The sequence below is a fragment of the Medicago sativa genome, chromosome 1, assembly GCF_051527215.1.
Source record: "Medicago sativa cultivar Bolivia chromosome 1, Bolivia_mono, whole genome shotgun sequence".
Lineage (NCBI taxonomy): Eukaryota > Viridiplantae > Streptophyta > Magnoliopsida > Fabales > Fabaceae > Medicago > Medicago sativa.
This window is the reverse complement of record NC_140749.1, coordinates 63,114,583-63,258,761: the sequence shown is the minus strand read 5'-3', so window position 1 is coordinate 63,258,761 and position 144,179 is coordinate 63,114,583. Positions and strand designations below refer to the sequence as shown.

The following is a 144,179-nucleotide window of genomic DNA, read 5'->3' as shown; positions in this document are numbered from 1 at the left end:
ATATATTTCCATTTTGAGTTTGGCCTCTATACGATTTATGCTCAAATTTGAAGAACTAAATATTGGTAGACATCGTCGTCAAATTTAATGGGTGATTAATTTTATCATCAAATTATAAATGAGTCAGCTAGCTGCTACATTATTCTAAACAGAGAACAATGATTTTGACCTTCAGATTTTTCATAAAAAAAAGTGTGTCGAGGAATAAATGTTTATTTTAAGTTTTGATATTTTTAGATAAATTTCATGTCAACGTATACTTAAATTGAATATTAATTATAAGATGCGATATATTCAATGGTACATAGGAAGCCCCTACATACCCAAAAGTGCTTGGATAAAATATGATTGAAGACTCTTTTAATTAAATCGTGGGATCGAGTTTGAATTTAATTTAGAATTTTTTTTTTGTTACAAAATAATAAAAGGAACAAACATGAAAGAAAAAGAAAACAGAAAAAACAAGCTAACTATTCCCTAAGGAAGAAAGTGTCACCGATATCGCTTCCAAGGAGATTGATGAGACCAGCAGGGGGCGACTCATTAATAAAGCCAACATCATAAGAAAATTCGAGTTTTGCAAGAAAATTCACACATTAGTTCCCTTCTCTGAGAGTGTAACAAACTGTGTACTTTGAAGAAGCAAATCTTTTATGTTTTAGATAAGAACCACATAAACACGGTATTTCTTCCGAGACCATTAATAAGATTAATGCAAAGAAAAAAGTCAGAATAACAAACTAGCTCCGAATAACCCAAATCCTTGGCCATGATCAGACCATGATATATAGTCGAAAACTCAGCCAACATGATATCATCTAAGTCTCAAATAAAACCTTGAAAACTCGATAGAAACAACCCTGCATAGTTATGCAGAATTCCACCAAAGCCAATATACATTTTTAGAATTTAATTTAGAATTAGCAGTATACATTTTTTGTCGTTGTCTATGTGAATTTTAGCTCGAGAAATTAGTGTATATAGTTAGATGAGAGAATACCTTATTTATAACAAGAAAAAGAAGCACCTATAGATTTAAGGTGAAAATAATCTGTGCACAAGCATGATTCAGAACTTGGAGAGAAGTACCCTTTAAAAAAATAAACTGGGAGAAGTGTAGCATGCATCATGCATGCATGTATAGTGAACGTGTTAGTTAAATTTCAATGATAGAAATTTATGAAGACAAATTTGTTGGTGAAGTAAACCAATGTGGCAGATCTATCATCGAGGTCAATTATTTGATTCTTTTTATGCCAAATTGCATTATTCTTTTATGGTTTCCTTAGATAAGCTTTGTTCAATATATTCTGACACATAATGATGAGTTTTCAGCAGGGCCGTCCCCGACAATTCGGAGGCCCCGTTATAATCTTGACAATTTTTCATTTAAAAATAACTGAAAAAAATCTAAAGACTTTTACCCACAGACAAATAGGCATTTACCTATGGATAATGCATAATTGACAGCAAAATTGCTGTCTTTTAGACTTTTACCTACGGAAAAAGGACATTTAGTGACGGATTTTGGCCGTAGGTACAAGTTTTTTTTTCGTTTTTTCCAAATTTTGAGGCCCCTCTAAGTTTTAGGCCCTGTGCCAAGGGCCTTGATGCACTTGCACAGGGCCGGCCCTGGTTTTCAGTAAGAAATAGTTAGAAATCACACATGTTGAGATAACTAACTAACTAACATCCCGTTTGATAAAGAAACCTGAAGCATCAAATTAGGTGATAGGGAATTAAACCATGCATTGTATCTGCTCATGATTCCCTAGCTATTTCCTTCACTTCAGCTGCATGCCATTCATTTCGATCTATGGGTTTTTATTTGCTCACTACTTAATTTCATGCCTTACCAACATTATATATATAGCAATTATTGGCACCAAAAGCCCAAAATAATGATTTTGACATTTACAAAAAATAAATAAAAATTTAAAGGGTCCAGCTACAACTCTTGTCATTATCAATCCAAAAAAGTCAAACATATGTGTACCTCTCCCTAGCTAGGACAATTTTTTTTTTTTTTTAGAGTAATTAAGTAAGTACAAAGGTCAATTAAAGAGGTTTTAATTAATCAAAAGACACTCACTTAAAGTCTAAATATTCCAATTTGCAAGTTAAGAAGCCTTCCATGTGGTCTCATGTGTTTCTCTCGGGAGTCTACACTTCACCCTCTTTGGTGGTTATATATTTTTCTTAAATATATGATCAAACTTATTTCATATGATGTAAATAATAATCGTTCGTATAATAACTAATCCTTTCAGTCATGTTACCAAGTTAGTTGATATTTTTTTTTTTTTGCAACCTAGTTGATGTCATAATTGGATTGTTCTACAAAAGAAAAAAATAATTATTCGGTTGTTTATAGCTTTTCCGTTATGATAGTTGTTTTTGTTAGTTAGTGGTGCTATAAGAATAATAAATTGACTCACTCTTTTAATTTTTGATTGGATGTTCGTTTTTAGACGATTATTTTTGGATGGCCTGTATCTTTGTTGAAAAATGTTATTTGAACACACATTTTAAACACAAATACAACCAACACTTGGGCAAAGTGTTCATAAAAAATTGACAAAAAAGAAGCACTCTTCATGATATAAATACAGTGAGCAATGCGTGAGGTGTCGTAGTGTTGTCTATAATTTATTTTCAAATAGCATTGATGATCTTTGTTGCTAAAAAAATGTGCGACCGTTGTCTATAAATGTGAATAATATTTGTACAACTATTTTTTGACAACTTTTTGATAACTTTCTCTCTCATATTTATGTTATTCTTACCATCTCTCTTCTTTTTTCTTTCTCCATTGTTTTCGACCAATAAAAAGAGCGAAAAACATTTTTTTTTTGAAGGAAGAAGTGAGAAAAACATGATTGTCACCAAAATTGTCATTAAATAAATGTACAAATATCATTGCTCTGTATAAATTATGTCGCAATAACGACGAAATTAAACTCCTTTAACTTTTACATTTGTTTAACACATCATTTTTCCTCTCTCTTAAAAGTGTTTAATTGAAGTATGAATATCAACAAAACATGTTTCTTATGCGGTATACAGTGGACGTAAATTGCTAGTCTAGAAAATTATAAATGCTACAATAAGAGCAAGGTCGATGATGATGACTTATATTTGACTATATATTGACAACAATACTGATGATTATTCAAAAGAAAAAAAATACTGATGATGATTGGTTCATATATAAAAAGAATACTGATGAAAATAAATGTTTGGCTTAAGTGCACTTTTGGCCCCTCTATTTTAATTCAAACTGGATTTTACCCCCTATTTTAAAACTCGGAATTTCACCCCTTGTTTTACATTCCAGGATTTTACCCTCTAATTAAATTTAAACTCATTTATGCTGATGTAGCATTGCTATGTGGATTTTAAAATATTATCTTATTATCCACCTAATTAGTTATTTAAATTAACATATCAAAAATTAATTATTTAAATTAAATATTTTATTAATTACCAAATTTTGAATAACTTTTTTAAAAAAATCGAAAAAAAAAAAATACTATAAAATGCAGAACTGCACTTAAGTCTAAATTCTTTCGGTTTGAGTCAAAATAGAGGGGGCAAAACTCAGTTTGAGTCAAAATAGAGGGGACAAAACAGCACTTAAGTCTAAATTCTTTCGGTTTTTCTTTTCTTTCTGGTTTGTGAAAATAAATTCTCGAAAATTGATTGTAATGTATTCAAGAAAATAAATTCACAAAAAAATAGATACTCCCTTTATAGGGATGAAAATAGGTAAGACCAACTAATGGAGATCTATAAAGCCAGATTTAAGTCTATAAAGCCTAGATCGATTCAATCTTTCTCTCTCCTATCCAGGCATCTCATCATAAATGAACTAGACTATATTACATTATGACAAACGAAGTTTCAAACCTCAACCGTGATAATATATGTATTTAGTGTTTTTTTTTTGTTACATCTGTATTTAGTGTTTCACATACCTCGAGTACGATTATATTGAGAAAACAAAAAAAAAGTAACAATTTTATGAAATTTTCATCTTTAGGCTAATCATGAAATTTAAAATCATCGATCTCTTCTTTCAAAAAAAAAAATCACCCATGTCTAGAAATTCATAAAATTTAAATTATTCATGCGAAAAAAATTTATAACTATAAATTTCAGTTCATCTACTGTATAAATTTTGATAAATAACAGTAACAAATTAAATAAAGCCAAATGATAAAGCTATACATTTTATTTGTTTGCCTAAAAAAATCCCTCATATTTAATTTACACACAAATACCGTATAATTTTAAATTATTTATCTCTTAACTATTTTTTAATATTAATTTTAAATTTTAAAGTATCATGAAACTTATGAAATATTTATTTACTATAAACGGTTGGTAAATTCTTTATAAGAGAGTCTTTTCACTTCATATGCTATTGTATTGCAGATACAAAGAGTATGTAAGAGGCTTGTATTGTATTGCAGATACAAAGAGTATGTAAGAGGCTGGTTTTGAAAGAGAAACTCATATCCTTTGTGAAACACATTTTATAGATAAGAATATATAATTTGATATTAATAACGGTGTGTTGTATTTACACGGAGCATATTTCTATTGTGGTCATTATATTAATACAAAAACCATTCACACTTGTCTAACAGTGTATTAATATGCACTCGCATTGTAAACTAGTTTTACATCAAAGTCAAATAAAAATAACGTGTTTGGCAGTTATCTTTAAAATACGGTTAGAAAATACAAAGTAACCCTACGGGTTATGTTGCATAGCCATTAAATTAAAAAAAAAAACATAGCACAAAACTTAGGTGCATTTCCTTAAATGTTTTTCGTATCATTCTTTGTGTAAAATTCATTTTTATGGTTATAACAAACATTAAAAAAAATTGTAAATTTGAGAAGTCATGGATAGTTATGAGCATTTTATGTAATGAACCACACGAAATGCAAAAAATAAAATAAAAAATAGTACGTTTAAAATTGAGTTTTTGAAGTTTCAATTTATGAGTTATGGTCGTTAGGGAGAGATAAAATTGAAAATGCAATAACTTACAAGACTGTTTCCGTTGTCTAACAATATGAACAATATATTAATAAGAAAGAAGCACACCGTTAGGGTGCAATATATTAATAAGAAAGATGGCAATATATTAATATATTACGTTTAAATTTGTTCATGTTGAGTGATATAACCCTAATGCAATATGAACAATATATTAATAATAAAAAATTTGTGTTGTAACCCTAACTCATATTGAGTGATGCTATTATTTGTTCATATTGTTAGACAAGTAATTTGAGATTAATAACGGTGTGCTGTATTTAGACGGAGCATCTCTAAAATGGAAATGTTGTAAATTTAAGAGGTTATAGTATCTATTAATCACTACTTATATACGATCATCATATTAATACACCAGAGCCTCCATTTGTAAGAGTATGATTGCGTTTTGGGAGTTAGAGTGGTGGAAAAATTGGATAAAACATAACTTGTTTAACATTAATTGAATAGATATAGCTTATTAGTCTGCTATTACAGTCATAGGATCCTTGCAACAAAAAAAAAAAGTCATAAGATCTGTCAAATGTAAAATGCTACGTTGTTTCCTCTACATGAATCTGGTTCAGTACAATTCACTCTGTTAGTTCCAGTTGGGTCGTAACAAACCCTCACGTCCTAGATTTTTTTGGCAATCCACTATTGCCGTCTCCTGAGCATTTGAATTGTGGTCTAGCATTACCAAGAGAGCTCTGAATAAAGCTTCTAATATCATTTAAGTTATGAGTTAAATTGGCATCGGGACTATATAGTTAGCAAATAAATTAGTAAGACTAACATCAGCATGAATGTATATGGCCGTATCAAAATACCGACTCTGGTCCATAACTTCATAGGTACATTTACCGTGGACATTCCATTGCTTGTACCAAAAGTCAAAGTTGTCCCCGAGCATATTCGGCCAAGCGTCCTTCAAATACCGATATCTCGAATTACACTGTAAAGAAAAACATTTTTATTCATCGTACGAATGAAGAAATATTTAAATTATTTGAGGTTAACTCAGTTCATGTTTAGGAATTTTGGAATCTCGAGTAGAAATTTAAAACCACTAATATTATTAATTATCAACTTTACATTAACACTATAAGAAAATTTACTTTGTAACTAAGAGTGTGTACATTTGATAGGACTATAAACATTCAATAAAACATTTTTATTTTATAGTAATTTTCTTATTAGATCGTGAAGAAAATAACTACACTAAAACGTGAAGAGACCCCTACTTACTACGAAAGGTACAAAAGAGCTACCTTGAACGCAATAGAACGGACTCCAACCCTTGATTTTGCTGGGCCAGAGGCCATGCAAACTAAAATACGGTCTAGGAGGTTTTGCGCATGGTCTTGATGATGCCCTGCAAACTGCGGGCTGCCATTGGAATCAGACAACAAGATAATCATATCTTAAACCTACTGTACTTGTGAAAAAGCAAATAACAACAAAAAAAATATAAATGGAAATTTCATCGTTGCTTTGTGTGTTTTTTTTTTAAACATAATATGAATGAAGTGTATTAGTGGAAACAAGGGATGATTCTGAGTGATAACAGACTCCAAAATCCAAATTGCCTGGAGGAAGGCCTAGCAGTTACATCAAACTGAAAGTTCACATAGAAAAAAAAGTCCAAATTGAAAATCATCAAGTCAAATTCTTCCAAAAGCACCATCACAATCTCAACCTACCATCACAATCTCAACCTCATCAATTGTTATCTTTAAATGCCCAAGCCAATTGCTCCCTTAAAACGTGTTTTTGTTCTTCTGTATAGTCATTTTTGATTCCATAAAAATTGCGGGAAATACTCCGGACTCCGTTTGTGAAGCCTGCCTGCAATGATTTTAGCTAACGAAGATAGAAGATCGGTTAGCACTAGGTAATCAGCAGTTTTAAGCAGATCTTTTAAATCTTCATCGGAAATCTCTTTCACATCGAGTTCCTGATTTGCTTCAAGTTGTTTGAAGAGGATTATTATACTGTTTAGGGGTTTGGTACCAAGTAAAATTTTAACTTCAGCTTTAGTGTTAGATGCAAGTGTTGATTTCTCCTCCAGGAAACTTTTGATCAAATTGCTCTTCATCGCAAACACTCGATCAACATGGAGAGTATCTCCATCCTTTGTTTTGAGATAGATACCGCCACCAGCAGCTTCCTTTTCCCGTTTGGAATTTTCGCCAGCCACCTCAGGTGAGAACTCTTTGCGTTCATTGGATCTGGATCTGGGGGACTTCTCCATTTCTCTAGGGTTTTCCTTCTTCCTCTTTTTCTCTCACTCTCTTTTTCTCTAAAAAGAACGACGTACTAGGTCACTTCTCTTTGAGCGTTGCTTTGTGTTTCAAAATGCCTCAGAATGTGTTCCCTATTAATAGTATATAAATTGTTGAAGTAGGAGAAAGTTTGGGTGCACAACTTTCATCATTCATATAGATGTTGATGAGTAGTTGGTTGAAAAAATGTATTATATGTTAGGATGTTCGTTTTGTTTTGTTTATGATGAAAATCAAACACCCCAAAATAAGTATATATGTTAATTTAATTTTAGTAAAAAAAAATGTTACTTTAGTACAATTTTTAATTTTTAGTAGGATCTTACTATCATTGTTAATTAAGATGCTACATTTATGTTAAATAAGTTATGTTTTCTTCAATTTTTTCACCACTCCAACTCCCAAAACGCAATCATACTCTTACATATAGAGGTTCTGGTGTATTAATATGATGATCGTATATAAGTAATGATTAATAGATACTATAAGCTCTGAAATTTACAACATTTCCATTTTAGAGATGTTTCGTCTAAATACAACACACCGTTATTAATCTCAAATTACTTGTGTAACAATACGAACAAATAATAGCATCACTCAATATGAGTTAGGGTTACAACACAAATTTGTTATTATTAATATATTGTTCGTATTGCATTAGAGTTATATCACTCAATATGAACAAATTTAAACGTAATATATTAATATATTGCCAGCTTTCTTATTAATATATTGTTCATATTGCATTAGGGTTATAACACTCAATATGAACAATATATTAATATGAGTTAGGGTTATATCACTCAATATGAACAAATAACACCGTTATTAATATGAGTTAGGGTTACATCACAATTTGACATTTGTTCATTTGTGCTGTAAACGTTATTAATATATTGTTCATATTGTAAAACGTTATTAATATATTAATTCACCGTTATTAATCTCAAATTACTTGTCTAACATTTCCATTGAGTTAAGGCACTTATCAAGCACATAAACATCTTTATTACTTGTCTAACAACATTGTCTACAAAATTGATCCTTTAACACCGCACCTGTTCAAGAAGCATACCAAAATAATGAATCTCTTTCATTATCAATAAACTTTGAGCATTTCTCCCAACACAATGAGTTTCTACCAAAACCCTCATCCACACTACTATTTACCAATACTTGTTTTTTTTGTTTGCAAAAACATTAAACCAAAAACCATTCTTCTCCACTCTCAACATGCAACACGATTTTCCTAAAAATGTATAAGTTTGCACATTACGAGCACCTAGCCCACCTATTTTGTTTGCTAAACACGTCTGTCATATTCGATCCGATGAATTTTTCTAACTTCCTCGTTACCCCTTGTAAAAAAATTAAACTATGATTCAATCTTAAATATAATACATGTAAGAGTCTTGGAGAAGAAAAGGAAGTAAACTAGAAGTGCAAACATGACATCTTTCAAAAGAACAAGATGATCTCCCATGGATAAATGACGAGATTTTCACCTAAATAGATAATTTCAATTCTTATAATCATAGGATCTAAAAAATGCAACCTCGTAGGATTGCCACCAGTTGAGAGACTAAGGTATTTAAAATAAGCCTATGCACTCTACATTTAAGAGTCCAATATTTCTTCTACCAACCAAAATGAATTAACAATAATTTCCACTAGTATACTTCTTTGGAAATTTTTCTTCTTCTTGTTTTTTTTTTTATAACAATTGTGGAAATTTACCTTAAGGCCCAAAGCATTGTAAAAAGTAATAAAGTTGTCTGAAATGTTAGGCCAATATTTTTTGCATATGATCAAAGTATCATCATCAAATTATAGGGGAGACACTCTAAAATCGCCCCCTTCACCAATTGGAAAGCTTGATAAACTTTCAATTTCTATTGTGGTCTTCCTTCATTTGTGTGGAAGGGCGTAATAAAAACTTTATTTTCTCATATTGGTGGTTGAACCCAATTGTATGTCTACTAAACATGTAATTTTTCGACTTATTGTTAGGCATGACAATTGGGCGGGGTAGAGACGAGTTTTACATTCTCCGTCCCCATACCCGATTCTCATATACTTACCCGTTAACAGTGGCGGAGCCCTTCATGGGCTGAGGTGGGCCACGGCCCACCCCAAAAATTAAAAAATCAACGATTATAGGTCTTTTTTGCGAGATTTTATACAATTTTGTGTCGGTTTTAGGTTTCGGTTGATCCAAATTCCCGCAAAGTGATGTAGTGGCCCACCCGAAAAATTTAAATAATTCAATTATAGGTCTATTTTGCGAGCTTTTATACAATTTTATGTCGGTTTTAGATTTCGGTTGATCCAAATTCCCGCAAAGTGATATAGTGGCCCACCCGAAAAATTTAAATAATTCAATTATAGGTCTATTTTGCGAGGCTTTAAACAATTTTTCAACGGTTAATTTTAATGGCCCACCCTAGCTTTTTTTTCTAGCTCCGCCACTGCCCGTTAACCAACTCATACTCAACTGAGATGAGAAATTGAGCCCTATCCCCGTCCCTGACGGGTTCGGGTATCCCCGCCTCATTCTTGTCCCCACATTGAATAATTTTTTTAAATAAAAAATAGAAGTTTTTTTGCAACCCCTTGAGAAATGTTGTAATGCATTATTCAACAATATGCTCACTTTAGTATTTGTTAGACCGGTTGATGTAGTTGCTCCTTTAAATATCAATGGTAGTTTTTATAACATGGGAATTATCAAACAAAACAACATGACATATCAACATAAAGTAATGTTCTGCATTCAGGACGAGTTTGGGTATGGGTTCGGGGTGGGTACCTATATACCCGTTACCCGTCCCATACCCGTATTTTGAAATCGGAGAAAACTCAAACTCATACCCAAACCTGGTCAAAACGGGGAAAACCCGTCAAATTGAGTTTGGTTCGGACGGATAACCACGGGTATGAGTTTTGTTGTCATGCCTACTTATTGTATTGGGTTTCAAGTATCTCTTGTACTCATTTTAATAAAATCTTGCTTATAAAAAAAAATATAAAATTTGAAATTATTAATTAAACTTCGAGGAACACCATATTCAACTGATCACATTATTTCCTAAATTTTATAATTTCAATGCGAAGACAAGATGGTTTAGCTGTAACTATGGACAAGGAACTCCTAGGGTAGTGGAACGCAGAATGAAGAAGGAGAAGAGATCCAATTAAAAAACTAAGCACAATTTATGCATACTCAAGGAGAGAAATGTTGTTTGCTTAAAATAAGGACATGGCCTGCCACATGCAAAGCCATAGTTGCACCAGGTGCAGTGTCCCAAACATGGTATTTAGATGAGTACTAGATATGGACATTACTTCAGAATTAGTTTGAAGATCTTTCAAAGATTTGATCAATCCAACATTACTCTAGGGATCTCAGACATCCAATTAAAAATTGGGTTAAGTTTTAAAAAACTATATATAATTTACTTCCTACAAAATTTTAGTCCGCACACAATTTTTCCTCGTCATTTTTTAGTTTATATTGTTTTTCTTTTTTACAATTTTTAGTTTATGTTATTAAGTCTACTCATATGTATCTATTAAACTTGGAATAATAATTGTCCAGAAATGCTTAAAACATTGTAAACATATCCTCTACAAAAATTTAGATTTTTTTAAAATTGGATGATTTAAATATGAAATTTTTTAGCACCAAAGTTCATGAAATTATAAAGTCAAATGGATCTTGAGCTCCTTCAAGTTTAACTTTTGTACCAAACTAGTCCTTTTAGGTTTTTCCATTTCAAATTGATTCTTTAGGGGGTCTTTGTTTCAAGTTTAAGAATGACTTTCTCATGAATACATGACTAGGGAATGACTATACACATGTTTGTTATAAGGCTGATAAAAAATTATTCATGACTATAAAGGTTCCTACGAATGCAGTAACTTTCTATAATTTTTTTTATAAAAAAAATTGTAACTCACGGGGAATTCTATATAATTTTTTTTATATATAAAAATTGTAACTTTCAATATTCCTAGGAATGTGAAGTTATGTGACAAACACACTTTCTATAAAAAAAAAAATAGCTAGAAATCAAATTTTCATATTTACGTTCCTAGATAAGTTTTCCCTGAGAGTAATTTTTTTGTATCAGTGAGACAAACACCCCCTTTATATTAGTAAAACTGTACACCTAATCTTTTTTTAGTCAAATAGTTTAGTAACTATAAATTCATCTCTTAAAGATGAATAAGTGGGGAGTCTGGAGTTCGAACCCCGGTCTCTGCATATTTTCCTCTTGAAAAACTTATACTTTTAGAACCTTATTTTCCTCGAGTTTGAGAACATTCCAAAAAATGAGTTTTGTTTTGTTTCTTATTGAGAACATTTTGTTGTTCAAACATTTTAAAGTGGGAGGGCTGCACTCCTGAATCGTTTTAAGAAAATTATCATTCAGGGCTTTAAGCTTCTCTTTTTTGACTCATAAATTTGTTTTTTTTTTAAAGTAAACCACACTTTTGAGTTAAAATGTTTGAATAATATAATAGATTATCAAATTGATATTAACTTATTTTTACACGGGGGACGTAGTTATGAGATTCAGAAGATTGTATTGAGTGGTGGCCCTGAGCATGGCGCGTGAGGGGCGGCCGCCCATAACACTATTTTTGTTAGGAACACTAAAATTATAATTTTTACTTACTAGTTTTTTTAGTCAATTTTTAACTTAGCAGTCTGTTTATATATATATATATATATATATATATGAGGAATGCTAGGGACACTCTCTTTTCAACACTTTCTCTAACACTCACTCTCTTATTGGAGGAAATTAATGTATGTCCCACTATTTTAAGTGGAACCCATTTCTAAAGTGTGAGACCCATCTTGATCTAAACCAATAAGGAAGTGAGTGTTTGGGAGAGTGTTGAAAAGAGAGTGTTGCTAGCACTACTATATATATATATATATATATAAACTTGTTTTGATTAATTCTATTAAAAATATTTTGTTAGATAACCCTATTTTTGAATGGATTTTTTACAACATAAGATGTAAAAATAAATATATTTGAATAATTAAAAAGACATAATTTTATTGATTCCTTCAAGATACCAAATAGAACCGACCTGGATTGTACTATTGTTTCCATTTGCCGTCACGGTGGCCGTGCAGAATAAACTTCTAGTCATTTGTTTCTCATTTTCTTGGTTTGTGGTGCGGAATAGTTAGGTTCTTTGTTTTTTTGACAAGAGTTAGGTTCTTTGTTGTTAACCTAAATTTAATCCTTTACGAATTATTTTTGATTAAAAAAATATCGTGTTAAAAGATATATAGCTAATTAATACTCAAAAAGAAAAAAGATAGCTAGTTAATCATCACAACCAGTTCTAGAAAGCTTAACTATATATTTTCATATATGAGTTGGACGAAACTCGTAGGCATTAGTCATTTACTAGTTGCTATATATACATTACATCAAATTAATTAAGACAAACAATGATTATGTGAGAAAAGAGATTAGTATTTAAATCTTTTGACATCTTTAAAGCAAAGATTTATTTAAAAAAAAAATCCTTAAAGCAAAGGTCCTAGCAATATGGGATGGCTCCCAAGCTGGCTGTGGAGCAGAGTGCAAGGCTGGTAAGGGAAGGTCTAAAACTCTATCATATCATGAATATGGGGACATGATCACTAGCCAAAAGGTTAAAGGGTGTGTAGGTATTTGGACGATTGCTTTTGGAGCATTTCAAAATATAGTATATATAGTATACTATAGGTAGGAGCAATTGGAATATTGATAATGGCTAGCTATACTATATGAAGCATTCTTTCACTCACCCATTCCATATCATTCAACAATATGGATATGCATGCAAAGAATTAGAGAAACGCCAAGCTCGTAGCTTCCAAGTTTTTTTTCATGAAAAGAAGAGATCTCCATATTAAGTTCGAGGCCTCATGCACGCACGCGCACATGCTTCACTCTCTTTCCCATGAAACTTTTAACCACTTCTAGAGGTTGAGAAGTGGGGTACACTATGATTTTCAAACTAGAAGATATTTATATTCATATATTGCGAATCACAAAGTAGTAATTGCATGTATATGGCCTATTGGTGCGTATCACTCATAAAAGTGATCATTAAAGTTGAAATCTAAATTATTAAGGTGAAGGTATCGTAAAATTTTAAGGAATGGAGTATCTTATCCAATCACACTAGCGGAGTTAGCACAAATTTTATGAGAGGTCGATGCAAATTTTAGCATCAAATTTTAGCACAAATTTTTAACTAATATATTAAATTTAACTAAAGCAAAAGTATTCATGATTATTTCAAATTATATACAATGCAAATTAAAGCAGCACAAAGAAAATTAGAAATTGATAATAACTATTTAGTTTCAAATTATATACAATGCAAATTAAAGCAGCACAAAGAAAATTAGAAATTGATAATAACTATTTAGAAAAGTTGAATTACTTCAAATAGTTCAAAATTTATATTTGTCTTTGCACATAACGTACTACTACTCAGCATTGCATTTTTCAACGTAAAAGACCAAGTTATTTGTAAAAAAATTATCGTCCATTTTATTTGAGTCTTATTTTAAAGAAAAAAAGTACTAACAAAGCTCTCTTTCCAATTGCTATTGAAATCAAAAGTGTCAATACAAAATGAATCCAATTGCTATTGAAATCAAAAGTGTCAATACAAAATGAATAAATTAATCAATCAAGTGATATTTAACTTTCATATTCTTAGCAACCAATTTTTGGTAAATAGACTTGGAGTAGCAATATATATTGGATACTCATAAAACATATTTATTTATGGGAAATGCTAATGAATGCCTTGAGAACACTTCTAAGGACTTTAAATAGTAAGTTTTTATGAAAACTTGTGTATTTTATGCATATTAGACTTTTCAATAAATCATTTCTTAATTGGGAATCCTTATAGAGTGCTCTTAAGACACTCGTTCCTTTACTTATTCACACAATTATCTTTTGGGTAGCCCAAGCTATCCCGTTACAATACAAGGCTCCGCCATTGTAGAATCATTTATAATGTTATGTTATATTTTTTAGTATATTTAATATTATTTTGAAATAAATTTTGCCTATAGGACACCGTATACAATAAAACTTTGGAAATGTTTAAGACACAAGTTAATGAGTCAAAAGTAGAAATATTTTGTTGTAATCAATGCATTTGAATTTAATGTTTACTTTTGATTAATTAAATGCATAAAATTTAAGAGAATGTTTCTACATTGGGTTGTTTAACATGTGCCCTAATAGAATGACCTATAAAACTTTAGTGCACCAATTTTTCCCCATTAATTTAAGGTCTTTTATATGATGCATGAATACATTTAATCAAGATTGTGCATGCAAAGTTATGTTGGGAACTTAATTCAAAGAGGCTGATCATATGTTTGTGGATAACAAAGCCTGTTGCGGTTTTTTAGTTAATTAAAAAAATACTACTATAAAGATTGTGTGCAATGCACCAAAAGAGATTTCTTTCTTAGTAAAAAAGAAATGTATACGTATCTTTCAATAACTTCTCCCAACCATGCATCAATGAAATACATGAATTACATTAACTCAAAGTACATATATATGTCCTTCCAGTCAAAGTACATGAAACCTAAACTATGGTGCATTTTGCTCAAGAATAACTTAACCGTGTGTGAAAGCTAATTAATGGCCAAACTAAATAAATATCTAACCAAGACTAATGTAGTACTTTATGTGTAGGGTTTGTGAAGTAATTGATCATATTGAGGCAATACAGATTACCAAATCATTATTGATGATTCACTCATATTTGTGTTTAGGTCAGAGTTTCTAAAAGGACATTGAAGGATATTTTTGTTTTTCTCTATTTGTTGGAAGGTAGAAGGCAAGTGTAGAAAAGGTAGTGAAAATATGTATTTGGTAATGTGGGACCTTGCGCAGTGTGAAAATCGGGTTGGCAGAATGGGTTTTGTGGGTTGAAACAGCCCTAAACTCATACAATCCAATGGTTTTGGGATCCACCATACCAAGTCACGTGAGCCTTTAATAGCAGAAAAATTTTCCCCTTACCACAATTATATTCCTATCGACACAAATCCTCTAAAATTCCTGATTCACCCCTGTTGAAGTTTGTTGTATGTCTCACATCGCTCAGGTTCCCGGGCTGTCGAGTGTATAAATATACTTGAGTTCCCTCCTCCTTTGAGCTAGCTTTTGGGATGAGATCCAAGCTTATAACATGGTATCAAAGCCGGGTTAAGGATTGCGATGTGGGAATTTGACCCAGGCCCACGCTAGGTTCCACGCTAGCCACGCTAGGTCCCACGCTACGCGTGAGGGTCCCGGGCTGTCGAGTGTATAAATATAATATACTTGAGTTCCCTCCTCCTTTGAGCTAGCTTTTGGGATGAGATCCAAGCTTATTTAACAACCCCAAATTTTTAATACAAAAATTGTAAATACTCTTACCCTCACAAGATTTGACCCAGGCCCACGCTAGGTTCCACGCTAGCCACGCTAGGTCCCACGCTACGCGTGAGGGTCCCGGGCTGTCGAGTGTATAAATATAATATACTTGAGTTCCCTCCTCCTTTGAGCTAGCTTTTGGGATGAGATCCAAGCTTATTTAACAACCCCAAATTTTTAATACAAAAATTGTAAATACTCTTACCCTCACAAGATTTTAAATGTGTTCTAGGAAACTCAATTTAATGAATTATGGACAACTTAAATTAAGTTTCCCAATGCAATTGTTTTTAGAGAAAACAATAGTTTTGGCCAATAGGTATGTGAGATATTGTCGTTATAATTTTATACTTGAGTTCCCTCCTCCTTTGAGCTAGCTTTTGGGATGAGATCCAAGCTTATTTAACAATCCCCAAATTTTTAATACAAAAATTGTAAATACTCTTACCCTCACAAGATTTTAAATGTGTTCTAGGAAACTCAATTTAATGAATTATGGACAACTTAAATTAAGTTTCCCAATGCAATTGTTTTTAGAGAAAACAATAGTTTTGGCCAATAGGTATGTGAGATATTGTCGTTATAATTTTATACTTGAGTTCCCTCCTCCTTTGAGCTAGCTTTTGGGATGAGATCCAAGCTTATTTAACAACCCCCAAATTTTTAATACAAAAATTGTAAATACTCTTACCCTCACAAGATTTTAAATGTGTTCTAGGAAACTCAATTTAATGAATTATGGACAACTTAAATTAAGTTTCCCAATGCAATTGTTTTTAGAGAAAACAATAGTTTTGGCCAATAGGTATGTGAGATATTGTCGTTATAATTTTATACTTGAGTTCCCTCCTCCTTTGAGCTAGCTTTTGGGATGAGATCCAAGCTTATTTAACAACCCCCAAATTTTTAATACAAAAATTGTAAATACTCTTACCCTCACAAGATTTTAAATGTGTTCTAGGAAACTCAATTTAATGAATTATGGACAACTTAAATTAAGTTTCCCAATGCAATTGTTTTTAGAGAAAACAATAGTTTTGGCCAATAGGTATGTGAGATATTGTCGTTATAATTTTTACATGTATAGAAATTGTAGTATATTTTCAAGTTCTTTTCGCCTGGGAATCATGAGACACGGAAGAAACGAGTCAAATGCTCCAGGACCACAAGAGATGGACAGTGGCGGAGCTAGCAAAAAAAATTTGGGGTGGCCGCCATCTCGCCATCAAAATAAACTATAATATATAAATCATATTAAACATAACACATTTAAGTCGTAGTAAACCAACAGCAAGATCAGAAAGAGTAGTATGCAAAATAAGCAAATCAAAATAGGAACATAACAGCAAGATCAGAAAGAGATATAATGAATTTATAAATTATAACAAATCAGCAAGATTAGCAACAATCAAAGTAGGTACATAATAGGTTCAAAATAGGAACATAACAGCAAGATCAAAGTAGGTATGCCTCTGTTTATTTTGGATTTCTAAAACAAATTTGTAAAACTACCATCAACAAAATCAAACTTCTGTAATACAATATATAAACTATATTTAGGAAATGGAAATTTGTAACATTAAAACTATATTTAGGGGATTAAGATTAACCCTGAACTATGATTTCACAATATATAAACAAATAATGCTAAAACTGATATTATAAGTTTAAAACTCAACCTCGCTTCTAAAATTTCTGCAGGTTATACGAGTGAAGTCACATTCCTCTTTTTTTACTTCATGATATTCAAATCTTTCCTAAACCACACAACCATTTTGATCTCATGACCTTTGAAAATATTACTGATTAACTAGTTTTGTTTGATAATCAAACATATTGATTTTGTTATGATGGAATTTGAAATAAAGTGTTTTACATTTGGACGAACTTATTCTCAAAGCAAGTTTGGAATAACAGCTATTATGATTTTCTACTCCAATGCAAAGGTTGCTTTGTATGACTCTAGTCAAAGTGATAATCAAAAGCAATTAGCAAAGACAAAAACCAAATTTGTAAAACTACCATCAACAAAATCAAACTTCAATTTCACATTACCTAATTTACCTTACAATTTACAAGAACTAGGGTTTGTGGAGAGAGAGATGGAGATAGCTCTTTAAACACAACAGAGAAGATGGAGGAGGAGGAGGAGTAGGCGAGTAGTCGCGGCGGCTGACCGGCGGTGGTGTGGTGGTTGTTTGTGGATTGGATCGCGATTTGCTTTGTTAGGGGAGAAGAAGAGAACGCGTTTCTCTGTTCTCACTTGATGAAAGAGAAAATTGGATGACCAAATGAAAATTGGATTGGAAAATATTAGTTTTAATGAAGAGCATAATAGTAATTTCCATAAACGGATGGGGTGGCGGTGGCTCCCCCTTGCCACCCCCCAGTTCCACCTCTGGAGATGGAGGCGTCATATTTCCACCAAAAACCTTACGACATTAGGTATATAAGTCTCTAGCAATTTATTTAATCATAGACAATGTGAAACTTAACCGCTCACACTTTGAAACTCAACATCCCCTGACCCTCTCTCAAATGTGAGTTTCCACCTCCTATAAACAACACATACCACTTATTAAGGAGTCTGAGGGCACAAGAGCAACAACGGGTCAAATAGAACCACAAGAGAAAGTCACATTATATCTCCATCCAAAACTTTAAGACATTCGGTATATGAATAACCCTCTCTCATATATCCAACATTTCATAAGTTGATCGTCAATATAAGACTTAATCACTCAAACTTAAAGCACAACACTCCTCAATTAATTAGACGCACATTCTCAAGTGTCCATTTAATTAATATTTTTGTCCTTGAATCTACATTTTAGGTTTTCAAATATGTTTATTGCTATTCTTTTTTTATTTTTTTGGTTAAACCAAATATAGGGGTTGACATATCCCAACAAATAACTTTCCATATATATGCATCGGTCATGAATCAAACAACCCTGAACCAAATAGTTAAGGGGTCTAAGTATCCACCACTTGTGTCACACTATTTTGGTGTCTTATTACTCAATTTAGTCCCTATTTATTTTTTTAAAAATTTAGTTGGAATTTTGATGCATTCAAGGATTAAAATGAAAATTCCTCACAAAATTAAGAGGGGCGTTGGTTTAGCTTAGTTCTTAAAAAGATAATGTTTCAAAACACAATGTGAAAGATTTCCGACTCTCTTTAGAAGAAAAATTGTTCTGAAATATAAGCAATTTCTTTTGAGGTTTATTAAATAATCGATATATCTGATCAATAATATAATTGAAGTATTGTCTTATAAATGTTCTTTAAACCTTAAGGTCATCATTATCTTAAACTGAAGCATCATTCTCTCACTATTATAATGTATATTCAAAACTAATTATATGTAGTTAAAATATCAATAACTAATTTTTCCCCTATTAACTACCAACTTTAGAGGAGTCAAATTTCAAAATTAAGACTTACCATTTTATCAAACTCGTGATTTGTCGATATAAATTTAAATGTAATATTTATCTTTAATTTAATTAATGATAATATTCATTTTACACTTTTTCATATGTATAGTTTAGATGATAAAATCTGCATGAACATTTGATATGATGAGATGTGAGTTCGAACTCACAATATTTTTTACTTCTTTATAATTAATATGTGCAAATTTAATCGCTACACTATTTGGAAAAGGAAAAAAAAAATCGCTGGAATTTTAGTTTGAGGAAAGAGCAGTTGGAGTTTTTTTATGGACCAAATAAATGGTTATGACCCAAAAAAAGAATAAGATGGTTTTTAAGACTGTCCACGTCAACTTCGTCTTGATACTTCATCATCGAACTTACATTTAGATTAGTTTGTGAGCCTCTCATGCAATCATGTGCGGAGGACTAATCACTATCATTGCCTCTTAAATCTCTTTTTATTTATTTAATTGTTTGTTTGACTTAAAAGGTTTTTAAATTGGGTCATTTGGTTTTATTTTAACATTTTTGTGGTGTTGATAATATTTCTTTTTTATTTCTTTTGTCATACCTATCATTATCATGAATCATGCTAGCCTTCTCTCAAAAAATGAATCATGCTAGCCTTGTATAATTTATGCCATAACTGCAAAGATATTTTAGAATTTAGTACTACTGTTTTGTATGTTGAATATTATATAGCCTATTATATTTTAGAGAAATGATATTTTGACAACCACTTTTTGACAACTTTTGGACAACTTTCTCTCTCATACACACATGATGTTATTATCCTCTCTCTTCCTTTTTCTCTTTCCATTGTTTTTGACCAATAAGAAGTGAGAAAAACAAGGTTGTCAATAAAGTTGTCATCAAATGGATGTCAAAATATCATTCCTCTATATTTTATGCACTTAATCTAACCAAAAGAATCTCACATAAATCTTACCTAAAGGATAACATTACATTGCAAAATACAAACTGGTCCTCACAATTCCCATATCTCTCCAATCTTTATTGACTATTACCAGTTTGTACAGATGTCATGCAGGGGGATTGAGTGCATGAGAATCGCAAACATCTATGTGCCATTACAACTTCTACCTAACTTCTTTTGTACACAGAAAGAGAGAGGGAGTAGCCAGTAAGGTGTCAAATTTGGTATGCTTACCTTTTTTTTATTTTATTTTAAGGAATTAACTACTCTACATATTAAAATAAAGAGTAATGATATTTTGACATCTATTTGATGACAACTTTGTTGACAACCTTATTTTTCTCATTTCTTATTGGTCAAAAACAATGGAGAGAGAAAAAGGAAGAGAGAGGATAACAATATCATGTGAGTATGAGAGAGAAAGTTGTCAAAAAGTTATCAAAAAGTGATTGTCAAAATATCATTTCTCTAAAATAAAAGAGAAATGATGATGAATGCCCTGATACCACTCTCTAAGGATTTTAGATAATAAGATTTTATAGTAATTTATGCATTTACTGTATCGAAAATTGGAGCATCAAACCTTTTAATGGATAGTTTCTTAATTGAAAATCCTTAAAAAATGTCCTTAAAACACTCACGGGAAAAACCCTAAAATAAAAGTTGATAAACCAACAGGGTTGAATTTAGTGGAATAGATTAGATTCCTATAACATACTTATTGAATCAACATCTAAATCTAAAATAAAAGTTTTTTTTTATTAAGGAACAAGCTTAACTCATTTCATTAATGATAAGAGATTCAATACATGTTGAATCATGGAATGTTATAATGTATACGGAAACTAGCTTCCGACGCAGCCGCTTTAGCTATACTATGAGCAGCTTCGTTTGCTTGTATCCTAATAAACTTAATTAACATTAGAGTTCATAAGATCGGTACCAAGCAGATATGCACAATTTCTAATTACATCACTAAATTAATGCATCGAATAAAATTATTTTTAGATGGAGTAACATATGGATCGATTGCTATGAGCCAATGTCAAGATGGATATCTACATAAAGTTTTATATCAAGTTAACTTGTGGGTGGTTTTACTTAAAACTTACATTTGTCTATTAAAAAAACTTATGATGTGGTTCTTTTATCTGCGTACCTAACTCCCTTAGCTTGCATAGAGGTAAGTGGCTGACTGTGGATGCAGTAAATTGTTGTGGTTCATTCTATGGGTCTGTTTGCTGAACACCAAAAATGAGCTTTTAGATCTTAGCTTCTAGCTTATAAGCTCATTTGATAAAAAAAAACTCTTTTTGGTAACACTTTTTGACCATGAGTTTATAGCTTATTTCACGATATAAGCTATTTTTCAGAAGCTATTCCAAGTAGCGTTTGAGCTTATAGCTTATAGCTTCTCATATTTTTTTTTCCACTTTTACCCCTATTGTTTTATCTAAAATCCATTTTTACCCTTTTATTATAATTTAATTCAAACCTACAATTCCCTAATATACATCCCTCGTTTTTTTTCCTAATAAATATACATCCCTCGTTATATTATTTTTTTTTGACAAATACATCCCTCGTTATTATTTATCTCACTTGCCTTATGTTGCTGACAATATATATACCTCCATTTATCTTTTGCCTTATGTTGCTGACAATATATACCTCCATTTATCTTCTTTTTTTTTGACAAAATACCTCCACTTATCTCTCTTGCCTTATGTTGTTGACAAAAAATATATATACCTCCGTTGACAAAAAAGTATATATACCTCGTTATACTTAAATAAATTTTTTAGTGAATAAAATTTAATTTACAATATAAAAGATATATTAAATTTATAAATTTCAATTACTTTTTAAAAAACAAAATTGAATTAAGAATTCCTGAATATTTAAATATCAAGTTATATAAACTTTATATTTTGAATTAATAATACCCTTTTATGTCATTTTACATTTATCAGCTAGTTAAACCGGTAATTTTACCAAACACTTCAACTAGCTTATCAGTCATGAGTCATCAGCTAGCTTATCAGCTAAAAGCTATCAGCTTACTTATCAGCTAAAAGCTATCAGCTAGTTTATCAGCTATCCGCTATTTTTACCAAACAGAGCCATATATGTGATTTTCATACGTGAGTAATCATCTAATGTATTTTAGGCCCACATGCGTGTTAGAGGTACGGAACAATAATACACTACTTCATCTATAAAATAACTTTCAAATTTAATATTTTTTTAACGATAAAAAATGGAATATATTAGAAACGCAAGAAAATTCTCAAGCACAAGGTGTGCTTAGATAATGCTCAAAAGTACACTGTTACAAAGTTAAAGAAAAGTGAAAAAAAAAGGTTTAGCCAATGCGCAAACAAATTAGGCCGAATAGAAATATTAAACGACTTCATCCATCAAAATGACTGTAATTTGACTTTCTCTACCAAATGGTGGATGATATTCTTTGTATTTTTTAAGATCCTGCTATGTCTTTCATTCCACACGACCCACACACAACATAACCAAATAAGTTGCATAAGAGAACGACAAGTACGCGAGCCACTTGCAGAGTAAACAAACGGATAAAAGTGCTCTGACACTCGAAGAGGATCGACTGAAGATATCCCCAACCAGGACCGAATATTGCCCCACAGAGCTGCAAAATACGGACATGATAAAAACATATGTTGAACAGTCTCGATATCGCCACAGCCCGCCACACAATTGTTATTGCCGTGAGTAATAACACCACGAACAAACAGATTGTCCTTCGTCAACAATCTATTCCGGAGGAGGCACCACACAAACACAGAGACCTTCAAGGGAACCTGTTTATGCCAGATAAAATTTGATACCGCTTCTGCTGTCTGAACTGGCTGACTGGTAAGCAAATGGTAAACACCACTAACAGAGTAACCATTCGATGGATCAAGCCGCCACACCCACCGATCTGTAGAATTATGCTGCAAAGAAATGTTAGATAGTAAAGTCTTACACTCCCCTAGCAACTCCTCCTCGCACGACCATAACCGCCAACGCCACTGCCAAGCCTCCCCACCTTCCTCCCACCCTGACAAAAACATGTCAGCCACCGTGATAGCCTTATTCACTGCTAAGTCATAAACGCGGCTAAACTGCACACACAAAGGCGCTGCACCCACCCAAGGATCCAACCAAAACAATGTGTTTGCCCCGTTACCAACCTTATGCACTACATTCTCCTTAAACCAACCATCACCTACCTCTCCTAACCTGTCGCGAATACTCGCCACTACCCGCCACCTCGAAGAAACACTCCGGCCCCCAACCGCCAACCTCCCATCCTCCTCGCCATAACGAACTACCAACACCCTATACCACAAACTTCCTCTATCAACTAATAGCCTCCAACACCATTTTCCTCACAGGGCAATATTAAACTCCCTCAACCTCCTCACCCCTAATCCTCCAGACTCTTTACTAACACAAATATCATTCCAGGCAACCCATGAAATTTTTCTATTATTTTCACACCCACCCCAAAAAAAAATTATAAATAGAGATTCAAGGGCAGAAATTATACCTGACGGGGTTTTGAAGAAGGAAAGAGCATATACAGGAAGGGAGGACAGGACATACTTGAGGAGATCTAGATTACCACCAAAAGACAGAAATTTACTACGCCACCCTAATAGTCTCTTTTTAATTCGATCCAAAACAGGCTCCCAAAACAATAATCGTCTCAGATCTTCACCAATCGGCAAACCCAAATACACAAAAGGAACCTTCCTCGCCTTAAAACCAATAACTAATGCTGCTTTAGTCAACCATGAGTCTGAAACATTTACCGCGACCAACATACTTTTATGAAAATTCACTTTCAGCCCCGACATCGCCTCAAAGAGAAGAAGGACGACCCTCAAAGCATGGACATTTCGCCAACTTTTAACCCATACAAGGAGAGTATCATCCGCAAACTGAAGATGGGAAACCACAGTTGAGTCATGTGCCCCCACTGAATAACCAGTAAAAATATTATTTACAACCATAGACTGCATCATAACGTTCAACCCTTCGGCGGCTAGTAAAAACAGAAACGGGGACAACGGGTCTCCTTGTCGTAAGCCCCTTTCTAACGGAAATTCAGGAGTTGGACTACCATTAATCAGTACTGACATTGTAGTTGTACACACACTCCCTAATCCACTTCCTCCATAAAGTCGGGAAACCCATAGAACCCATAACCGCATCAAGGTAACCCCAGTCAACATAGTCGTAAGCTTTTTCAAAATCAACTTTAAATAACAGAAGCTCTTTTTTACATTCACGGGACCCATCAACAATCTCATTTGCAACAAGAATTCCACCAAAAATCTGTCTATCTCTCACAAAAGCAGACTGAGACTCGGAAATGACACTTCCAATAACCAACCATAGTCCATTTGATAAGAGTTTAGACAAAATTTAATATTAAATATTCTTTTCAATAATACCTTTTAGCTGGTAGTTTGTACAATACTCATAATTTTTTTTTTTACAATACACTTAGTTTAATATATTCTACATTGTATCTATATTAATAATGAATAAAAATGTTATTGAAGTAGGATTATGGATTGACTTGCACAACAATGTGTTTGTGACTAAGGCCCGAATATGTATAGAGCTAATGAATGATTTAGGTCTTCTTGCTTAGTAGATGATCTATTTATATTAGTTATATTGCTAACTTAATCCCATAGCATGCAAGGCCTCTCAATATCATATAACCTCCCACTAAGTCGTTCATGCCACACCCACATTCTAGATAGGCTTGACCGTAGGCATGGCAATGGGGCGGGGTGGGGACGGGTTTTACATTCCCCGTCCCCATACCCGATTGTCATATACTTACCCATTACCCTACCCATACCCAACGGGGATGAGAAATTGAACCCCAACTCCGTCCCCAACGGGTTCGGGTATCCCCGCCCCATCCCCGTCCCCACATTGAATAATTTTTTTAATAAAAAATAGAAGTTTTTTTTGCAACCCCTAGAGAAATGTTGTAATGCATTATCCAACAATATGCTCACTTTAACATTTGTTAGATCGATTGATTTAGTTGCCCCTTTAAATATCAATGGTAGTTTTTATAACACTGACAATTATTACACAAAATAACATGACATATCAACATAAAATAGTTTTCTGCATTCGGGACGGGTTTGGGGTGGATACCTATATACCCGTTACCCGTCCCATACCCATGTTTTGGAATCGGGGAAAACCCAAACCCATACCCATACCCAGTCAAAACGGGGAAAACCCGTCAAATTGGGTTTGGTTCGGGTGGGTAACCACGGGTATGGGTTTTGTTGCGATGCCTACTTGACCTAGTAAGAGATATGATCTTATCGTGGTCTTTCTTGATAGTATTATGGTAAAGCGATGTGGTTTACAAATTTTGGGCTTAATTAAGCGAGTCAAGATTCTCTCAATTTATCTCCTTCTCTATTTCTTCTATTTAGAGATAAAAACACATAAAGTTTTGAAAAAAGTAAAAAATAATTAATGATAGTGGGACTTACTTAGTTGTAGGACCCACGTCATATTTTTGTGTGTATCTCTCTCTAAATGACATCTTCCATTTATTTTCATAAATGGAGATGATCTTTACTCTAATTAGGCCCCTATATTGTAGTGAGCCAAGTAAATAAGTACATTTATAATGGTCCACAACCTTCAAGCATATGACATGTAAGGACTGGCTATCCAAGTGAGTGTAAACATATAATTCATGATGTTATGACAGTCCAATTTGGTAAAATTATTATTTCTCTGGTAGGGGTCAAAGCCCAACCCCACATATGTTCTAAAAGCTCCTCACGCAAGGAGACGTCGTGGCACATACCGCACATGGACCAAGTGTAATAGCTACACCTAAAAATAACATGGTTCGTGGCACAGACCTCTCACATGACCAAACATTCGTAGTTGTCCCTCAAGGACTACATATGTCCCTTAAGAACAGTTGTCCAAAGTAAAGGAACAAGGACTAAACTTCTTAAACCTACTCTATTAATACTAGCTCAAGGACATTAGGTCAAGTAGCTCACCTTACCTACATATATCTATCATTCCACGACACTACTGACTTGACTGTCGGAGTGTGTGCAGGTACACCACCCCATTTACCAGAAGAAGAAGACTTTTGCTGAGGAAAGTGCACCAATTAAAGGTCATTCATGTCATCAACTAATGATCTCAAGTCTGGAAGGATCAATTATTTTATTTCTTTCATTTGCAATTTTTTCCTTGATATACTTTAAATGAACAAATGCGTCGCCGAAAGGAGTATATTTTTTTTTAATGGAAAATGTTAATATGTTAGTTGTTATATTAACATTTTCTCCCTTGCCAAGATTTGAACATTGGACCTTCAATTCCCTAACTTCTTTAATCTCTTGACTCAACTAAATGAGTTACTCACCCCAGAAGGCGTACAATTGAATGAGTAGATTGAGTAATTCTACTTTCATAAAACTTATTAATCATGTAAATATTTTATTTTTGGCACAAGGTGTTAACTAATCTTTACTCAACTTAGATATAGATCCAAAGACTAAATGTACTATAGTTGAGAAATCAATACATGTAAAGTTAGTGTTGAAAATTATATCATTCTTTTCATTAGGAAAATGACTAATATTGATCTCATTGCAATTTTGATTGTGATCACTTTGATAGTTTATATATATATATATATATATGTGACTTGTATGTAGTTGTGAAGACTAATTTCTTTAGTTGATCAAGAGCACATTAAAAAAATCTTAAAAGATGTGTTTCTACATTTTATAGCTGAATTCAAACATGAAACCACAAATTAAGTTAAGAAAGATCTAAATTATATCAATTAAACAATCTACAATTATTAAAATAAAATTTAGGTGAATTAGATTTCGAAAACTCATAAAAATAAGAAAAATCTAAAGTTCAAAGTACACTAAAAAAACATACTTACAAATCCACCAACAAAATCTTCTCATTGATAGTGAAACTCAAAAACTCTTGTGTAATATTAGCTGAATTCCTACTAACTAAATCAATCAATATTAAATCTAAAATCTCTATCCATGAAGTTTTTTTATAGTAAATTAGGCAACAACGTGGTGAAGAAAACTTTAAAAGGAAATAAAAAGTCCCCACCAAATTATTGCTAACTCAGGGTACAATTTTTTATGCAGACCAACTTAAAAGGATCTAATATAATAATGACACAACATATAATAATGTCATAAAATATTCATTTATGAAAAATAAAAACTATACTAAAACTTCTAGTGATGCAAAAGAAAGGAAAAAGCACATTAACTCTCCACTTCATCAGACACCTAAATCCTCTATTTAAAGTCCCTCTACCCCCCCTCCCTCTCCATTCATTCCAAACTCACATGCTCAATTCTCAACCTTAGTTCCTCTCTCTCTCAACCTCCAAACCTTCTTCATTCAAATCAAACCACTTCCAACTTTCACAAACAAAATATTTTCAAACATCTTAAACAAACTCAACACTCTCGCCGGTATCTTCTGGTCGAACTCAGGATTATCAAACATTTTCTTCTAAAAACCAGAGGGTTAAAACAAAATGGAGAACTTGATTCGCCTAGTCGATAACGAAGAAGAAATAGTCTCACATCGTTGCATTTGGGTAAACGGTCCTATAATAGTAGGAGCAGGACCATCAGGTCTAGCAACAGCAGCATGTCTTAAACAACAAGGAGTACCCTTCATGGTGCTTGAAAGATCAAATTGCATAGCTTCACTGTGGCAAAAAAGAACATACGACAGATTAAAACTTCACCTCCCTAAACAATTCTGTCAACTACCTAACTTTCCATTCCCACAAGAATTTCCTGAATATCCAACAAAGAAACAGTTCATAAACTATCTTGAATCCTACGCGAAACACTTCGAAATCAACCCACGATTCGACGAGTGTGTTCAATCTGCTAAATATGATGAGACTAATGGGTTGTGGAGAGTTGAGACTGTTTCCAATGGAAATGAAGTTGAGTATATTTGTAGGTCGCTTGTGGTTGCTACTGGTGAGAATGCAGAGTGTGTTGTGCCTGATATTGAAGGGTTGAGTAAATTCAAAGGTGAAGTTATTCATGCTTGTGATTATAAATCAGGTGAAGGTTTTAGAGGGAAGAAAGTTTTGGTTGTTGGTTGTGGTAATTCTGGAATGGAACTCTCACTTGATCTTTGCAATCATAATGCATCACCGTCTATTGTTCTTCGTAGCTCGGTAAGTACTTGAAATAAGTCAATTTAGTCTCTGAAATAAACGAAACTATAAAAAAATAATTTCTTGAAAATCTTTGACTACACAAGTTTTTTCGAGTCAGTCAACTTAGTTTCTAAAATTGCTCTGAAAGAACTAATGTGGTCGAAGATTTTTAAGCTTGGGGAATAATTATGATTTTGTTTATTTCGAGGACTAAATTTGTTGACAAATTTTTTTAAGAAAAATAATTTGAGGATGATTTTTTTTTTTTTTTTGTACTAATTAAGGTTGTTGTGTTTTTGGTTGAACAGGTTCATGTTTTGCCTAGAGAAGTTTTTGGGAAATCAACATTTGGATTGGCAGTTATGATGATGAAATGGTTACCCGTTTGGATAGTTGACAAGATTCTTTTGATTTTGGCTTGGTTAGTGTTTGGTAATATAGAAAAGTATGGTCTTAAAAGGCCATTGGAGGGTCCTTTGGAGCTTAAGAACACAAAGGGTAAGACCCCTGTTTTGGATATTGGCACCTTGGAGAAAATTAGATCTGGTCACATAAAAGTTGTGCCTGGAATTAAGAGGTTTACTAATGGCTGTGTTGAACTTGTTAATGGTGAAAAGAGTCAAGTTGATGCAGTTGTTCTTGCTACTGGTTATCGTAGCAATGTCCCTTCTTGGCTTAAGGTGAGAAATTAAATTTTTATTTTTTTAATTTATTTTGTGTGTTTGTATAAATTTTTAAAAATTGAACCGAGCAGTTCAAAACAGTTGAACCATGATTCATAGGTCTTGCAAATTTGATGTTTGGTTCGGTTTTGAAACATCGTTGGTTTTGAAACCTTTTTTTGGGTCTTATCATATGTTTCTCTTTTTTCTTCCAATACATAAAATAATTTTTTTATGTTGTTTTGAAGTTTTAGAAGCTTCTTTTTACCTTTTTCCCCTTTTGGAAATGGAATTAGTATTTTACTATTTTTGTGTGGAGTTAATAACTAATCTTATTTTGGTTCATTTTTGTGTGTAGGAAGGTGAATTTTTCTCCAAGAATGGATTTCCAAAGTCACCATTCCCTAATGGTTGGAAAGGAACTGTTGGACTTTATGCTGTTGGGTTTACAAAGAGAGGGCTCTCTGGTTCTTCATATGATGCTAAACAAATTGCTCAAGATATTGCTCAAGTTTGGAAACAAGAGATTAAGCAAAAGAAACACTACACTAATGCTTGCAATAAACGTTGCATTTCCCAATTCTAAATTGCACAAATTGTTAACAACAAACATTAGGCATTAGCAGTGTTGTTTCTTTAGCTAGGAATTTATTGGTGTATAAAAAAAAATTAACAATATTTTTGTAAAAAAAATAAAAAAAAATACACAAATAATAGATAGCACATAAGGATAATTGCTCTTCTCCAATCTGTTTTTGCTCATTCCCGCTGAGAAATACACCTGCGTGAGTTAACTCATGCTGAGAATACACTTGCGTGAGTTAACTCACGCTCAGCTATTTTGACGGGAATGAGCAAAAACAGATGGAGGAAGAGCAGTACTCGCACATAAGAGATCGAGCCAGCCCTCTCCAAAGGCCCAAGTTTTGATTTTGTTCTTGTTTTTGGGCCTTTCTTTTGAAAGACCAAGGATGATGAGGCTTTTTATAGTTTAACCAATTTTCATGTATTGATTTACTACTTTTTCTATACATGTAACACAACTTCAGCAATCAAGTTATAATCAACTTCACTTCCAATTTCTCTCTACCTTGCCTTTACCTTTTATTTTATTTGTATGTATATTTTTATCTTTATTTAACAAACAAATTATGTTAGTGGATTAGAAGTGGAAATGTTTTTCTTTCATTATCAAATTTAGTATGCAAGGACGAATATGCATAAAGTTGGTTATTTGTGCCCAAATTTGTGAGTTGCGGCCAACATTTTTTTATCAAATATAGAAATTCCAAACTTGATGAAAGCAAAAACAGTAAAGGTCAATAACTGTTTTCTATATTTAGGCTTTCATCTTAGATTTCTAAGCCTTTTTCTTTCTTTTCATTTGCTTTAGTGATTAGACTTTCCAACTATTCTAATTGAAGAATTTTCAACATAGACTTTCTCTACAAGTTGGTGAAGATTTTAAGTAGCTACTATCTAGCCAACAAATTAATTGATCTCCTGGCTTAGTATCTAACATTAGATCTTCATGTGATGTGATATACGGTTCATTATCCTATTCATAATCATATGACACAAATCAATGTTAGATTTTCTATCATACATTGTCATTTCTTAAAATAGTAGAGAAGTTATCGAATGGATACTCTTAAAATGAAATTCTCTCAATTTTTTTCAATGGTTATATCTACACCATTAAACATGAAAGAAAAAAAGAAATATAATATTTAAAAAAGAAGAAGATTATATTGAATATGTGGTTGAGATGTAACAATTGAAAAAATTAAGATGATTACTTCGAAGAATTCGTTTCTAGAAGTTATAAATTATAATGGTCCACATTTTCACTGAATGTGACGACTTGGGCCACTCTATCTCTCTTTACCTCTCTTGGCTATATGCCTATGATTCAAAATAGATTCCCAATAGTCAAAAGTTGATCATAGGAACAATTTGTAGGGCTATCTCCCTCTCTTAACTAAATAAATGACGGATCCAAAATGGATTTCCTACATTCAAAAAGTGATTCTAAGACTTAATGATTTTTAGTAATAATGCGATTATAAAAATTGATTTGTCAAATTTATGAATAAGTCGTCTAATTTTATACAAAGGATAGATAATGCGATGATAAAAATTGATTTGTCAAATTTATGAATAAGTAGTCTAATTTTATACAAAGGATAGTGATTTGTCTAACCCCACAACTTTGGAGAATTAGAATTTGTGGCGGTCGGTAAATTCACACATTCACAAAGTCACTACCTCGATTTAGATTTAAATACATATTTGATATGTTTCAAATAATTTTAAATTTAGATCGTTTAAATTTTGAGCTTGATCCAACAACTACTTGTGACTATGTGAATGTGTAGATTGATATGCGTAGCAGATCCAAATTAGTGTGTCATGTATTTACATATTTCTTTTAAATTTGTTATATTGGTTTTGATGACCCACATGAAGATTTTTTTTTATTTATTTAAAAAAAAAAAAACTGTTTAGTTTGATACAACAAACATTTGTTGCATTGCACATGCTCAAAGCTTATAGCAACAAAGTTTAAGGCCTTAATGTGAATTGCATTCAGATCATTTCTATAAAGCATAGGTACTACCTAGAGTACAGTTCACATAACTTGGAACCTAATTATTAAGTCATGTAGAGTGTGAGTTGTTTTGGCGTTTATCAAATAAACTCATAAATAAAGGTTATGCTAATAAGTATACTAAAAATATTGTTTAATGAATCCATAAACAAAAATATTGTATTGAAAATATTAGTCAAATCCTACATATAAAAGTAATAAATACATAACTTTTTTACACAAAGTTACAATTTTTAACCATTTATCCAATACCGTAAGAGTATTTGTTAGCGATGTTTTAGGGGAAATGCTAACAAATGAGTAAGATACAATAAATACTATTAATCACAAGGTTCAGTATCAAGTACTACACTTCAATTTAAAAATCTAGGTAAGATTTTGCTTTCAATAAGAGCAGTTTGGTGAGATTTATGGAAGAAAATTGGTTCCAGTGTAATAAATAACGCGTGATACTATTAATTGTAAGCAAATGTCAATTGTGAAAATAAAAACAAGTCTTGATTCTAACTTCTAAGCCCTAGGACTATGACCAACTTCACTAGCTAGGTCATGAGGAACGTGTATTTGCAGTAAATTAACTGCATTTTACCAGATCCAAACACGAGCTATAAACAGTAATTTTTTTAGAGAGGGAAGAACATAAAATTATTAGACCAAATACGGTGCATGATTACACCCCTAAAATATTTACAGAATACCTATAGATTATAGGGTATATGACTAATTGAAGAGTTCGTCGTGTAGGACTAAAAAAGCTTTAGATTTTGAAACGTCTTTATTTTTTTTTTCCTTGATGAAAAAATATCATTTTCTTATACCTAACCATTCGTTTTTTTTTAACTCTCCGTTCCTAATCCTAGGTACCAATTACTTCTTTTATAGGCACAAGACGTCCCCTTAGCAACAAAAAACCTTAATACAAACAGCCCTATAACTAATCCTTGTTGACATGCACGCCAAAACTCATTCAACTACTTGCTTCAAATTTCAAAAGACGTATCACCAAGCCAATGTTGGGGAGTCTGGGGCGGCAATGGACCAAACGTCCAGGACTAACAAGAGACTTAAACACTACATCTTCACCCAAAACTTTAACCTATAGATTTATGGATTCTTTAACTTATAAAGTGTTCAACCTTCACTTTTCTATTCGATGTGGGACATAATTGCTCACACTTGCACACAAAAGCCAATACTTCAAGATATGGGGTAATGATCATCTTCGACCATGAATGTGTAAGTGTAGTCAGTCACAATAGTTCTTTAATCTATTAAAATTTTAAAATAGTCTCTAATTGTGCACTATGTTATTCAAAATAGTCTTTTACATTAAAATGTTTCGTTAATATTGTCATATTAGTCCTTCAATATACTTATATTAGTCCATATAAGTACTTATTTACTGCCATATCATTAGAAAATAGCTAATGTCGGCATCAAGGGACCATTTCAACATTAAAGATTATTTTGACTAACGAAATGCACAATCAAATACTATTTTAAAATTCTATACATTCAGAAACAACTATATTACTCGTTACGTATCCAAAAACTAAAATAAGTATCACTCCTTCAAAATATTTGCAACAATACACCCTAAACTACAAAAGTTCCATAGAACCACCACAGCACTCCATTTCAATCCATAATACACATTTTGGCAATAAGTCTTGCACACCACCAACCCGTAGAAAATGATGAATTTATCAACAGTTATAAGTAAAATAATTTTCTATGGGAATACTCTAAGCTATAAAGCACAAAAACTCTCAAATGGGAAAAGTGCTGGCGTCGAATACGTATAAGATATTAGGGGAAATATTTTTTAGGATTAAATATATTTTTGGTTGTATAAATAAATCAATTTTTCATTTTAATCTCTCTAAAATTTCTCTTCGACTTTTAGTCCATGTAAAATTTGCAATCGCCATTTTTTGTCCTTATTTTTAAGTCAACTCATGTATAGTCTTTGTATTTTTAATGAAATTATACAGAAATGTGTAGAATATTATAAAAATTTCTCCCATAAAAGATTTTTTTTTTTACAAAACATGAATTAAATATGATTTTTTTTTTAACTTTTCGTGATTGTATTTTTAGTGAATATTATTTTTTTTAAGATGAAATGTGAAAATTTTAGTATGATTCTTATAAACAATGAGATGGTATTTATTCAAATTAAATGACATTTCCTACAATATAAAAGTCGACAAATAACTTTTTATTTCATAAAATTAATTGTTAATTTATTGAATTAGAAAACAAGTATAACGATACACTTCAATTTGTGAATGTATTGTAAAACTCCCAATTTGTTAATGTATCTAAGCCGATTTGTGACGTATTTTAAAATTCAAAAATTTCTTATATTCACATATTCATGTCTTGCTTACCAATGTTCGTGCTTCCAGGCATTTGAGATGGTAACGAGAATTGTTAACATGATGTGGTAAATCTATGTTAGATATATTTCTTTGTTTCATCCTAGTTCCAAAAGTCGAAGAAAAATATGGGTTGCAAGTTCACAACACGAAAGGAATAATCAATCGAGAGAAAACAGAAAAGAGGAAAAAAGAATTAAGCAGAGAGAGAATGTGAAATTATAACGCTTTTTTTTTTCATAGAAAAAGAGCTTCTATTAGAAAAAATGAGACAAGTATAAGAAATACTCCAACCCACAAGTCGAAAATAAGTACACGGGATATTCTCGATCTACTTAGAATAACGCTTTATTAATCTCATCTACTACTTTTTTCACTTCTGGAGTTTTAGATGAAAGATGATTCCATTTTTCGCTTCCCAAACCTTCTATAATGTTGCATGCCAAGTAGAGCCGGCCTTTTCCAATGCTTTTTGTTAGGAGAAGAGGAGTAAAAATAATCACGGAGAGTGGCTACATTACCGGGTAGTAAAACTCTCATTCCAACCCACCTAAAAATATTATACCAAATACTTCCAACAAAGCTACATCTACCAAATAAATTATCTAAAACTTCTCTGATACTCGGACACCACACACAACTCGATTCTACCCATTCCAACAAAAACAAGCGGTAAAAGAAATTGTATATCGTTAGTGTATATAAATCAATATGTTAGAAATGACATTCAATTAATTTAATAGTTAGGAATTTAAATAAAAATTGAAATATGTGCATGTTTGGGGAGGATGGATATTAAAGTACAAGTATTCATACCGTTCCATTTTACGGTAATCATACACCCTAATACATACATTGCAGAATTTGACCTATCTATCATGGATATCTTTTACGAATACCTAATAAATACGAGCCTAATTGCCATCCATACCGAGCTTCATAGATTTGAAGCAATCAAATGAATATATCACATCTTAATCGAATACAAGTGTGTTTTGTAGTGATTCAAATTCAACGACCACATAGATAAAACTTAGTTGTTGTTGTACTTTTCATATTACATATATTAATGGAGTTGTTAATATTAGATTAGAATTTTATGTGAATCCTCATGATTTTATCTTTAAAGATGCATCAATGGATTAGGAAGAAGCGTGAGTACTTATACTTTTTTTATTCGATTTCCAAGCACCATAAAACATTTTTCATTCAGCCCTAATGAGGGATTTGGGGCTTCCTTCTAGAACTATTGTAACCTGGTCTTACTAACGGCTCTATTATCATCAAACCTACATCAAATATGCATACAAAAAAGGATCTAGTACTTTGCAAATCATTGATAGTTGTACTCCACTAAAATCTAAACGTGCCTTAGCTAAGAGACATTCTCATGTTCAAATGAGAGCTTCCCATGTTCACAGAAATTGTTAAAAACTAACAAAACTATCCACACAGAATCTTTTCATAGTAGAAACGGGAGCAGTGTACCCCAAAATAAAGGTCCAGACCTGCTACAGCCTGGGTATGAATATGTTAAACGGTGTTTGTTGTTATTGCTGAAGTTGTTTTTATTAAGGCTTTTTTCCGTTCATTTAGTTCCTTTCATTCATATACTCGTGCCTCTCTTAGAACGAGGATAGTTCTATCTTTAATGATTTTTTGTGTATGATGCAGTTCTAACAAAATGCATATCCACTATCCAATTCATATCCAATTAAACAAACTTCAAACAAAAACAGTGAATGCCTTCCATTCTTCTCTCTCATTTCATTTAGTTTTCATTTTAATTTTCAGAAAGAAAATTGTTTTTACCGTGCTATCTGTTCCTATTTCCCAAATTTTCAGCCAACACAGTATCAAAAAACACACTCATACACAATGCCTTTTGGTTTAAAGGATAATGTTAAAGGAAAAAAAAATTAAAATGACAAACCATACTCGGTGATAACTTATCAGATCTAAGTAATCGATGACAACAAGTAATTAAATAGACAAACAAGTAAGAAACCAAGTTCAGATGTATTAACAGGGCTTCTTTTATAATTTTACACTCTTGCAGATCATGTTGTTCTGAATCACTTCTCCTTCCTCTGACTTACAAAAATTGATTGGTCGGGGTCATAAAAATGGCACCCACTTCTTGTATTGAAGTGGTAATTGTTCTTTAGAAGAGAATCAATTGCAAATTGATTTTGTTGGAGATGTGTGTTGATAGAAGAAGATACTAAAATATAAAGAAAAGAAGTTATTGAAATTTATGCCACCAAATATTTTAGTTATTTACCCAAAAATGATTGTCAGAAGGTTACTGGCTATAGCCAGTCATACTGTGAGGTCCACAGCTGGTCCCTTAATTTTAGGGTCCATATTAGGGGCCCTCGAAACTTTATAGGGCTAATATATGACCCAATTCACCTTCTTCAACAATACAAAGCAAGTAAAAACAGACCATATAAGTGCCCATATTGCTGGTCAATTCACAAATCACAATCTATAAGGAGAAAGAAAAAAGTGTCGAAAGGTGTAGTTCAATGGTATTATTTAGAGCATTGAAAGAATATTAAATATGATATTTAGAGCAAGGTTGTCAGACTCGAGTTTTTACCTCTACTCGTTTTGCCTAGGTGAAATCGACCCGTAAAATCGTATAAGTTTGACTAAAATTAAAAGGGAAATGCTAACTGGTGTTCCCAGTGCATTGGTTAAGGATATGAAAAAGGAAATTATATAGTAGTTAATGCATTGAAATTGTGTAATTAATTTATAATAAAGTCAAAAACAGTTTCCTTTTATGGTAATAATTATCTTTTATGGCATGCTTAACCAATGCCCCGGGGGCACCGGTTAGCAGGACCCAAATTAAAATTATATTAAAGTTATTATATACATGATATATACACTTACTAATATAATACTGTAAGTAGGTAAATTATTAAAAATATTAACTTAATTATACAACACAAATATACATAATCACCAATATAAAGCGACATGGTCAACCTTGTATCAAAATAAAGCGTTGAAAACTTGTAGCCTTGCTGTGTCGGAATCTTGCTGTCTTTAGGGTTTCGCCATTTCATAATACTATGTCCCTCATTCGTTTGAGTGTAATGGGTGGGAGAGGAGTCGTTTGGTTACCGCAAGCACTGTGCTTACACACATTAAATGGGCTTATGGGCCAAAAAGAAAGAAAAATTGAGCCAAATAGAATACTTTTTAGAGTGTTACTTTTCCCATCCTATGCCTTTCCTCGCGCACCCTATTTTTTTTTTCCAATTTTTCCCCTTGTCCGGATTTTGTTTTCCGGATTTCATTGTTAGAAATTTGCAGATATATCTGGATTATATTACCCGGAATAGTGTTTTACCAAAACTTTTGCAATTGTAAGGTCTACAATTCGTAAAAGAAAATGCAAATAAACTAAAAAAAACATAAATAAAAAGACACAAACATAAAAACAATTCATTTTATTAATATATGAACAATACATTACAATAATTTTCAAGCTTTCAAGCTATTTAAGCTTATTACATAATATCCTAAATCTATTTCTAATCCTATCCTATTACATAAGCTATACCAATGGCTCCAGCTCTAACTCCAGCCACTGATGAAGAGGAAAGAGGGTGGGAGGAAAGAAGATGGCGGGGAAGAAGAAAATCTGTTGGTGGGGAGACAGAGGGGGCACAGGGGCCTCTAGGGAACAAGAGACCATGATGGTCAACATGACACCCAGACAAACCCACCTTAGATTCAGACTGACCCCTACCCTATTGACCGATCATATGACCCCTGATGGATTTCCAAAGAGGCCTCTTTCTATGAAAGGCCAACAATGGAAACACATCGTTGTAGAAGAGGAGAAGAGAAGAAAGAAGGTGTGAAATTTTTTGAGAAAATGAACCATATTTATAGGGGAGGGGTTAAAAAACGTGTGGGAGGCCATCAATGCCAGTCAAAAAACATGTTTTTACACTTGACCACCGCCCAAAACGTTTGAAAAACGTTTTCTTTGTGGTGCAGACCACCGGCCAAAACTTCTGGTGAAGTCCGGAAGATATAATCCGGATTACGCATGCACTTCGGATTACGTATTCCGGAAAAAGACGATAATGGGGTGTCCCAAAGTGAAACTTTGGACGTTGTGTATGGTGAGGGTTGGTTCGGATTGTATAATCCGGATTGATTCAGCATTGGATTCTTCTGTGTGGCCTGCATTGTACCGACAATTTTTGTGGTCCACAACGCCCAAATACCTCTATAAATAGGGGTCCCTGTTTTCATTACAAGTAAACTACATCAGAAAAAAAAAATTATGGAATTCCCTGGCTTTGATCCGAACACCAAGCTAGCGGCAGTCTACTGCAACGGTGGAACACCACCCCATCTGTTTAGGATTCGCGACGATGTCACCCTATCCGGGCTGAAAGATGAGCTGGATCAAATCAACCGTCAACTCAACCGCAGGGACACTAGGAGGGTGGTCGGTGTTGAATATCGATGTCCATTGTCCGACTCAGCCGGATCTCTACGCTTCAGCCGGATGAAACTCACAAACGATGACGACGTGAGAACCATGTTCTCTGTCTTTGGTCAGCACAGCGCTAAAGGACCGATCGAGTTGGACGCTTCGTTGGTTAGATCTGCTGAACAAATCCTGAAAAGTTTGCACCGGCCCAGGAACTACGAAGAGATCAGGGCTCTGCTGGAGGGACCAGAGAAGGAAGAAGTTAGTTTAGATGATCCGTGATAATGTGTTATGTTTTAATTAACCACGTGTTTTATGTTGTTTTAATTGCGTGTTAGTTATGTGTTGTTGAATTAAGTCGTTGCTTTATGTTTTAGTTACGTGTTTTATGTTGTTTTAATTGTGTATTAGCATATAACCCAATATATGCTTTTCGGATTACAAAATCCGGAAATACATAGGGCGTCAGTGTATTCCGGAGAACGTAATCCGGAATGCTTCAGCATAGGATTCTTTTGTATGGACCACATTGCACTAAGATTTTATGTGGTCCAAAACATCCAAGGACCTCTATAAATACACCCTCTCCGGTTTTGATCTTCAATACCAGCAAAACACACAAACACACCAAAGCAAACCATGCAAATTTTTGTCATCAAGCTGAGGATCTTTCTAATGTTGTCGTGAATGGATGAGTTAGCTCTCTATTTGACGGCATTATGAAGATCCTCAGCATACTGTCAAAAATATATAGATAGTCCTTGATGCCTCTTTGATAGATAGATAACTCAAAAATATCAAGAGGTTTCTATGAGTTAGATCTTGCTGCCTGCCAGATAATATGTCATTTGGCAAGGCAGCAGGACCTAACTCAAAGAAATCCTCTTGAAAACACCTTGCCTTTCTTCATTGTGTTGCAGATCTAACTCCAAAGAAGAGGTTCTTATGAACTCGATAATGTCGGCCTGCCGATCGTAACATGTCAGTTGGCAGGCCGGCAGGATCGAGTTCAAAAGCTCCTCTTCTAAAACCTTCCCAAAAGATTCATCATTTATGTTATTATGGTTTTTTTTAACTGTTTATTTGTCTTATGTTGCTTTTATTTATGTTATGTATCTTTGATCTATTTTTTTCCAACGCATTCGCAACGAAAACGATCCAAATAAAGGGTCTGATACAGTTCGGACTTTACACTCCGGACAAACTGCATACGTTCCGGATTGTATAATCCGGAAACACTCAGTAACATTTAGGCCGGTGACGTTTCACCAAAGGTTAGGCCGGTTAGTGGAGTTTGAATGCATTTTTTTACTGTTTTGAATGTGGAACACATTTTATTTGACTGTAATTAAGACCTATGACTTATATAAGGCTATAAAAAGGCTTGGATCTTCAACATTTTCCTTCATTCTTCTTCACCTCCTTTCTTACATTTTCTTCAAAAATTTTAAGTTTTTTAGGTAGCTTTTAGGAGTGCTTGTGGTGTCATGGTTATTGTTGACCGCTCATACGACCCCTGCAATTGCATTGCAGTTTATGCGGGGGTCGTATAACGGTCAACAGAGACCCTTGGCATCAAAGAAAGACTCAAAATATGCATATCGTATATGGCCGGATTTTATATTCCGGAAGTTACTAACAATCTTGTCCGGAAAACATAATCCGGACCAGGGGTATTTTTGGAATTTTTGCAGGGCGCGCGAGAATGCCATAGGGTGGGAAAAGTAACACTCTACTTTTTAAAAGTAAAATCGCAAACTCATTTAAAATCGGACGAGTTTATCCGATTTTACTACGAGTTAAATCGCTCAAACTCGATTTAAGCTCTGTTTTCATTGAAAACAAGTTTACAATCGAGTTAACACTAAATTGACACATTAAAATGTAAACTCGTACTAGTTTACGAGTTAACAATAATGTTTGAAAACACTAGATCACACCCTAAATCAGGGTGCGATCACGCTGCTGACAAATTCCCCTCCTCCTATCAAACTTTCTCTCCCCTAACAAATTAATCGTTCACCTTTGCTTAAAGAAATATGCATATAGAAAGAGTTTCAAACTGAATGTCCCATTTAAATTTTTACCACAACATCCCCAAATTCAGTTAGACATTCAGTTTAATCCAAACATGTCAACATTTGACTGTATTCTATCTGTCTTGTATCTCTTCGGCTTTTACTAGACGCCTCCAACATTTTCTCATTGGAGACATTCATTGATAGACGCCTCCAACATTTTCTCATTGGAGACATTCATTGATAATAGCATTAAAATTACACACATGGGATGGCCACTATTGTTTTCACCACAAGGGTCCATTATTCTTCTACTTGCTCAAAATATACTAGATGCTTGTGTAACAGAGCTTGTTCTCTTCACATGGTATTGTCCATAATGAATTTCAGAAGAAGGTGGACCTATGAAAATCCACAAAAACATACCTTTGTGGCTAAGTGGCTAAGGGTTGTGTTGTAGCCTTTTAGATACAAGCAAAAAAAAAAAAAACAATTTCTTAAAGAAATTTGATGATTAATGCAGTATATTGCAAAGAAGGAGCAGTATATAATCTACAATTTTTAAGTATGTCTCGACTCTCAAGTTCTTTGAAAGCACACTAAATGCAATGGAATTTGCAATAACCTCCTAAACAGATACCTTGGTTGTGAGTTGAACAATGTTGAAGGAGTTTTAATCGGGAGATTAAGAATTTAAATTCTAATTGACATAATCACTTATTTACTAACACTTATCGATAAAAATATTAAGGATTAAATATATTTTTCGTCCTTATAAAGTATCAAGTTTTGTAGTAAAAAAAATTGCACTTTTTAGGCTCTATAAAATAAATTTTCTACCCAAAATGTTGGAATGATACTTTATCCAATATTACCAACCATTTCAAATCAACCTTCCATTTCCATAAGACAGATGTACGATTCCAACATTTCAGAGAGGAAATTTATTGGTCGTAATTTTGTCCGACTCGCACTTTACTAGTCTTATTGTGTCAACTCGCAAACTGATTCCTCTCGCCTTGTTTGTGGAGGATCTATCTCTTCAAATAAATGAGATTGACATTAGTTACCAAAACATTAAAATTTAGATACGATGTGGTGTCAAGGGACCATCCATATACATGAATTAAATACCACATCTTTACCCAAAACTTTAAGACGTTCGATTTATGGTTCAACTCACTTATAAAGTGTGTTTAACTTTCACTTTTCTAAGCAATGTGGAAATTTTAACTCACATTAATTGCTACACAACACTATTCCATTAGACTAGTATATAAGGAAAATATGTATATTAGGAATCCTTTTTTCCCTTGAGTTGATTTTCACCACTCAATCAATGATTTTGTTTGTCCCTTGTAGGTGTTTCTTTCCAATCATAGTTTGAAATTGCTGCAGTATAAACTTTTTAGAGTTTTTGCAACGATATCGCAACGGTAATTTCAGCCGCATCGACTGCATTTTGCCGCAATATAAAAGTTTGCATTGTAACCTTAACCGTAGTTTAAAATCATGTTCCTCGTCACATCACAAGTTGGTTACAAGCTAAACCTTCAATTGTCCTCCTTAACAACCAAACATCCTTAAATATCAGACAACATCAAAAACATTGACATGGTATCATGACATGTTTGGTAGACAGCAGCAGTAACCCTCATACCAGGGCTGCCACCTTTAATCAAGCAGACATAGTTGTCAGTCCATCCTTATGTTCACTAGAGGACACAATGGCTTCACTTTATCATCTCAATTAAGTGTTATGTTATCTTCAATGAAGCTATGCCAAAAGTGGAACATTCACAAACTAAGTGTTCTTCATCTCAAACGCTGTTTAAACTTTTAATCTGCTTCCAAAATTAACCAGCTGTGACTAAGATAGAAAATGACACACTAGAAAATACAATGGATGCAGAATGTATTCTTATGGATGTTAATTAAGGGAAATGCATGAGAAGGATGTATATATAATTCAATGAATATTGAAGTAATGAGAGGTTGACAAAAAATAAAGTCATGAATTTCTTATCCATTATGGGGGACAAGCACCTTGGTCACCGCATTAATATGATCACAAGGAAATTTTCAATAGAACAAACAAAGAATTGATAGTAGCATGTGAAAAAACAGCTCCTTTGAAATGACTATACAGGCCACTGACATGTTCGGATTATTCTCGAGTAATTCTGTTTTAAATAATAGACTTATCCAAGTTTATAGGTAGTCCATCAAGAGAATAAAAGTAGCAATTCAGTTGCAAAAGTTTTACATTTTAATCTCAAGACAAGATATAAAAGTTCAAATTCTCTACAAAGATTGTTGTAAAATAGTCATTGATATCATTTTAAGTAATTTATATCCAGAATCTATAACAATAAAAAAGGGTATATCTTTTGTTTTTGGTATAGCCTACTTTTCACTACCAAAATTACCTGTAACAGTAAACGTTTAAATATTTTATTAAAAAATTAGCGAAATTTCAAGATATAATAAAATAAATATTCAATTAATGTGTCCCCGTCAGTTGGTAGAGACATGTATTATTATATGCATGGGTCGGGTTTGAACCCCGGATACCCCACCTATTCACAGTGAATTATAACCACTACGCTATTTGACAAAAAAAAAAAAATCAACTAATGTCTTTTTGTACAAATAAAAAGAAACCAATACATATCTCCTAAGTTTTTTTTTTTTTTTTTTTAAGATCTCTTAAGTCTAAATAAGTAGTTTTCTTTTTATTATATAGACAAAATGTTTGTGGTTAATTTATTAAGGGGGGGAATCTGTTAGTATGAGAGATGCTCCTAAATTGAAGACTTTTATTTTTTATAACTTTTAAATTTTTACTATTGAATCCCATATATATCATAAAACTCAAAATTTAAGTTATACCTGATTTCATTAAAATTACACAATTTTTAAAAAATTAATATTCTGTATTTGAGTTTCACTGAGTATACATACATTTATTCTGTAAAACCTTTCTCATAATATGAAGGGAAAGTTCTTTAAAGATTGCTCTTAGGCATCTAGAAAATGTTAAACGGTAATGAACTATCGTTCGACATACTTTTTAAATCGATTAACCAATAAAAGTGCCTTTACCGATTCAAAAATGTTGAGCGATAGTTAATTGTCGTTCAATAGGTGCATGTGAACAATCATTAGGTCTAAAGAGCAATTATCAAGTTATTTTTTCGATTCTTTGATTTGGGCTTAGTCGTTTGTTGCCAGATAGCAGTCTGTTAATGACCCAAAAATAAATAAATTAAGCACCAAAATATCAGGAGGGGTGTGCTATCTACACCCGCAAACACTTCTACCCACATGACTCCTTTCAACTTTGTTATTTTTAGTAAATTACATTTTATATGCTTAAATTATATTATTCTATCTTTTATGTTAAAATATATTTTTTCCTGATAAATTTGATGTATTTTTTTTAAAGAAATTTGTTGTTTTTTTTTTTAAGAAGAAAAAGAAATTTGATGTTAAAATCTATTGTTTCCTCTCCTGAAATATATGATTGAATGATAACATGATATTCTTTTTTATTTTACTTTTTTTACTTTAATAATATGATATTTGTCTTCACTTTTATGTTAAAATCTATGCTCCTCCTATCTCGATAAACATTTTATTCCATTTTAGTATAATCAAAATTTTAATACATTCTTTTATCTGCTTTTGGTCCACAATATCATCATTAACATATAATTTTAAACCTTATAATAAACTATGAAGGAATGCAAAACTAAATAATTTTTTTTATAAAAATACTAAAGTTGATAAAATTTTATTTAAATTTGATTTGTTTAAATAAATTCATAAAATTAATAAAATATTCAAAATTAATTATCAATGATATTGAAAGCTATAAAGAAATATTGTTTTCTTAAATGTTAGCTTAAAGTTAATTTCTATCGTAAAAATATTTATTTATGTCGGCTTAAAGACATTTGTTGTTTTGATATTCTGTGGTGATAAGTGTTGACTACAATAGAAAATAGAATTAAAGCCTACCATATCAATTAATCTAAGCCATTAATCAAAATTGGATTTAAAGGTCAAGATTTGGAGTTAGTTATTACACTTACTCTTGGAGTCAAAATATCCCCTATATATATATATATATATATATATATATATATATATATATATATATATATATATTAAACTCTTAAAAAAAGAATAATATAATACAAACATCTCTTAAGGGAGGAAAGTATGATTTACCCTGTATATTTACTTCTCAATGGAATTACTTTAACATAAGAGTGAAGAGTGTGATTCAAACTTTTTTCATAAGAAAAAATATTAGTACTCTAACCGTTACTCCAACGTATTTAGTTCTGACCCAACATCATTGCGGAAAAATAGGCACAACTCCTGCTATGAAGGGTTACAAAGATCTCACTACATCATGAGCTTCAAAGTTATCAAATATTAAATATAGAGAATCCTTCTCGGTTTCGTTGACGTCCTAAGTTAAAATAATACATATTTTAATCACTTAAAGTTCTATAAACTAACTCTATTACTTTTTTTAATACAAAACATGGTTATATTAATATAAATAAGTTAACCCACTTGAGTTGGTTTAGTGGTATTGGCTTGGGATTTGGGAGTGTGCTCCTCAAGGTCTTATGTTTGATTTTCTCTGGTGTCAATTTAGATGGGCTAATTTAGCTTTTTTTTTTTTAAATTAATATAAATAAGTTTTACACTATCAATTTTATTATTAAATATATTTTACAATATTCATTTATTTTTTGGATTGTAAGTGTTTATTCCATTGATTTGTGGGTTGTTAGATAAGACGGTTGACGAAGGTTAAACACATTGTATAAGTTGTTCAAGTTTGTTGGGTAATATCTTCAGTTGAGGTATGGGATGAGAGTGAGTTTGAATTCATGAGTGTAAAATAAGTGTGATGAACGGGAAAAAAAATTATTTTCATCAGGGGATCGTTGCGAATGGTCTGAGCCATTTGAGAGGTAAATTAAATTAAAGTGAAAATATGGAAGTGTGAGATTAAAAGATGAAATAGAGACATTATTAATGTCTTGATTGATTTAATTATTTTGAATGTGTGAAAATTGATATCTTTGATAAATTTGATGTTAGCTCATGTTTGATTTGCAGCTAATACTTGATTTGTTGAATTATTTGATGATCTGATTGTGATGTGACGTACAGTCGAAACTCTTTAATTTAATACTCGGTAAATTAATAAACTCTCTAAAATAATAAATTTGTCCGGTCCCGACTTGGGCCAATGTAAAAAATTGAAAAACTCGATAAAATAATAAGATAATAATTTTTCGGGAGATCCCTTTATAATTTTCGGTCCCAAGAAAATCATAAATTAATAATTCATAGAAACTGAAGAAAAAAAATATATTAAGAATACATTGAACACATTTGTTCCTCTTGTTTACATTTACTGTACTTCAAAAGTCATTATTTATTTCCAATGCATATGAACACAGTAGTTACTAATTTACATTGAGTCCCAAGGTTCGCTGCAACGTAATTCTAAGAGACATAGACTAATTTGCCTTTTTGTTTGGTATGTACAGTATAATTACTTAAAAACTCTTTAAATTAATAATTATTTATTTATCGATAAATTAATAACTCTCTAAATTAATAAATTTCTCCGGTCTTGACATTATTAATTTATAGAGTTTTAACTATGTGATGTGGTGATAATTGTAACCAATTGTAAGATGCGAGGTTATATGACAGTGATGTATGATTGATTATTTTGATGGTATGATTTTGTGATGAATGTATGTTGATGAACCCTTATACAATGAATTGGTGGTAGTTTTGAATTGTGTTGCATATAGAGCTACTAAGGAGTATCCTAGCCCAACGAGGGGGAGGGACTGGATGTTAGAGATTGATAAGGAAATTGTGGTGTCATATAACTTGAGAAAAGTATATGACTCATGGTAGCTATGATGCAGTATCGCTTGAAAGAAGTCTCATAATGAATGCGGCACAAGATCACTTGTGAGAAGTAACCACATAGCGGTGTCGTATCAATGAGAGAAGCACTCCCAAATTTTTGTATAGGGTGCAATACAATATCACTAGAGATAACTACACAACACAATATCACTTGAGAGAAATACACCCATATTGGATCATAGAATTCATAGTGCAATATCACTTAAGAGAAGCACTACCCTCTACAGAGTGGCGTTAAATTCTAGAATCGTTGACACTGATATTGTATTATAAACTACTAATTGAGTACTTTAGAGTAGAATAGTAATAAGGATATAAGAGGAGTTTAGAGTCCAGGAGCATGCATATAATTCTTAAATGGTAAATTAACTTGTTGGGTTTGTAGTTCATAGTAATGTTACTTATGCTTACTATTTATAATAAATGCGAGTTGATATTACGATACTAGATATTTTGGGAGAATCCCACTTTGATAGTGACAATGGGAAAGGGGTACAGTTATTAAATTTGGTTTTGTTTTTGAGAAAATCCTTATTTGTAATGTAAGCAATAGTACTTTCAAAAATGAATGATTTTGTGTCATTACTACTATAATTTTAATAGATAAAAATATGGATTATGTTGAGTTATGAGTTAATATGATGTCCTGAGCATTATGAATGATTTATTTATTTTTAAAAAAGGTTGCTAATCCAAAAAAAATCCATTGTTTATTAAACTTATTTTTTCTGTATAAATAGTAGTAATATTTATTTTGGGGCGTAGAGTGTCACATTCCACTTGTAACTTTGTTCTATACAATTAGACTCTTTTCAAAATGGAGTATGCTGCAATAATATCATATTGCTAACCGCCTTCTAACCCTTGCACAAATCCCCCTTACTATCCAACATATATCTCTTCAACATACCATGAGTAGATTCAACTCTCTGTTGTTGTGTAGCTAAAGTATATAACCATATCTATTCAAACCTTTGTCATTTTCTCCTTTAATTATTTCAATATGGTGCTTTCCACATATTTGACTAACTTTGGAAAACTTGCACACACATTTCTAAATTTCACAATAAAGTAATAATATAAAAAATTGAACTCACAGGGACTAGGGCGCTATAGCTTTCCAATAATAAACTTGTTTGCAAGAAAATAAAATAAATCATTTAATGTCACATTAATAAAATAATGATTGAAATAACAGTTTAGGAAATCAGTTAAAATGGTTTATAATTTCTCAAAGGTATAAGCATGGTTTGAACAATGAATTAGTTATGATAGAGCTTTGCTACGATATACAAAGATATGGCTTTCTATGGCTCTCTGGCAACCTGGTGACCTTTGAGATCTTTCAATTCAACCATCATGTTAAGCATGAGAAGACACGTCTTTAAGGGTACAATCAGAGTACTTAACATGCAATATCACTAGGTCAGGTGATCAGTAACTCTCCATCATAGGAAAAGTTGATCCGTGGCCTATCACAGGAATCCTAGATAGATATTGGCGCATATCGAGGCATTTCCAATATCTGATTTAAGTTCAAGCGATCATTCTTGTTCCTGTCTCCTTCTAGTACTTAGGGATGTAACTCATATCAAACAAAGATGTCCATTCCCATCTCCTTTTAGTCTCGGGAAATTTGACAATAAAAATAAAAGTAATCATGTTTTACTTTCAAAGATTGACATTAAAATAGTTTGTTTGAAGAAGCCTAAAGTTATAGCTCTTTAAATCTCAAGCAAAGAGTATCGTAACCTCATCATGTCTAAATCACGAGAAGGGGTTTAATTGATGATGAGCTTAACCACAAAAACGGAGATGGAAGAAGACATAAATGAAAACATGAAAAAGCAAAATTAATAGATAAATAAGAGTTATGGATAGATTACACTCCAACAAGAAAATAGGTGAGCTTGAAGCATCACCCAAGTAATCATAACTCTAATTCACTAAGAACTAGCACTCATGCTCATCTATGAAAAAGATAAGATAGAGTGAGAACTATAGTGTCTACTAACCCTAGCTAAAACTTGGCTGCTTAATTCAACTAAGCAAAGTTCGGACCGTTGACACTAACATGTGGTTGTCCTTTTATATGACAAGTCCATCCATTACAAATTCTACCCTTTGGTTATTTCTCCTATGAGGTGTCCTTATCTTATCTTGTTAGACATAATGTATTCCTTTATTCCTTGTGATGTAATGATTTGTGTCGGTTCATAAAACTTAGTGCTTAAGCAATGATATGTAAGGGCCCCATGAGTTCGTATAATCGTATGACCATCCTGGACGATCCACATCGATATATCTTCAGACCATTTCCTAGTGTTGTATCTTCACACTTCGCCGGACTCTTCTTTCATGGTGTATCTTCTTATATCTCCAGAGCAAACCGTTAAATTGTTCCTCAAAACCTTCCACAACGAGCGTTACTAGTTCAAAAGGACTAAAAACTAATTAAGACCATGAATTCCTAAATAATCACCGATTAGATGCTACGTGCCTTGCAATCACGCAATTTATTATAGATTATGGGGGATAAGTGCAATGTAATAACCTACAAATTGTTGATTATCACCTGAGAAAAAAATTTGCAACATCGTTCATCAATGCAACATCTCGATTAGCGATGAATTTTTTTGGCATATTATATGGATCCTTCAACAAATTACACCACATATCTAAAGTTTAAGTAACATTATCCTCATTTTCACAATCCATATAAGCAAACACAACTGAATATGTCATCTCTAAAGAATTGAAAATAACAAACTCAATAGAAGGTAACCGGTATTCATTGGTTTTATAAGGGGAATCCATATAAGCAAAAACAACTGAATATGTCATTTCTATTTTTTCTCGCCATGATGATGAGTGAGTAGTTCCCTTTGTATCTAATTCTTCCTAAAATTTAGTCAGAAGGTCTTCCTAAATTTTAGTTTATCTCACTTCATATTATGTGGGGGAGATGTGGCGCTCGTGTAACAGAACTGCGGGGGTTTGTCAGAAGGCCTTTATTGTGCTAGGCGCCTGAAATTTTGGTTTGTGAAGCTTCATATTGACTCTTAAGTGGTGGTTAAAATATTGACAAGTGACGAGGAGTTAAGTCCTTATTGTCGAAGCTTGATTCAAAGGATTCGACGTCTTATTTAGTTGAATTGGAAAGTTAAAGTTCATTACAATTATCATGAGGCCAACAAGTGTGCTATGTATTGTGTTGGGTAACTTGAGTTGTGATTTAGGTGCTCCTTTAGTTTTTTATGAGTTGTGCCCGTCTTTTATTAGTCACTTATTGTATGTTGACATGATTGTAGTTTTTACTCCTCGGCTAGTTGCTTTGTAATTTTCATTTTCGAGTCTCTGGCCTTTTTTTTTTCTTTCAAGACCTTGAGCCCTCTTTTTCACTCCTTTTATACATATAAGAAAAAAAAGAAAAAGAAAAAAAAATGGCATGGCAGAATTAAGAGGCAATTGGAATGAATTACGACATATATAGGGCCATATTCATAGGAAGTATGGATGTGTCACAATGCTTCACCACTAAGGAAAGGCCAATGACAGTCAATGGAAACATATATAATGTATTTATTTTATTGTTAGTTTTTTGCTCAATTTTTTTTATTGTTAGTTTTTTTTTTTCTGGAGAGGAAAAACATATATAATGTATTTATTTTATTGTTAGTTTTTTGCTCAATTTTTTTTTTATTGTTAGTTTTTTTTTTCCTGGAGAGGAATTTTGTTAGAATCTTATCTTAACTAAAAATACCTGAATATACATAATTTGTACGGCTAGGCTATAATAGGCTATGAATTCCTCTTTGAATAATTTTTTCAAGTTATGATAAAAATCAACGTAACATATATTTTTGGCACAAGAGTAATTTAACGTTAATATAATTACTGATGTATTATTGATTATTTCCAAATAAAATATTTCGAGGGATACAACTGCATTGTGTTGAAGCTACTAGAGTTTGATCTAGCATACATGAAGTCTTAGGGTCAAATCTTATTGACTTCATAACACCAAAAGATAAATAAATTACATCTTGTTGAATCTCAACATAGAATTTAATCTCATTGTCATGTTAACTTGAAGTCATTTTCAAGACAAATCATATTTTTTAATGTTAATACTTGATAAAATTTTCTCTAGCTCCTTCCCTTATCAAGTCAACTTTAATTTTATCATATTATTTGTAGGCATTTTGTCTTTATATGATATTAACTTGAATCTCATCGTGTGATTCATGGAAATACAAACATATAATAATAATTATATGAAAATGGATTCCTTGCAGACAAGCACCGATCGCAAGTAAATTTCAACCATCAATCGTTAAATTTGTGCTGTCTAATTATTTTTAGACTATATGTAATATGTATTACGTGAGTGCACTATTTGTCGACTACATAGAATTCCGGTATATAAATCTATACAATATATAAAGAAAATACAAGATTTTGAACTGCTTTTTTCATTTTTTTAATTTTACTATTTTATCATTTTTATAATATTACTTAAATAATATTAATAAAAAAATAGTTAAATGCCTTCAAAATAGGAACAACCTTACTATAAGAACAATATTATCTAATATATAAGTGGATTGCGAGATTTTGAGCTAGATTTTTCATAATTATAATTATACCTTTAAATGAATTTTCCTATAAGAATTATCTATTGGTCTATTTTAAAATGATAAGAGTTTAAACGTCACAAACATGTATACTTATAATTTTAATTAAAATGTAAATTTTATGAAAAAATTGTTCATTATTTACACGTGTTAGTGCAACAAAAAGAGTAAATATTCTTTTTGTTTTATGTTAATATATGTTTACCTTATGTAATATTGGCGGTTTCTGGTTTACCTACTGTAAAAAAAAACTGTTTAGATTTCAACTCTATAATTTAAAGATTCTTTGGTTTTGGACCTTCATGAATTTTGATTGTACAAAATTGATTATATGATAGGGGTAAATCGAAATTCTTTCACATTACAAGGGTCGAAAGTACATTAAATTTTGTAATTTGATGTCATAGAAGTCGAGAACCAAAAAATCTTCAAATTACATAATTGGAATTTAAACAATTTTTTTTACATGATAAACCAGAAACCGCTCATATTTCAAAATAAACATATATTATTTTCTTGAAGGAGAAAAACTAGTAGATAGATATACACATTACTTTCTTGAAGGAAAAAGCTAGTAGATGATACACTCCAATGATAATAAAGAAAAAAGAAGGCACATTTTAACACAAATTTAATAAAGGAATTAATTAAGTTGAGTTAATTTGGGTTTAGCTTAAAATTAAAAAAGCAGAAGACTTTAGGTGATTGGTACGGCACCTTCCTTCGTTCGACCATTATTCATTCATTCACAGAACAGGAAAGTGAATAATGGCTTCATCAATGGCGAACACTTTCACTCTTCCTCGCTACTTCAACAAAAACCCTTCTTCTTCTTCTTCTTCATCCTCTATCTCCAAAATTTTCACTTTCTACACCCCCATTTCCACTCCTTCACCCATCATCATCACCAATGCATCATCACGCCGCGCACCCACTTTCCCTCGAGCCATGTCTTCTTCTTCTTCTTCATCTCCTTCTCCCTCTTCTTCTTCTCCTTCTTTCGGCTCTCGTCTCGAAGAAACCATCAAAAACACCGTTTCTCAAAACCCTGTTGTTGTTTATTCTAAATCCTGGTGCTCTTATTGCTCTGAGGTCAAATCCTTGTTCAAGAAACTCGGTACTCAACCATTGGTCATTGAATTGGACGAATTGGGTATTCAACTCAACCCTAATTAACCTCAATTATTGCTTGCCATTGCAAATTTATTCATGGATTTTGTTTCTATCTTAATTGATTTCTGTGTTTAGGTCCACAAGGTCCACAATTGCAGAAGTTATTGGAAAGAATCACTGGCCAATACACTGTCCCAAATGTCTTTATTGGTAAGCAAAGCAATCACTCACTAGAGTTTAATTACTATACTGTGACAGTGCAAAATTATTTTACACATATATGCTTTGCCGGTATGTGTTTCAGATTCAATAATTGACGTGACAACACATCATTGGATGTAAACGTAAAATAATTTTACACTTACTGTGCATAATAATTAAATTCTTACAGAGTATTATCATGTCTTTATTTTGTTCCTTTTGTCAAATATTAATCCTAATTTAAACCCAAGGAACACCTTGTTTGGATAAAAAAGTTTAATTAGGTCCATATAGTATAAGCGCTTATCATGTATGTGCTTATGTATCAAACGATAAAATAAAGTCAAATTGTTTTCATAAGTTATCATGTAGAGCTTATGGAAATAAATTGAAAAAAGCTTAAGGACACGTCGTAAGTTGTTTCTATAAGTTTATGCCAGTAGATAAGATGATGGAATAAGAGCTTATTAGTTATATTAGCTTGTATATTTTAGTCATGCTGATTAGGTTATCATAACTTAGGTATTGAAAAATCTTGTGCAGACTTCTGTGATTGAGAGTGGTTATATTAGGTAGGTGTATATTGAAAATTATACTATATATAGGGATATATAAGTAGTACTTCTGGGTTGAAGGCATGGTGAACATGCTTAATATCTCTAGTGATTTATGAAACCAAGAATCTGTGTTTGTGCCAGAAAAGTGAGAGGGAGAGAATTGTATAAGCTCAGCTGAAAGTGTTTACTATTTTTTTCAATAGCAAGAGAAATTTCATCTGGGAGAAGAAAAAACATCTTCTAAGAAAATAGAGATGTAAAGATATAAATAAAAAATGCACAAACTCTCTTGAAACAACCACGGGTTTCCCAATGAGTTTGTTAAGGAGGAACTTTTGAATATTTGGTGACTTTGAGAACGATTGGGAAAAATAATAAACCACAAAAACCTAAATTTTAAATGCTTCACGTCATCATTGTTAGCAAAATAGCTGAGGAGACCTAGTAGCAGAAGGGGTTGTGAGGGAACCCTAAGGAAAAGCCATTGAGGAGACATTTTGAGCCCCAAGTATCCTCCAAGAGTTTGATACAAGTGTTGCATTGAATGTATTAGAAATCATTAGATCCAAAGGAGAAGTTCATCTAGCAGAATGCCATTGCCATTGCCATTGCCATTGCCATTGCCATTGCCACCTAATTTCCAATGCAATGTTTTTAGACAACTAAATTTCCCAGGGTGAATCCCTCTTCATTTCTATGTTTGCAACAATCTACAAGCACACAAGCGATCTCTACTATTTGCACATGGGTTGTGAGGCAGACTGATACTAGTTTTTTGATCTAATTCCAAAGTCCTTTCTGTAAAGAACGTATATCTTAGAAACTCCAATACATGTAATTGTAGGCTCTCTCGAAATCCAACTTAAAAAATTAGGCCACACTCACCATTCACAATCGCAGAAAGTTTTCACAGTCAGATCCTGATATAGTATTTCAATTCTTCCCATGCCTTGAACTATGGATTAATATAAGGGTAATGTTAACTGGTGCCCCCGGGGCACTGGTTAAGGAGCAAATATAGTAATATTACATTGGAACTCGTGCAGTCAACTCATTAAAAGTCTAAAAAGTATTTTTTTTAATTTAAAACTTTCTTTTTTTGGTTTCCTTAACCCGTGCCCCGGGGGCACCGGTTAACATACTGGTTGGGCTAAGGGTTGAAGAAGACAACGGGGTTCAAAACCGGGAGAAGGAGAAAATGTTAATATACGAACAACTAATCACTAACATTTGCCTATAAAAAAAAATCTAATATAATTTTCCAAAACAACATAAGTCTGTTACCCTGCATTTAATTTTATCTTTTGAACAGAACAGTTTATTTCTGACCCTAAAGTTTTCTTCATTGCAGGTGGCCAACACATTGGTGGCTGTACAGGTATATTTTCCTTGTGCTCTTGTTGAATGATTGATTATTTAACTGAGGGGGAATGACTCTTGACTGTTCAAAACATTAGTTTTTTCCTCAGTGACTGAAGCATTATTCTTTTTATTTTTTTTACACTCTTCTACTTTTACTTCAAAATGTATATGACCGCAAATGTAAATTGTCTGCATATATGAATTTCAATTTGATCAGTGCTAATTATCGCGATAATTTGTCTCACGGTTTCCAGTTAACCATTTAAATCCTCTTATGGCTGGAAAACATGCTTGTGAAATTGCATTAATATTGTGCCACATTATCAGTTATGCATGTATGACGCTTTCATGGATCCTCTCATTGTGACAAATATCATTTCTGTTTGGATTTCTTGCAGTTTCAGAAATACCAACGTTACACAGTTCCATAAAAATCTTAACAGTGAAATTTCCTTTGTCTTCTCCTTTTGTTTCCCTCATTATTTTTACTTGTGCAGATACACTTAAGCTGTACAGGAAAGGAGACCTTGAAACTCTGCTATCAGAAGCTGTTGCTAAAAATAAGGGGAGCTAAGACCTTGTCAATATTACTCTCATCCTAAAGGGAATCTGATCCGGTTGCAATTTGTCGCATATAGACCCTTGAAAGCACTGAGTTAATACATCGATTTTTAGTCATTAGACCCTAATAAATCTGTGGTTTGAGGGTTTGTATAACTGAAATAAGCACCTTTTGTACCTGAAAACTGAATTCGTGTAATGATTCTTAAATTGGTCATTTAAATGCCTGGGAATTAACACTGTAAGAACTAATTAGATCTGTGGTTTGAGTGCTCCAGGCAAATGAAATTGATGAACATGTAGTTGATCTAATTTTTTGTTACATCGTGACAAGTTTTAGGATTCCTTCTGTTTTATGAGCCTCTTCTTTTATATCTCATAATCAGCATTCCCCATTTATTTTTGTTTTATTCATTCCTAATAATGGAATTTCTTTTCTCTTCATACAATTTGACCCGAGCTCCTTGTATTCTGCAAAAATTTAACTTATAGACCTTTTTAAGATCTTATCTCTTACACCCTCCGGTCACTAATATAAGCAAAAGTTTGATTTTTAGATTCATTTATTAAATGACTACTGAATTTAAAAATCAAACTTTTGTTTATATTAGTGACCGGAGGGTGTACGTTCTTTCCCTTTCTTTACTTTTTCTTTTTATATATTTTGCTTACCAAAAAGAAAACAGATCTAATCTCTAACTTCATTGGTTGACATTCGACACAGTCTAGGGTCACATAAGTACAATAAGTCAATGATGCAACAAAAGATCAACGTGAATAAAACCAAACCATCATTACAAATCAATTAAACTCCATGCAAGACAAACAAACATATAACCAATCCTTAACCTATTCTATCTAAATTGAATCAACACATACTTTCCTATCATATGATTTATTGAAAAAAAACATTAAAGTAAAAATAAACAAACTAGCATCATCACATTCCAGTATCCCATTTATAAACCAACTCATCAAGTCTTTGACTCAAATTTTTCAGATAAACCCCATCATCTTTAGCAACCCAAATGCAGTTCTTCCAATCACACTTATTGAATAGACGCTCATCATACCGGAAAGCCTCGAAATTAAGAGAAGCACTATCTTTGGTCACATAGCACCAAAACATTGTTGAGTGGAAGAAATCAGTCCTAAAACTCCAAGTGATATTGGAACCTGGAGACAGGTTATTGATGCCAACATCATCTTCTGATGATTTGCAATGTGTGAACAAAATCTGGTTGTAGCTCAACGAATTGACAACAGATACATGCCACTTTATGAATTCTGGGAACAAATGATCTTTTATTGCATAAAATCTTGAAGCACTCAAAAGGGTTGGAAAGGTTAAAGCCAAAATGAACCCTAGTGCCAAAAGATAGCGGCTTGAATTTTCTTTCTTCTTTTCCATGTTTGTTGTTGTTGCTGCTTTGTAGAACTTGTGTAATAGTAGTATATAATGTGTTAACTATTGCATGCAATTGCAAAAGATTGTGAATCCTTTTGATTGAGATTTTGGTATTTATGATGCAGCATGCTGCATTTTAAATAGATATGGGAAGTTTTTACTTCAAGGACACGGGTAAGGATTCATACATAATCAGTGGTATAAAATCCAAGAAAAAGACTAGAAAAGTAATATTTTCTCAATTTTGTTTTTGGACTGAACACTGCAGAAAATGGAAGATGTATGATATTTGGCACATTTGATATATGAATATACATTGTCGATTATTTATATTAGAGTTGAAATGACTCTTAAACTATCATGCATAATTGCAGCGTTATAAATACTTATTGCTATACTCTATTTCTAAAAACTGAAGGCTAAATAATAAATTTCATTTACTCAAAAATAAAATCATGACTTCTCATATAACAAATAAGTGGCTTTTGAGATTATAGTAACATACAAAACTTTTCAATTTCCTGATTATTTACACATTTTTTCACATAACTTTTGCTGATGGTATTTTAAATTGGGTGTGCCAGACCACATATGCAAATGCAATAAACAGATTTTGTCAAAAAAAAAAGAATAAGCAATAAACAGATAAACATATTGTTAAATTGGTGCATACCAAATTCTAATCAAACCTAAATCCGGTACTGAAAATATGTTTCTGGCCTCGCACACAAGATAGGATCACTTTCAATTTAGTTAATTAATCTTTCATTATTATAATTAATAATTAATGGCAATACCAATAGACAATATTAACCAAATTATTAACACCATGGGTTTTTTTTTTTTGCTGTGGTCAGGGTCTAAATCCGGTACTGAAAATATGTTTCTGGCCTCGCACACAAGATAGGATCACTTTCAATTTAGTTAATTAATCTTTCATTATTATAATTAATAATTAATGGCAATACCAATAGACAATATTAACCAAATTATTAACACCATGGGTTTTTTTTTTTTGCGGTGGTCAGGGTTTGAACCCCGGACCTTTGCATATATTATTGTCCATACCAACTGAGTTAAACTCACGAGAACATTAACACCATGGGTTGGGGATCAACTAAACTTTTTTTTTCTATTAAAAAATTATGTGTTTAAATAAGGCTTAATTACACTTTTGGTCCTCGTGTTTTGCCAAACTCGCGAAATTGGTCATGCCCTTTTAAAACCTGACAAAACTGGTCCTTCAGTCATCATTTTTGTTGCACTTTTGGTCCTACCCATTTCCTCCAAAAACGCAGATGTGGCAGATTTTTAGCTGATGTGGCATTGCTGGTGTGGATAATATCATTTTTAAATTGATAAAAATGAAAAAAATCTGAAAAAATAAAAAAATTCTGGAAAAATTAATAAAAATAAAAAATGATTAAAAAAATAATATAATCTGATAAAATGAATAAAAAATAAATAGAAAATATTAAAATCTGAAAAAAAAACTGAAAAATACGGAAATTTTTTTAAAAATCTGGAAAAATTAATAAAAATAAAAATGATTAAAAAAATAAAAAAATCTGGTAAAATGAAAATTTCTGAAAAAATTAATATAAAATAAAAAAATCTGGAAAAGATTAATAAATATCAAAGTTTTCTAAAAATTAATATATATAGAAAAAAATCATATATCCAGAATTTTTTCATATATATGAAAAAAATAATCTGGAAAAAAATATAATTTTCATATATATGAATCTGGAAATATTTTAACAAAAAATAAAAATTTAGATTCTTTTCCATAATTTTTTTAAATTTTTCCTGATTTTTTTAATCATTTTTACTAATTATTTCAGATTTTTTTTATTTTTTCAGAATTATTTTCTTTATTCTTAATTTTTATTAATTTTTCTAGAATTTTAAGATTTTTTTTTGTAAATATGATTAATCTTTTAAATATGATATTTTGAAAAATCTTCAAAATTTGGTAAAATCTTTTTTAAATTTGATTTTAAATTTTTCAAAATCTTCAAAATTTCGTAAAATCTAGAACAATATCTGAATTTTTTTTAAATTTAAAATTTTCGAAAAAAATATGAAATTAAGATTTTAAAAATTTAAATAAACTAGATTTTTTATAATCTGAATGTTTTTTAATTTTTGAAAAAAAATATTATTTACGATTTTTTAATTTAAAAAAATATTTTGAATTTTTTCAGATTTTATGGATTTTTAAAATTTTCGAAAATTAATTTTTTTTATTTCGAATATAATCTGAATGTTTTTATAATTTTTGAAAATTTTTTTTTTTTTGATTTTTTAATTTAAAAAATATTTTGAATTTTTTCAGATTTTATGGATTTTTTAAAATTTTGAAAATTAATTTTCAGATTTTTTAAAAAAAAAATTCATTTTTTTGAGTTTTTTAAATATAAATGAAATGATAAAATTGTTTTTTGAAATTAAAAATCCTTGTTTTAATGACATGTAAATAGTATTTTCCTAATTGGCAATGCCACATAGGCCTTCATGTGCCGCATCTGCGTTTTTGGAGGAAAAAATGGGGGGTAGGACCAAAAGTGCAACAAAAATGATGACTGAAGGACCAGTTTTGTCAGGTTTTAAAAGGGTAGGACCAATTTCGCGAGTTTGGCAAAACACGAGGACCAAAAGTGTAATTAAGCCGTTTAAATAATAGAACGAGTGGCGTTGCCATAGTCCTAAAAATCAGAGGTAATACCATATTTGTGGCTGATGATATGGACCTAAAGTTTCTCTCTATATTTGATGTTGTTGGGTAGTGGGAGACGCGCCGTGAACAACAACCCGTCAATGCTTTAGGACTATATCTCTAAAAAAAATCTTAAGATATTAGATATATGAGTCTTTTCTCTTATGTATGAAACATTTTGTTGTCGCAAATGTGAGTTACAAGTTCTGCATTTGATAAAAAAGTTAGGGTTAAACAACATATAAGTACTAGGTAACCCTGAATTTCTATGTTCTTCTTTTGCTAAGGAAGATTTCTTGTTTTCTAAACTATGTGTTGTCTAGTCAGATACGTGTGTATGCTAAGGAAGGTTTCTGGTGGCCTTGGACGAACTAGGATCATCAGGACTTGAATTGTCAGACCTAGAGCAGGTATAAGAAGTTCCTGAAGTACGATACAATTTGAAAACATGTTGATTTAAGTCTTTTGTTGTCTTTGCTAATACATGGGTTCAATTGGTTCAACCGCTAATAATCTACTCCCTCCGTTTCAAAATGAGTGTCGTTTTAGCCAATTGCACACGGATTAAGGAATGGAATGAAATAATCGTTAGACGTAACACTTTTACTAAACTGCCCTTACTTTATAAGAAAAAAACAAACTTAAAGTTGCATTGAAAATTGTGTGAGAGAAAAGTTGGAGAGGGTAAAGTTGGAAGAAAAAACTTAAAGTTGTATTGGAAATGTAGAGTGACATTCATTTTGAAACAAATATTTTTGGCTAAAGTGACACTCATTTTGAAACGGATGGAGTAATATGTTCCATCGCTTTAGTCTTTTATGGTTTTAAATGTATTAGGAAATCAAAATACTCTTTTATTAAAACTTGGTTGATCGCAAGTTTGCCCATTTGTGACTTACTGATGTGGAGGATATGTTGTGTGGTTATGGGCATCAAGTTTCCAAGGTTATTATTTCCATTTAGTTGTAATCTATGTTAGTTTAATAAATATAAAAGTGATTTGATAATGATTTCATTTCTAGCTTAGGTAGCCCTGAATTTGTATCTTCTTCTTTTTTATAAGGAAAGATTTCTGGTCCTCTAATATCTCTTTGTTCTCCCTTCAGATGAGTGTGTATGTTTACAATAAGGATGTTCATATAAAAGGTTATTTTCAGTACCAGATTTGTGTGTGGTGGGAGAATAAATTACCAAAATTTGTTTTATTCTCCAATTTAGTTGAGCACCATATGGTAGCACACAATCTCTTCTCCCACCACACACAAATATGATACGTAATCATGTGACCCTCACCACCCCACCTAACACTCTTTCATATGAGGCGAAATTATTAAAAGATCCTTTCACACGAGGTGTATAATGGAGTAAGGAAAAAGGGTGTCAATATAACATTATTGTAAAACACAATGTGAAAGATGGTCGGACATGGAAGATCTACTGTGTGGTTTATAGCATTCTTTCAATTTGCACGACATGTTTCTCGTGCCATTTTTTTATTTCAAGATCAAACACATCTTTAAACGAGTACTTTTTTCCCCTATTTCTTAACCATCAATCACTCATGTGCATGTTTCGTCTTGTGAGCATAACTAAATACTCTTAGTTTGATGCTTTCTAAACAATCATCTTCACGTTTTTAGTTTAATCTCTACATGGTATAAATAGGACATAAATTTCATAGTAAAAAATAGAGACTTTTACAACATACTCAAGCCAAACTAAATCCCAGCTTTCTTCAGCAGAGCTGATACATGACCACGAAACCCAACCTTAATTGTCTGTTCTTTAGGTAAATCACCAATATCAATATCAAGGGCCTTCTTGTTTATAAGACCATAGATCTGTGTCAACACTTTTGTGAATGCACTTTCAACGTTCAAGGACTCTTTCCTCAAAAAAAAAACGTTCAAGGACTCTAGGGCAGATGTTTCCATAAAAAATATATCCTCCTGTTCAGCAAATTTTGCTCCTTCCTTTGTCGAAACCTATAGCAAATGACGCTTGTACGTCTGCTTTGTTTTCTACAAGCATCACAATAATGTTGTGATCTGCGTGATCTCTCAGTTCTTTTAGCCACCTCTTCACATTTTCAAATGTAACACGGCGTGTAACATCGTACACTAATAAAGCACCAGCGGCTCCACAATAAACAGCACTCGTTTTTGCTTGGTATGTTTCTTGACCAACATTATAAATTTGAGCCTTAATAACCTTATCAAGGATACAAATGTTTTTGCTGGCGATCTCAAAGCCAATGGTGCAGTGGCGGAGCCGGATTTTTTTTTTAGGGTGGGCCACCAAAATGAACTATGATATATAAAACACAATTTATGTCGTAGCGTGCATTAAATATAAAGTTGAAAATCAAAAAATTAAACAACATATATTAAAAATTTAAAATAATTCTCTACACATTCCAAAATACTTGAAAACATATAAAATAGAATAAAAACTAATACTTATAAAAACTTATCTTTCAAGTTTCAATATAAATATTCATGCTATATTTAGAATTAATGTCTCAAAATTAACGTATTATACACTTCTCAAATAAATGAAATATCAACCATTTGATGAGATCCAAAAATATATAATTTGTTCTTAAAGTAAACAAATCACAAATCATACACATAAAGGTGAAGATAATTGAGTGGACCAACTTGAAGATTGTATTTAAATTTAATGGTATATTTATACTTACACATATATAAAAAAAATAAAATTGGGGGGTGGGCCGTGGCCCACCTCAGCCCAAGTGGTGCTCCGCCACTTGTAGCATCAACTGGTCTCTCACTTTCTGTTGATGCTTCATATGACACCATTTGCAATTCTTTTCCAGCTTCAGTATCCTCAAGACTAGGCATGAGTTGTCACCAAGGGAGTCATGGCAAGAAACATAACTAATTTCACGTCTATCACGATGGCTCTCTTTAGGGTCATCGTCATATGCACGGTGATTTTTAGATTTCACTTGAGTGTCGTTGAACTTTGATGATGTATTCATTTTTATCTCTCTTGATCAATTGATTATCTTTTATCTAAATACATTAAAGTCATGAACGACACCAAAGATCAATAATAAAATAAAATCTTGAGTGAAATTGTTCTATAACTCCGAATTTCTTACTTATAAATCATTTCTAACTCTAAAAATAGTAACTGTATCTTTTCTACGCTTTAGTTTAGATGTAAAATTAAATTTATATTTTAATGTTATATTTATCATTAAATTGATCTATTACAATTTTTTTTTGAAGGATTACATTTTGTTTTTTGTTTTCATTATACTATTATTTCTATAACTATAGATTTCACATTTTCTTTTCTATTCTTAAGTTTAGTTGTAGAATCAAATTTTTGTTTTTATATTATAGTTGTAGAATCAAATTTTTGTTTTTATATTAAAATGATAAGTTTTTTTTTGAGCAAATTAAAATGATAAGTTAACATTCTTTTTATCTTGTTATTTTATATATTAATTATAGTTATTGATAAAAAAATATATTTCAATTTCTACACACTGAGCTATCTTCTTACTGGTTGATTTTTATAATTCAATTATAGGTACATTGATAATTTTTTAAAATAAATTAGGGAAAGGGAAATTTTATTAATAATGGCACTAATGACCAAATTACAACTATCTTAGGTGGAATTTGAACATTGTCCTTTGATGGACAAGGGTGGCATCGGAGATGGCGTCTTGCTTGGGATGGGAGGAGGATTTGTTGGAACAATGTATTTCTTTGTTAGATAATACGTTTTTGTAGGATCATGTTGTTGATAAATGAGTTTGGACTTGTAACTCTGTCGAAGAGGCTTATCAGATTCTGACTCAAGTTGAGCAAGCCAACATGGATGTTAATTTGTTAGCTCACCAATTTGGTGGTGCACATATTTTCAAGAAGGATATTCACTTTTGTTTTCAGGTTGAGTTAAATATGTTTTTGGTCCCTATAAATATATTAACTTTTTGTATTAGTCCCTCTAAAAAATTTCTTCAACTTTTAGTCCCCAAAAGTTGTTCATCTTCACTTTTGGTCCCTCTTTTAAGTAAACTCATATGTAGAATTCATATTTTTGAATAAAATTTTGTAATTTTGCATAATTTTTTTTTGTGGTGTCCGGGATTCTTTTTTTTTTTGTGATGTCCGGGATTCGAACCTCGGACTTTGCATATAATATGCATTATCCTTACCAACCGAGCTAAGCTCACGAGGATTGCATAAAAGTTTATAATATTATAAGAATCTCTCCCAAAAAATAGAATTTTTCAACAAAATATGAATTAAATATAATTTTTTATATTTTTGGCTATTAAAAATTCATATTTATTTCATGTTTTGTTAAAAATTCTATTTTTTTTTGAGATTTTTACAATATTCAGCACAATTTCATCAAAAAATACAAAGGTTACATATGAGTTGACTTAAAAATAGGGACCAAAAGAGTATAAAGAAAATTTTAGAGGGACTAAAAGAAAAAGTTGATATATTTATAGGGATAAAAAACATATTTAACCCTTTGAGGTAATATGAATGTCTTGTATCTAGATTATGTGGAAGAAGTGTAATTCAAGAATTTTCCGTAATAAAGAGTTGTCGCTGAAGCAGTTATTAAATCACACTAAACTTCATTCTTGGTGGTGGATGAAGTCTCATAAGCTTATTGCCTCTCGTTTTTAGCTTGTGATGGTCTACTCCTGTTTTGTGCTTATCCTAATTACTGTGTGTGTGTGTGTATATATATATATATATATATTACCTCTTAAAAAAAAGTCAGTGACATGAAGTATGTGTTTGGTATACAGTCTGCATCCAAGAATCACGTTTATACACATATCCCAATGCAAATTTTAAAGCAAAAGCCAAACTCTATGTATTGAAGTTTCCGTGCAAACGGAGTTTTTTTCAATTCCACCGCTATAACAAACACAGCTGAAGTCGATTTTAATGAATTCAATTGTGCCACATAAGTTCTATATCATTAGAAGAGGTATGGGTTTAGAAAATTTTATTGACTTTTTAAATAGGGGATTAAAATGTTGGTTATAAAAATAGGATTAAAAGTTAAAAAAATATATAAATACAGAATTAAAATTTCATTTAAGCTAAAAAATAATATATGATAATATTGATAAATAGATTCCAAAATTATGGAATGTAGTTGGGGGATAAAGCGTGGCAATACCATAATCATCCAACTAAGGAGATAGATGTGTGACCTCAGGATGATCAGTTAGTTCAGTTTCACTTTCTTTGCATATGGCAAACTACTGAAACATTCACTTTGGAACCAAACCATGACATTAACAACGTTTGGTTCTACTTCTGCTAACTCTAACACTTTGTTCCTCACTCTCCCAACACCACCTCCATGTTTCATCCACAATCATCGTACCAATTTTATGTTCAGTTCCTCAAGACTCAGTTATGGTCACACTCACACTCTTTACTATTCTCACCAAAGATCTTCTGTTCCCACTATTGTTTGTTCTGCTTCCAATAAACAATCTAATTCTTCTCAAATTAGGTACACTTTTTCTCTCCTCTTTTTGTTTTGTGAAAAATGCTTTTGGTTATGATATGTTTATAGAATGTTGCTTTGTTACACTGAACTGTTGAGGTAATTGTTTTAATATGGTTCCATTGACGAGGGTTGGATAGCTCAATTGGTTGAAGGGCCGAGGTTCGAATTCTGATAAAAAAGAAAATATTGACATAACAGCTAATATATTAATAATTTTCTAGAGATACATGACATTACCATACATAACATTATTTGCACTATTTAACAAAATACAAATAGTATAGATCTATGAATTGATCATGAGAGTTGATGTCTAGAGTAGCATTCAATTAATGGCCACCAAAAATCAACTAAATTTTAGTTGTAAAGTTCAATTTTTTACCTACTACATTTTATGTGTTACCTCACCCTTCTTATGGTTCTCATGTCTGGCAAAGAATGAGATTAGGATCAAAGAAGCATTGTTTTTTTCATTGGAACCATCTTGTTCTCTTACCATTGGTGTACATGTTTTAGATTTAGTTTGTGGTAGAACATCAACATAGTTCAAAAGTAAAAAGATATGAAAATTGCAACGTCAAAAAAAAAAAAAAAAAGATATGAAAATCGCAAACGGATAACACACGGTATTTGATCACGGAGTTGGGCTAATTGTGCTCAAATCTCCGACTGCGGAGCGGGCTGCATAATCAAGTTTCTGAACATAATATCATGAATCTTTATATCTGCAATTTTGCTTGGTTATTTTTTCCCTTCCTTTTCTGCTTTTGGGGCAAAGCAAACCTTTGAAATCAAATGAATGCAGAATTCACTAGAGTTTCTTTTCTTATATGTTCCCCTCTTTATGCAAAGCTTCTTTCATCAAGTTTTATTTTCCTGCAGTGATGCTTCTTCAATCAATCAATCAATCATTAATCATATTTGTTCTTCAGCTCTACAGCCAGGATAAGGAGTGAGGTTCTATCTCCCTTTCGGGCAGTTAGGATGTTCTTTTACACCGCTTTTGTTGCAAGTGCTTCTCTCGGGACACTCATAGCAATCTCACAACTAATTGGTGCACTGTCTAATCCATCACGAGCCTCAGAAGTTTCCGAAATTCTCAAGGGTCTCGGCATTGACATTGGAGCAGTATCTTTGTTTGGTTTCCTATACTTTAGAGACAACAAAGCCAAGAATGCACAAGAGGCTCGGCTCTCAAGAGAGGAATTTTTGTCAAATCTTAAGCTACGTGTGAGCGAGAAGAAGATCATTACTGTTAACTCATTGAGAGGAATTGCTCGACTTGTAATATGTGCCGGCCCAGCATCCTTCATAACCGAGTCTTTTAAGCGCAGTGAACCTTTCACAGAAAGTCTTTTGGACAGAGGAGTTCTTGTTGTTCCATTAGTAACGGATGGAAATTTGCCTGCTTTGGAATTTGAGACTGAAGAGACTGATGAGGCAAAGCAACTTGCCACCAGAAGGAAGAGACTATGGCAGCTGGCTCCAGTTATCACCTCCGAGTGGTCCGAGTATGTCTATGACAACACAAAGTTTTATATGCAATCGAAATTGTTTTTCCAATTGTTTTAATTTTTTCCTCGTCTTGTTTAATAGGTGGTTAGATGAACAAAAAAAGATGGCAGGTGTATCCTCTGAGTCTCCGGTGTAAGTACTATCCATATTAGTGCTAAAATGTTAAATGTGTAGATATCTCCTCTAATTTTTCAGCTAAAGAAAATATACACGATGGAAAATTCTATCAAGAAATTGTAGTATTTAAACACGATTTGTAATCTGTAACCTAAGTTTGAATAATAGAAAATCACTGCAGCCACTATGTAGTCGGAGACGAAGACACAGTTGGTCTAACTCCGTTGTCAAATCTTGTGTATTCTCTATTTCCGTTTTTCGTATCTGTTTTCTTTTAAACAAGGGCTGTTGTTCTAACAGTTTCAATGTGTAGGTATCTATCTCTACGCTTGGATGGTCGAGTTCGTGGAAGTGGTGTTGGTTATCCACCTTGGAATGCTTTCGTTGCACAATTACCGCCGGTAAAGGGAATCTGGACTGGCCTACTAGATGGCATGGATGGCAGAGTTTAGAAGTTCTTTTCCATACTCTTGAAGGATCATCTCTCTCTCATATACTTCTCCCCCTTATACAAGGAGTTCAGCCCTAGGTTTATTTCTTTTATTTTTGCCTCTGGTTTTGTTTCCCTACAGTGCATATTCTATCAAACTTATATATTTAATGTACTTAAAATCATATATTTAGTTTAGGACAAACTATGTCTCTTTTAATATTTAATGTATAGCTTATTTTTTGTTGTTTATGTCTGATCTATACTATTCTCTGCTTGATCTATTCTTCGAAAACACGAGTGCTTGTCTATTTTCAACTTCAACAAGAATGCACCAACAAAATATCCTTTATATAGATCGCGTGGCATAAACTTTGTCAAAAAAATTACTAGTTCCAGCTTGTTGATCTAATCTCAATATTAATGCTCTTACAGGTCTTCCTATTCATGCTCTAACACATTATAACTATGCACAAAATTTACTTTTAAGCTTGCGAAATATTTTTCTGTTGCATGTCATACCGAAGATTTTCTGTTTTATTCATCCTACTGGGATGTTGACATATATCTATCTTCCCATCACATAGCATGATGCATCCATAGTAATTAAAATGTGATATTTGGGATATTGAATATTCTTCAATTTTCCTTGTTATGTTAGAATTAGTTTGTTCTTTGCTAAACTTAGGGCATGTTAACTTTATGAAAATATCTGCCTAAAAAAAACTTTATGAAACTATTTTTTTGGTTTTGTTTTCTAGAATATATGTTCATCTTCATCTTAATTTGGTAATAGTAAGATGAGATACTTTTGGAGTTGTTGTCATAGAGAAAAGATAAAATGCTAGTTAGGGATGATGCATTTTCAAAAAATAATAAAAATAGATTTTCTTTTTCCTTACATTTTCATTGTTTTCAGTTATGCAAGACAATTTATCATTTCAAGAGTCTCTTTGTCCATTGATAACAAGTAAAACTAACAAGTTTTAGAAAATAAAAATAGAAAATGCTTTCATAGAATAAACGAGACCTTATTCCGTATAATCTGTTTTATTTCTACTTAAACAACAATGTATTTCTAAAACATGTCACAACATCTCTAACTTTTCATCAACCTCCTATCGAACTCTAACTAAGAATATATCACCCACAAAAAAATTGCAAGGTAGTACAATTTTGAAATAGTTTTCACTCATTCGCAACACCAATGTCACTCATTTGAACTTACTATCATAAGGATACTTGGGAAAAGTTTTCAGTTTCATTTTTAGGTCAATTTCAGTTGGTGCATTGGCCTTAAATGTACGGCACTTACATGCCTAATTAGGCATTTAGGAGTATTTCACTAACATGCCTCATTTGATTACAATAAGAAGCAAGTAAACTTTAAGATTATGGGCAACTGCACAATGAATGGAGTTTCTAGAGATCAAGAACATAGATATCAGACAGAATATGATACAAATATTTTTGACATGAAAAAACCTTAGGCTAGTAACTTCAATATCATAACAAGAGTTGAAATTACAATTAAATTTGTCTCATTAAACAACTTCTTCAATCTCATCCAAAGCATAGTTATTTGTCGATACATTGGCGTAGTTCACTTTCTGGAATCGAACCACGACAGGGTAGCGAGTCTTGGGGTCCTGCACAACAAAGAGAAATCCGTTAAACAAGAGCTGAGTTACCAATGGATTATGAGGAAAAAACTTAAAGGTTTGGTTGAAATTTGAGTTTGAGGTCACTCACTTGATCAACAGCAACAACTGATCCAGTGCCTTTGTACCAGTAGGATTCCTTCCTAAGAATCTTCACCTGTTGAGTGCAAAGAAATATCATAAGCTATACTTGTTGCTAGAGAGCTAGTTCAATATAATTTTCACCCTCGTCAATTTAGACCGGTTATGAGACTAATCACCGATTTGACCGTGTAGACTAGCTAAAGATAGTTGAAATAGGTAATTTTTTTTAAGAAACTAAACTAGTCCACCTAAATTGACACTACGGAGATTCGAACCTGAGACCTTGAAGAGGAGCACACTCTCAGGTCTCAAGTCAATATCACCGGGCCAACCCAAGTGAGTTTTAGTTGAAATAGGTTATGCATCTTAATGTTTCCAAAAACACTCTAATATATCTTTTCATGAAGATCTATGAATCCACAAAGTCATAAGTAGTATCATTTTATAAATGAAGAATCATAAATTAATTTGAATTGAAAAGCTTTGATACACCATAAGTAAATTCAAACTAAACCAATGTATAATTGCAACAAGAAACTACTTTGATACAAAATTTTAAATATATAATTCTATGTAGTCTATCTTAATATGATAATGAAATGAATTACCTTAGAACCTCTCTTGGGGCCAATTGGTGGTGGCTTGGGTTTAGGAGTAGGAGCAGCATCACCAGCTGGAGCAGTGGAGGCAGCAGGTGCAGCCGGGGCAGCCTCATCGGTTGCCCTGACAACAAGTCTAGAAGAAGAAGAACCAATATTGTTGGACTTTAAAGGGAACATCAACATGGTACTCCTTGATGAAGTTGTGTTGTTGGAAGCAACATTAAGTGACAACAAAAATCCAGTAGCTGCTGATGCCATGCTGCTGCTAGCCATGACTATCTTTCTTTCTGTGTGTGTCTCTCTTTTGATAATCTTAATGTGGCAAAAGGACAAGATTGGATTGAGGTATGAGAGGGTTTGAGTGAGTGAAGTGTGTTAGTTTGGTTGTTTATTTTGGAGGAGAATCATCTCATCCTCAGAAACTTTGGTGTCAATCGTTTCCTCCACTTGGGTGATGACACTTGTGCACCATATCCCAATCCATTGGATAATGTTGTCACTACTTACAACTCATTCGTTTTCCTATTGAAAACAAAAACCAAAATACATGCTGCTGTTTTCAAGATGATGAATGATATTTTGACATCCAATTTTCAACAACTTTTTAGGCACAACCTTTTTCCTCCATTCTTATTGGACAATAACAATAGAGAGAGAAAAGGAAGAGAGAGAATAAAGGTATAATGAAAGTATGAAAGAGAGTTGTCACGAAAGTTGTTGAAAATTGGTTGTCAAAATATCATCCCTCTTTCAAGATAGATGCTTATAATAAGTTGGTCATTTAATTTTTATGTTACAAATTAATCATTTAAGTCATAAAATATCTATATTATTATCATTTTTTAAGCAAATTCGTTAAATATATTTACATGAACGTTTAATGTTAAATGGTTCGGAAACTTTTTTCTTTTATGAAGTTGGCTAAAAAAACAATAACTGAAATAATTTATGACTTAAAACGCTAATTTGTGTTGGTTATTTCCAAAATAATGGAATCACTTAAGAACTAAACGTTGTAACTCTTCATCAAGAGTTGTAACTCTTCATGAGAACCATTCATATACATTGGAACATTATTATTTATTATAGATAATGAACCATGACATTGATTCAAGTGTATATGATTATAACTTTTGGCAAAAGGGTGCTTAATGAACCATAGCATTGATTCAAGTGTATATGATCATAACCTTTGGCAAATGGGTGCTTAATGAACCATAGCATTAATTCAAGTGAAAGGGGTGTTTTCTCTCATGTGAATGGTCATATAATGCATTATAAATGCTTGACATTTGGGCATTAATTTGGACACACAAAAAGAACAAGAATTTTGTTGAATTAACAACATAATTCTCCCTCATTCTCTTACTCCAAATCATCCACCAATTCCCTAATGCATGAGTGAATTGGTGGAACCATAAATCTGTAAAATACTATTAGGAGATATACTTGGTGTGGTTGTGCAATACACGTCAAGGAACTCATATTGCATCCAATATACAGTTATTGGTTGAGGCGAATCGAACCTAAAGGTTAGTGTGGTAACCCCATGCGCTTTGAGTTTTACATGCATAACCATTAAACTTTTCAGGTTTCAAGTGCAGCAGTCTCTTTCCAACAATCAAGATATACAACAATCTTTGGAATTTATGAGCACACTTTATCACATTCATCTTCATCATCTTCTTAATCAAGTTATTACAGCAGACCTCCAATACAAGTTCCAACAATTTGTAACCATTTTTTTTTAAAAAAAATTAACTTGTTATAAAGATATGATTTAAAGGAATTGACTCTACATGGACAAAAAATCACCAAGTGAACTATGTGGGGGTTACTCATTGTGCAAGGTTACGGTAGTGTTTCAAAAGCTAAAAAATTTAATTGATATAGGTGGTAAAATAAAAACGTGAAATCTTTCCACTCACTATGTGTAATGATTAGTCATTTTAGTCCTTCATTGTATCAAAATTTCAAAATATTTTTTGATTGTGCATTATGTTAGTCAAAATAGTCTTTGACACTAAAATAATCTTCCAATGCTCACAATAACTCTTTTCATATAGGGACTAAAATGACAATAAACATGTACTTATAAGGACTAATATGACAATAAGTAAGTATATTGAAGGACTAATCTAACAATATTAATTAAACATTTTAACATCAATGACTATTTTGACTAACAAAATGCATAATCAATGACTATTTTGAAGTTTTGATACATTGAAGGACTATTTTGACAACTCATTACAATTTCAGGGATCAAAAGTGACTATTACCCCCTAATGGAAAGGATGTGAATGAAACCAACAAACAAATAAATAAGGCTTAATTGCACTTTTGCCCCCTATATTTTGCCAATTGTGCGATTTTGCACCCTATATTTTGCCAATTGTGCGATTTTGCACCCCATTGTTTCAAACGAGCGATTTTGCACCCCATAGTTTTCCCCCTATCTGATTTTGCACCCAAAAAATAAAAAAAATATTCTGTTTTTTTCCAAAAAAATTTAAAAAATCGAAAAAAATTTAAAAATTAGAAAAAAAAATCAGAAAATATAATCAGATTTTTTTTAAAATTCTGGAATTTAATTTTCAAAATACAAAAAAATTAAATTTTCAAAATTTTAAAAAAAGGTCAGATTTTTTTAAAAAAATTCTGGAAAAAAATTTAGTTTTTAAAAATCTAGATACCAATTTAAAAAAATGTCAGATTTTTTTAAAAAATTCTGGAAAAAAATTTAATTTTTAAAAATCTGGATACCAATTTAAAAAAAGGTCAGATTTTTTTAAAATTTTGAATATTTACTTTTTTTGTATTTTGAAAATTAAATTCCAGAATTTTAAAAAAAATTTGATTATATTTTCTGATTTTTTTTCTAATTTTTTAAATTTTTTTCGATTTTTTAAATTTTTTGGAAAAAAACTGAATATTTTTATGATTTTTTGGGGTGCAAAATCAGAAAGGGGGAAAACTATGGGGTGCAAAATCGCTCGTTTGAAACAATGGGGTGCAAAATCGCACAATTGGCAAAATATATGGTGCAAAATCGCTCGTTTGAAACAATGGGATGCAAAATCGCACAATTGGCAAAATATAGGGGGTAAAAGTGCAATTAAGCCAATAAATAAATAAGGGAAATATTAAATAATAAGATTTTATAAAGATTTATGTATTTGATTGGGGAACTTCAAAAATCTGTAGCAGAAAACGAACAAAACTCTAGCGACCTATTATTACAGCAAAGTAGAGAACATGGATACATGCATGCAACGCCAATCTTTGAGTTTGATCATCGGGTATGTAAATGTTATTCATCTTCTCCAATTCCATTGCTTGTTCAGTATTCCACTGTTACGCATCTCAATTCATTCCAAATCACTCTTTTACATTAACTACCTTTACTAAACCAACATTTTCATCTCAACATGCCCTTTACCTGTTTGTTGAAATATTTCTTCCCAATGTTTAACTTCTCGTGCATTTTGTGCTTAAATTTTGAGATTTCGAGATAGAATACAAAATTTAACTTACTTTCGTTGAAGGCTCAAATTCAAAGTGCTATGTTCTATGATAAGTAGAAAATAAATTGCTTAAAGTAGTTCATAATAGATTATAAAACCTTCAAAGGTTTGACGGGTGAAGAATGTAGGATTTCCCACTTTTGAAATGTCACACAAAACCATAATAATATATTTGTAAGTTTTCATTTTCTCTGATGAATTCCATTTTTTGAAAAGATCCAATGCATAAAATACAGTGAGGTTATTGCAGCTAACAGCTAAGCCTCCTTCCTTTTATCAAAATTAAAGGGAAAAGTTCAAATTTCAAACAGAAAACTTCTTGGCTTTGACAGAAGCCCTGATTTCAATAAATTTGACAATAACAAGAAAATACAGAAAAAAAATGGGCAAGGACGAGGACAATGGTTAAGGTCTAGAAATCACCCCTGCCCCAGGAAATAGGAGCATAGACAGAAATCCACAAGTAGTTTATGATGCATAGTTTAGGCTTGCATTGCTTTATCAGAAAATTCAGCACCAATCTCTGCATTTATGGGCTTGCATTGCTTTATCAAAGTGGATTCTGATGCATAGTTTGATTTGCCTATTGCATTTATTTCTCACAAGTCACAATAGAACTATGGTATTCAATGTTGATAACATTCTGATTTGAATGTTCTTTTGCTTCAGTCATGATCAGATTACATAATGAGATCATATTGGATGTTAGAAAGAAATATTATAAACTTGTTTAGTGATGACATGCGATGAAGATAAGAGGTGTAACTGTAAACTTCTTTTTTCCCCTTAAACGATTGTCTGAAGTAACTTATTTACAAACTAAAACTTTTCATGTTAGGGCATTTGGTCTAGTGGTATGATTCTCGCTTTGGGTGCGAGAGGTCCCGAGTTCGATTCTCGGAATGCCCCTTTTTAAGGTTTAGGAGTTTAAATTTTCAATACTTTCAATACAATAAGTTCAGCTGGAAACTGTCAAAGTTGACTTACTAATAGGTTAGGAGTTTAACTTTTCAATATTTTTAATCAAATACAAATAAGTATCAGTGTTTTTTATTTATTGTTCAAGATCTGGAAGCTGGCAAAGTTGACTTATTAATTTGTTAGTTAAATACACATAAGCATCGGTTTTTATACATTTAGTTTGTTTTTTTTTAATATGTACTTTTAGTTTTTTTATTAAGATCTGGAAGCGGTATTGGCTGAAAAACATGTTGGTCATAGAAGATTGTTGTGAGCCATAGTTTATCAAACTTTATCTTTATATAGATAAATCCATAATTGATATTCTCTGATAATTTTTTTTTTGGTAAACCAAATTATCCCGAGTTGTTGTTTCAGCTATAAACCCTGCCATGATAACCACTCAACGTGCATTGTTGGGTCTCTTTGATCTTAAATTTCATGACATGCTCTATAGTTTTTATCACTAGTGAAACTATAATTAATCTTATGTCTCCTTGTCTCTGCAAGTTTAGGTAAGTTGAAAATATGTTACAAAACCTCAGATATCTGTGGACACAGGTTTAAGGCAGTCTCTGGATAGCAAATCGAATCCAATCCAGAACAAGTGACTCGCACATCATTTACATCTGGAGGTCTCAATTTCGAGGAAGTAAATCTGACATCTTTTTACAATTTCGTAGTTCTGTCCGGCTAACTTTTAACTAGGTAGGAATACTGAATTTGCCATCAAGATTGCATTTTTTACTTAGCTGCTATGACTTTGTTGAATTTTATTTTTGTATTGGATTACAAAACCAGTTCTCAGCAAATGTAATGGAAGCATAATATATTAAAAAAATTAATTATGTAGCAATGTTCTGTACTTGTGTTTTATTAGATTAGATATATTGTTGATAGTAATTTCTGGTTTGGATAATAAGTTTAATATAACAAAAAAATAAATTAATCAAGAATCATACTGCAAGCCGTATTATTATAATCTTTCAAAAGAAATTAAATCAAGCATTATCCTGCAAGACTTTGTGTGATATTCAATAGCTCAGCTACAAGTTGTGGGATCTCCTTCACCTATCACAACCTGTCCAAATTCAACTTTATCATCCTGTAACCCCACTCGACTGATATTCAAACAACCTACAATTAGAAGGCATAAAGATATTCAAAATCATCTCATTGCTCCTCCACTGCACATTGTAAGCAATATTTTATGTACCCTTGTCTCCCTCACAATCAAAAGGTTAGGAAAAAAATGGTTGTGTAAAGGGCTTAAAGATTTGATCAAAGACATAGCTTAGTAAAAAAGAGACTGAACATATATAAGCCAGCTTGAAAACCTTGCGAAAATAAATTGAAACAACTTATGAATATAATCATAAATTAGTTATGTAAACACGTTAACAAATACGTATGATATGATATATGCATAAAAATTTCTTACAAATCTTACTAAAGCAATGCTATTTGGAAAACAGAATTAGTGTTGAGTGTAATCGAGAAAACACGGTTTTGCACTATTGGTTTGGCACAAATTATTCAGTAAAATAATATTGCATGCCTAAATAATGCATGCAAAATAGGTATGATAAATGTTGGAAGCAAGCTTCGTTTATATAAGCAGCGGTCAAAATTCACCCAAAAAAAATAATACGGTATGACACGGCCAGTTTGGCTGTATGAAATCAACCACGATGTTATCTGGCTTGGAGAATATGTCAACCAACGCTAGAATACCTATAGCAGGAAAAAAAATCAACAATGATCCATGCCTTCTGTTTTTGTTTTTGTTTTCCTTAACATGCCCATACATCCATTTGAACATGGAGAAAAGCGAAAGTTGCCAAATCTTATATCAATACAACTGTGTCCTCCATACAATGCCAATAGGCAAATAATAATGCCTCGCACTTTTTCAGTAACCTTGATTCAGAAGGAAAGACCAAGAGCCATCCATAGCAGCCCAGGCAGATAGAGGGTACCTATGCAACCTTTCTGTATGGACACCGTGTTATGAACTACCTTCATACTATTCCAATGAGATCTAACTAGCTCAGAACAAAAATGTCATGTCAAACTGCAATGTATCCAACTCACAACTTATTAAATATATATTTCTTCTGTATAAACTCATTCGTTTCTCCATCATGCACTGTTGCTGTAATTTGAAGACCGCAATTATAGAAAAATATGAGATCAACTACTCCGTTTGTCCACTTAAAGCTGCTTCTTCTTCCTCAGCATCCAATTCTTGTTCCACACCTTTGACCTGTAAATGCAGCAAGCAACATTGGAAGATTGTTTCTCAATATTATATAGTTGAACAATTCATATAAATTGGAACTCAGCCTTTTAATGCTGCTTTAAATAAAAACTCAATAATCAATACAGCTTTGTCTATACTTTTTAGTATGCACAGTGACAAATAGGTCTGTTTAATATAAATTCGACAACTTGCATGCAACCAATCCTGTAAGATAAATAGAAAACCTAATTCAATGGAGGACAACTAGCATATCTTATAAGTTAATTGGTCTCCAAGTTTATCCTTGTAATATGCCCTCAAAATCAACTTAAGAATGCCATAGGAAAGGTACAAATGCTTCATTACAGAAGGACGATAAGTTGAGGATTTCAATCAATTCAATCACCATAAATATAAATGGAAACAACAAATGGATCAGTTTCATCGCAAATTATAATGCCAACTTGTTACCTCAGGTACATAATGCATCAGCATATTCTCAATGCCTGATTTCAGTGTCACCGAAGAACTTGGGCAGCCACTACACGCTCCTTGCATTTTGAGTTTGACGATCCCCGTATCTCTAGAGAAAACAAACATATAAAAAACAAGTAAAAGAGGAATTCTATAATGTAAAACATTAGCATTGTCAACAACGATATTGTCTTGGAAATTTGCTCATTTAATTTGGTTAATTTCACTTTTAGTATGATTTGTTAGCATGTTGTTGTATGAGATATCATCAATTATTTTTTAACACGGAGATCCTAAAATAATGAGATAAAGTTCAACCCACCTAGGCAAAGGTAGAATGGAACTTTGGAACTTCTATTTTGTTAAGAGTATAGATTATTCATTGAGGTTAAGTGCATGTAACATTGAAACCCAAATAACAAGGGGGAACTTACGGATCAAAACCACAATACACAATGTCCCCACCATCATCCTGTACAGTTGGTCGGATACGAGTCTCCAAAAGTTCCTTGATCATCGCAACTGTTTCAGAATCATCCTGTATGCAAACAGGTAAGCATACCATTCAGTTTTGAGATCTTGAAGGTGTCAAAACCTAGACAAATCTCATACTCCCGAGCACATGGATCGTGAATTGGTAATAAATTTGACCTTTTATGAAATTTAAGTAAAAGGCCAAATTCCTTGAAATAAAATTACAGCAATATCAGCATAGAAATGAGAAAAACTTACATCGTGGATTGCTGTGTCTTTGGAAGCGGCAGCTTGGGAGTCTAGAAAGAGTGGTTCACCTGAAGAGTAGAAATCCATAATAGCAGCAAAGATTTCAGGCTTAAGGAATTCCCACGATGCATCTTCCGATTTGGTAACAGTGACAAAATCAGATCCAAAGAAAACACGAGTAATTCCTGTAACAATTAAAAAAACAATCAGAAAACAGGCACAAATAAAAGAAATGAAAGGAGTGGAGAGAGGGGGGGCAGTACCATCAATAGCAAAAATTGATTTAGCGAGAGGAGAATTCATGGCGGAACGAGGGTTAGGGAAATCGGCGCTACCAACATCCATGACAGGTTTACCAGGATGAAACATAAGAGACTCTGGATTTGGCGTGGACTGTGTTTGGATAAACATACTCCTCCTTTGCCCGGTGGAAAATGGAGATGGAAATGGTGAGGCGGAGGAAGAGAAAAAAGCATTGCGGTTGTAGTTGCAAGGTTGAAACGATGGCGTTGCACCCAGACAGCGAAAACAATTTGTATTTAGATCATTGTGATTAGTCTCTGATTTGAGGGAATTGAAGAGTCCTAGTCGTAATCGTTTTCCTAATCGGAAAACAGTACGCCTCACCACCGTCATCCTTCACAGTTCAGTCTTCTGCTTTGGTGATTGTTTTTGCTATGTCCTCCTGCTCCAAACCCTCAAGCTTCCTTCATCCACCCAAAACAACTCTGTTATTGTTATGTTACAAAATAAAACATGTCAATTTGACCCTTTTTATCTTATTTTTGGGTTTATTGTAATAAAGCAAAAGTACAAAGACAAATATGGGAAACAATTAAACATATTGATACAAATTATTACTACATAATATTTCTACACATATTTGTTTCAAAGTTCCCACTATTGAAACAACAACAACCAAGTCTTATCTTATCCCACTAAGTGGAGTCGGCTACATGAATCAAACATTGTTATAGTGTTCAATCAAAAACCATATTTTTATCCAACTCATTAATTGTTAGATCCTTCTTGATTGTTTCTCTTATAGTTTCTCTATGTCTTCTTCTACCTCTAGTGATTTGACTCCCCTTCATCTAATCTACTCTCTTTACTACATAATCCATGGATTTTCTCTCTACATGCTCAAATCACGTAAGTCTAGTTTCTACCACTATCGAAACAATAGTTTTAAATTGTGGACGGCAACCGCAACTGTGACTACAAAGTAAAGGTTTGGAGCCTTCCACAATCATATCGCAATTACAACGGCACTGGCTGCATAATTTTGAATTGCATGCACTGCAACCGCAACTGCGGCTGCATTCTGCAATTTAATTGAAATACATACATATATTACCACTTACGACATGTCCATAATTTTTTTCCAGTGTATTTCAATAAACTCTTTTAGATAACTATTGAAAATAGTTTTAACACTTTTGCATAAAAAACAAGTTTGGCTTATCATCGATTTCGCATGACAAATTGAAATATACAAATTTTACAGCCATATTTTTCAACACCTTATCGTTGCTATAAACTACAGAAACTTGAACATTATGCTACAAACAAAAGAATTTGGCTAAGTTAAGTCGGTGCAAAATTAGAGAAAACCAATGTTACCTTGGAAAAATGAATCCGAAGATTTAGGAATCACAGGAATCTTCGATTGTAGAAGGAATCGTCGAAGGAATTGGGGTTCTTCGATGCGGATTGTAACAGTAGCACACAATTTGAATTATTATTAACACAAAAATAAAATTCGAGATAAGAAGAAGAAAAAGAAGGAAAGACGGGAAAGTAAAAAAGAAACAAATGCTATGAATTAATTAACTGATTAACAGAAGGGAAGAAAAAGACGGTGAAGATTAGCAAGTAAAATGATAAAAATAATTTTGTTTATTTTGTCAAAAAAAATAAATAATTGTTTATGTTTATTACAGGTTTACTAAAAAAAATATTTCTGTTTATAAATTGTTTTTGGATAAAAAATATTTTCAAAGAAAATGGTGGGAATAAATTCTCATAAAGATGAGAATAAATTCATGTTATTTTAATCACTTTTGATGTTAATATTATAATGTTAATAAAACATCTTTTTTTAAATACCTGAATGAAATTCACATATTTATATTTCAAAAAATAAATTTGATAAACTTAAAACAAATACATCCTAAAACTTGAGCATAGTTTTAAAAATTGGCTTGTCGTTGACTCGGCAGAGGTATTGGATCACTGAGTCAATGGTCGAACTATCAAGTCATTGGTTGAACACTGAACCAAATTAAACCGGATAACTCAATTAGTTGATCTAGTATTAAGATTAAATTTTTATAGGCATTTAACTAGATTAAATCGGATTGAACTGATGACTCAGCAACTTAAAAACTAAAAAAAATAACATGTAATATGTATATTAATATTTATATAACTGATAAATTTGTTTAAACGAGGTCTTGTTTTTTCGTTTTTGGGGGGATTCTATTCTAACGTCATGTTATCTTATAAATCACATGCCTTCTTCGGTTTTAGGTAATCAAATCCCATTCTTGGAGACCCTCATGTGAAGCCTCGCACTCATTGATCTCTTCAAACTTACTACCACCATCAACCACCATCTGTTGTGCATGTTCCAACACCTGTTCCAGATACTGAGGTCAATCTAGACTCTCCTTTGTCGCCATCGCCTTTGTTGGATCCGACCATGGATGTTCCTATTGCTATTCGTAAAGGTATACGTCCTACTAGAAATCCATCTTCTCATTACATTGACTTGTGTTATCATCGTCTTTCCCCTTTGCATTATACTTGCTTGTCTTCTTTGTCTTCTGTTTCTATTCCTAAATCTCCAGGAGAAGCATTATCCCACCCTGAGTGGAAAAAAGCAATGATTGACAAGATGTGTGCTCTCCAAAGCAGTGACACTTGAGAACTAGTTCCTCTACCTTTTGGAAAGTCATTAGTAGGTTGCTGTTAGCTTTATACGGTGAAAGTTGCCCTGATGGTAAAATTGACCGATTTAAGAAGCGCTTGGTGGCCAAGGGATATACTCAGATTTTTGAGTTAGATTATAATGATACATTCTCACCTGTCTACAAAATGGCATCTGTTAGACTCTTTTCCTCAATTGCAGCTACTCGTCATTGGCCACTCCATCAACTTGACATTAAAAATGCCTTTTTGTATGGTGATCTTGAAGAAGAAGAAGTATATATGGAGCAACCACTTGGGTTTGTTGCTCAGGGGGAGTCATCTACCATGGTTTGTCGGCTGCACAAATCCTTTTATGGTCTTAAGAAATCTCCTCGAGCTTGGTTTGGCAGATTCAGCACAGTAGTGCAACAATTTGGTATGATTCTTAATCAAGCAAATCATTCTGTTTTTTTATTGTCACTCATCCCAAGGGTGCATTTATCATATTGTTTAGGTCTTAATACTCCAGTTAAAACAACATCTTTCTGATTAGTTTCAGACTAAGGACCTTGGTAAACTCTGTTACTTTTTGGGTATTGAGGTAGCCTAATCCAATGATGGTATTATGATTTCACAAAGAAAATATGTTATGGATATTCATGAAGAAACATGTCTATTGAATGTCAAGCCAGTTGATACTCTTATGGATCCAAATGTCAAACTTCTACCTAATCAGGGGGAGCCTCTATCAGATTCAGGAAGATATGGGAGATTGATTGGAAAATTAAATTATCTCATAGTCACTCGTCCAGACATTTCCTTTGCAGTTAGTGTGGTAAGCAAATTCTTAAATTCTCCTTGCCAAGAACACATGAATGCTTTAATTTGGATTCTTAAATACATCAAATGTGCTATGGGAAAAGATCTCATTTATGAGGATAAAGGACACACTCAAATAGTTGGTTACTCAAATGTTGACTGGGCAGGTTCACCCATTGATAGACGGTCCACTTCTGGGTATTGTGTACTTGTTGGAGGAAACCTGGGAGAGTAAGAAACAAAATATAGTTGTAAGATCAAGCGTTGAGGCAAAATATAGGGCATTGACCCTAGTAACACGTGAACTCATTTTGTTGATGCAGTTACTCAAGGAACTTCAATTTGAAGAAACACTACCAATGACACTTATATGTGTTAATCAGATCGCATTGCATATTGCCTCAAATCCAGTGTTCCATCTGAGGACCAAACATATATTGAGATATACTGTTACTTTGTCAGAGAGAAGATAGAATTAAGGGACATCGTCACAAGTTCTGTTAATTCAAATGATCAGTTGGCAGATGTTTTCACAAAATCCATGTAAGGACCCAGAATAAGTTATATATGTGGCAAGCTTGGCGCATTTGACTTATATGCTCCAGCTTGAGGAGGAGTGTTGATATTTAAATAAATAGTAAATGATTATATTTACGCTGTAAATATATTTTACCTTACTCTCTAAGTTACTTAGCATATAAAATTATTTAGAATATTCTTTCTGAAAATATATCCTAGCTTAGTCTCTAAACTACTTAACTCCTATATAATAAATCTTCCATAGTGTTATTTAGTCACACGATATTTCAACGTATGTCTCTCTTTTCTCTTCTAAACATTTTGCTATCTAATGTGATGATGGTATGCGGATAATTTTAATTCCAAGATATGATTATTATACATAAATGTTTAAATGCAAACATGTACCAAATGCAACGCCTGATGTAGTGGTATAGGTCTGGATTTGCAATCAAGTTACATTTTTCACTTAATTGCTAGATTTTTTTGAATTTTATTTTGTATTGGATTACAAAACATGTTTTCAGCTTATGTAATGGGAGCAGATTATACTAGAAAATTAATTACGTAGCATTGTTCTGTCCTTGTGTTTTATTAGGTTAGATATATTGTGGGTGGTAATTTCTGGTTTGGATAGCAAAAAATATATTTCAAAATTGACACAGGTAACGATTGCTTGCTTCAGCGGAAGTTTTAAAAGGTAGTTTCTTTTTAAACATACAATTTCACATCGATGGTTTGCTGTGAAAATCCTCTCCTACATATATTCAGAGTTCTAGAGTATTGTGTTAAAGGATGTGTAACAGTTACATCATAATCCCGATGATGTGGTGAAATATCTATAATTCCTCTATTGTCTGCTATGGTTAACGAACCGTCGAACCCATTGCCGCTCCCAGCGCTCACCAAACTTCCCAACAATAGAGTTACATACACACACGTAAAACACTCAAGTAACATGTGTGTTGACATGTTTTGAGGAGCAAACACATTTTACTACAAAGAAGGTTAAAATATGGAGCACAGTGACACAAAATTAGTGCAGTTTGTATAATGGATGAGTGTACACACTTTTTTTCTTTTTCTTAGTGTAACCAATAAATTTAAAGAATGAAAGGTAGATTAGAGAGGGCTAGAATAGGAAAGTCCACACATAAGAATTTATTTGGCTAACATCACACATGACATGATAGCAGTGACGCACGTTTGTATCATTGTTCCTTTTTTTTTCTTTCTCTCAACTATTGTAACCAACCATTGATATTGATGGTGAGAAAGACTTGTGTGGACCAGGACCACACAATTGGGTTTGGTCACACACATAGTTTTTTCTTTCTTTCTTTACTTTTTCCATTTTCTCTCTTCTCTCTTCTCTCTCTTCTCTCCCATTTCTTTGGTTGTGACCACACAATGAGGTTTGGTCCCTGGTCCACACAAGTATTTTTCATTGATGGTGGGGTCTGTGGTTTTAATTGTAATAGGTACACCCTCCGGTCACAAATATAAGCAAAAATCTATGTTTTAGATTTATTCAATAAATGATGTATGTGGTCTTTATTGTAGGCAACATACATCATTTATTGAATGGATCTAAAATATGGATTTTTGCTTATATTTGTGACCGGATGGTGTAATTTTAATTGTAAGAGTTAGGGATGGCAATACGGGCCAGCCCGCCCGTTTAGGCCCAGCCTGCTATTAGCCCGCCAAAAACAGGTTGGGGTGGGGCGGGCCAACTTGAGGGGGTGGGCTCAAACTCACACACCGCCCCGCCTAAAGACGGACTAGCGGGTTGGCGGGCTGGCCCGTCTATTTTTTTATATATTTTTTTATCGATTGTTATTAACAAATACACTGCTATTATAAAAACAATAAATTCAATATAAAGACTCTAACATTAAACAAATCTCTATTATATATATTTGCGCTATTTTTTTTTAAAGTACACGTGGCAATCTATTAGTGAAAGACTCATTTAATGTTATTGTTCATTGCTCATTGCTTATGTACACACAAGATATGATGGAGTTTATAATAGGAAAAAAGCAAACAAAATTGGAATCCAAATTAGGTAACTGAAAATGTTGTGCAAAGAGTCAGAATTTGAAATTGTTGTTTAATGCACCAATGTTTTCTTTTATGTACATAATAAATATGAAAAAGTTTATAATAGAAACAAAAATCATAATTTGATGAATTATCCTAAAATGTTATCTCTATTTTATAAGAGTATTTAATTTACCAACGATGATCAAGGCTTATTTTTTTTTTACAATACATGGCATTGATGATGCTTTTTTTTTGAAACAACAAATTTTATTAAATGACCAGATCTCTGTTCAAGAAGAACAAAGATCAGTGAAACTGAGCATACAAACAAAAGGCGCCGTATATAGGCGGAACACCCGAAAGAACAAAGATCGCTTATTATTTTTCAATATACGCAATATCAATAATGTCCAGGATGGATCATTCAAAGCATATAACAATCAGCCAATTTGTTAAAAAAAAAACGATTAGCTTTATCGACCGGTCAAACATTTCAATTGCAACATTTAACCATAAGTTTTGGTACTTATTTTTAAACCAAATACTAATAATCCATTACACAATTCCGATGGGAGAAAAATCAAAACAAATAACTAGGTAGAAAAAAAATTATTAAAATTAATTCATGTCATTTGTAAATATTCGTCCAATATTACATTGACATGTCTCAATGTCGTTCTTTTAAACCAATCATGTTGCAACTATTTGATGTTATTTTTTATTTTCACATTGCTTCCACTAATATTTTATTTGTGCAATTAGCCTATTTATACCAATGTTTTCTTCTGTTAAATCATCCGTCTACTTCTCTTTCCTCTCAACCTAGAAAAAAAAAAGGTATATTCAAATGGCTCCAAGATCAGATAACATATATGAGATCAGTCCGGTGAAGGAATCTTGGAGCATAGTTGTACGGATTGTCCGTGCTTGGTTTGTTCGTGATGTCAATCGTGATGCTCATCCGTTTTCTCTCGACATGGTTCTCATGGATGCATCTGTGAGCATATTACGTTGCTTTTTTTTATTATTAATGTTTTGGTTTGTGTTGTGTTGTGTTATTGATTATATATTGATTGTTTTATTCCTTGCGTTTTCAGGGAAACAAGATTCACGCCACTGTACGAAGAAATCTAATCTACAAATTTGAGAAGGACCTGCAAGAGGGAAAGGTTTACACTATGAGTGGCTTTGGTGTGGCTGCGAATCTTGGATCTTATCGCACCACAAAGCACGAATACAAACTAAATTTCCAGTTTAACACCAAAGTGAAATTGTGTGGCAAAAATGGCGTGCCTTCCGATATCTATCCGATATCGAATCCTATTGATGTTTTCAATTCTGAATACGACACCGATTACTTAGTCGGTATGAAATTTAAAATTTAATTGTCTGTAATTTTTTTAATATATATTGTTTATTAATTGATTAAATTTCATTTGTACGTAGATGTCATGGGTATGTTGACCGGTGTTGGTACGCAGAGGGAATATGAACGAAATGGAACCAAAACTAAGATGGTGGCTATGGAATTGGATTACGATGGGTTGGTGTTTTTCATAATTTTTTGTAAATGTGTTATTGGTTTTATCGTGAATATTTAATTTTAAGGGTTAATTTGTTTTGGTTTTTTTTTGTTAGGTTTAAATTTAAGGTCACTCTATTTGGACAATATGCTGAGGAACTTAATGCTTTTGTTGCTGCCGGGGAGACCGATAACGTCGTTGTGGTTGTCCTGCTGGCCAAAGTTAAGATCTAGCAAGGTAACTGTTAAAATACTTTGATATGTAGAACTTTTTTGTCGCCCTAAATTTCCTTTTTTTCTTTTTTTTTTCTTAATAAATATATGTGAATCCATAAACTGTTAAAATACTTTGATATGTAGAACTTTTTTTTGTTCTTCCCGTATAACCTTCTTTATTGATACTATAATCCTCTTTTTCGGCGTAATTAACTTTTTACATAAGTCACTAATGACATTAATTTTAATTTTAATACTATAGAATTGATTCAATAAGTGAACCCATAATCATTGGTAGATGAGAGCACGGCGTAAATTACATTCGTTATTCGAATATAAAAACATTAGTTTGTTTTTTATTTTTTTACTTATTAATATTTTAATTATATGTATCATATTTTTTTATATCTTATGTAATTGTTGTTTGTATGACCAGTCTGATGAGAGCGGAACGTTGCCTAAAGAAATTAGCTCCTTGGTTGATTCCACCTTTTTGTTTAAGGTGGAAACTAACATAAGCACCGATGCAAGGTTTGAAAAATCTTATCGGGTTCGCAGGATATCGAACAATGTAGAATTGCTGAAAAAATTCACTGGGGTACCCACTGTATGTGCATTATTATGGTTAAAGTTATTTATAATTTCATCTGATTTGCACTATTGGTATTTTTTTTTTATGGTGTCTTTGTCCTAAATTAATTTTTGGCAATTTTTTTTGCAGGAGGCTACAGTGGTTGAAGGCTCTTTTGAAGCGGCTGAAAATGATTCCTCTATCAATGAGGTAACGTAATTCATCTGCATTATGTTCATTTGCATGGTATGTTTCCAACCTTATATTCTAAATAGTTTACACACGCAATTAACTATTGGTCTACGCCATTTTTTTTAAATAGAACCTGCTCAAGAAGTTCGGTGAATCGGAAGTGGTTGGGACTAAGGATGTTGACGCTAAAAAGGCTGTTGATCTTACCACTGATGAGGTTGATGTGACTCCTGCGAAGCGTTCATGCCCATTTGATGGTGAAGGCAGCGATGGCAACGGACCGATCAAGTTGTTGAAGAACATCAAAGTGGAGAAGGACTAGAAGTTTTATTTTTATTTTGCTTTCATGCCTTTGTTGTTTTGAATTCCGTCAGTGAACCTCTCAGTTTTTTTTTTTAATGTGTTGCTTTGTTATGTTTCGTCGTGCTCCTGATTGCATGACCTTTGGATAATTCACATTTGATTTTAATGTCAATTTGTATTTGAATGCAGCTTTATAATTTGTTACCTATGTCTGCGAATTGTTTCTGCGATGTTAAGATTTTGTTTTAATCGACAGATCAATTCTAATTTATGTGGTGTTGATTGTTTATTGCTACCTAAATAATGATTGTTTGTGGAGATTGTATGACTAAATGTGGATGGGTTTCTAAGTCTTACATTATTTCCTTTAAAATTTCTTTAAACATGTATACTATAGTCTCATAATCTCCTTATTTGTTTGCATGAAATATTGTACTTGAATCTGATACAATATAAAGGTCAAAATTGTTGCCTAAAATTAAGTTACGAGGAGACAACTTTTTTATTCAACGGTTTTCGCATATTTATCGAATAGCTTCAAATTTCATTTTTTAAAATCGTACTAATTATTCGTTTGACAAACGTTGTGTATATCAAATATATATATGCCGGTATTGAGACTATAATTGATACAAATTTATATTGTTGTAATTTTCTAGCATGAAGTTCTAAATTCTTTTGTCGAAGAATAAGGTTCACATTTCTTTTATTTTTTGACGAAGGAACTACATGGTTCTTATAATATTTATGGCTGTGACTATGTCCTGCATTTGTTAATTGTTGAGCTCGATATTGTGCCGTGGAAAGTAATCGTGATGAATTCCAATGAGCTTTTTAATGCTTTTCAATTTCACATGAATGATGTTGCCTATTTTGAAGAAAAATAATGTCCAACATGAATGGTGTTGCCTTTTTTGTCAAGCTAAATCAATGATGTTTCCTTTTTTATTTTGGACCGAGTTTTTTAATTTATTAGCTATTCATTACCAATCTATCTCTATTATAAACGTTTCCCCTATTTTATTTTTATAGTACACGTGGCATCTTCACATTCTTCTTCTCATTTAATGTTTTTCTGTCAACCAATAAAAATGGATCTTGAATCATTCATTTTATATTAGCCAATCAAAATGAAACATGACTCATTTGTTTTTTATTAGCCAATCAAAATTGATCATGTCATGATTGTTTTCCTATTTATACATAATTTGTTTTTCATTATTTTCATCTACATCTTCCTCCCAGAAAAAATCATTGCTTTCAACCCATTCTCTTTTACTTTATTTGTTTATTTCTTATTTTTTATTGTTTGTTTAACATTTCTTATTCTTATGTTACTTTTTATTGTGATTTCTTTTGTTTCTATTTTGTTATTCATATTCTCTTTTAAATTTTTCTTTTGGTGTTTATTTCTTCTTTGTTTTGAACCGAATCTTTATTTTAGACATGGAAGTCAATCAAGAGAAAAGAAGAAATGCATGATGTATCAATTAGAATATATATCAATGATTTCTATTTGTCAAAAAAAAGATCAATGATTTCTATTATCACGTTCAAATATAACCACTTTCATCCCCTTTTGATACTCGCAAATTTTTATATGTCTTTAGCTATAAATATTTCCTTTGAGATTCGAAATTTTCACACCAATTCGAATTGCATTACAATTTTTCATAAGTATTGTCCAAATTCCTATTTTATTTTAATCTTACATTTTTTTAGTTATCTTAGATGGAATGTTTCAGATAGGCATTTTAATTTGGAAGTAATTTATTGGTCTAATTAAATTGGTTATAAAAGATTCGTGATTCATAAAGTAATATTAATACACCTTCTTATGACCCACAATTTTTTTTTATAAGCAAAGAGAGTGGACAAGCATCAAGCGGTATCATCGACATCCCAACCAGGTTGACACCCCGAGTCACCTCCATCCTCTGCCGCCACACTCAAAAAATTTATTAAGAAAAGGGGGAAAAATAATTACAAAAAGAGGGGGGACTAGACCAAAACCCTCAAAAGAAAAATGTAGAAGCAAAATAGAAAAAAAAATACAGAAACAATAGACCCCGAGAGACCACTCAAGGGAATCTGTAATTCGGAAGTCCACATCTATCCCTAAAGAAGTCAAGACCCACACTCGAAATATGATGATCTCCACAATCAAAATAATTAATAAGATTTAATTAATTTTGTTAAAAATAGTTAAAATTAAATTAATTTCACTATATCATTATTAGTACACCGCTTTAATTTTGACTGATAACAAGAAATATTGTGACTTCAATACAGATATTACAGGATTTGAATAGTTTTTCAATATAATTTTAAATTAAATTCGATTTTTTTAAAGAAAGTTTTTACATTGCTCAAAATTAAAAAATTTGACTTGATAACAAGCAATATATCGACTTCAATACAGATATTACATGGTTTGAATATTTTTTCCATTTAATTTTAAATTAAATTGGATTTCTTTAAAGTAAGTTTTTACATTGCTGATAATTCAATATTGATAATTTTAAATTAAATAAGAGTTTAATTAATATTGTTGAAATCAATCTGTTACATGTGATTTATTTTTTATTGCTCATAACTTAGACTAAATTGCTCATAATTTTTATCGTTTTTTTATTTGTTTAAATTTTGAATTTACAATCTTGATACCATTAAAAACCTTACATTATTGTTGCTAAAAAAACCTTTTTATTTCTATAAAAAAATTGCAAAAAATTCCATCGAAATATTTTGTTAATGAAATACCATTCATTTCGTAAAATAATCCGATTAATTGATATTATACCAAAATAAAAATGAAGCAGGTATTACATGAATGTGTGATTGATTCGCATTTAAGCACAAATTGAATTAGAGGAAGTACAGTTTATATTAGTAGATGCAAAAGGGCTTACTGCACATATTATTTTTCTAAAGTTCACTCATGGAGAAATTTATTTCTAAGCTTAGCTAAATCCAAGCGACAAATTTATTTTGAATTCCCTTATTGGGTGAGCCATTTTCTCTTTGAATGGTATATTAAAATTTTTTATCGTTCAAACATGTCATATCCAGTACAATTTAACTGAGTCTTACAAATGGGTAATGACAATTTTCTTGATGTAAATAGATATAATAGAGTGACTTTCTACCATAAGCTAATTAAGCTTTATGTACAGGAGAATGTCATGTTTACTCTTATATACACCCTCCAAGACCTACTACTGATAAGTTTGGACCATAGATAATTTTATTTTTTTTTGACAATATGCAACTCATTTTTTAATGCATATATATGGAACTCATTTATCATCCATCAAATTATTACCTTAATTTACCAATCAATGTCTAATAAACATGCATTTTGTCAACTTATCATAACATATTAATGTTTTTCCATTGTTAAATCGCACCAAAAACTAAAAGTGAAAGAATTTTAAATAATAAAAGAAATTAAGCAAATAGCATCTAAAAACTAACAAAACAATTCATCAGAAAGTTTGGAGTTCTAAGGAAGCTTACAATGAGTTAGATCATTACATTTGTCTAAGAGAAACCACACAAAAAAGATTGACACCACATCTTGATAAAAACTCTTAAGAAATAATATATATTGGTCATCTCACTTATATTTTGCTCAATATTTTCTTTTGCGGCAAATGTAAAAGTTTAACTCACACATGACATATTAACTTCTGTTCCTTAAACTGAGACTCTCGGTGTCTATGATATGGTGAAATAGGCAGATAAGGTCATAGAGGAACGATTTTACTCCTTTCTTTAACGAGAAGAGCGAAAGTAAAATGTAAAAAGAAAGAAGATAAAAACGAATTTAAACACGAGATAAATGATTACGGGAAATACAGGGTTTCTGATAATTTTACTGTGTAATTATGCTACCTAAACATTAGAATCATTAAAACTATGATATGTCAATTCAAAATGTATAATATACATGTATTTTGTCAACTCAATATAACACATCTACATTTTTCCTTTTTTTAGATCTCACTAAAGACCAAAATTAGAGAAATTTAAAATAATAGCAGTTGAAATTAAAAAAAAAACACTGCCTTAACCAAAAAATAATTGCATTAAAGTGAATGACATCGACATCGAAAATTTAAAATTTAAGATAAAAATTTAACAAAATAAATCATCAAAATGTTGGGACTTCCTCTGGAGCTTACATTGAGTTGCATTTTGCATTAGACTAATAGAAATTACGCAAATGCGATTGATACCACATTTTCATCCAAAATCTTTAGACACATGCATATGAGTCATACTCAAAATGTTGGGACCTCTCTCTCTCTCTCTCTCTCTCTCTCTCTCTCTCACTCTCTCTCTCTCTCTCTCAAGTGTCCGACTATTTGTGTCTGTAATTATATGACATAGTCAAATAAAGTCAAATAGAGGCACACCATGCTCAAAAAAGTGGGTTGGTGGTATTTTAATGGATCGTGGTTTCTTTTTCTATCTTTCATGAGAAAAGAGAAAGAAATATGGAAACAGAAAAAATCATGAAAAAAAAAATTGAGATTGAGAGACATGTCAATGGTAAAAAAAAAAAAATTGTGTGTTTTGTCCATGATGTTATAAGGATTAGAGTGAATTGTTGGTATTTTATGAGTTTGTTGAAGGAGTTTGAGATATTTGGGTAACTAAATTACCAAAAAACATGACTTAATTAAAAAAATGCGACAATATTTAAAAATATCTAATACGCACGTATTTTGTCAACTCGACATGACACATCAACATTTTTCTATGTTTAAATCCCAACAAAGACCAAAAGTGAAGGAATTTGAAATATTAAAGATTGATTAAACAAACAGCATTAAAAAACTAAACAAAATAGTTCATCATAACGTTCAGAGTTTCGAGGTAGTCTACAATAGGTTGGAATAAACAACATTAGTTCACATTAATGTTGCTCAATATATACCATTGCATTAAATGTAGAAGTTTAATTCACACATGACACATTAACATATCTTTTTTAAGTTTGATACAATTCGTGTTTGTGCTCTGATGAGATAGTGAAATAAGGTAGGAGACACAACATGTTAAAAATGTGGCTTGATAGCAGTTTCATAGACAAATTATTTTGTTTCTTTCCTTTATGAAAAGAGAGAAAGTAAATTAGAAAAAGAAATAAGAGGAAAAAAAGAATTTGATCACGAGAGAAATGATAAGGGAAAAAAAAGTAAGGAGTGATTGTTTTATATGTGAGAGTATAGAGAATAAAATGAATTACAAATATTTATAGATTTATTTAAGGAGTTGGAGATTATTGGGTAATTATGCTACCAAAATATTAGACTCACTAAAAAAAATGTCACGACAATTTAAAATGTCTAATAAACATTTTTTTAAAATAAAAATATCTAATAAACATGTATTTTGTTATCTAAGTATAACACACCATATTTTCTATTGTTAGATCTCACCAAAATTCAAAAATGAAAGAATTTGATATACTAGAGGTTGAATAATATTTTTTGGCATGAAAGCCTTGAAAACTAAAATATAAGATAAAAAACTAAACAAATGACACTCAAAAACTAACAAATCAAATTATCATAATGCTGGAACTTCCGTGGAAGTCTATATTGAGTTGTATAATCACATTAGGCTAAGAGAAACTGCACAAATGAGATAAACATCACATCTTCTTGGAAAGTCTTAAGACATTAGGTACATGTGTCATTTCATTTATATGTTGCTCACATCTATTCTTGCATACAATGTAAAATTTTAACTCACACTTAACACATTAGCATCTCTTCATTAAGTGTCAGACTCTCCGTATCCGTCATCCATACCACATAGAACACTCTCTCGCTCCCCCACAATGTTGAATTGGGATATCATTCCACCGTTGGGCTTTATGGGGGAGCCAACACTGGTATGGATCGACACATTGGAGAAAGGAATATCACACAAGTGAGGATTATACCGTATTTCATCCAAAATTCCAAAACTTAAGTATATGTCTTTTCACTCTTTTGATGTTCTACCTGCACTTTTTTATCCAATGTTAGACTTTAACTAACATCCATTACATTTAATGTATTATCTCAAAATTTTAACGAAATTCTGGATATGGATTTGGTGCAAGCACAACACAGTTTTCATTTCAGCCATTGGATGGTTTCCTAAAATTACAATAGTACCATGCCAATAAAGATCCAATGGTCATAAATCAAAATTGTGTGAAACTGTTTGGTTTATTACAGCAGCAGATCCCGGTTCTAGCCCGTGCTTGGCACGGGTGTCCATGCTAGTATCAAAATAAATCCACCATACATTCAACATAAAACAAATTACAAAATAAATCCAACAACATGAAATAAGTCTCAATATAATGCAGTGGTGAATCAATTTTTTTCTAGAGGTAGTGGACTAGTGGTGAATCAGTTATCACTTATCACTATCAGAGAGAGTGGGACAATTTGAGGTTGAGTTGATATCATTTGGCCCAATTGTTTATGGGGTGTGTAAATTAAAAATTCGGTCACTAATAGTAAAAAAAGAATGTTTAATAAGCCCGCGGGCCAGCCTGCCCCACCCCGCTATGACCCGTTTTTTCAACGGGCTTAACAGGGGCGGGCCAACTAGAGAGATGGGCTTAAAATCTTACCCCAGCCCGCCTAAAATGACGGGTTAAACGGGCTGGCCCGACGGACCGGGCCCATTTTGCCACCCCTAGTAAGAGTACTTTATGCTGGACAGTGACTACAAATGTTTTTGTGCGGCATTCATAATGTCGGTGGGAGGTTGTTTAGTTTTTTTTCTTGTTGTGCCATTCACACACTTAAGTGGAAGCTGTTTAGTTTTTTTTCATGAAATAAATCATGAATCATGAATTGGCATTGAATCTTCCATTGTTGAAATAAGGTATGAAAGGTTATCTAGAACTGACAAATCAGCAAAATGCTAGCCCAAGAAGAAGTGTTCAAAAGAGATGAGAAGAGTTGCCACATAGGTTATACATTTGCGTAGAAATAACTCAAGTTTGTCTTATTCTCGTGGTCCATTGTGAACACACAATGCTGTCTTTGTGTGAATACAATTTACTTTAATTTTTTTTTCCAAAAAAATAAGCTTAACTCATCCTGCAGCATCCTTGCGAGTTAAATGTTCAAAAATGTTGTTGAGATATTTATTTTAATGGACAAAAGTCAAGCATTCTCTATTCTTTTCCAACTCACATCTCATTCTATAAATAAGAACATTTTGCACTCTTCTTTTCCATAACAAACACATAATATTAAGCTATTATCCTCTTTATTAATAGCTTAAATTCTAACATCTTAAGAGTGATAATCGCAAACTAATTAAGAAAGAAAAAAAGAGAATGGTGTTACTTGGGATATTTGCTTTGTTAGCAATATTAGCTCTCTTTTTTCTCCTGAAACTAATATTTTCTTGGTGGATTTCACCGATTCAAAGAAATCATAAGCTTCAAAGATGTGGGTTTCAAGGGCCAACCCCAAATTTTCCATTTGGAAATATTCAAGAGATGAAAAAGAAGAACGGTGTTGATTCTTCATCTGGGTCCTCAAAGCTCACCCACGATATCCACTCCACTGTGTTCCCCTATTTTTCTAGGTGGCAAAATTCATATGGTTAGTTCTCAATTAATAATATTAATATACATGGATAAACATTTAATGTCATACTTCAAATATTTATATTTTAACTATTATAAATATATAATTAGTAGGTTATTAAAAATATATAACTAGTAGGTTTTTTTTTTTTAAAAAAAAAATAATAATCATTCATTCAAATTCATCAAGTACATCGATACAATACAAATTCAAAATCGCTACAAATAGAAATGGTGAATTTGCGAACAAACTCATAGAATCTATGTTAATATATAACATAAAACGGTAGTGTACATAAGCCTTCAAATATGGCTATATTCAAGTTTCCAGAATACTCGTGCATCCAGATATACAATGTTGACGACGCTAAAGTCATTGGATATGTACTTGATCAAAGTTATTCTTTCAACTTGAATCAAATAAACACTATAAGACATGAAATAAAAAAAAAACACCACACAAATACCGGAAATCAACACAAACAACGACGAAATAACAAAGACATACAAAAGAAGACCGAAAATATGTAAAATCACTTATTTGACTAAAAGAAAAATAACTGGTGGGGTGATTTCAGGCCAAAAATTGACCCTAAATCACCCCTCTTAGTAGATCAAGAAGAAGAAAAGTAGTGATGGATAGAATTTTGCAATGAGAAGTAAGTATTGATCCCTACTATATCTTCGATATATAATTAGATCAAAAAGAAGAAAAGTAGTGACGGATAGAGTTTTGCAAGGAGAAGTATTGTTCCCTACTATATCTTCGATATATAATTGGTAGGCTATTAGTTATGATTTGTTTTCAATACAAGTTATGATTTAATTTATGCGTAAAATACACATTTACCGTTACATGTATAATTATAATGAATGCCATGCATAAATATTTATTTAAAAATATAAGTAATTAGTAAGATATGATTAAATTTTACAACGTGAACATGTGGTTCTGACATTTTCCCTCAAAAAAAAAAAAATGTGGTTCTGACATTTCTCATATATAACTTCCTCCGGTGGAGGGAACCTATTAAAAAAACATTTTAAATTGTTGTGTAAACTGATCTTTTACATTAATTAAAATCTATTTTTTACGGGTCACTAATTTAAATCTTCATTGCAAATGTATTAATTTTTTGTAATTTCTCTAAGCCAAACGAATATACATAATTTTTTTTTTTTTGCAGGAAAGGTACAATAATTAAAATCTATTTTTTATGGGTACACTAATTTAAATCTTCATTGCAAATGTATTAATTTTTTGTAATTTCTCTAAGCCAAATGAATATACATAACTTTTTTTTGCAGGAAAGGTTTTCATCTATTGGCTAGGCGCAGAACCTTTTCTCTACATTGCAGACCCTGAATTCTTGAAGAAAATGTCCACTGAAGTTATTGCAAAGAGATGGGGAAAACCAAATGTGTTTAGAAATGATAGAGAGCCCATGTTTGGAAAAGGTTTGGTGATGGCTGAAGGCAGTGAATGGGTTCATCATAGGCATGTTATATCCCCATTATTTTCTCCTCTTAACTTGAAGGTTTTTTATTTCCCTTACTCTCACTAGAGAAAATATTTTATAAATTGAGTTGCAATTTCAACTTTAAATCGTACATCAACTTTTTTTTTTGAAAATTCATGTCACCAAATTCACTTAATTTATTACTAATTATATATACAAATTATACGTTTAATGATCGAATAGGCAATGGTAAGCATTATGGTAGACTCTACAAAGCAAATGATTGATAGATGGATTACGCAAATCGACTCAGGAAACCCCGAAATGGATGTCGAAAGAGAGATCGTTGCAACTGCAGGAGAGATTATAGCAAAAACAAGTTGTGGTATGAAGGATGAAAATGCAAGGAAAATTGGTGAAAAATTACATACCCTACAAATGAAACTTTTTAAAACAACAAGATATGTAGGTGTTCCGTACATCAAGTGCATTGAAATGAAAAAAACCCTAGAGACAAAGAAACTTGGGAAAGAGATAGATAAGCTTTTGCTTTATGTAATTGAAACTCGAAAGGAATCAAAAGTTAAACATCAAGGTAGAGAAGATTTGTTGGATTTGTTGTTGCAAGAAAATCAAGTTGATGGAAAGTATGGGAAAATATTGACCACAAAACAATTGGTGGATGAGTGCAAGACCTTTTTCATTGGTGGCCATGAGACAACAGCATTGGCTATTTCTTGGACTTTGATGCTTTTAGCTATGCATAAAGATTGGCAAAATCAATTGAGAGATGAGATAAGAGAAGTGGTCGGTGATAAAGATGTTGATATTAATGTGCTTGCTGGATTGAAAAAGGTAAGTTAATCTTGCTAATCTAACTCGCTATATATAAATTATGCTTGTTTTTTTAAAAGTCAAAATTATATTGATTAAACTTTTTTTTGGTGGTGGTCGGGGTTCGAACCCCGACCTTACATATATTATGTCTTTATTAAAACTATTCTAGCATAAGGAGTGCAAAGAATAAAAAAAATTACAAAGATAAAGAAAAGTAAAAAGAGAGGAACAAAGAATGTAAAGAGGTCGTGAGACAAAGACAACCAAGTAGATTTATCTGCTACTAATGAAAATTATAAAGTTTTTTTTTTTTCATAGACTTAATCCACCATCAAACTTAAACTTTGGCACGATCGATACTTTGCTCCGGAGATAACTCGTTGTGACCAAAAAGCTTGTTGGTGTGTTTAGATCACATAATCCAAGTACAAGCCAATCAAATGGCATGAAAAACGTTACAATAGCCTTTGTTAAGAGCAAGAATACCACAATTAAGAACACAATTTCAAAAAATACCAAAAGAAGCGCAATCGAAGAAAAAATGATGGTGATTTCCGCCCACTCCACAACCATAAAAGAAAAGAGAAGAATATGAATTGATAATACCACGTTGAAACAAGTTGACCTTTGTTGGAAGTCTATTTTGAATTAGCCTCCAAGCAAATACTGACAACTTAAGAGAAACTTATTTGTTCCAAATCAAGTTGTGACGAGGTAAAGGCTCATTGTTTGCATCTTGAGAAAGCAAGTGATAAACTCCTTTGATGGAGTAGCATACATAAATAACTTATAAAGTGTAATTAAAATTAGACAAAGAAACAAAGTAATATATATATATATATATATATATATATATATATATATATATATATATGAGGAGGGATATATTGACTCCAAGAGTAAGTCTAAAAAGTTACTTCACATCCACACCCTCCATTTTATCTAAATTTAATGGACAATATTTATGGGTTATTAATAATCATATGATCTCATCTGCCTAATCATTTTTAGAATATAAATTATGATTTCCTTTTTTACCTCAAAAAAAATTATGATTTCCTTTTTGATTCAATAAATATCAATAATTACATGAGTTTTTTTTTTTCAACGCCTAACCTTACGTTACTATATTGTTACCACCATTTCAAAAATTAAATCATGTCAAAAAATTAAATCCATGGCTTTGCATCTCCACGATAGAAATAGACAAAAGGTTCCTAAAAAAAATAGACAAAAGATATGTCTAACTCAAATTCAAAGGCATGGTTAAATTTAATTAAAAACTAGGGTTAGCAACATAAAAGTCCACTGATCAATCCTCAAAAAGAATAATTCAACAATAATCATTTCTCAAAAGCACGTATGGATAATCCAAACAAAAAAAAACACATATGGAAGCATCAACACATTCCAAAAATTACATACTAATGGGTATTAAAAAAAATGTATGTAATTTACACAGTGAATCGTGAAATAAGTTGCAGCGAAGTTTCTTTTGGAATTTTTTATGAACAAGTTGCAGATGAGAGGAGTTTGTAAAAAAAAATTAGGGACTATATTTTCTTTACCAACTTACCAAAAATTAGTTGCGTTTATTCCCTAAAAAAAAAAAATTTGTTGTGTTTATAAAAGGTAAATATTCATGGAGTCAAATGATGAAAATTGTGATTAATGTGGTGAGATTGGTTAAGGTAAATGAGGTCACATGATTATTAATAAGCATCAAATCTAGTCCATTAAAATTAGATAAATTGAAGGGTGAGGATGTGGAGTAACTCTTTAGACTTAGGGTGTGCCTGTTTCAAGTTTATCAAATTTATTCCTAGGAATAATATTCATTGGAACATAAAGATGAAAATTTTATTCCAAGGTATTTAGGAAAAAGATGTTTGCTTAACATTATATATATATATATATATATATATATATATATATATATATTGGATGAGTTTTATATTTGTTTGTGAATAATCTATAACAATATATAAAAGAAATACACTCTTTTTGCTGAACTTTTCTTTCATTTTTACCCTTAATTTAAACTATTTTATCTTTTTATAATATTATTTAAATTATCAAATAAAAAAGTTAATTAAATCTCATTAGAAAGGAATAATTCACAATAACAGAAACAATATTGGACGTTATAAAAAATATATACTATTTTGACCTAATATAAAAAAATTATTGTGTTTTGGCATAATATTTTTTTCTTCCAATTTTACCTTTCAATTAACTTATTTTTCAGTATTTTATAATTTCCCGCCAGTAAAACGGAAAGACGGACACATTAGTGTCCGTCTCAATGCTGGTTTTAACAATAAATTTGATATATTTTGGTTATGATGTGGTGTTTTATAGCATTAACTAAGATATATCTTTAATGTGTTTGTTGTCCAAATATTCAGATGAAGTGGGTGATGAATGAAGTTTTGAGGCTCTACCCAACAGCACCAAATGTTCAAAGGCAGGCTAGAGAAGACATTAAATTTGATAATCTAACAATTCCTAATGGGACCAATATGTGGATCGACGTTGTTGCGATGCACCATGACTCATCATTGTGGGGAGAAAATGTAAATGAATTTCGACCAGAAAGATTCATGGATGATGTAAATGGTGGATGCAACCAAAAAATGGGATACTTACCTTTTGGATTTGGAGGAAGAATGTGTGTTGGTAGAAACTTGGGCTTTATGGAGTATAAGATAGTGTTAACCCTTCTTCTCTCTAGATTTAGTTTTAAAATTTCCCCAAATTATATTCATTCACCTTGTATTATGCTCACACTAAGGCCAGCTTATGGACTTCCTCTAATCGTTCAGCCGCTTTAAATCCATCCTTAATTAGCACTTTCTTCCCAAAATAATTTTGATGTACAATTGTTTTGGAATGAGCTAGAGAGTCCTTGTTGCTAGATAATTGATGCATGATTCAGTATCAATGTATTACTATAACTAGAAAGTCATAACTATGCATACGTGGGAAAAAAAATAATCAATAAATATTTTATTTTCACTTTTTGAAAGTCATAACTATTTTAATACTTTTCCTTACAAAAAAAAAAAAAACTATTTTAATACTTTGATTTTCTATATACTTTCATAAAAATGAAGTCTTTATTTTAATGAGTGATGAGTCAGTACGAAAAATTAAATCCAAAACATACTTTTTTTTTTTTTTTGAGAGAATCCAAAACATACTTAAGTGGCTCAAAGCAAAGTAATAGTTGCGGATGTGTGCAAGAAAATACTATATGCAAATGCAACTGGACAAGCAGATAAATTCTTCATTGCTCACTCACAGAAATTGTAAAAGAAAAAAAGTAGGTAAATATTGAAAACATGGACATGAACAACAAAGAAGGTTAAGAGACTCTGTATTGTTTAGATTGTGCTCTAGAATTTCTTCAAGCTAGACTCACATAACTGATTGTTGCGGAGAAATGAGGTTTACGAAAAGAAAAAAAAAACACATCATTTTTTTTAAATGCAAGAAGAAAAAAAAGGAATTTATTGATTAAAAAAAGGTTTAAAACCTCTTGCTGCCTATTAAGATTGAAAAGAAAAAAAAAATACTTCGTGGTAATTTTAAGTTTTAATTATATTTTTAAGGGAAGTTTTAATTATTTTTCAAACGCTAATGAGATTTTTTTTTAAGAAGTAGAAGCTATATATATTAAAAGTTAAACCCTATTAAGCATAAAATGTGCCTAAAAGTCCCTTCGGGGACATCCGATAAAATGTGTCTAAAAAGGATCAAAAGAAAGTGTCAATATACAAAAAAATAAAACAGTCTAAAATCAGCTGTTACATATTAGCGTAACCAAGACAAATTGACAGATTGGACCACCAAGAATGAAAATCATAAAAATAATCAGATCTGTAAGCCTTTAACCACCACTAAGAATGAAGGTTGATGCGTTCAAGTAGCTGATCATGAGAAACTTGCTTATTGCGAAAAATTCTTTTTGTTTAAGAAGCTAAATTGAAATTATATAACCAAACAACTTTACTTCCCCCCGCACAAGGATTGCTAGGAAAAAGTAAAGAGAAAAGTGTAGTTACATCAGATAACGAAATAAAATATCAAAAAGAATGTTAAATACTAATTATTACAAGCATAAAAGAGGATTGAGCCATCACATATGGTAACTAAAAGCAATATTGATGTGTTTCGCCTTCAGCCACTCAGAAGAATGTGTCTTAACTTTGTCAAGCAAGTGTTGGAGAGTATTATATTTATTCTTGAAGATTCTAACATTTCTTTCTTTTAAGATAACTCAAACAGGGGAAAACCAAATTAATTGAAGTAGGACCCGTTTGTATTTTGAGGAGCCTCCCAAAACGCTACACTATGATAAGTGATCTTACACATAATAAGATGTGATCATAACAAAGACTAATCAATCATAAACATATATCCAAAGCTGACAAAAACAGTCGCAATGAAGGAAAAGACGAAGCGCGTCTTCCAAATTACCACAACCTCACACGCAAGACTGGGCATGCTGAAATTACCGCCCTTTTGATCAAGTTGCCTTTCGTTGAAAGGCGATTGTGAAGTAAATGTCACATAAACATATTAACTTTCAAAGGAACATTCCGATGTCAAATTACATTATTATCATTTGCAATGTTTTGCTGATAGTAAAAAATTATAAGCACAACTAAATGTAAATTTTTTAGATGCTTATAATTTTTTATAAGCATGCAATCTTCACAATCACATGTCGCTAACCTCATCCTGCTAAACAATTGAATTCAATGACCCAATACACTCCCTCAGCTGGTCCTCCTCCCAAGCTCATAACCTCCTACACCAATACCAAGCCTCGCCACCCCTCACTCCAACCTAAATGCTACGTCTCAGCCAAAGTTGTCATTTTATTCTCGTAGAGCTCAAAAAGGTGGATGAACCTATCCTTCAAAACCTCTCCTTCCAACCAAGGATCCCACCAAAATAAAAACAAAGCTCCATCACCTAACTCACACAAATCCATTTTCCCACACCCGCACCAACACCTATTAATATTGATTAAATTATTCCACCACATTGAGCTCCCTTCCTCCTTGTCGCGTCATTTTTCGAATGTCAAGACTATTTGATTAGCTTTTGACTCACTTTTTTTATTCACGACTGAACTTTTAATTCTTTCAGAAGAAAGTGGAAAAAGGTTCAAATACCACATTTTTAGAGATTAAGGGTTCGGGGGTTGGTTACATAAAGGGAAGGTGTTAGCACCCTTTTTGTTCGTAGTACTCTACGAGAACCTCTTGATTTTATTTAACTTTTGTGCTTGAACTTGCTTGCTTTTTAAAAGAAGGAATTAAAGTGATAAAAAGAAAAGGTACATTTTTGTTTATATTTTTTTTATTGATTCTTTTTTTTTTCTCTTTTGTTCTCCCCTATTTCTTTCTTTCTCGTTTCCTTCTCCTTCTTTTTCTGTTTCTTTTCTTTTTTTTACACAATAATAAAAAATGTTTTAAACCTTAGATCTAAAAATTAGAAAGGAAAAAAACTACCTTTCACATTTGGATTGTGGTTGTATGGTTTGAATGGTATTGATGTGCTTTGGGTCGGTTTTGATTAGTTGTTGGTGTGTGTTGGTGAATCAAAATTTTGTAGGTTCTGTGTGATTTGTGCAGATTTCAGTGTCGTATGAAGTTGTGTGTTTTTGGCTGTTTGTGTTGTTTTTGGCTGGAAAAATTTTCTTCTGTTCTTGTGTAATTTTCTTGCAGGTTTTATGAGGAATTTTTGTGTGTGAATTTGGCTGTTTGGATCGAAATTCACCTCATCCTATTTGTGTTGTGTGCTCTTGGTTATATAGAGTTGGATGAGACATGGGGTCTATTAAGGAGCAACATAACCTGCATTGGTTTGGTTCAAAGGGGGACAGGACAGGCTGTGTGGAGCTGGCCTTGGATATTTTGGACAAAAATTCGGACTTTTATGGATATAAAAAAGAAATAATAATAATAATAATAATAATAATAATAAATAAAAAACTAAAAGTAATTAACTTAAAAATTTAAAAGTAATTAACTTATGGATATAAAAATTTAAAATTAATTAACTAAAAAAATTAAATAAAAGATGAAAACTAAAAGTAAATAAAAAATAGAAGAAAGGTATTTTAAAATTACTTCAGATGAAAAATTGGGGTATGACAGATGCCCCTATTTATGTTTTCTTCGTCCGGAGATTCGAAAAATAGAATATTTTGATTTGACGGGCCGAAGAGACTTAAATACAAAAGTGCACCAATTTTGACCTAAGATGTTATGAATGCTCGCGATGTAATTATGAATGCAGGACGCCAAAGATGATTTGACTAAGATGAGAAACAATGACGGGATACCCAAGTTCGTTGAAGAGAGGGATCTGACTCCGATAGGGTGAATGTAGTTTCACTGGGGAAATCGACTGTTCACTACCGCATTGGTTTGGAACGGTAACTTTAATGAAGACAAAGAAAAGAAAAAAAATAGTGACACCTACTTGTACAGCTCAGCTGGGGATGACACTTATGAAATTGAAATTGATTAGTGACACCAACTTGTACAGCTCAGCAGGGGATGACACTATTGAAATAGAAATTGAGTGGCGTCTCGTCATCCGACATACCGGGAGATGACACTATTGACATTCCGTCATCCGATAAACCGGAGAATGACACATTTGATATTCCGATAAACCGATAGACCGAGGAAAGATGCATTTGATATTCCGTAATCCGATAAAACGAGGAAAGACACTTTTGAACTTCCGTAATCTGATTAACCGACGAATGACACTTGATATTCCGTAATCCGACAAAGCGGGAAATGACACATTTGATATTCCGTAATCCGATAAACCGGGGAATTGAGACTTTGATGTTCCGTAATCCGACAAACCGGGGAAAAAAGTTTTGATATTCCGTAATCCGATAAACCAGGGAATGAGACTTTGATATTACGTAATCCGACAAACCGGGGAAAAAGTTTTGATATTTCGTAATCCGTTAAACCGGGGAATGAGACTTTGATATTCCGTAATCCGACAAAACGAGGAAAGACACTTGATATTCCGTAATCTGACAAAGCGGGAAATGACATATTTGATATTCCGTAATCCGATAAACCGGGAAATTGAGACTTTGATGTTCCGTAATCCGACAAACCGGGGAAAAAGTTTTGATATTCCGTAATCCGATAAACCGGGGAATAAGTTTTGATATTCCGTAATCCGATAAAATGGGGAAAGACACTTGAGAAGATAAAGTTTGAGTGACATCTCGTTTTTTGACAAAGCAGGGGCATAAACTGGGAAAATGAAAGGTAAATGCAAGATGTTCGTTGGTTGGAACTTGTCACTTGACATGTGTTTGATTGGTGACTGAACCGAAAGGATACATCCATACAAGACTCTGGGTGACTGATGCGACCATGTATGAACGATGTTGTGTATGCATGAATGTATGAATACATGAAAGTATTAATGTACGAATGTATGATTGTATGAATGTATGAAAGTATTAATGTATGAATGAATGAATGTAACTTGTACGACTGTATAAACTGTATATGACAGGTGAACTCAATGAGACAAAACACGACAGGTAAGATGGGAGAAGGACTGACATCGCAGTACAAACACTCGACAAACTTCCTTGGAGATGACATTATTGTGAACAAATTGAAGCACAGATGGGGTAAAGCCCAACACAAGGTAGCAACTGGTGCCTCCTGGGGATAAACCCTTTGTTGACCAAAAGTCTGGAATAAGTCGCCATTTGTAAACCAGCGCAGAGTGTCCTTCCACTGGTATGCCTTAGCAGTCATTTTTTTTTTTGAAAATCCCTAACTTTTACCTGGATCGCCCTTTCAGGTTTTCAATCCACCGGGATGCTCATTTTTGCCTAAGCCGCCCTTTCGGGTTTCCGACTTAGCGAGCTTTGATTTTTTTTGTATTTTTTTTGGATTGCGACTGCATTTTGCTCAAACAAGAGGTCCTCTCCATAGCGCTTAGCCATGTTTCTCTTCCGCAGTGTAACTGTTCTCGAGGCGGATGTTGATGTATGCTTCAACTACTCACGAGTTCAAAGAGAGTGTGTTTGTTGTTCACATTTTTCAAAAGATGTAAAAAAAAAATTTGTATTTTGAAAAAAAATTTGCTTCAAGTATTGCCATCAAAAATAGAAGAAAATTTGCAAATAGAATAAATGAGAGTTCCAAATAAATGGGCACAGGCTCAAATTTGATGAATTGAGTGGTGACCTGCCAATGGCATGACCCCACGGATCTTTGAAAAATTTTGGAAAATGGTAAATGTACGGGAAAGGTACATTGAACACAATAACCGTTATACTCCCTGACAACTTTGAATGCCCCTGTTCCGAGTCTTTGATATGCAAATGCTTCGAATCGGCGGTCTTTTGATAACTGGATGCCCCAAGTGGACTGTGTCTGACCGGATGCAGTTACTTTGTCTTTTGATCCTTAACTTTTGCATAGATCGTCTTTTTAGGTTTTCAATCTATCAGGATAATCATTTTTGTTCATGTCTCTAAGTTTTGCCTGGGCCGCCCTTTCAGGTTTTCAGTCCACCGAGACGCTCATTTTTGCCTAAGCCGCCTTTTCAGGTTTGCGACTTACCGAGCTTTTATTTTTGACAAAGTATTTCTTGACTGCATCGGCATTCACGGGACGTGCGAGTTTGTCACCATCCATAGTTGCGAGAGTCATTACACATAAGCCTTCAAAGTTAGGCATCTACTTGCCCCTGGAGTCTGGTTGGAAAGTAGTACACAGTTCCCTTCTTGAAATTCATGGGGACGAACCTTTTTGTTAGAAGCTTGTTTCAAACCTCTTTTGATATATTTGTACAAGGTCGTCATGCGTTTAAATTCGATCAAGCTTGGACTTTAGCAGAACTCCTATTGCCGTGACTTTGACCTTCACGGGAGGCACGACCTCTATGTTGTATACTGAGGGAAGGAGGGGGGTTGTCCCTGTTGAAATGTGTAATGAAGCACGATACCCATGCGAGGCAACTGTAACATATCATACCAGCCTTTGTAAATGACTGCCATCTTCTGGACAATCTTCTTGATTTTTGTTTGCAGCTTTGACGGCTAAGATGTCCCAGTATGCGAGAGACCTTGTCGGGAACTTCTTCATCATCCTCCTCTTTAGCCTTGGATATGAGGAACTCAAAGTTGAAAGAGAGTACATGGTTTAAGTGTTCAACGAGTTTAAAAATGCATGATTTGATTATTAATATAAACAATATGATTATGCAGGTATGTTGAACTGATTAAAGAAAAATAATTTTTTTGGTTTTTTGTATTACCATTTTTCCAGAAAAAGCACAAAAATAAAAACAAAGTCGGGATCAAAGCGACTTTTCATGAATGATGAAAATACATAAAGCAAAAAGCCCTAATCAAGTTCACCTTCGTCTTGGGTGGGACGAGAGGATCTTTTTTTTTTTGAAAAACATAAAGCAACAAACAAACATATTATTTTGAACAAATGAGTTGTAGAAATAAACATCAGCAAAGACCCAATTGCAGCTAAACATTCCATGTACCACCCGAAGCTCATGGACCTCTTGCTCAAGTTGATCCATCTTTTGTGTTTGTACTAGTGTTTGCATATGTGAGCCGAATTTCAATGAAGACATCGAACCATTTTATTGATCGATTGACACGGACTAGAAACTATGAATGCACATGATGTATGAAATGCTTATGCAAAAAAAGTACCAAATTTTTTGTTATCGAAGGATTTGTCAAGGTGAATTGTAAACATCGCAGATGAACATGATTTCATTTGAAAATTTGTAAAGATTTTGCAATCAGTTCTATTTTCAAAAGGTAAGAAACCAAGGAAGTTCTTAACAAAAGCAAAAGCTTAGTTAAGATTTCTTTTTTAAGTTTGTATTTCTTGGTGTTCCTCCTTTCAAGGTGGAATATCTCTGATGTTTACAAAAACTTATCTAAGTCCTTCGATGTTTTGATGAGAAAAGTTTCTATGAATGATGCATGATTATGCTACACAAATGGTGAAAACATGGTGTGGTTTAAGTCCATAAGTTGGAGCTAAGGATAACAACGCCATTTGGTAAGGACTATGGTTTAATTTGCACTTGTAACAAAGGTTCTACCAAGTTCCCAGAGTTGTCAACCACTTCCGAATGTCATTGGGTTGCGGAAATACTTCCGGTCCAACAACGTTCGTAAGAAAGTCTCGTCCGAGTGTAGTATCGCGTATCAACTAATTCAAGATTACTCTTGATCAGCCACCACACTACGTCCTAAAAAGCCAAGATGGGTTAAAGGTAACTAAAGGTCCTCAACTTCGACGGTTACTTGAAAATAATAGTGCCAAACACGATTACTCATGTCAACATAGTATTACTTCCAAGAACCTCCATTGAGCGGGATTATCACATGTACTAACACTCAAGATTCACTCTTGGAATAGCCCTTTGATTATATCACCATCTTATCTTAATGTTTCTCTCAAGTCTGGGTAATGGACTTATCTCACCACTCACGTTAGAAAAAAAGAAAGAAAGAAGAAAGGACATATATACACGTATTTTCATCTTTATTTTTTTGATTTTATTAAGCAAGCAAGTTATAGCACAAAATTTAAATAAAGCCAAGTTAGGCTCAACCCTCTTAGGGGGGTCCCCAGTGAAGTCGCCATTTCTGTCGCGTCATTTTTCGGATGTCAAGGCTATTTGATTAGCTTTTGACTCACTTTTTTTATTCACGACTGAAATTTTAATTCTTTCAAAAGAAAGTGAAAAAAGGTTCAAATACCACATTTTTAGAGATTAAGGGTTCGGGGGTTGGTTACATAAAGGGAATGTATTAGCACCCTTTATGTTCGTAGTCTCTACGAGAACCTCTTAATTTTATTTAAATTTTGTGCTTGAACTTGCTTGCTTTTTAAAAGAAGGATTAAAGTAATAAAAAGAAAAGGTACATTTTTGTTTATATTTGTTTATTGATTCTTTTTTTTTTCTCTTTTCTTCTCCCCTATTTCTTTCTTTCTCGTTTCCTTCTCCTTCTTTTTCTGTTTCTTTTTTTTTTTTACACAATAATAAAAAATGTTTTAAACCTTAGATCAAAAAGTTAGAAAGGAAAAAAACTACCTTTCACGTTTGGATTGTGGTTGTATGGTTTGAATGATATTAATGTGCTTTGGGTCGGTTTTGATTAGTTGTTGGTGTGTGTTGGTGAATCAAAATTTTGTAGGTTCTGTGTGATTTGTGCAGATTTCAGTGTCGTATGAAGTTGTGTGGTTTTGGCTGTTTGTGTTGTTTTTGGCTGGAAAATTTTTCTTTTGTTCTTGTGTAATTTTCTTGCAGGTTTTATGAGGAATTTTTGTGTGTGAATTTGGCTGTTTGGATCGAAATTCACCTCATCCCATTTGTGTTGTGTGCTCTTGGTTATATAGAGCTGGATGAGACATGGGGTCTGTTAAGGAGCAACAGAACCTGCATTGGTTTGGTTCAAAGGGGGACAGGACAGGTTGTGTGGAGCTGGCCTTGGATATTTTGGACAAAAATTCGGACTTTTATGGATATAAAAAATAAATAATAATAATAATAATAATAATAATAATAATAAATAAAAAACTAAAAGTAATTAACTTAAAAATTTAAAAGTAATTAACATATGGATATAAAAATTTAAAATTAATTTAAAATTAATTAACTAAAAAAATTAAATAAAAGATGAAAACTAAAAGTAAATAAAAAATAAAAATTGAGCGAAGAGGGCCCGACTCGGAACCAAATATGAGGTATTTTAAAATACTTCTTTGCCGAATTTTTTCACTGAAAAGTCAGAGACTGATCAGGGTCAAAAGACATGTGTCGGTGGCATCTTAGGTTAAAAATTGGGGTATGACACTCCTGTACACACAAATATGACATTCCTCCCCAAACCTGGCTGCTACCACTCTATACCACAAACTTTCATGCTCCTCCTTCAACCTCCAATATCATTTACCTATCAGGGACAAATTAAATTCCATTAACCCCCAAACCTCCGTTCTCCTTTTTAGAACAAATTGTTGGAACAAAATGTGTTTAACAATGAACCTTAAAGGGTTTTGATGATAACAAGGTATTAAAAATTGTAAATTGGACTAGCTAATTTTTGTTCAAGTGTACAGGACCATAATTATAAAGTTACATCATCATTGGTTCTGAATGAGCAAATAAAGAGCTATGGAAACAACAAAAATTTGAAGCTTGGACGCTCCTGAAGGCAACTTGCTACTGAAGAGAAAAAGCGCTCCTGAAGTCAAGCTGCTCCTGAAGAAATAGCGCTCCTGAAGTAAGCTGCTCCTAAAGAATAGTGCTTCTGAAGACAAGAGGTCCAGAAGCCACATCATCAGAAGTTGCGTCATCAGAAGCTGCAGAAGTCATATCATCAGAAGCTGCATCATCAGAAGCTGCCTCATCAGAAGCCATTTCACCAGAAGCTGAATATCAACTGGATTTGCAAAGAATCAAGAATTGAAGAATTATCAATGCAAAAGCTGTCTATTGGATTCGAAAACACAAACAAAGGATTAGTGGAGTTTGCAACGGTCATTTCAAAGGTGTTTGAAGGCGTGTGTTTGCAATTTGGACGAAAGCGTTGACATTGTACTTTGTACGAATTGTACAACCACGTTCTCCACTACTCTGTTTTGTGTCCGCGCTACAGGACAAGAAAACAGCTCCAGAATACGGTTTCGCCTGCATAGATGTTCCTTTGGATAAGGAATGGATTTCAAATTTGTTCTTCATAGGACAACAGCCAAATCAGGCAAAAGATTATTGGTGAAAGATCAAGCTTCAACAACGACTCTTTGGTGTGCTGGCAATTTCACAACGTCTCTTTCACACCACTATATAAAGGAGTGAAGACCTAGAGAATTGGTAATGCATGAACTCTGAACGAAAGACTCACAAAGATTTTCACAAGTACCAAACCTCTGCTGAAATTGTTCTGCATTCACTTAGAATTTCTGTGTCTCAAAGTCATATCTTAGAAATTCTTAAGTCCATTGAGTCTGTATCTGATTTGTATTGTGAGCACCTCTGATTGTATATCAAGTGTTCAACCTTAAACAATTTTCTGTGTAATTTTGTTTAGTTAGGAAGTCTCTTGCAGTTGTGCTTGAGCAGGAAGTCTCTTGATTGTGTTCTTGAGCAAAGGAAGTCTCTTGCTTGTGTGCTTGAGCATTGGAAGTCTCTTGCTTGTGTGCTTGAGCATTGGAAGTCTCTTGCTTGTGTGCTTGAGCATTTGTAATCAGATATTACTCATAGTGAAATCTCCTTGGAAGTGCAAGGGGGACTGGACTACTTCCGGATTGTGGAAGGAACCAGTATAATTGCTTTGTGTCGTTCTTCTTCTCTCTCTCTGTTTTATTCCGCTGCATTTAGATTCTGATTATCACTTCAGAAGCTGTCTCGCTTAGCTTCTGATCAGTGTGTTCAGTTTTTAGGAGAAACGAAGAATTTTTCTAAAACACAATTCAACCCCCCTTCTTGTGTTTTTCTCACCTTCAATTGGTATCTAGAGCCTTGGTCTGTTGTGTATCACTTAACCGTGCAACAGTCAAAGATCTGAGAAAAACATGTCTACTCCTACTCCTACTGGTCCTGGTGATACTAGCTATAAACATGTCTCACATGATTATAGTGATAGTAAGAAAACCAGTATTGGAAAAGTTCCAAAGTTCAATGGAGATGCTGAAGAGTTCTCTTGGTGGAAGACCAACTTTTACAGTTACATCATGAGCCTAGATGAAGAATTATGGGATATTCTGGAAGATGGTGTTGGTGATTTAGTCCTTGATGAAGAAGGAGCTGCTGTGGATAGAAAGAAACATACTCCAGAACTGAGGAAACTTTACAAGAAGCATCATATTATCAGAGGAGCTCTTGTCACTGCCATACCCAAAGCAGAATACATGAAGATGAGTGACAAATCCACTGCTAAAGCTATGTTTGCTTCTCTCTGTTCAAATTATGAAGGGAGCAAGAAGGTCAAAGAAGCAAAGGCTTTCCTGCTTGTACATCAGTATGAGTTATTCAAAATGAAGGATGATGAAACTATTGAGGAGATGTACTCAAGGTTTCAAACCTTAGTTTCTGGTCTACAGATTCTAAAGAAGAGCTATGTTGCTTCTGATCATGTAAGCAAGATACTCAGAAGCTTACCTGCCAGATGGAGACCAAAAGTGACTGCCATTGAGGAAGCTAAAGATTTAAACACTTTAAGTGTCGAAGATCTTGTTAGTTCTCTCAAAGTTCATGAGTTAAGTCTTAATGAACATGAGTCTACTAAGAAGAGTAAATCAATAGCTCTTCCATCCAAAGGCAAGTCATCAAAAGCTCTCAAAGTGGTTGAATCTGAAGAGGAAGAACAGTCAAGTTCAGACTCTGAACCAGATGCTGCAGAAATGGCCATGCTCTCAAACAGACTTCAATATCTGGCCAAGAAGAACAGAAAGTTTCTCTCCAGAAGGGGTAACTCCAGAAGCTCAAGGAAAGAAGATCAGAAGGGATGCTTCAACTGTAAGAAGCCAGGTCACTTCATTGCTGAATGCCCTGATCTTCAAAGAGAAAAGTCAAAGGACAAGTCAAAGAGGTCTACATTCAAACCAAGCAAATTCAAGAAGCAGATTAAGCAGAGTTTAATGGCAACCTGGGATGATTTGGGTAGTGAATCTGGATCTGATAAAGAGGAAGCTGATGAAGATGCAAAGGTAGCTGTTGGGTTGGTAGCAACAGCAACTTCAGAAGCTGGGTCAGATTCAGACTCAGAAGATGAAAACGAGGTATATTCCAAAATTCCCAGAGATGAACTTGTTGAGTCACTTAAAGAACTTCTTACACATTTTGAAGTAAGAACCAATGAGTTGAAGGATTTAAAAGAAAAATATGCTGATTTGGTACAACAGCAAAAATCAACTTTATTGGATCTGAAAGCTTCTGAACAAGGACTTAGGGGCTTTGACTTCATGTGTAAAACATATGAAGATCAGCTCAGGTTCTTATGTCAGAAGCTACAAGAAAAGTGTAATGAAAAACCTTTAAGTAACCATGAAATTGCTCTTGAAGATTTTATTATATCTGGCATTGACAGAAGCAGAGTGGCTTCTATGATTTATAGCATTTACAAGAACAATGGCAGAGGAATTGGTTTTCCAGAAGTGAAACTGGAGAAAACCAATCTAAAGTCTTGTTGTGAATGCATCAAGGAAGGTCTGAAAACATTCTTTGTACCAGAAGGGGCTGAGTTGGAAACTGTTGTTCAATCAGAACCTGAAGCTTCTAGTTCTAAGGCTAAGATTATTTCAAAGCCAAAGAACTCTAAGTCAAAGGCTATGATCAAATCTGATTCCAAGACTTCAAAGGTTAGGATCCTGAAAAGATCAGAACCTATTCCTCAGAGTCTGGTGAAACCAAAATCTGGGGTTCTGAAGTCTAAGTTTCAGAAGAAGACAGTTACTGCTTCTGAAGTACCAAAACCTAAGGTGATGGTTAATCAGAAGCAACCCAACTCACAGCACAAGGTACAAGAAGTGAAGAGTAAAGCCTTAAGTACTAACCTTCCAGGACCCATAGAACAATGGGTACCTAAATCTAAAAATGTCAATGATGCAGGTATGTCTAAGAGCAGTGCCAAAGCAAAGATCATGGTACCTAGACAGTGGTTGCTCAAGACACATGACAGGAGACAAGTCCATGTTCCTCAGCCTAACAATGAAAGAGGGAGGAAATGTGAAATTTGGAGGCAACCAGTCAGGCAAGATCATAGGTACAGGAACTATTGGTAACTCCTCTACCTCAATTAATAATGTATGGTTGGTAGATGGTCTTGAACATAACCTTTTGAGCATTAGTCAATTTTGTGATAATGGTTATGATGTGCTCTTTGAAAAACCCAACTGTACAGTAATCAACAAGGAAGACAAATCCATTGTGTTCAAAGGAAAGAGAGTTGACAATGTCTATAAAATCAATTTTTCTGAACTGGCTGATCAGAAGGTGATGTGCCTACTATCAGTGAATGATAAGAAATGGATGTGGCACAGAAGGTTGGGACATGCTAACTGGAGGTTAATCTCTAAGCTTAGTAAGTTACAACTTGTGAAAGGGCTACCAGACATTGACTATTATTCAGATGCACTCTGTGGTGCATGTCAGAGAGGGAAAATTGTGAAATCATCTTTTAAAACAAAAGATATTGTTTCAACCTCAAGACCTTTAGAATTACTCCATATTGATTTATTTGGACCAGTAAGTACTGCATCCTTATATGGAAGTAGATATGGATTAGTCATTGTTGATGATTACAGCAGATGGACTTGGGTGAAATTCATAAAGAGTAAAGATGTTGCGTGTGATGTATTCAGTAGCTTCTGCACTCAAATTCAATCTGAAAAAGAATCAAAAATTTTGAAAGTCAGAAGTGATCATGGTGGAGAATTTGAAAATGAGCCATTTGAAGCTTTTTGTGAAAAACATGGAATTTTCCATGAATTCTCTTCTCCTAGAACACCACAACAAAATGGGGTTGTAGAGAGAAAGAATAGAACTTTACAAGAAATGGCCAGAACCATGATTCATGAAAACAATTTACCAAAACATTTTTGGGCAGAAGCAGTGAATACAGCATGCTATGTTCAAAACAGGATCTATATTAGACCTATTTTGGAGAAAACAGCATATGAACTCTTTAAAGGAAGAAAACCCAATATCTCTTACTTTCATCAATTTGGATGTACATGTTACATTCTGAACAACAAGCTCTACCTAAAGAAATTTGATGCAAAGGCCCAAAGAGGAATCTTTTTAGGTTACTCTGAAAGGTCAAAGGCATACAGAGTGTATAATTCAGAGACACTCTGTGTTGAAGAATCTATGCACGTTAAATTTGATGACAAGGAGCTTGAAGATAAAACTTCAAAGCAAGGTGAAAGTTTTGCAGAGATACAGGTTCCTGAAGCTACTCCAGAACCTGATCAGATAGCTGAATCTGAAGATAGTCCAGAAGCTGAACCCACATCAGAAGCGCAAGATGAAACTGCTTCTGATGAAGCACAAGATGACTCACATCAAGAAGATCCTCCCAGAAACACATTCAAACACAAGTCTTCACATCCTGAGGAGCTAATCATTGGAAACAAAGATAGTCCAAGAAGAACAAGATCACATTTCAGACAAGAAGAGTCAATGATTGGACTAATCTCAATGATTGAACCTACAACAGTTGATGAAGCACTTTCAGATGATGGATGGATCCTAGCTATGCAAGAAGAGTTGAATCAATTTCAAAGAAATGATGTGTGGGATCTGGTACCCAAACCTCAGCACAAGAACATTATTGGAACAAAATGGGTATTCAGAAACAAGCTGAATGAGCAAGGTGAAGTAACAAGAAACAAAGCCAGGCTTGTTGCACAAGGGTATAGTCAACAAGAAGGCATTGATTACACTGAAACGTTTGCTCCAGTTGCAAGATTGGAAGCAATCAGGTTACTTCTTTCCTATGCAGTTAATCATGGCATAATATTATATCAGATGGATGTCAAGAGTGCATTTCTCAATGGTGTCATAGAAGAAGAAGTGTATGTTAAGCAACCTCCTGGATTTGAGGATATTAAATATCCTGACCATGTTTTTAAATTGAAGAAATCACTATATGGCTTGAAACAAGCTCCCAGAGCTTGGTATGATAGACTAAGTAATTTCTTAATCAAAAATGATTTTAAGAGAGGACAGGTTGACACTACACTCTTCAGAAGGACCCTTGGGAAAGATATTCTTGTTGTGCAAATATATGTTGATGATATAATATTTGGTTCTACTAATGCATCTCTTTGCAAGGAATTTTCTGAGTTAATGCAGGATGAATTTGAAATGAGCATGATGGGAGAGCTGAAGTTCTTCCTGGGCATTCAAATCAATCAATGCAAAGATGGAGTCTATGTTCATCAATCAAAGTACACAAAGGAGCTTCTGAAGAAGTTCAAACTTGTAGATTGTAAAGTGATGAACACTCCAATGCACCCTACGTGCAACTTGAGCAAAGAAGATGAAGGAGCTAAAGTAGATCAGAAGCTGTATAGAGGTATGATTGGTTCTTTGTTATACCTCACTGCATCTAGGCCAGATATTTTATTCAGTGTATGCTTGTGTGCAAGATTCCAATCAGATCCTAGAGAATCTCATATGACTGCTGTCAAGAGAATCTTCAGGTATTTGAAAGGAACAACTAATCTTGGACTCCTTTATAGGAAATCCTTAGATTATAAGCTAATTGGATTCTGTGATGCTGATTATGCTGGTGATAGGATTGAAAGAAAGTCAACCAGTGGCAATTGTCAATTTCTGGGTGATAATCTTATATCCTGGGCTAGCAAAAGACAAACAACTATTGCTATGTCTACAGCAGAAGCAGAATACATTTCAGCTGCAAGTTGTTGTACACAACTACTTTGGATGAAACATCAGTTGGAAGATTATCAGATAACTGCTAACAGTATTCCCATTTATTGTGATAATACTGCTGCTATTTGTTTGTCTAAAAATCCAATTTTGCATTCAAGAGCTAAGCACATTGAAATCAAACACCATTTTATCAGAGATTATGTTCAAAAAGGAATTTTAGATATACAATTCATTGATACTGAAAATCAATGGGCTGATATATTTACTAAGCCTTTAACTGTTGAAAGATTTGATTTTATAAAGAAAAATTTGAACATGCACTTTGTATCTGATTAAATGCTTGCTTGCTCCTGAATAGGATTTTAGGTTCTGAAGTTAGTTCAGAAGCAGTAGTCCATCAGAAGCTCTTTATTGAGGTTCTGAGGAAAACTCGCTTCTGATGATGACGTCAGCATCTGAAGTCCAGAAGCTGGATTTGTTGCTTCTGAATAGTTGAATTAGTGGAAACGTTGGAAGTTACCTTTTAAAAAGTAACTTCTGACCCACTAACTTGGTAGTTACTCTGTGAACTTCTTACGTGGCCTGTATGTGTTGGTGTATAACTAAAAGGGCAATGATGATTTAATAGCTTTGAAAGTACTTTTCACGCGCCCCCAATTTTGTCATTAATGTTATGTTTGTTTGTCTCTTTTGAATTGCAATCGTTTTACTTTTAACACTTTGTCAATTCACACACTACTCACTCACAACAAACACATTTGCTCTCAAACCTCTTGCGAAGTAAGCGCATTCTCTCAACCTTAGAACCCTAAAATCTTCATCTTCTTCAAATCTTCGTCAATCATCAAATGGCATCATCAAGCTCAAAAGTTTCAGAATCTACATCAAACAAGCAAAGCGTATCAGAATCTGGGTCCATCTACAAAGAGAAGACTATGGATATTCCATGGGAATCCTTAATAGTTCAAGTAGAGTCACCGGTGGATTTTGCTTCACTCAAGAAGTATGAAGTAAACATGGAAGGTTTGATAGAAACTCAGATGATGTCTGAGTATTTCAAGATGCTAAATGGGCCAACATATGTGAACTTGGTCAAGGACTTTTGGTTAAAAGCTGAAGTGTACAATGAAAAGCCTGCAAAAGTCGTAAGCAAACAAGCGGGGTCAAAGAAAGGGAAAATGGTCATGGATATGAATCCTACATCATTTGATAGCTTAGAAATAAGGTCTGAAGTGATGGACATTCCTATAACCATCACTGAGGACGTTATAGCTAAAGCTTGTAGGATGCATGCAGAGGGAAGATTCCAAGAAATAGTCAGGAAGGAAGATGTCCTGCTAAAAGGTTACTACAACTCTCTTCTGGGTGGGAAGAAAGATGCCAAGCCTTCAGAGATGGAGATTCACAACAGAATGTTGGTGAAATTCAGTAATGATTGCTACTTTCAAAGAGCAGGAGGGTCTGACCAACCCAACAACCAACAGAAGCTAGCAATTTATTTCATGACCAATCTTGAAAAGATAAACTTCCCCAGATATGTAATGGATCATCTCTGCTGGGCCATAAACGAAAGCACTACAAGAGGAAGAAAACAAGTACCCTATGGAAGATTGCTGTCTGAAATCTTTCATCAAGGAAGGGTGCTGGAGTTCTTAAAAAGGACAAGGAGTGCTTCTGATAAATGTTTCGAAGTCTCTACTGCTGAAAGGACTATCAGTAGCAGGAGCTTATGCTCTATGAAGTTCATCAAAGAAGCCCCTAAAGATGAAAAGTGGTTAGAGATGACAACTGCTGAAACTGAGATAATCAGGGACTTTCCTCCCATCTTTAAGGAAAGTGACTCTGATTTCCTAGTTCAATCAGTAGCTGAGTACGTCTTGGAGGAAGATGCGAGGTCTCAGGAGGAAGCTGCTCTTGCTAAAGGGAAAGGCAAGAAGGCCAAGGCAGTTGCTGTGTCAGAAGCTGCTGTTTCTGATGCACCTGAAGGGAAAAGGGCCAGAACTAGTTCTGAATCAGAAGCTGCTCCTACTAAAGGAAAGAAGGCCAGAACTAGTACTGAGTCAGAAGCTGCTAAACCTGTTTCTATCAAGGAAAAAGGAAAGATGCAGAAGGTTGGTGCTGCTTCTATTCCACAGAAGAGGAGAAAAGGTAAGGCAGACTTGGTAATCACTCAAGAGCAGCTGGATGAAGCTCTTGAAGAAATAGAGAAAGAGGAGGCTGATCCCAAGCTGAAGAAGAAGAAGGCTCCCCTTCAACTTGTGAGTCCTATGGTTGAGATGACTCGAATAAGGAAAAGGATGGCAGATGAACGTGCTGCTGATCTTATATCAGAAAGAAAGGATCAAAAAGCTCAATACATTCATCAAAGAGATGAAAAGCTCAAGGCCTTGGGTATGGAAGATTGTGATAGGTACTTCAAAGAGAAATTGGCTGAAGTAAGAGCCATTGCTGGTAAGCCTTCTGAAGACAATGAGGAAGACGATATGATGCTCATTTTTGAAAATGCTCCAGAAGAGGGAACTTCAGAAGCAGTTCCTCAATCTGCTGGTCCACAGAAGATCTCTTCTGAAGCTGGCCCTGCAGATCAGGCAATCCAGATTCCAGTCACCTCTATCCCCATTTCACCCTCTTCACCATCAGCACCTGAATCATTAGAAGACACTTCTGTCTTAGACAATCTTGCTCTCCACTACTCAGGTGAGTTACCCATAGACAAATCTACCTCAGAAAAGGCCTCTGAAACAACTCCAGAAGCAGCTGCTTCTGAAAATGTTGTTTCAGAAAACCCCCATCAACAAACACCTGAACCACAAAAACCCACAACACCCCCACAATCACCAATAGCTACTATTGACCCCCAACTCAACACTCAAACATCATCTTCACCACAACAACCATCAACTGAAACTGAATTTCAACCTTTACCTGAACACTCCCCAGAACCAACTCCCATGGATGTTGACATCTCTCTAGTCAATGTTCAAGCCTCAACCTCCACCACACACATTGATTCTGACCAGCCTTCATCTTCAAACACACAAACACACTTTACCATTCCAGTTCCTAACCCTGTTCAAGATTTGGAAATCAATGATTCTGATCTTGAAATCCTTGAACAACCACCCACAGACATCCTGGAATCTGGATATATTAATTCTGAGCTTCTGACAATTCTGAGTCAATTGCATAATCTGGTGGATCAAAGAGGGACAATTGATCTCACAGGTGCATATGAAGACTCCTGGGCATCTCTTCAGAACCGGGCAACTGAGCTAATTGAAAGCATAAGGGCTAAGTGCATCAGAAGCAAGGAAGCTACTGTCAGGAAGTTAATGGAGCATCTGAATCAGAGTCTCAGAGTAAGAAGTTCTACACTGCTCCTGGCAAACCAGCCTTTCTTCTTTGAAACGGATTACTTGACCAGAGAAGCAAGGTTGTGTAAGCTTCTGAAGAAACAGATGGCACAGCAGCAGCAAGAAGCTAGAGAAAGGGAACAAGCTCTTCTTCAGAGGCAACAACAACTTGAAGAACTGTTGAAGAAGAAGATTGAAGAAATGGAAGAGATGAAGAAACAACAACAAACCAACCCTTAGTTGCACACCCTTGTGTTTTTCTTTGTTTGTTGTCTGTTTTAAAATTTCTTAGTCCTTGCTTCTGAAACCATCTTGTCTTATTTCTCTTGCTTCTGAATGCTTACTGATTCTGACTGTTTAGCTGCTTCTGACAATTGAATATACATGTTCATATATTTTGCTCTGATTTATTTAGTTCATTGCTTAGTATACTCTCTCATGTTTGAGTTTTTCTCATATCTCTTTGTCTTTTATGCCTATATATTTCAATTTTTTTTTGATAATGACAAAAGGGGGAGTATATGTGACAAGTATTTAAAGGCTCTGAGCCCCATTAATGGCATTTGAAATTTTTGAAAACCTTCTATCATTTTTTTTTACCTTATTGGTATAAGCTATGAACGAACGAAGGAGTATCAAAATTCAAGTAAAATTAATTGAACCATTCTTCTTATCTATAAGTTAATTCTTTCAATGATTCAATTTTGTTTTTAAGCTCTGATAATATTATTGCGCGAAAAATGAATTTAATTAACCTGGATAGAACTTAGGGGGAGCTTACAAACCTCACCTTAAAGACTATCAGACTCAGGGGGAGTTTGAGCTTACAAACCTCAGATTCTGAGCTTACAAACCTCAGAACCCCAAAGTCAACTTGTTAATTAGATTAACAACAATTGATCAATTTTAAATACTTTTGTTTGTCATCATCAAAAAGGGGGAGATTGTTGGAACAAAATGTGTTTAACAATGAACCTTAAAGGGTTTTGATGATAACAAGGTATTAAAAATTGTAAATTGGACTAGCTAATTTTTGTTCAAGTGTACAGGACCATAATTATAAAGTTACATCATCATTGGTTCTGAATGAGCAAATAAAGAGCTATGGAAACAACAAAAATTTGAAGCTTGGACGCTCCTGAAGGCAACTTGCTACTGAAGAGAAAAAGCGCTCCTGAAGTCAAGCTGCTCCTGAAGAAATAGCGCTCCTGAAGTAAGCTGCTCCTAAAGAATAGTGCTTCTGAAGACAAGAGGTCCAGAAGCCACATCATCAGAAGCTGCGTCATCAGAAGCTGCAGAAGTCATATCATCAGAAGCTGCATCATCAGAAGCTGCCTCATCAGAAGCCATTTCACCAGAAGCTGAATATCAACTGGATTTGCAAAGAATCAAGAATTGAAGAATTATCAATGCAAAAGCTGTCTATTGGATTCGAAAACACAAACAAAGGATTAGTGGAGTTTGCAACGGTCATTTCAAAGGTGTTTGAAGGCGTGTGTTTGCAATTTGGACGAAAGCGTTGACATTGTACTTTGTACGAATTGTACAACCACGTTCTCCACTACTCTGTTTTGTGTCCGCGCTACAGGACAAGAAAACAGCTCCAGAATACGGTTTCGCCTGCATAGATGTTCCTTTGGATAAGGAATGGATTTCAAATTTGTTCTTCATAGGACAACAGCCAAATCAGGCAAAAGATTATTGGTGAAAGATCAAGCTTCAACAACGACTCTTTGGTGTGCTGGCAATTTCACAACGTCTCTTTCACACCACTATATAAAGGAGTGAAGACCTAGAGAATTGGTAATGCATGAACTCTGAACGAAAGACTCACAAAGATTTTCACAAGTACCAAACCTCTGCTGAAATTGTTCTGCATTCACTTAGAATTTCTGTGTCTCAAAGTCATATCTTAGAAATTCTTAAGTCCATTGAGTCTGCATCTGATTTGTATTGTGAGCACCTCTGATTGTATATCAAGTGTTCAACCTTAAACAATTTTCTGTGTAATTTTGTTTAGTTAGGAAGTCTCTTGCAGTTGTGCTTGAGCAGGAAGTCTCTTGATTGTGTTCTTGAGCAAAGGAAGTCTCTTGCTTGTGTGCTTGAGCATTGGAAGTCTCTTGCTTGTGTGCTTGAGCATTGGAAGTCTCTTGCTTGTGTGCTTGAGCATTTGTAATCAGATATTACTCATAGTGAAATCTCCTTGGAAGTGCAAGGGGGACTGGACTACTTCCGGATTGTGGAAGGAACCAGTATAATTGCTTTGTGTCGTTCTTCTTCTTCTCTCTCTCTGTTTTATTCCGCTGCATTTAGATTCTGATTATCACTTCAGAAGCTGTCTCGCTTAGCTTCTGATCAGTGTGTTCAGTTTTTAGGAGAAACGAAGAATTTTTCTAAAACACAATTCAACCCCCCTTCTTGTGTTTTTCTCACCTTCACAAATTGTATCCCAATTTATCCATGAAATTTTCCTAACATCCTCACTCCCAACCAAATGACTCAAACTCAAATATGGGCTAACCAAATCACCTAAAAGTTAAACCTAATATTCTTTGCGAAGACATACACGAGACCAAACCGTAGAGCATGAGAAATGAAATCAGCCGGATAAACTGTAATATTAATTTATTATTTATTCATTTGTTTGTTAGGATAATAATTTTTTTGTATGTTTTGCCACTTTATCAATTTTTAGTTCAGCTCATTAAAAATCTGTTACGCATTCTCTAAATAAAAAAATACTCCCTCTAGTCTATTTCTATTTATAAGAAGTTTTAAATTAACAAAAGATGAATTTGGACTAAATACATCATTTTTAGTTGACCTAATGTCTCATAAATAAGATAGGATTGAGTATACATAGAACGGAACACAGGTGCTATTAAATCTAAGAGGAATGATATTTTGACAACCAATTTCCAACAACTTTTGGTGACAACATTTTTCCTCTCTTTCTATTGGACAATAACAATAGAGAGAGAAAAAGGAAGAGATTGAATAAAAGTACAATGAGAGTATGAAAGAGAGAGTTGTCACAAAAGTTGTTGAAAAATGGATGTTCAAATATCATTTCTCTAAATCTAATTTCGTACTATGTTGGAGACTCTTCTGACACTAGTGAAGAATTTGGCGCGAAATCTTGTGTGTCAAAAACAGCCATGGCTACCACTCCACCATGCATCGTTCATTCAATGCAATGAAGAAAACGAGAATTTCCCGAACTAACCCGAACGATCCATCTCATCATCTTCGTCAGAAGAAAGCTAAGTTCATTGCTCCTCATGAAAAACAAAACCCTAGATTTGAAGAAGAACCAGATCATTCTTCTCGCATTCCATTACAGAGAGAAAATGTTGCAACATGTAAGCTTATGAATTTAACCTAATGCATGCGTTCATGGCAAATTATTTCGTAACAATTGTTAGAATTAGAATTGAATGACTTGAATTTTGTATATTGTTTATTTATGCTGAGAATTTGAGGTGTGATTTTGAATTATTCAGGTGATCCGAAAACTTCTGAGTATGCTTTCTTTAAGAAATTGAAGAAGGATGCAAGTCTCAGATTTTCTTCTGCTCCAGGAAAAAAGGATGATGATTCCTTATCATCCAAGAAGCCTGAATTTGATGACTGTTTCAAAGGTTGGTTTAACTTGAATTATGTATTTGTTTGGACAAGCAGCTTAATTAAGCGCTTATAGCATAAGTGTTTTTCATATATGTGTTCACGTATAAGCTATTTTTGTAACATAAGATAAAATAAATCAAACTGTTTTCATATAAGCTATTCTGGAAAGCTTATGGTAATAAGCTGAAAACAACTTGTGGTCATGTCATAAGTTGTTACCATAAGTTTTCCCAAATAAGGTTTGTTTCAATTGGGTTATTTGAGTTTATCTACTGGCATAAGCACTTGTGAGACTATTTGAGAGTCTTATGAAATGTTTTCAGCTTATTTTCATAAGCTCTCGAACATAGTTTATGAAAACAACTTATAGCTCATATGAAAACAACTTAACTTTGAAAATAAAGTTGTTCATCCAAACAAGGCTATAGTCTCACAAATCTTTATACAAGTAGATAAGCTCAAATAAGTCAATCCAAATTGGCCCTGAAACTTTTGGTCTAACAATGTCATCAGCTAACCCCCTTAAAGGATTTATGCTGATGGCAAGGAACCCTAATTGTAGATGTACTGAAACCATCACTTAAAAGATATATTTTATGTTGTGCAGAGAGAACTGATGATGTTATGGTTGGGACTAAGAAGGGCGGCAACTCTTCAAGGATCAATCAAGACGTATCAACTTTTAAGATGGATTCATTCCGTTCACCTTCTGTTGGAGCTATGAATAAGTCAGGTGTGTGTTAGAAGAGAAAATTCCCTAATACTTATGATCATTATGTTTCACAATTGACAAAACCAATAAATAGAAAATATGATACTCATGAATCGTTCCTTGGTGTGTTTGTTGCTGTCATTTTTAATTATCAATGTCTTCTCCTACTTGCTAGTTATTCAAAAAAAAAAAAAAACAAATATTTTGTATTGTGTGGCATTTTTCTATTTTTATGATTAGAACATGCTTGTGTCATGTATTAGGAAGACTTCAGTTGTGTGAACTAGAAGGTGGTGAAATATTGGAAACTGTTCCCACCTCCATAATTTCAATTTTCAGTTTCCTGCTAAACAACAATCCTGTGTCAAAAGATCTTTTTCCTCTTGGTGTATGCAGACATGTACTCTATGAGCAGCATGCTGAAAAACTCTCAAGGTTGTGGACCTTGTGGTGACACCATCAAACCCCAAGGATTTTCACATGAAGGTTTGATTTTCTTCTTATTGACTGCTACGGTAGTACGGGGTTATAGGGGAAAAATGTGTGCAACAGTTGGAACATATATAGTTTATGTTACTCAGTCTTCAGTGCCAATCTTTGACTGGATACCACTCATTTGTTAATTAATCTTCACATGTTAAATTCATAATTTTAAGGAAAATGTGTTTTATGTAGCTGAAGACGTCCCATTTACTGATTATATTTGAGAATGTATTGATATAGTTTGTGTGAGACAATTTACTTCATGGTACTTCAGGAAACCAGTATGAAGATGGAAACATCTTCTCTAGAAAGAGACAGAAACTACGACAGTGTGTTGCCGATACCTTATTTCCTGATACTGAGAAACCATGTTCGAAAGGGTTAGACAAGTTTTTTCATTGATATTGAATATTTTTGTCGTTACCATTTGAATAAAATAGGGATTTTTCAGGCTTGATATTGTTTCCATGCTTCTTAGTCGCCTGTTTCCGATGAGCGCTGACTGCACAGAAAAAAATGTATGTTTATTTAGATGTCCTTCGTAAAGCTATAAATCCTTCAAATGACTTTCCTTCCTTGACAAGCGTGATCTTCTGTTCAGAAATACGAGGAACCAAATCCAGGAAAAATAGAGAGTGCTACCAGATACGATTTACTTGATTCTCGAGAGTCGGATGTTCAATTTAAGGAGCACTGTCTGATACCTAAGAGGAAACTTCTTGAACTTGAACCAAGCTCATACTTCAATGATCATATGTTGTCTCCTATGTTTCTCGAATCGGGTGAGAAAATTACTCCACAGGCTGAGTTTCCAACATATCATTCTCAGAACTTTCAAGCTCAGTACAGTATAACAGCACCCAAGTGCAAACTGAGTGGAACTCCAAGTTTTAGCACCTATGTCAAGGGTGACAGTGACATTACTTCTGGATTTCTGTTTAACGAAGTAGAAAATACTACCAGATATAGTCTGCTTGATTCTCAAGAGCTAGATTTTCAATGTAAAGAACTCCATCAGATACCTAAGAGGAAACTTCTTGAACTTGAATCTGGCTCATACTTCAATGATCAGATGGTGTCTCCTATGTTTCTCGAATCGGGAGAGAGACTTACTCCACATGCCGAGTTTCCAGCCTATCATTCTCAGAACTTTCAACCTCAGTACAGTATAACAGCACCCAACTGCAAACTGAGTGGAACTCCAAGTTTCAGGACCTCTGTCAAGGGTGACATAACTCATGGATCTCTGTTTAATGAAGTAGATTTTCAATGTACTGAACTCCAACAGATAACTAAGAGGAAACTCCTTGAACTTGAACCAAGCTCATCCTTCAGTGATCATTTGTTGCCTCCTATGTTCCTCCGATCAGTTGACTTAATTACTCCTCACACCGACTTTCCAATCTATCCTCACATGTCTCGACCTGTGTTCCGAACTGAAGCTGAAAGCGAACTTGGTGAGCTTCCAAGTTACCTTGACAAAAATGATGTAACTCGTGGATTTCTGTGTAATGAGCAAAAGCATGAAACTTTTACACTGGATCATTTCAATGAGCTGGGGAAACTTGAGAGAGAACCGATTCCTCTTCTTCTGGAAAATGCTTTTGATTGCACAAAGGATGAGATAAAGTTACCTGTCACTTGTAATTATGCAAAACCATATATGGCGCCTGCATTATCAATTTTAGACCATGGTGAAGACCCGATATCAAATGATTCATTAGGCGACTTCCACTTTAGGCCCTCACCCTTATTACTTGACAAACCACATGACTTCAATTCAGTTTTGGATTCTGGTTTATTGAAATATCAAAAGCCCCAGTTTGGAGATCATCTTTACAAGGATGATGAAGAAATGGACATGAATTGTAACCACACAGCATTGTCCTTCTCACACAATAAACACTACTTTAAATTGTCAGAAAATTTCCAGAATGAAGCTTCATCTGTTCAGGACAGCATATACCTTCCACCATACCATCATTGGGTTAGAAAAGCAGGTTCCTGTGACTACCATCATCGTCGTGATACGGAAGCCTGGCTTTCATCTTCACCTGGGTGCTTATCCTTAACCAGTTCACGATCAAATTACCGAAGTTCGATTTCCAGAAATTTACAGCTACCCGAAAGCGAAAATATGTCTTCGCTTTTTCATATTGATGATCATTATGAGCCCAAGATCAACGGTGGAGATCAGGGGGAAGTTCTTTATCATTTAAGTGAAGCCTTTGTTCAAATATATAACTCCTCATGTCTTCATATGTCCATGCAAAGAGACAATGGACGCCCATTTTCTCTGGATGACAGCGACAATATCAATGAGCAAGAGCAAAGACATGAGATGCTCCTCTAGACTCTAACATTCTCCGGGGAGTTTAATCACATGTTTTTGGTTAATTTTGGGTTGATATGCCATTAGTGTGTGTCTTTCTGGGAATACTGTAATTAGAATATGATATAGTTTGATAATTTGGATCATTATCACTCTCTATCTACAAGTCAAATTGAAAAAAATGGTTGCCCAAGTATCTAATTTTTTTAATTGATTGTGTATAATTGTCACATATCTACTAAACTTTCCCGTGATTCACTAGAAAAAACAATTAGTTTTTGGCATTATCTCGTGAATGAATAATGCTATAACGTGAAAGATCATTGCGTTAAGTAAACACCAAACTTAAACTCTAAATTATCTACAACTTTTTTCAGTGGGATCCTTTGGAGTGATCTTCATGCTACTCAAGATTTGATGAATTTAGTTACGCTCTTCTTAACTACTCTATGTTGGTGTTGGAAGGCAAGATGCACGACGTGGGGTATGTTGCACATGAACAATTAATTAAAGTAGATTAATATAATTGTTTTCTTACAATGGTTAAACAAACCAAGCATTATAAGTAAGATTTAGATTTGCTGTTATGTTCTATTTAAAGGGTCACTTTCAATTGCATGTGCAACTTGTACGTCACTCATAAATTAGAAAACGATGCATGACCCATTCAATATTTTTTTTATTTCCCTGGATTAAAGGCTACCCTATGATACAAATCTTTTGTATTTACTCACCAATAAATCCCAATGTTTTGTATATCTTGTCACATTAAAGGTAGCCCAAACAAATAATTATTGCAAAGTCAAGCCAACAAAATGAGGAAAGTTTGTTGGGCCTCAACCGATTTTACTTCTTTCTTCTGCTTACTTGTTTATAAACCTTTCTTGTTATCATTACTCCTTTTAAGGGATCTGCTTTAAAAGTATCTCTTTTCTTATGACACTATCTAATTGGTAAATTGTTCATATTTGAAAAGAGCTAGACAAAATGTCACAAGTTCCCCTGCTATTAAGTCAAGTAACTCACTTTGTCTATGTATTCCAAAAATAAGATATTATTTCATTAATTTTCTTTATTCTATATATCATGACTTACTCAACATTTATGTTATCTTTACTTACCAATATCATTTGGCCAAGGTTAGGTGACTGAATTTTTTATTATTTTATTTGCATATAAAATTGTAACAACTTCTTGTTTTTGTTTCAATGCCTAATTCTGCTATCAAACATCACAATTGAACATCTAACTAAAATTCCATCAAAGTTAGTAGAGAAAGAGATAAATCAATGGTAGTTTGTTGAAAACTAAGAGGGTTAAGATGGAGGACAAAACACAGAGTTAAGCAAAAGTAGAGAGACAGAGACAGAGAAGGAAGAAGGACAGCATTACAGCAAGCCCCCCATATCTCTCTCTCTCTCTCTCTCTCTCTCTCTCTCTCTCTCTCTCTCTAGCTGATCTGTATCTTTGTGTGTCATAAGAAGCATTATGTTACCAGTTGGAGGTTTCTGAATTGTCTTTAACATTTTGTTTATTTCCAAGTTGTCTGTAATAGTTGTACTTGTGATTTCTATAGTTTTAAAATATTGTTATGCTATTATATTATTCCTATAATCATAAATTACTAAATTGTAGCACCTAATTGCCATGCAGCTTCTTCACTTTCAAAAACTCAATCATCAAGATAGAAAAATAATGGAGAACCTATTATCAAGATGCATATAGAATAGACCAAGAAATGTCCAAAGAAAAAAACTCCAAGCACAGTCCATCTAATGTAGTTGCTAAATTAATGGGGCTTGAAACCCTTTCAAAAGGAGAGCCGAATTTATCGGTGATTAGAAGCCAAACAAAAGATTATTATCAAGACATGTATGGTCATTTAGGGTGGCCATTGAAACATTGGAAAGTGGAAGATAGGTTTATGATGGATGAGGGAATGCTTCGTGAAGTTCATCATCCAAGCACAGAACAGGTTGATTACAAAGATGGATATGAAACATGGATGCAATCTCAGAGAGGAAGGTGGAGGGAAGATGTTGATGAGGGGAAGATGGCTCTCGTTCGTCAGAAATTCATTGAAGCTAAATATCTGTCAACAGATGAGACGCTGCGCCAATCGAAGCAATTTGAAGATGCATTGGATATTTTAAGCTCAAACAATGAACTCTTGGTCAGGTTTCTAGATTCACAAAATCTTTATCAAATTCCCTCTACTCCACAGGATGATGCAAATCACATTACTCTTATCAAACCTTTGAAGATGTTTGGCAATGACAAATCTTCTGGAAAGAGTAAGAAGAAGGATAGGTTGATTAAGAAACCAGAAAATTATGATCAAGCAGCTGTATGGGAGAACAGGAATTATGGATACTCTCCGGAATCTACTCGAATAGTGGTATTGAAGCCTAGTCCTGGGAGAACAAATGATCTTAAGGCTTTGGTTTCTCCAACAAATCCATCGCCTCAAAGTTTCTATCAGAGAAATGGAGATGATAATGTACTTGAATCCATAGAAGTGGCTAAAGAGATTACACTCCAAATGCATGAAGGCCTGAGAAGCTATCAAAAGAATAAAACTTCACATTCTTCGGTATTCTCCAGTGGCTATTCCAGTGATGAGAACTCATTTGACAAATCATATCATGATTTGGAAGCTATGTCACCAATGCCAAGGCATTCTTGGGATTGCATCCATGTATGTGGCAGTCCTTATTCTACACAATCTTTAGGGCGGGCAACGTGTTCTCCTGAGTCCTCGGTGTGCATAGAGGCAAAGAAACGACTTTCTGAAAGATGGAACGTCATGACATCTAACGAAAAAGGTCATCAAGAACAAAGGCATGTGTCGAGAAACTCTACTTTGGGTGAAATGCTTTCTCTTTCCCTTGTAAAGAAATCTGCAACATCTGTAATTGAGAGTACTAATAAATACCAAGAAGAACAAAGAAAATCTGTTTCTTGCACTGAACCTTTCAAAGAAAAAATGAGCATTGATGATTCTCCTCAAAACAATTGTGGGTCGAATCCTGACCCTGCATCTTCAACAGTCTATGAACCTAGCCTCGGTGTTGATGATGCTCACAAAGAACATGGCTCCAAGGTGGTGAAAAAGTCAAAGAGTAAGAAATCATCATTTAAAGGGAAAGTTGCAAGTTTCTTATTTTCAATGAGTAAAAAGTCAACCAAGAAAAAATCTAGTTCATCTCAATCGAAATATGAATCCGAAACTATTGCCACCGAAACATCAGTTCCATCAGTAAATTCATCTGGAGTCCTTGGAGATAATGTGTCTCAAAGCTTCAATGTTGGTGGATTTGACGAGTCTCTTGCAGCTTTATGTGAATCAGTCTCTAGTGAACCACAAGAGGACATGATCACACTAGAGGTAATAGCTAGCTACAATTGTTCTGCATATTTCAATATATTATTGATTTTGTTCATTATGCAAGTTTTGTTTCTTCTAGTGATATTTATTTAGGACCTATTTCAAACTTAACCATTATTTAGGATCTTTTATCTAATTGCTGTTTAACCATAATTGTGAAATCTTGAGTTTTCCTATCTGTCTCTTCTCTTCCTAATTAATGGAATTAATATATCCTTCTGTGTGTTGGAATGGTGAAACAAATGAAACTTGTTTTAATAAACATTCTTGTGTACTTGTTGAAATTAATATAACTAACTTTTCTTAGTCAGCACATTGGCCTAGTAGACAATCTCCTCTAGTTTTTTTGGTGTAATAAGATAGTTATTTTTTCCAAAATGCCCTTGATAAAAACTTGTTTTATAAGAATCAAAGATGTTACTGAAAAATGAAATCTAAATTAATTGAAGAGTATTTTAGAAATGACATTGTTAAGTAGACTAGAATAAATTGAGTTTTGCTTATATTTTGGACCATCAAACTCCAAACATTTTGTGTGGTCTGAATACTACAGACTTCCACAAACATAGGGTTTTTTAGTAGCTTATCACAGAACCATATACCAATGAAATCTTTGATTTGTTTGTTTTCACAGCCTGGACTGAATGAGTCAAAGCCCTTGGTGCCAGAGATTCCAAATGAAAAACAAGATCGGCCTAGTCCAATATCAGTGTTAGAATCTCCATTTGAAGATTACAATACAGCTCATGAATCCTTGGAATGCACGAAAGATGGTCACATGGGTAATACTTAGGCCTTACCTCTTTCTTTATCAGTGTCTTTCCATTCCAAGAAGCTCTTATTTGATAAAGATCCTTAACTATTTGCTACTTTCTATATCATGAATTTAATTCATATGTGTGAAAATATTTACGCTGTCGATCAATCACCAAATCATTAAAAATGTCTGACTTCTATCGGAACTATTTCCAAAGTCACATGTATGATTGGTTGTGATTTATTGACAATACGTCAAAATTAAGATCTCCTATTATTATTATCCGAGTGACACTTGTTTTGTATGTATAGGATCACTGGCGCCGATGAAGTCCAATTTAATTGACAAATCACCACATATAGAATCAGTGGCTAGGACCCTATCATGGGATGAAGATTCTTGTGGAGAGTTAGCAAGTCCTTACTATCCATTAAAACCTCTAAGGACTTGTTCCTTAGACACTAAGTTAGAGGATCATGAATTGCTTATCTTAGTCCAAAAACTACTATCAGCATCTGGACTTGATGATGATCAACAACAGTATGACTCATTTCACACAAGATGGTATTCCCTTGAAAGCCCATTGGACCCATCATTGAGGGACATAAATGACAACAAGGACTGTACTCAGCCTCTTAATGAGGCCAAGAGAAGGAAAATGAGGTCAAATCAGAAACTTGTATTTGATTGTGTTAATGCTGCACTATTGGAAGTTGTTGGCTATGATGGATCAGAGAATTACTTCAAGATGTGCAGTGGGACCCACAGAAGGCCCTTCTTTGTTCAAGAGGGTTCATGTTTAATGGACCACATTGTGGCCCAAATGAATGAATTAATAGCAAATGGGATGAAGTTTGTTTGGGGTGGGGACAGTCACAGCCTGGTTGTAGAAAATGTTGTTAGGAAAGAGGTTGTGCAGAGTGGGTTGGTTGAGGTTATGAGAATGGAGATTGATGCTTTGGGGAGGGAAATAGAAGGAAAGATTATAGAAGAACTCGTCGAGAATCTTGTGCTCGATTTTACAGGCAGATGAGACGAGGGATTTCTAAATGTTGTCAATAGCAGATCGCGGAAAATTATAGTTGTTTGTTCAAATTCTGCTACGCTATAATGTTATAACACTACACCACTATAGCCACTATTTCACAACACTTCATACTAAATAGCGTATTGCAGAATAATAGCAATTTGTTCCAATTCTGCTATACATCGATGCAGCGCCACTATTTGACAACACTCGTTTTTCTGTTTTTAAATAATTTAATAAATATTGTTGTGATGTAACTCTATCATTGTTGCATTTTATTATATATATCCACATGGCCCTGTTCACCTAATTTATCAGTGCTACGAAAATAACTAGTACATATTTGATATTAATGAGTACATGATTTACATATAAATTAGCTATGCAAAATCAATGTAAATTGGTACAGCAACACAGCAAATTATTTCCTCCATATGCAGTGAGACCACAACAATGTACTATAACATTGTCACAGGTCACAGTCTGTGTTAGTACTATACTTATTTAACGATAACATCCATCAGTACAATAAAGTAATATGCAACATGCACGATGAATTCAACAGAATCGTTGTCCTCTTGCAAAATCTTGTTGGCTAGCATTAAACCATGGTTCATGTCATTATGATTGGAATGACAACGCAGAAGTGCAAATCCATATTGATTATGGTAGCTGCTAGGTAGCCTAACCGTTAAACAGTTACAGGTTCACATTCATACCAAACCACAAAATATATCATTTTTATAGAGAAGATTCAGTTTCCCTACTCTTAGTCTATTATGAAATTCTTTTCTTTTTTGGGATGGAAGATAACAAGTTTAACTAGTTTACACAGTAGTATTAAATGTAGGGTTAATTATGTTTTTGGTCCCTACAAAATTGCGACCTTGTAAGTTTAGTCCTTACTTAATTTTAATAGCATTTTTAATCCCTACAAAAAAAAATTTACTTATAATTTTAGTCCCTGCTAAAATAAATTTTGTTTAATTATCCTTAAACTCTTAAATTTTTTAACGATTCTTTTTATACAAGTTTAGAACACTATGAAAGGTTCATTTACTAAAATCTATAATTTTTTAACATGAAATAAATTAAATATGAATTTTTTAAAACGACAAAAGTTTAAGATATAAGTAACAAAAATATGGATGTAGAAATCAAATTTTTGCGATATTTTTTTCGGAGGACCTTTTAATAACGTTCTTAACACGCCTGTAAAAAATTGTTGAAAAACTTAAGAGTTTAAGCATAAATTAAACAAATTTGGATTGAGTAAGGACTAATATTGAGTGCAGAAATTTTTTGTAGGGATTAAAAATGCTATTAAAATTAAGTAAGGACTAAACTTACAAGGTCGCAATTTTGTAGGGACCAAAAACATAATTAATCATAGCCTTTTTTCCAGCTAGAATTCATCAGCATGAGATTCTCCAACCAAACCAACCACACATGGGACGTCTGTCAACTAAGAAGTTAATTTGTGGTCCAAGAAATGAAACACACTGATATTGATATGCAGTAAAGTTCTTTGATCTCTTGTCATATAAATAGAAAGTGTAATTTAGGGTCAACAGAGAGATTATTAGAAAGAATGAAAAAAGTTAAACTTGAAGGAGTTCTAACATAATTATTAAATTACTAACAATTAATATTTGCCTATAGAAAAACAATTGCAGAGGCCAAAGCTTGTAAAACATGGATGATATCATATAATCACCCACTTAGGCTGTGTTTGGAACGCAAGAAATAGGGAAGAGAGAAAGAGGGACGAGAGAAGATGGAGAGAAATGCCAAAGTCATCCTGTTTGGTGAGCAGAGAAAGAGGGAAGAGAGATTAAACTTGGCATGGGCCCCACGTGATTTTGTTTCTCGCCAACTCTGCGAAGAAACAAGGAGAGACACAACTTTATTCATGCTTTTCCTTTAATACCCTCCTCAACATTCACTAGTTGCAATATTTATTTTTGCTGCTGTGCTTATTTTATTTATTTTTTTAAAAGTTGTTGTTATGCTTAACTGCTTATCGTTTTGTTTCATGCACGCTTATTGATTTTTATAATGTACTATTTGCTAACCGCATATTAATTCATTTGATCCATTTTTTACTTTTTTTTGGAATTTTCATTTCATCTAATAAAAGTTTAGTAGTATATTACAAATATGTTAACAATTTAATCAATCAAGAATTTGCTTATGTCAACAATTCTTTTACAGATATCTCAAAAAGTTAGATTTGATTAAATATAATAGTTTAATTAATTACTTTAAATTGATAAAAATAGTTTAGATAATTTAATTATATAAATTATATTTTATAAAATTTATTTTTTAAGGTTTTTTAATTGAGGGGTATTTTAGTACTTTTGAAAGAAATCAACACTTCTCTCTCTTCAATCTCTCTTCTACCAAACAATACATCAAATCTACTCTATTTCTCACGTAATTCTCTCTTCTCATACTCTCTCTCACCACTTTCTCTCTTCACAATTTCTCTTCCAATCCAAAGAGATTAACATTAGAGTATGGTGAACAGTACTATTTCTTTACATGAGAGAGAAATATAGGAAAAGAGAATCACACACAACTCTTTGCAGCCTGAAGACCATGAAGTAAAAAATGGACAAGTGTTTTTCCAAGTGGATCAAAGTATGAGAATATTCCCCAAACGACAATTTGGTAGGAAATTTTTAACTGCACTAGAAGCCAAAATTAAGTATATCTATGACTTAAGTCAAGACTTGTGACTTCAGTTCAGTTCAGTTCAATCCTTGAGATCCTAAATTGCAGGTGGATCTCAGTGTCTCGCATAGTTAGCAGCATCATACTGTACTATTGCAGTGAGAAACATAAATTATCATTTCTCTATTAAAGAAACAAAATGGGGCGAGGAGAAGCTTTTGCATGTGTTCAACTGTTTATTATTCCTTTTTTAAATTAAAGAGACTGGTCCTGATCTAATTATTGGTTTGCACTTTGCATCATAGACTCACATTACTACAATAAATTTTATTTGTGTTGTTAGTTTACAAATTAAAATTTCTTAATAATAAAAAAATTAACCTATTATAGTACTACTACGTTAATACACCCCCTACTACAATCCAATAAACGAGTTCAAATTACAAGGATATAAATAGGGCCGTCTTAGCAAATTTGTTGGCCCTGTTTTAGATTTTAAGGACTAACAAAAAATTTATATTTTGGGCCCCAAAATACTTAAAAAGGCACTATAAAAAAAATTATTAATAAAAATTACTCAATACTCAAGTATGTGTAATAAAAATTACTCCATACTCAAGTATGTGGGATGTGATGTGGGAGCAAATTACAAGGATATAATAAATGGATTCTGGCGTTGATCCCAAAGCAACAACACTGACGACTTCACATTTTTTGATTAAACTTGGCTCAAAAAATCTGGTGCATTACAATATAGAACAACCTATTAACAGAATTCAAGGCATCTCAATGTACAACAGTCAATTTCCTGTGCATATTCAATTGAGAAAAGTAACAGTAGACATATTACACCTCACCCCAGAATACAAAAACGAGATTCCTTAATTCTACCAAGTTAAATTTCACACTACAACATTCAACACACGAATCAAGCTTTCCAAAATCTGTGCAGAACTGAGATTTTCTTCAGAGAACAACAACAATTGGAGGCTGGCAATTAATATCTTCAGCTTTATTATATACAGTTACACACAAAAGCTCAAACCACAAACCAAAAAGAAGGAGAGGTGTGTTTTTGGAGTAAATAAAACAAAGTAAAACATTTAAGCAAGATATACATATGTACTAAGATATCAACACCACACTGAATTGCTTGACGGCTAGTAGCACTCATTGCCTGTAACTCACGCTTCGTAACTGTGCTTGTCACCATTGTTCAATCCGTACTGCAAAAATGAAATTATAATACCAACATTACCAATGTGAAAAAACACCAATGTAATCGAGCAGACTCTGTAATAACCTATTTACACAAATAGTAGTTTATAAAAAAGTCTACTGATCTGTGCAAAAGATTTGTCTATCCATTCTGTTATGAATCATAATGTAAATTGTAAGATTTGTCTATCCATTCTGTTATGAATCATAATGTAAATTGTAATTAAGAAGAGTTTAAACGAATCGCAATAGACAACACTGAACAGGTATGCGCATTTGTGCTTGACTGCATCCTTAACCATGACACACCGCAGAACACACTCATATTGGTTTTGCATCCCAGAGTAAAAATGGTAATTAGAAGTTCATATGAAGAATAAATCTAACTAAATGCTAACAATGAAATGAATTAACAAAGATACGATATTCAAAGATACCAAAACAGCTTGAAAGTTTTGATAGTTTATAGTTGATATTAAAAGCTCAGCCAAGTGTAGTCAAACACGAGATTGCAAGTAGGACTGGAAGGCCGATGAAAGATCGGAACACGATTGGTAAGCTCCTACTAAAGGACAAAATTGCAATTAAATACACACACACATAAACATAAAAATTATCATACATGAAAACAAAACCTCTAATTATATCTTTTATTGTTACTATATTGTTTGTGTATTATTATTAATACTATTCTTTACTAGGCTTTGTTTAAAAAAAAAAGAAGTACTCAAAGGCCCAATGCCTAATAAGCTGTTTATTCAACCCCAAAAAACAAAATGCCTGTATTATTATTAATACTATTCTTTACTAGGCTTTGTTTAAAAAAAAAAGAAGTACTCAAAGGCCCAATGCCTAATAAGCTGTTTATTCAACCCCAAAAAACAAAATGCCTTCTAACTTATAAGCTGTTTTTCTGTACATTGGGCCTTAAGGGCCCAGACTTTGTCTCCAACCATGACCTAGACCTAATCTAAAGGGATAGTTGACCGCCGCCTCACACAAACCAGCAGCAAGGAACGAAAGAGGAGATTTTGCGCAGCAGGGACGAAGCGATTGGGGGGACAGCGTCACAGGTTAAGGGTTTCTTTTTTGCAAATCGAAGTTTGAATGGAGCGAGAACGAATTTAGGGTTTTATTCAATTAAAGAAAACCAATTTTTTCCCCAAACCCGACCCAAAACAGTGACCCAAGCACAGTTTTGTTTACGATCTTGCCTAGAAAACTCGACCTTGATCATGAACTGACCGAACAGCGATCCTTCTCAGATCGCAGCACACTACGGCAGCCATGGCACATACTTTTACAATATGACTACAACCGGCTCAGCCTCTATTTTACAAACTCTTGACAAAAATTATTTTCGAATCATTAAAAGACATAAATTCCATTAATGATTATGCACATGACTACACTTTAGACCTCAGAGTAGCATACCTTCTCTCTCATCCGTGAACTCCAAACGTCAGAGAGGTTTCCTCTGATATCGCCTTTGCTTGACCCAGCTGTTTGGCCAGACTGATGATTTAATAGGGGCTCCCGACTTCTACCCCTAACATCATATTCCTCCTCGTCATCAAAATCTGCTCTTCGAGTAGAAACTGTGGCTCGCAATATTAGTGCTACCAATAGAGATAATGCCTGAGGTTGAAAAAAAAAAAAACAATTACAACAAGGTATGAAAAAGGAAACCCAGAAAATGCCTTTCATTCATGCAGTGCAATTGTGACATGATTCTTTAGTTTGTCAACTAATATTATTGTCATGATGATACAGTAACTTGTAAAATGCGACAGCATACACAATTAAATGTGCCAGGCAAAGCGTTTAATCTAGGTAGATTTATGTCCTGTTTTCCTATTTCAACCTTAACAAAATAAACAGAGTAGATATTATATTTCTTGTCTGTTCTCCATAGTCCATACTTACAAATATGTTGCACCCAACCAGTAAAGTTTGAAATCAAAAGCAGAACCTATCATCTCCTCAATTCAAACTAATTTGTCTGTACACTGAATCAATCCAAATGAAGGGGAGAGGGAGCAAGAAAAGTTCTAGATGGATGAACTTCGTAGGGAGAAGATTCAGTGTACACTCATGGCTCATTGATCAACAACGCCTCTAATATGTAAGAAGGATCACTAAAATAGTCATTGGATATACTCTGAAGTCTGAACCGATGGTTTACCCTCTTTTATTTCCAATAGCTATTACATATAATCTAAAGACCACAACCGAAAAAAAGTATGATTGTAATGTGTGTAAGCAATAGTCGTTTTTTTAGTGACAGATATTAGTTATCACTTGTCAGCTGTTACTTTGTTAGTAGGAAGAGTTGAACTTGTGCCCTTCATTATCACTCCAACGAGTCCAACCCCTATGTCCGACCCCTTAAACCACTAAGCCACCTTATCAGTCCTTTATATAAATAATAGTCTATAACTTACTCGTTTACCAATGAGTGGTCACAAAAAAGTAGGCCAAATGCCAATAGCAAAAGGCAGCAGAAATGAATATACCTGAACTACAAGAACAGCAATTCCAACCCATCTACATATATCTTGATTATCTTCGATGAAAGATCGAAGACTCGCAATTTGACCGGTTGGATCAACCGGAAGATCCTATAAAGGTAATAATCAACATACTACAGTCGTTAGAAAAGGGCATAGAAGTTAACTAATGCAACCATGTTTTTAAAGAGAGTATGGGGTGAGGAATGTACGAACCTCTTGCCATTGACGATCAATTGCAATGAATGCCACCAAAGCAGCCTCAAGTAGAACAAGTGCCGTGATTAGTACTGTATACTGGCATTTTCAAAAAGGTCAAGGAATCTAAAGAAAAATTAGAACAAAAATAAGAAAATCAAAAGTAAAGTAGAATTTTCTTCCAAGTATTCAACACAAATTAACACTCCGAACAAGAGATTATCCAAACTAAGATATGAAAATAAATAAAACTCCGCTTTAAGTAGGATACAAAACACAAGCAGCAACCATTAATAATCTCAGCTGCAATGCAACCAAAGAAAGCAATGCAGCACACCAATATTCCCACACCCATGAAAGCATAGATGAACCTATCATCATCAAGTGAAAAATATAGTTAGCAAAAAACAAGAATTTAAACACCAAATGAATAATAATTAATAACCTTCAAAACATCAAAACAAATCCACAAAGAAGCAGTGTAGATTCATTCATAATCATATTGATAATCACATTTCACTAGAGATGCTGCAATCTAATCCTAATTACACTGGTAAACCAAATTATTCATTCTTTGTGACACAACTGTAAAGACTAGTCACTCGAGGTATTGTCGAGCACACAGTGAGCACCTCTTGCAACATAATTTGCTCTATTCCACTAGAACCAACCCCCCCGTAGGTAAATTGGTAACAATTTATTTAATACAATTTCCATAATCACCCAACTCACAAAAGGATAATTGAAGTAAAAAAACATAAAAGGTAAATTTCCGTTTGAAAATTTACTCCAAGCATGACAAAGTAGTTCATATTTACGAATCATTTAATAATAAAGCATTTAACACACCTCACAGTACCCAAAACCAAAAAAAAAAAAAAAAACATTTTATTCATACAATTCAGTTGGTAGCTGCAGAGACATTTCAACAAATAATAAAAAAAATCTAAAAAAAGTGAAATTTCATGCAATTTGTGAGTGGAAAATGAAGGGAACGAACCAAGGAGCGGGAAGATTGATATCGGAAGTGAATTGAGGGGAAAAGGAGCGAGGAAGAGAGAGGGAAAGATGGGGAAGAGGTGGTTGAGGAGTGAAATGATCCCATTGATTGAGCATCCATATGGAATAGAGAAGAATTGAAACACCAACAAATGCTTGAAGAAAATTGAGAAATTTGAGGAGGAATGCTAAGGAAAAATGGCAGCAATGGAGTCGCATTTTTAGGGTTTCTGGTTTTAGCTTTTTCCTGAATTTTGATTTGGAAAGGACAATGAGTTAGATCTCTTCAATCACTCTTCGACATTGCCTATTTCATTTTCTCTAGAATAATCCGTATGCTTTTTTTTTTGTAAAATAATCTGAATACTTTTTGTTAATTTTATGATTAGACCTACTAGATAACAAGTGAGATGTCTATGATTCAAATTTGACCTTATAAATATTGTTTAATATTTATGTTTTTTTTAAGAAAAATATCTATGTTAACCGAAAGGTAAACTCATGTGGACATGTATGCTTCTATTTATCTCTGTAATTTTTTCTTTTATAATCCATAAATCATTCTTATATATCAAAATTTTATTTTATTTTTATTGCACAATAAAGATAATAAGGATACTAAGCATGAAGTTAATACTTGCTTGCAGTACAAGTTACATAATGATGCAGTACAATAGCTTGGCTTGTAGTACTTTTACATTCATGCAGTACAATAAGACTTGTATATATATACTTGATGTACCTTCATTCACAAGTTAATGAATCATTTTCTCTCTTCTATTACATTCTTAATATGGTATCAGTTTCTTTCTCTCTCTTCTTGAGAGAGTTTGTTACGATCCAAACCCTAGCTTCCGCCATTGAAGCTTGAGCTTTAAGCTTCATTTTCCTCTTCCTTTTCCTTTGATTTTCGCATGATTCTTTGCGAATTCTTCTTATTTCTTCTTGTTTTGATCTCAATTCTGCATTGAGAACCTTCTTTTCTCTTTAATCACGTTGTTCGTGATTTTGATCTTCATCTTCTTCGTTGCTCTGTTCTTCGCATTCTTCATCCTTTCATCTTTTTCTGCATTTCTGTTGCACTATGCCTCCTCGTAGAGCTCCGATTGTCGTTCAACAAGCTGATACTGATTCTGCATTCTACGTTCATCCAAGCGAAGGACCAAATTCAGTTACCGTTACTCCTCTTCTCAACGATTCTAACTACCTCGCATGGAGTTGTTCTATGCAACGCGCTCTTGGTGCGAAGAACAAGCTCGCCTTTGTGGACGGATCCATTCATATTCCTCCTTTTGATGATTTGAATCGTAGTGCATGGGAACGTTGTAATCATCTCATACATTCTTGGATTTTGAATTCGGTTTCTCCGCAAATTGCGCAAACCATTGTATTTCATGAATACGCCATTGATGTTTGGATTGAGCTTCAGGAACGATTCTCTAAGGTTGATAGAGTTCGTGTTGCTTCACTTCGTTCTGCTATTAACAATTTGAAGCAAGGTTCCAAATCTGTCCTTGATTATTTCACAGAGATGAAATCTCTGTGGGAGTGTTTTATCTTGGTTTTCGGGTGTCAAACATTGATTACGTTTGAACCTTTCTAACCGGTGATATCTTATTTTTTCTTGGGAAGGGAAAAAGTAAGAAAAACCCTTGAGAATCGAGGTCCGGGAGTTGTTTTCGCTACGGGAAGGTGTTAGGCACCCATAACGACTATAGTAACCTATAGGAACCGTCTTTAATTTCTACGCGCGCGCTTTATTTTTAAATGCTATTTGAAAATGTTTATTTATACCTAAGAGTTTCTAAATGAAGAATTGGAGGGAGAAGAATGTTTTTGGATTTTTATTTTAGTTGAATTGAAGGAATTTTGTTCCTTGCCTACGTACCCGTTTAAGGGATCAAATCCACCGTAGTTCTCTCTCAAAATGTTTTTTTGTTTTTGTTGGTTGATTTTAAGTTTGAAAATGGATTTTGAAGAATAGAAAGAGGCCTCAAGGGCATGAGATTAGGAAATAGTGAGGTTGGATTAGTGAATTGCAAAAGAAGTCAAAGTTTGATTATTTTCATTGAAATTTGATTAAGAAAATGGAAAAGAAAATACAATGGGATATTGGATCCCAAGGTTTATTTGGAAAAGGTTTGAGTGAAGTTGTTCACATTTGTTTGGAAAATTGGATTTTTCTAAGTATAAGTCCTAGGCATTCATCTAAACATACAATCCTAAGCATACATCTAAACATGCATATTCTAGCTATATAGTGGTGTGTGTGCATGTGTCGGTGCTTGTGTCGGTGTACATCATTAGAGTCCATTGTCCTTTACATCATACCCTAGGTACATTCTATGGCCTCTTTGCCAAGAACTTAAAAGCATGAAAGTAAAATATTACAAAAGCTCCTAAGTCTTTACATTCTAAGTCTTGGTACAAATTAAATTGCAAGAACATAAAGGGAAAAAATATGAGAAGGAGATGAAATGCTTATGGATGTATGAAACATGAAACAAAAAGGATTAGTAGCACATGATAACATCAAGAGATAAAAGCAAGGAGATATCACTATAGCAAAAGTAAGAAAAATATCACAAAACATGGCAAAAATAGTGCGAAATAGGCCTAAAGATTCATCAACAATGCAAGACTTGAACAAGGCCTATAATCCCCATGTCTTAACAAGTTCCCAAAGAGTGTCAAATCAATTTTTACAAGGAGGATTAAAGGAATGTAACATGTCAAGCATTTAGGACAAAAATTAGGCTTATTCCACATTATTTATTCACACACAAGACTTATAAAACGAGTAATGGGGCGCAAAAATATTCACATGCAGTAGTATATACATTTAAACAGTAAAGAAATATCACAAAGTCACACATCATGGATCACAAACACATATCAAGCATGGGGATTGGAATCGAACAATTTTCACAAATTTTTGTTAACAAAAAAACTTCAAAATTAACGCAAGAAATTAACGCATTATTTTTATCAAGTTTTTCAATACAAGATTATCATAAAAGGTCACAAAGATGACAAGAAATATCCATGAATTTTTATAGAATTTTTTAGAAGGTTTTAGGCGTAACAGGGGGGTGAAAAGCAATGAACAGCAGGTGAATAGCGAAAAACAAATAAAAAAGAAAATCTGCCCAGAAAGAGGCTTAAGCCCAAACGAAATGGGTAGGGTATGGGCATGAAGTTGGAGTGGGTATGGTTACCAGAAGCGGGTCAGGCTTAAACCGACCCATTAAACAAATATAAAAGAATTACATGGTGCAAAATTGCTTCCTAAACAAGCGCTTCCTCTTTCTAAACGGAACTGGGTTCCTCTTTCTCTCTGCAAACCGCCGCAAACGGAGAAGAAGAGCAAGGCCGTCGGAGCTATCTTGTAGCCTTTTCGAAAAACTCTTTACATCTAACTGCTCCTACTCTTCTTCTCTATATGAATCAAGGCTCACTTTCTCAAAAAAACAAACCAAACAGGATCCACCATGGAAGGAAAAGAATGAAGTGAGACCTTACCTCTGTTTGGTTCGGATTTGCCTCCTCCTCTCAATGATTCGCCGTTTGAATATGAAAAGGGACCGGTTCCTTTCTTTCAACTTCGAAATGTTCTGCTCGCGAGAAACGGATTCGTGGACGGTCGAGTCTCTGAAATTCCACGACGGTTCGATCTGGATGCATCTTCTTCCTTTTCTTGTTCTGGACGAATTTGTTGTTCGTTGGGATTGATGGAGATCACGAACTAAAAGGACCACTGCTTGTTTGTTGAATCGGCTTAGTTTTGAAATTAGGATTTGAACTGCTCCTTGAAAAAAAGTTTCGGATTCGAATGTTTATGGTTTGGTTACCGATTTGAAGCAGAGAACAAGTGAATTCAGATTGAATCACAATTGTTTATGCCACTTTGATTCGAAACCTTGAATATTGTTGCGAATTCGAAAGATATTGACGGTTTTGGTGTGGAGGAAACAACTCCGGTTTGATTCCGTTACCGATAGGTGGAGTTCGTAGGTGTTGATTTTTCGATTGTATTGATGATGAATTTCGGGAATAGTGAAGAATGTGGTGGTTAGAGCTGGTGGTTTAGGTTAGTTGTGGTGGTTGTTTGGGTGGAGTGTGGTGGTTGAAGGTGGTGGTGAAAAGTTGTTAGAGGTTGAAGATGAAGTTAGTTAGAGGAGAGAGAAAGTTTGTTAGATGGGAGGGAAAATTGAGAGAGAAAATAATTAGGAATTTTGTGATTTTTTGTGGATTTGTGAAAATGATTGGTGTTGTGAAATTTTGACCATAGTTTGACTTATATAGGTGATGTGGGAAAGCTTGGACCAATTAGAATGAGACATGTGGCACTAGACTTGTAACAAACTTTTAAAGACCAATAACATTTGGACACATGGCACTTGGACTCTAACAAACTTAAAAGGGATTAAAATGTAAATAACGAAAGTGCGCGGACTAAAATGAAAATTAAAACTAAAATTGAATTGAAAAAGTAAATTGAAAATTAACGTAAAACGAGACGATTAAAAACAACAAAGCAGATTAAAACGAATCAGAAATATTATGTGAAATGACCAAAACGCCCCTAGGGACTAAAACGACTAAAAACGACTCAAATGCAATTTTAAAATGATTTTTTAACAAAGGATTAAAGCAAGAGTTTATTCAAACAAATTAAAAGACTCAGAGACAAATTTTTAGAATTTAAACAGGGTTTTAACACATGAAAAGACTAAAATGCCCCTAGGGGCAAAACTGACTCAAAATGACTTCAAATGCAATTTTAAAATGGATTTTGACATAGAATGAAACAGAGACTTATTCAAACTACTTGAAAGGACTCAAACAAATCTTTAAAAGACTGAAAGAACTTTTGACATAGGAAATGACTAAAATGCCCCTAGGGGCTATACTGATAAAAAAAATGACTTAACTGATATTTTTGAAATGAATTTTGACATGAGATTGAAACAAGGGCTTATACAAACCAATTTAAAAGACTCAAACAATTTTCAAAGATTAAAATGAATTGAATGCAGGAAATGACTAAAATACCCTTTTATGTGAATTTTGCAAATAACATTGAAATAAAATGCAGAGAAAGATGCAATTGATCAGAGACATATCAAATGACTTATAATGCAAGAAAAGAAGAATTGATTAGTATTTTTAGGTCCAAAATTAGGGTATAACAGCTGCCCCTATTTAAGTTTCTTTGTCCGGAGGGTCAAGAGACGAAGTCTTTGAGTTGACGGGACGAAGATACTTAAATATTAACATTTGCACTGCTTTTGGACATAAAAATACACTTTCAGATTTTTCAAACAAACACGAATGCCATGCAACATTTCATTTATGAATGCAAGACAATCGAACCGGAATCTACGGGCTGTGTCACACCACCAAGGGATTTATAGACATCAAGGTAGAAAGAACGGGCAACAAATAGACAGGTACAAGCTGCTCTTGGGATCGAACTTGGCACTTGACCGGAAACATAGACATATAGGCAGATACAAGCTGTTCTTTGGATCGAACTTGACACTTGATCGGAAGCATAAACATATAGGCAGATACAAGCTGTTCTTTGGATCGAACTTGACACTTGGTTGAAGATACAAACAGATAGGCAGACACAAACTGTTCTTTTGGATTGAACTGGCTGTTTGGCTGGAGACATAGACAAAAGGGTTGATACAAGCTGTTTCTTTGGATCGAACTTGCTTGTTGGATTATCACCACATCATGTGGGAGAGTGCAGACTGTTCTCTTAGATCGAACTTGTCGTTTGACCGATAACAAAGCATAAGCTGGGTACAAACTGTTCTTCAGATTGAACTTGCCGTCTGACTGATAACAAAGCATAAGCTGGGTACAAACTGTTCTATCGAACTTGCCGTTTGACCGATAATAGAACATAAGCTGGGTACAAACTGTTCTATCGAACTTGCCGTTTGTCCGGAAGCATAGGTATATAAGCAGGTACAAGTGGTTCTTTTTTGGATCGAACCTGGCGCTTGACCAGTAACAAGATACAAATTGAAAGTCTGGTTTAACAAGATACCAATTGAGGGTAAATTGTCATTGACTTAATTTGAAAGTAGACATGACCATTTTTGTTGGCCCAAGAGTAAATTGACATTGATTTGAATTGAGAATTGACATCGACATTGACATTGACATTGACATTGACATTGGCTTGGCAATTGAAATTGACATTGACATTGACATTTGACATTGACATTTGACATTGATATTGGAATTTGAATTGGATTGAAATTGGAATTTTGACATTGGGATTGGATTGAAATTGGAAATTGACATTGGAATTGGAAATTGGCATTGGAATTGGAATTAGAGATTAGCATTGGAATTGGAATTGGAGATTGACATTGACATTGTCACTGGATGTCATCATTGGAATTGGAGAT

At 33.3% G+C, this 144,179-nt stretch overlaps 12 protein-coding genes, 1 long non-coding RNA gene, 1 other non-coding gene and 1 pseudogene across 25 annotated transcripts; 10 read left to right on the top strand and 5 right to left on the bottom strand.

The window, feature by feature from the left end:
* Window positions 1-27,546: 27,546 nt before the first annotated feature.
* On the top strand, window positions 27,547-30,200 carry LOC146956253 (putative indole-3-pyruvate monooxygenase YUCCA9). The gene is made up of 3 exons (XM_085727960.1): window positions 27,547-28,467; window positions 28,758-29,129; window positions 29,470-30,200. The coding sequence occupies exons 1-3, from the start codon at window positions 27,805-27,807 to the stop codon at window positions 29,695-29,697; spliced, it is 1,263 nt and encodes a 420-aa protein (XP_085584086.1). The 5' UTR covers window positions 27,547-27,804; the 3' UTR covers window positions 29,698-30,200.
* Window positions 30,201-38,418: 8,218 nt separating this feature from the next.
* LOC146956252 (uncharacterized) lies at window positions 38,419-38,853 on the top strand. Its single transcript, XM_085749204.1, has one exon. The coding sequence runs from the start codon at window positions 38,419-38,421 to the stop codon at window positions 38,851-38,853; it is 435 nt and encodes a 144-aa protein (XP_085605330.1).
* Window positions 38,854-51,908: 13,055 nt separating this feature from the next.
* On the top strand, window positions 51,909-55,311 carry GRXC5 (Glutaredoxin family protein). The gene is made up of 4 exons (XM_085727949.1): window positions 51,909-52,358; window positions 52,454-52,528; window positions 54,428-54,454; window positions 54,936-55,311. Exons 1-4 carry the CDS (start codon window positions 51,974-51,976, stop codon window positions 55,010-55,012), a joined length of 564 nt encoding a protein of 187 aa, XP_085584075.1. The 5' UTR covers window positions 51,909-51,973; the 3' UTR covers window positions 55,013-55,311.
* A 412-nt stretch (window positions 55,312-55,723) lies between these two features.
* Window positions 55,724-56,461, bottom strand: LOC146956250 (S-protein homolog 1-like). Its single transcript, XM_085727942.1, has one exon. It carries the CDS (start codon window positions 56,408-56,410, stop codon window positions 55,940-55,942), a length of 471 nt encoding a protein of 156 aa, XP_085584068.1. The 5' UTR covers window positions 56,411-56,461; the 3' UTR covers window positions 55,724-55,939.
* A 4,383-nt stretch (window positions 56,462-60,844) lies between these two features.
* LOC146956249 (ras-related protein RABA1f pseudogene) lies at window positions 60,845-62,130 on the bottom strand (annotated as a pseudogene).
* Window positions 62,131-64,366: 2,236 nt separating this feature from the next.
* LOC146956248 (LOW PSII ACCUMULATION-like protein) lies at window positions 64,367-66,969 on the top strand. The gene is made up of 4 exons (XM_085727934.1): window positions 64,367-64,658; window positions 65,588-66,166; window positions 66,252-66,302; window positions 66,601-66,969. The coding sequence occupies exons 1-4, from the start codon at window positions 64,429-64,431 to the stop codon at window positions 66,737-66,739; spliced, it is 999 nt and encodes a 332-aa protein (XP_085584060.1). The 5' UTR covers window positions 64,367-64,428; the 3' UTR covers window positions 66,740-66,969.
* A 1,162-nt stretch (window positions 66,970-68,131) lies between these two features.
* Window positions 68,132-69,427, bottom strand: LOC146956247 (photosystem I reaction center subunit IV A, chloroplastic-like). The gene is made up of 3 exons (XM_085727928.1): window positions 69,071-69,427; window positions 68,470-68,535; window positions 68,132-68,366 (listed from the first exon to the last, which is right to left on the bottom strand). The coding sequence occupies exons 1-3, from the start codon at window positions 69,335-69,337 to the stop codon at window positions 68,262-68,264; spliced, it is 438 nt and encodes a 145-aa protein (XP_085584054.1). The 5' UTR covers window positions 69,338-69,427; the 3' UTR covers window positions 68,132-68,261.
* Window positions 69,428-72,278: 2,851 nt separating this feature from the next.
* Window positions 72,279-74,416, top strand: LOC146956245 (uncharacterized). The gene is made up of 2 exons (XR_015019937.1): window positions 72,279-72,366; window positions 74,067-74,416. It is a non-coding gene; the product is annotated as an uncharacterized LOC146956245 (long non-coding RNA).
* Window positions 73,429-73,500, top strand: TRNAP-UGG (transfer RNA proline (anticodon UGG)). The gene has a single exon. It is a non-coding gene; the product is annotated as a tRNA-Pro (tRNA).
* A 670-nt stretch (window positions 74,417-75,086) lies between the features above and the next one.
* LOC146956244 (nifU-like protein 4, mitochondrial) lies at window positions 75,087-78,759 on the bottom strand. Of its 2 annotated transcripts, none has more exons than XM_085727905.1 (6): window positions 78,614-78,759; window positions 77,254-77,718; window positions 77,000-77,175; window positions 76,702-76,805; window positions 76,265-76,376; window positions 75,087-75,817 (listed from the first exon to the last, which is right to left on the bottom strand). In XM_085727905.1, the coding sequence occupies exons 2-6, from the start codon at window positions 77,624-77,626 to the stop codon at window positions 75,749-75,751; spliced, it is 834 nt and encodes a 277-aa protein (XP_085584031.1). In that variant the 5' UTR covers window positions 77,627-77,718; window positions 78,614-78,759; the 3' UTR covers window positions 75,087-75,748. The 2 variants fall into 2 exon arrangements, with proteins under 2 accessions (XP_085584031.1, XP_085584037.1); XM_085727911.1 differs by having other exon boundaries at window positions 77,254-77,697.
* Window positions 78,760-83,977: 5,218 nt separating this feature from the next.
* On the top strand, window positions 83,978-86,317 carry LOC146956243 (replication protein A 70 kDa DNA-binding subunit A-like). 2 transcript variants are annotated; one of them, XM_085727894.1, is made up of 6 exons: window positions 83,978-84,287; window positions 84,388-84,655; window positions 84,737-84,833; window positions 84,929-85,635; window positions 85,750-85,809; window positions 85,922-86,317. In XM_085727894.1, exons 1-4 carry the CDS (start codon window positions 84,138-84,140, stop codon window positions 85,044-85,046), a joined length of 633 nt encoding a protein of 210 aa, XP_085584020.1. In that variant the 5' UTR covers window positions 83,978-84,137; the 3' UTR covers window positions 85,047-85,635; window positions 85,750-85,809; window positions 85,922-86,317. The 2 variants fall into 2 exon arrangements, with proteins under 2 accessions (XP_085584020.1, XP_085584024.1); XM_085727898.1 differs by lacking the exons at window positions 85,750-85,809; window positions 85,922-86,317 and having other exon boundaries at window positions 84,737-84,837; window positions 84,929-85,050.
* A 7,033-nt stretch (window positions 86,318-93,350) lies between these two features.
* On the top strand, window positions 93,351-99,024 carry LOC146956242 (cytokinin hydroxylase-like). Its single transcript, XM_085727885.1, has 4 exons — window positions 93,351-93,725; window positions 95,018-95,247; window positions 95,413-96,024; window positions 98,415-99,024. Exons 1-4 carry the CDS (start codon window positions 93,455-93,457, stop codon window positions 98,838-98,840), a joined length of 1,539 nt encoding a protein of 512 aa, XP_085584011.1. The 5' UTR covers window positions 93,351-93,454; the 3' UTR covers window positions 98,841-99,024.
* Window positions 99,025-120,894: 21,870 nt separating this feature from the next.
* Window positions 120,895-125,165, top strand: LOC146956241 (uncharacterized). 5 transcript variants are annotated; one of them, XM_085727879.1, is made up of 7 exons: window positions 120,895-121,180; window positions 121,322-121,459; window positions 122,053-122,178; window positions 122,421-122,643; window positions 122,915-123,020; window positions 123,119-123,158; window positions 123,242-125,165. In XM_085727879.1, the coding sequence occupies exons 4-7, from the start codon at window positions 122,556-122,558 to the stop codon at window positions 124,991-124,993; spliced, it is 1,986 nt and encodes a 661-aa protein (XP_085584005.1). In that variant the 5' UTR covers window positions 120,895-121,180; window positions 121,322-121,459; window positions 122,053-122,178; window positions 122,421-122,555; the 3' UTR covers window positions 124,994-125,165. The 5 variants fall into 5 exon arrangements, with proteins under 5 accessions (XP_085584005.1, XP_085583993.1, XP_085583989.1 ...); XM_085727867.1 differs by having other exon boundaries at window positions 120,897-121,180; window positions 122,554-122,643; window positions 122,915-122,969; window positions 123,092-123,158; XM_085727863.1 differs by having other exon boundaries at window positions 120,897-121,180; window positions 122,554-122,643.
* Window positions 125,166-125,263: 98 nt separating this feature from the next.
* On the top strand, window positions 125,264-130,454 carry TRM20 (methyl-coenzyme M reductase II subunit gamma, putative (DUF3741)). 6 transcript variants are annotated; one of them, XM_085727850.1, is made up of 4 exons: window positions 125,264-125,456; window positions 126,626-128,360; window positions 128,995-129,142; window positions 129,429-130,454. In XM_085727850.1, exons 2-4 carry the CDS (start codon window positions 126,711-126,713, stop codon window positions 130,148-130,150), a joined length of 2,520 nt encoding a protein of 839 aa, XP_085583976.1. In that variant the 5' UTR covers window positions 125,264-125,456; window positions 126,626-126,710; the 3' UTR covers window positions 130,151-130,454. The 6 variants fall into 6 exon arrangements, with proteins under 6 accessions (XP_085583976.1, XP_085583971.1, XP_085583961.1 ...); XM_085727845.1 differs by lacking the exon at window positions 125,264-125,456 and adding an exon at window positions 125,738-125,984; XM_085727835.1 differs by lacking the exon at window positions 125,264-125,456 and adding an exon at window positions 125,738-125,989.
* A 3,161-nt stretch (window positions 130,455-133,615) lies between these two features.
* Window positions 133,616-138,035, bottom strand: LOC146956239 (tetraspanin-18-like). Its single transcript, XM_085727808.1, has 6 exons — window positions 137,750-138,035; window positions 137,021-137,120; window positions 136,768-136,848; window positions 136,558-136,662; window positions 135,476-135,679; window positions 133,616-134,049 (listed from the first exon to the last, which is right to left on the bottom strand). Exons 1-6 carry the CDS (start codon window positions 137,965-137,967, stop codon window positions 134,008-134,010), a joined length of 750 nt encoding a protein of 249 aa, XP_085583934.1. The 5' UTR covers window positions 137,968-138,035; the 3' UTR covers window positions 133,616-134,007.
* Between the last annotated feature and the right edge of the window lie 6,144 nt (window positions 138,036-144,179).

Bases quoted from the DNA above. Each gene is read 5' to 3' on its own strand.
- LOC146956242 (XM_085727885.1), top strand. From the start codon at position 93,455: ATGGTGTTACTTGGGATATTTGCTTTGTTAGCAATATTAGCTCTCTTT. The intron at 93,726-95,017 runs GTTAGTTCTCAA...TTTTTTTTGCAG, and splicing joins TAGGTGGCAAAATTCATATG to GAAAGGTTTTCATCTATTGG. The intron at 96,025-98,414 runs GTAAGTTAATCT...CCAAATATTCAG, and splicing joins TGCTTGCTGGATTGAAAAAG to ATGAAGTGGGTGATGAATGA.
- LOC146956244 (XM_085727905.1), bottom strand. From the start codon at position 77,626: ATGACGGTGGTGAGGCGTACTGTTTTCCGATTAGGAAAACGATTACGA. The intron at 76,377-76,701 runs GTAAGTTCCCCC...TGTTTTCTCTAG, and splicing joins GTGTATTGTGGTTTTGATCC to AGATACGGGGATCGTCAAAC. The intron at 75,818-76,264 runs GTAACAAGTTGG...CTGCATTTACAG, and splicing joins TGATGCATTATGTACCTGAG to GTCAAAGGTGTGGAACAAGA.
- LOC146956248 (XM_085727934.1), top strand. From the start codon at position 64,429: ATGACATTAACAACGTTTGGTTCTACTTCTGCTAACTCTAACACTTTG. The intron at 66,167-66,251 runs GTATGTCTATGA...CTTGTTTAATAG, and splicing joins ATCACCTCCGAGTGGTCCGA to GTGGTTAGATGAACAAAAAA. The intron at 66,303-66,600 runs GTAAGTACTATC...TTCAATGTGTAG, and splicing joins GTATCCTCTGAGTCTCCGGT to GTATCTATCTCTACGCTTGG.
- LOC146956241 (XM_085727859.1), top strand. From the start codon at position 120,994: ATGCATCGTTCATTCAATGCAATGAAGAAAACGAGAATTTCCCGAACT. The intron at 122,179-122,553 runs GTGTGTGTTAGA...TGGTGTATGCAG, and splicing joins TGGAGCTATGAATAAGTCAG to ACATGTACTCTATGAGCAGC. The intron at 123,159-123,241 runs GTATGTTTATTT...TCTTCTGTTCAG, and splicing joins CTGACTGCACAGAAAAAAAT to AAATACGAGGAACCAAATCC.
- LOC146956243 (XM_085727894.1), top strand. From the start codon at position 84,138: ATGGCTCCAAGATCAGATAACATATATGAGATCAGTCCGGTGAAGGAA. The intron at 84,288-84,387 runs GTGAGCATATTA...TTGCGTTTTCAG, and splicing joins TGGTTCTCATGGATGCATCT to GGAAACAAGATTCACGCCAC. The intron at 84,656-84,736 runs GTATGAAATTTA...ATTTGTACGTAG, and splicing joins CGACACCGATTACTTAGTCG to ATGTCATGGGTATGTTGACC.
- LOC146956253 (XM_085727960.1), top strand. From the start codon at position 27,805: ATGGAGAACTTGATTCGCCTAGTCGATAACGAAGAAGAAATAGTCTCA. The intron at 28,468-28,757 runs GTAAGTACTTGA...TTGGTTGAACAG, and splicing joins CTATTGTTCTTCGTAGCTCG to GTTCATGTTTTGCCTAGAGA. The intron at 29,130-29,469 runs GTGAGAAATTAA...TTTTGTGTGTAG, and splicing joins ATGTCCCTTCTTGGCTTAAG to GAAGGTGAATTTTTCTCCAA.
- LOC146956250 (XM_085727942.1), bottom strand. From the start codon at position 56,410: ATGGAAAAGAAGAAAGAAAATTCAAGCCGCTATCTTTTGGCACTAGGG.
- GRXC5 (XM_085727949.1), top strand. From the start codon at position 51,974: ATGGCTTCATCAATGGCGAACACTTTCACTCTTCCTCGCTACTTCAAC. The intron at 52,359-52,453 runs GTATTCAACTCA...TTCTGTGTTTAG, and splicing joins CATTGAATTGGACGAATTGG to GTCCACAAGGTCCACAATTG. The intron at 52,529-54,427 runs GTAAGCAAAGCA...TCTTCATTGCAG, and splicing joins TGTCCCAAATGTCTTTATTG to GTGGCCAACACATTGGTGGC.
- LOC146956252 (XM_085749204.1), top strand. From the start codon at position 38,419: ATGGAATTCCCTGGCTTTGATCCGAACACCAAGCTAGCGGCAGTCTAC.
- TRM20 (XM_085727850.1), top strand. From the start codon at position 126,711: ATGTCCAAAGAAAAAAACTCCAAGCACAGTCCATCTAATGTAGTTGCT. The intron at 128,361-128,994 runs GTAATAGCTAGC...TTGTTTTCACAG, and splicing joins AGGACATGATCACACTAGAG to CCTGGACTGAATGAGTCAAA. The intron at 129,143-129,428 runs GTAATACTTAGG...TTGTATGTATAG, and splicing joins CACGAAAGATGGTCACATGG to GATCACTGGCGCCGATGAAG.
- LOC146956247 (XM_085727928.1), bottom strand. From the start codon at position 69,337: ATGGCTAGCAGCAGCATGGCATCAGCAGCTACTGGATTTTTGTTGTCA. The intron at 68,536-69,070 runs GTAATTCATTTC...TGCACTCAACAG, and splicing joins GCCCCAAGAGAGGTTCTAAG to GTGAAGATTCTTAGGAAGGA. The intron at 68,367-68,469 runs GTGAGTGACCTC...TTTGTTGTGCAG, and splicing joins CAGTTGTTGCTGTTGATCAA to GACCCCAAGACTCGCTACCC.
- LOC146956239 (XM_085727808.1), bottom strand. From the start codon at position 137,967: ATGCGACTCCATTGCTGCCATTTTTCCTTAGCATTCCTCCTCAAATTT. The intron at 137,121-137,749 runs GTTCGTTCCCTT...TGATGATGATAG, and splicing joins ATCAATCTTCCCGCTCCTTG to GTTCATCTATGCTTTCATGG. The intron at 136,663-136,767 runs GTTCGTACATTC...TTACCTTTATAG, and splicing joins TTGATCGTCAATGGCAAGAG to GATCTTCCGGTTGATCCAAC.